The 140,174-nt window shown below is 43.2% G+C and overlaps 2 protein-coding genes across 4 annotated transcripts; one reads left to right on the top strand and one right to left on the bottom strand.

Moving 5' to 3' along the window:
• Positions 1 to 28,970: 28,970 nt before the first annotated feature.
• Positions 28,971 to 91,340, bottom strand: LOC144596804 (shieldin complex subunit 1-like). Of its 2 annotated transcripts, none has more exons than XM_078405617.1 (3): positions 90,443 to 91,340; positions 85,635 to 85,819; positions 28,971 to 31,882 (listed from the first exon to the last, which is right to left on the bottom strand). In XM_078405617.1, the coding sequence occupies exons 2-3, from the start codon at positions 85,813 to 85,815 to the stop codon at positions 31,461 to 31,463; spliced, it is 603 nt and encodes a 200-aa protein (XP_078261743.1). In that variant the 5' UTR covers positions 85,816 to 85,819; positions 90,443 to 91,340; the 3' UTR covers positions 28,971 to 31,460. The 2 variants fall into 2 exon arrangements, with proteins under 2 accessions (XP_078261743.1, XP_078261744.1); XM_078405618.1 differs by having other exon boundaries at positions 90,452 to 91,340.
• Positions 90,968 to 139,716, top strand: gpcpd1 (glycerophosphocholine phosphodiesterase 1). 2 transcript variants are annotated; one of them, XM_078405613.1, is made up of 21 exons: positions 90,968 to 91,179; positions 95,596 to 95,665; positions 103,074 to 103,161; positions 105,065 to 105,155; positions 106,184 to 106,268; positions 108,484 to 108,559; positions 112,421 to 112,462; positions 114,705 to 114,828; positions 118,093 to 118,330; positions 118,685 to 118,841; positions 120,205 to 120,334; positions 121,741 to 121,795; positions 125,594 to 125,686; positions 127,206 to 127,283; positions 130,089 to 130,128; positions 131,228 to 131,286; positions 131,646 to 131,711; positions 134,898 to 135,034; positions 135,750 to 135,885; positions 135,981 to 136,141; positions 137,830 to 139,716. In XM_078405613.1, exons 3-21 carry the CDS (start codon positions 103,113 to 103,115, stop codon positions 138,071 to 138,073), a joined length of 2,061 nt encoding a protein of 686 aa, XP_078261739.1. In that variant the 5' UTR covers positions 90,968 to 91,179; positions 95,596 to 95,665; positions 103,074 to 103,112; the 3' UTR covers positions 138,074 to 139,716. The 2 variants fall into 2 exon arrangements, with proteins under 2 accessions (XP_078261739.1, XP_078261740.1); XM_078405614.1 differs by having other exon boundaries at positions 95,593 to 95,665.
• The last annotated feature ends 458 nt before the right edge of the window (positions 139,717 to 140,174 follow it).

The raw sequence follows: 140,174 nt of genomic DNA, 5'->3' as shown, positions 1-140,174 counted from the left end.
CTATGACTCTACCTCTCATGATATCACAAGTCCCAGAGACCCAGGTTCGATCCCGACGACAGGTGCTGTCTGTATGGAGTTTGTACGTTCTCTCCATGACTGAGTGGGTTTTCTCCTAGATCTTTGGTTTCCTCCCACACTCCAAAGACGTACAGGTTTGATATAAACTGGCTTGGTATAAATGTAAATTGCCCTTCATGTGTGTAAGATAGTGTTAATGTGGTTGGTGCGGACACTGTGGGTCGAAGGGCCTGTTTCCGCCCTGTATCTCTAAAACTAAAAAAACTAAAAACTAAAACTCAGCAGGTTAGGCAGTGTCTATGAGGACATGGGTAGGTGACATTTCAGGTCGGGACCCTTTCAAAGACTCTTGAGAGTAAAGCATGGCATCTTTGCTCGAGGCGGGGAGGGAGGAAGCGTAGTCCAGGTAATTGTGAGAGTCAGTGAGTTTACAGTAAATGTTAGTCAATAGTCTCCTGAGATGGAGGCAAAGAGACCGAGATAGGGGAGAGTAGTGCGTAGGAAGGAACTGCAGATGCCTTGTTTAAACCGAAGATATACACAAAATGCTGGAGTAACTCAGCGGGACAGGCAGCATCTCTGGAGAGATGGAATGGGTGATGTTTTGGGTCGAGGATGAGGACTAGGCTTATACTCGCTGGAATTTAGAAGACTGAGGGGGGATCTTATAGAAACATATAAAATTCTTAAGGGGTTGGAGAGGCTAGATGCAGGAAAATTGTTCCCGATGTTGGGGAAGTCCAGAACAAGGGGTCACAGCTTAAGGATAAGGGGGAAGTCTTTTAGGACCGAGATGAGAAAACATTTCTTCACACAGAGAGTGGTGAATCTGTGGAATTCTCTGCCACAGAAGGTAGTTGAGGCCAGTTCATTGGCTATATTTAAGAGGGAGTTAGATGTGGCCCTTGTGGCTAAAGGGGTCAGGGGGTATGGAGAGAAGGCAGGTACAGGTTACTGAGCTGGATGATCAGCCATGATCATATTGAATGGCAGTGCAGGCTCGAAGGGCCGAATGGCCTACTCCTGCACCTATTTTCTATGTTTCTATGTTTATGTGAGGGAAGTGCGGTGTTAACAACTTCTGCATGAGTGCAGGAGGCAGCCCCAATGCAGTTGTTGATGTAGCAGAGAAAGTGATGGGGGATGGTACCAGTGTACGTTTGGAACAGGGACTGTTTGACGTAACCAACAAATAGGCTGGTGTAGCTGGGGCCCGTGCGATTGCCCGTGACTACACCTTTGAGTGTTTGATCCTAATTTATTCTCAAGAACAGTAGGAGCAGTAAATCAGAATACCCCAAGTGCTTAAGATAGCTAATTACACACAATATTACAGAGTCTTATAAAATTTCCAATTACAAATCTTTCCTCCCCAACAGAGCCATCCAAACCCCATCATAATCAGGAATGAGCTCAATGAAGATATTTTAAATTCAATTTTGTAATGTAAGCATTTATTACCTATCCCAAGTGGCCATGAGAAGAGAGCGGTGTGCCTTGGTTGCGAACTCCTGGAAGATGGTACCGACAATGGAGTGCTTTATGGAAGAGGTTGGAATGTAGGCTTCCCTTTAGGACCAGTTAAAGATGGCAGATTTCCGTTCTGAGAACAAGCTGTATTTATTTTTTAATAATTATAACTTCATATGTTTCTTCTGCTTCCTTACAACAGAGAAGGAGCCTCTTCAGCTCATACCCATTAACATTTGTTCTCGAAGGTACATGCTGGAGTAATCTCTGGAGAGAAGGAAAGGCTGGTGTTTCGGTCGAGACCCTTCTTCATTCTGCCTGAGAGTTACTCCAGCATTTTGTGTCTACCTTCGATTTAAACCAGCATCTGCAGTTCTTTCCTAAACTGGTTCTCGACTCTGCAAAGTTGTTTCCTCTATTATTCAAATACTGTGTCTTAAGGTACAAAGCCACTGTTGAATTTGGGTGCATTAAGGCCGAGAACCCTGGTCGCTGGAGGCCCCGAAGCAGCCTGGGGCTCGAGTGGAATGGACACTGCCCCAAGTGGACAAGCGCGTGGATCAGAAGCAGCTCGCAGTGACACGGAGCAGCGATGGAGGACACCAACAACTTCGCTTGGCCAGGCTGACCCTTCAACACTTGCCAGGGCAACGAGCCTTCATGGTCAATTTAAGATCTCTACATTTATAACAACGGACTTGAATCATGAAAAATGGCACCAAAACATAGCAACTCTTAGGTTAGTTTAGAGATATAGTGCGGAAACAGGCCCTTCGGCCCACTGAGCCCACGCCGACCAGCAATCCCCACATTAACACTATCCTGCACACACTAGGGACAATTTACATTTATACCAAGCCAATTAACCTACAAACCTGCACGTCTTTGGAGTGTGGGAGGAAACCGAAGATCTTGGAGAAAACTCACGCGGGTCAAGGGGAGAACGTACAAACTCTGTACAGACAGCACCTGTAGTCGGGATCGAACCCGGGTCTCTGCCGTTGCAAATGCTGTAAGGCAGCAACTCTACCGCTACGCCACTGCTCCACCCTTAATACTCTTAATAATAATAATAATAATGCATTACATTTATATAGCGCTTTTCAAACACTCAAAGACGCTTTACAGGGATTTCTAGAACATAGAGAAGTGAATAAATAGATAAATAAGTAAACGAACAGAGAAAGGAGACAGAAGGTGAGGTGACCTTCAGTGGTTGAAGGCAGTGCTGAAGAGGTGAGACTTCAGCGATGTTTTGAATGTGGTGAGTGAGGAGGAGTCTGACGGTTTGGGGTAGTGAGTTCCATAGGGTGGGAGCAGCGATGGAGAAAGCCCTGTCCCCCCAGGATCTGAATTTGGTCCGGATGGGGGGGGACAGGAGATTGGCAGCAGCAGAGCGGAGGGTGCAGGTGGGAGTGTGCCTGTGGAGGAGGTCAGTCAGGTAGGATGGGGCCAGGTTATGGAGGGCTTTGTAGGTCATGAGGAGGATTTTGTACTGGATTCTCTGGGGGATGGGGAGCCAGTGGAGTTTGTAAAGGACGGGGGTGATATGGTAACGGATCGGGGAGTGGGTGAGTAGACGGGCAGCGGAGTTTTGAATGTATTGAAGTTTACTGATGATTTTTGAGGGTGAGCCATAGAGGAGGCTGTTGCAGTAGTCCAGACGGGAGGTGATGAAGGCGTGGATGAGGGTTTCTGCAGCTGTGGAGGAGAGGGATGGACGGAGACGGGCAATGTTTTTGAGGTGGAAGAAGGCTGTCTTTGTGATGTGTTTGATGTGTTTGTCGAAGGAGAGGGTTTGATCAAAGGTGATTCCAAGATTCCGGATGTGAGGGGAGGTGGATACTGGGAGACCATCAATATTGAGGATGTATACTGTCTCAGTGTACCATTCAACTTGTACACTTACCTAAGATTGTAATACTTTTGCTGAACTGAATGCAAAAAAAGGAAGTTCATCTTACCTCGGTAGTGATAATAAAGCACCATTGAACCACGAAGTCGATGTCAGATCTTAGAGCATCCCCATCAATCGCTTGGTTTCTCTCTAGCCGGCCCATTCACTTCTGATTCTCCTGAACACCCACACACCTTTTCTTTAAATTATCAAAAAATGTATTCAATTATTTAAAGACAATATTTACAATGCAATAAAACAAAACAGAACCCAGCACCAGAATACAATACAAACAAACAAAAGAAACTATCGTACAACTATATTACAATCCCTATCCAGGATACATCCAATCCCCCGCGGTGCCCAGCGGTCCCGGAAATCCCCCAGGGTGCCCGTGGACAGCGCGTGTTCCCTCTCCAACACCACCCGGGCGCGGACGTAACCCCGGAAAAGTTGCAGGCAGCCGGCTCGGGCAGAGCCCTCTTCCGCCTGGCGTCGTGACTCGCGGATGGCCAGCTTGGCCAGGCCCAGGAGCAACCCAACCAGGACATCCTCAGGCCTACCCTCTCCCCTACGCACAGGGTGTCCAAAGATGAGGGTGGTGGGTGTGAAGTGCAGCCAGAAGGCAAGGTGCAGCCCCTTTAGATAATGGAACAGGGGCTGCAACCTCACACACTCCATGTACACGTGGTACACACACTCCACGTACACGTGGTACACAGACTCACACACTCCACGTACACGTGGTACACAGACTCACACACTCCATATACACGTGGTACACAGACACACACTCCATGTACACATGGTACACAGACTCACACTCCATGTACACGTGGTACACAGACTCACACACTCCATGTACACGTGGTACACAGACACACACTCCATGTACACGTGGTACACAGACTCTTCCAGCCCGCAGAAGTGGCAGGCGGCTGGCGAGTCTGTGAACCGCGAGAGAGACAGGTTGCAGGGGACTCCTCGGTGCAATATCCACCACCCCCCCACACACTGGTGGGTACGCCAATTTCCCTACCCACCATCGTAGTATTAACATGTGGGAAGAAATGTGGAAAAAACAATCACAGGCAGAATATGTAAACTCCACATGAACAGCACCTGAGGTTTAGTTTATTGTCACGTGTATCGAGGTACAGTGAAAAGCATTTTGCTGCGTGTGAAACCAGTTAATGAGGGCGGCCACGGTGGTGCAGCGGTCGAGTTGCTGCCTTACAGCGCTTGCAGCATCGGCGACCCGGGTTCGATGCCGACTACGGGTGCTGTCTGTACGGAGTTTGTACGTTCTCCCCGTGACCGCGTGGGAGATCTTTGGTTTCCTCCCACACTCCAAAGACGTAAGGGTATGTAGGTTAATTGGCTTGGTAAATATAAAAATTGTCCCTAGTGTGTGTAGGGTCTAGGAGCAAAGAGGTCCTTCTGCAGTTGTACAGGGCCCTAGTGAGACCGCACCTGGAGTACTGTGTGCAGTTTTGGTCTCCAAATTTGAGGAAGGATATTCTGTGGAATTCTCTGCCTCGGAAGGCAGTGGAGGCCAATTCTCTGAATGCATTCAAGAGAGAGCTAGATAGAGCTCTTAAGGATAGCGGAGTCAGGGGGTATGGGAAGAAGGCAGGAATGGGGTACTGATTGGGAATGATCAGCCATGATCACATTGAATGGCGGTGCTGGCTCGAAGGGCCAAATGGCCTCCTCCTGCACCTATTGTCTATTGTCTATTGTCTAGGGTAGTGTTAATGTGCGGGGATCGCTGGTCGGTGCGGACTCAGTGGGCCAAAGGGCCTGTTTCCGCGCTGTATCTCTAAACTAAATTAATGGAAAGACTATCCACGATTGCAATCGAGCCAACAATACGTGATTTTTTTATATATCAAAAAATACTTTATACCAGCAATAAATATTTACAAAACATTTTCTTTTCAAAAACTCCATCCGACATTCACGGAGGTTATACATTCAATACAGATATTCATTGCCAGATTTACACAGAATCCCTTCCCTTATTTGGAGGGGCGTCTCCACCACACCCTGCCCCCCATGTCCAACAGCGGAAGGACCCTAGACTGTGGTCCTCCCCCACAGGGCCTTGGCTTTGGCTGACCCAAGCTTCAGTGCGTCCCTTAGCTCGTACTCCTGCAGACTGCAGCGGGCCGGTCGGCAACATTCCCTGACGGACAGCTCGCTCCGCTGGGAGGTCAACAAAGCTCGGGCAGACCAAAGAGCGTCTTTCACCGAGTTGATGACCTTCCAGCAGCACTCGATGTCAGTCTCTGAATGAGTCCCTGGGAACAGTCCGTAGATCACAGAGTCCTCTGTGACGGAGCTGCTCGTAATAAATCGTGACAGGGACCCCTGCAAACCTCTCCAGACTCTCTTGGCAAATCCACACTCTGTGAAGAGGTGGGCCACCGTCTCCTCTCCGTAGCAGCCGTCCCGAGGGCAGCGTGCGCTGGTAGTGAGGTTCCGGCGGTGCAGGAAGGATCTGACTGGGAGGGCTCCCCTTACCGCCAGCCAAGCCAGGTCTTGGTGCTTGTTGGTGAGTTCTGGTGATGAGGCATTTCGCCAGACAAGCTGGGCAGTCTGCTCTGAGAACCACGCCACAGGATCCATGGAGTCATTCCCCTGCAGTGCCTGCAGGACGTTCCGTGCTGACCACTGCCCGATGGACTTGTGGTCAAAGGTGTTGGTCCGGAAGAACCTTTCCACAAGCGACAGATGGTGCGGCAATGTCCAGCTGACTGGCACATTGCGTGGCATCTGCGCCAGGCCCATCCTTCGCAACACCGGGGACAGGTAGAACCTCAGCAGGTAGTGGCATTTGGTGATGAAGGGAATAACGTTTAGTGCAAGATAAAGTCCAGAATCGACCTTTGGTCTCCGGTGTTGTGAGTCAGCTGTTCTCACTTCTCTACCACTGCGCTTCATACAAACCTCTACCCAGCACCAGCTTTATCTTTTAACTCAGGCGATTTGTGATAGAACAGCAGGAAACAAATAGGGCTTGAGCTTAATTACACTTTGATTTGCCTGCAGGCTTCCTCTGCACTATCTGCATGTGGAACCACGGCAATTAGAAACCTAACCAGCAGTCAGATCTGAGTATGAAAAGCAGCTCCTGAATCATAGTGATTCAGTGTGGAAACAGACCCTTCGGCACAACTTGCCGTTCGGCACAACTTGCCAACACCAACCAACATGTCCCTCTCCTGCCTGCGTGTGGCCCAAATCCCTCTAAACCTGTCCCATCCCTGTACCTGTCTAATTGTTTCTTAAACATTATTATAACCTCCAACAAGCTCTTTAAACACTACAACCTCCAATAAGCTCTGAACTACATTGTTATTATTGCACTATTATTGTTTATTATGTACGAATGTGTGTAAACAGGGTGAATCAGTCTGAAGAAGGGTCTCGACCCGAAACGTCACCCATTCCTTCTCTCCTGAGATGCTGCCTTATCTGCTGAGTTACTCCAGCATTTTGTGAATAAATACCTTCGATTTGTACCAGCATCTGCAGTTATTTTCTTACACTATATAAACAGGGGTATATATATATATATATACATATATATATACATATACAGCTGTGTGTGTGTGTATGTGTAGTACGTGTGTAGATATACACGCACATTTAACTTTTTTGCATGTTTATTATATTGTTTACAGTGCACTATGTTTACACATTCTGTTCTGCTGCTGCAAGTAAGAATTTCATTGTTCTATCTGGAACATGTGACAATAAAACACTCTTGACTAGTCCCTGTCTCAATTATCTCCTCTGGCAGCTTATTCCATACACCTACCATCCTTTGAAATGGCAAATTTTAAAAAGGAGGTTAAAAATGGGAAGAGTGAGGGAGACCAACGAGAGTCTGAAGAAGGGTCTCGACCCGAAACGTCACCTGCCCAGAGGACACCCATACGGTCACGGGGAGAACGTACAAACTCCGTGCGGACAGCACCCATAGACAGGATCGCACCTGGGTTTCTAGCGCTGTAAGGCAGCAACTTGACCACTGCGCCACCGTGCCGTGGAATCGTCATTCACCAAAGACACTGGCTTCCAGCCGGCAGCTCGCACTTGCTCTTTACTCCTTCTGTGCTCAGCCTCTGCAGGTTATATTAGGACAAGCAGTGGAAATTCACCCACTTGGTGATCAGTAACGCTGCAGTGAAACTTAACTGCAGTTTTATCGGCAATTTCCCTCTGTTCATTTGCAGTTTTTAATCACACCTTGGAATGTGCATAGATTTTGTAATTAAAGCCACAGAAAACAAACTCAAAACAAAATGAACCAACGTAATTATTACTGTAGCGCTTCAACTAAACATTTTCATATCCTCACGAAGCTGTGATTAATTCCACACTATTTCTGGCACAAACCCTAACCCAAGGCACTCCACCTACAATACCAAATTTCCTTTGAATTGCTTTATTTTCATCTATCATACTACATACCATCTATATACTAAAACTCTTGTTCCTTTGTTCCTGAACTACAGCCAAAATGGTACACGATAGCGTGACAATTGTAGGCCCACCTTACTCACCGTCACCCCTTTGGTGCTAATGGAAGAAGTTTCATTGAAATTGGTGTTATATTTTTAGTTATTCACACTTTAAAGTTTAAATCTATCTCCTATGGAGGGACGGAGGGGGGGAGAAAGGAGGATAAGGAGGGGTTGAGGGGGATGGAGTGGGGGAGAGGGGGAGGGGAGGGGCAGGGAGGGGGAGGGAGGTTGGAGGGAGGATGGGGAGGGGGGTGAGGGGGGGATGAGGAGGAAGGGAGGGAGGGGGAAGTTGGGGGAGGGGCGAGGGGAAGATGGGGGATGGGGGAGGGGGAGGAGGGGAGGGGGAGGAGAGGGTGCTGCACCAATGCAGGAGAGGTTTGGGCCCAACTTGGTCTAGTATTCTCTAGAAAGGAAATGCAGGTGCTGGTATATACCGAAGATAGGCACAAAGTGCTGGAGTAATTCAGCAGGTCCGGCTTAGTTTAGCTTAGAGATACAGCTAGGAATGGGTGTGAAGAAGGGTCTCGACCCAAAACGTCACCCATTCCTTCTCTCCAGAGATGTTGCCTGCCCCGTTGAGTTACTCCAACATTTTGTGTCTATCTTCAAAACAGGTATACTGGGCTTAATGAATAATTGAGCACTTTGTCGGATGATGTATCTATTCCAGGTCTGCACTGTGTTGTACAATAGTAATCTCATGCAAAATGGTCCCTGCCAACTGGCTTCTTTCTTATTTACAGCGTCAGTGGAGGAAAACTGTTACTTGATGATCATGTTTCAGCTTGGCCCAACATCACAACTGCCTTTCTTTCTGTACTGAGATGGAGAGTTTTGATACAATTATCTTCGCAGTGCATTCCAGCAACATGAATTATACGATATAGGTTCATATGTTCTAGGAGCAGAATTAGGCCATTCGGCCCATCAAGGCTGTTCCACCATTCAATCATGGCTGATCTATCATTCCCTCTGAAGTCCCTCTGAAGTCCATTCTCCTGACTTCTCCCCGAAACCCCTGACACCTTTACTAATCAAGAATCTGTCAATCTCCGCCTTAGAAATATCCATTGACTTGGCCTCCACATCCGTCTGTGGCAATGAATTCCACAGATTCACCACCCTCTGACTAAAGAAATTCCTTCTCATCTCCTTTTTAAAGATACGTCATATGTTAACCCAATCATTCCTGGGATCATTCTCGTACATCAACTCAAACTCACCAGTCTAACAGTCTACAGTTGCATTTCAAAGCTGTACAGGGATAAGGAACAAATGTAAATTCCACGTAATCTATAATTAAAGGGCTTAAATGGCGCATTTAAAATAAGATGTACCGGTTATTTTAACTGGATTCATAAAGTTGATTGATTGATACTTTATTATCACATCTGACATGTCACTGTGAAATTCCTTGTTTTTCATACCATACACAAGGTATGCAAAGAGTAGCCACATAAAGGGCACTGACAAAGTTACAAAGTATTCATAGCAGTCCCCAATGGTCCCCCTTTGTTCTCAGTGCCCCCCCCACACACTGGGTCCCCCTTTCTTGGCGCCCCCGCCCCCCCCACACACACTGGGTCCCCCTTTGTTCTCGGTGCCCCCCCCACACACTGGGTCCCCCTTTGTTCTCGGTGCCCCCGCCCCCCCCCACTGGGTCCCCTTTGTTCTCGGTGCCCCCGCCCCCCCCCCCACACTGGAGCCCCCTTTGTGCTTGGTGCCCCCCCCCCACACTGGGTCCCCCTTTGTTCTCGGTGCCCCCCCCCCACACTGGGTCCCAAACGGTGCCCCCCTCTCACACTGGGTCCCCCTTTCTTCTCGGTGCCCCCCCCCACACTGGGTCCCCCTTTGTTCTCGGTGCCCCCCCCCCACACTGGGTCCCAAACGGTGCCCCCCTCTCACACTGGGTCCCCCTTTCTTCTCGGTGCCCCCCCCCCCCCCCCCACACTGGGGCTCCCTTTCTTCTCGGTGCCCCCCCCAACCACGCCGGGTAACCCTTTGTTCTCGGCAGCACATCCTCGCCTGACCTCTGGCACCCACCGTGGCCACGTCCGACCTCTAAGAGATGTGAGGATTGTGATCAAAAGGTCAATAGGCGAAAATGTTGGTTTGATACTCGATAAATAAAGGATTCACTTCAATGTTGTGAGCGATTTGCCAGTTAAAAACAATTCTGCTCTCAATTGGAAATGCATTTGCCGGTCATTTTAACTCCTGGTATTTATGGTAGTTTAGTTTAGTTTAGTTTAGAGATACAGCACGGAAACAGGCCCTTCGGCCCACCGGATCCGCTCCCAATGTTGGGGGAGTCCAGAACAAGGACTGGAGCAACTAGGCTTGTATACACTGGAATTTAGAAGGATGAGAGGAGATCTTATCGAAACGTATAAGATTATTAAGGGGGTGGACACGTTAGAGGCAGGAAACATGTTCCCAATGTTGGAGGAGTCCAGAACCAGGGGCCACAGTTTAAGAATAAGGGGCAGGCCATTTAGAACTGAGATGAGGAAAAACTTTTCAGTCAGAGAGTTGTGAATCTGTGGAATTCTCTGCCTCAGAAGGCAGTGGAGGCCAATTCTCTGAATGCATTCAAGAGAGAGCTAGATAGAGCTCTTAAGGATAGCGGAGTCAGTGGGGTATGGGGAGAAGGCAGGAGCGGGGTACTGATTGAGAATGATCAGCCATGATCACATTGAATGGCGGTGCTGGCTCGAAGGGCCGAATGGCCTCCTCCTGCACCTATTGTCTATTGTCCATTGTCAACCAGCGATCCCCGCATATTAACGCTATCCTGCACGCACTAAGGACAATTTTAACTGGTAGTATGGATTCTGAATGTAGGAGCCCAGTCTAATTTCACAGTTCGCACTGGTTACTAACACCATATCGCTGGCAGAGCGCTAAATAAATTAGCACGATGCAATCTGATTTAAGAGCATTCACATTTGTAAGTATGCACAGCTAAGGCACACATTTAGTCCAAATATTACCACTGTAGCCTGATATAAAACAACGCATCTAACTTAATTTGTTAAAAGACAAAACAAACAAAATAATTCTGCAAAGACATACTCAGAACTTTTACTGCAATCTTGCTCGAGATCTAATAAGCTCACTTTTATTACAGTGCATTATTGCAGTGTCCTCAAAGGACTCCTTAAGCAAAGTTTGTGTCTGCAGACATCTTTGGTGTGTCAAATATTAAATCCAGCAGCATGGGGTAATGGTTTTCTCTGACCTGACGTCTGTGAAGCTAACAAGGTTACCACGGCAACTCACTTGGAGAGTGCAGATGCACTGAAGTATACTGAACAGCTTCAATTGAAAGAATTTTAAATTTTAATCTGGGTTATCCAGGCTAGACACAAGTCCTGGAACCATCAATGGCTCAAAAATTATTACAGCATTAACACATGACTTATGGTTCAATAAATCTATCATGTTTTTTCGGCAGGCTTTCTACATTTTTCACATTCTCCTGCTCAGTCTAATTTATATTTCTCCTTTTCCAAAGACTCATAATACTTGAAAATAATACATTCAGGGGGATTAGTATAGTTTAGTTTAGTTTAGTTTAGTTTAGTTTAGAGATACAGTGCGGAAACAGGCCCTTCGGCCCAACGAGTCCATACCGACCAGCGATCCCCACACATTAACACTATCCTACACACACGGGACAATTTACAATTTTTACCAAAGCCAATTAACCTACAAACCTGTACGTCTTTGGAGTGTGGAGGGTTATTATTACAATCAATGGCAGTGCCTTGAACATTTGGCATGTGTGGAAACATTCAATCCTTAAAGACCTGGTGTTTGGTTTTGACCAGAAACACCACCATTAACTGTCAGAGAAGCTGCCTGACCTGTTGAGTTAGTGATAGAGAGATATAGCGCGGAAACAGGCCCTTCGGCCCACCAAGTTCACGCTGACCAGCGATCACTATCCTGCACACTAGGGGACAATTTACAGTTATACCAAGCCAATTAACCTACAAACCTGGATGTCTTTGGAGTGTGGGAGGAAACCGGAGCTCCCAGAGAAAACCCATGTGGTCACAGGGAGAACATACAGGCTCCGTACAGACAGCACCCGTAGTCAGGATCGAACCTGGGTCTCTGGCACTATAAGGCAGCAACTGTACTCATGCGCCACCGTGCCGCCCTTTTTTATTTATGCTTCTTTTTGTTTTCTTGGTTTAAACAAAAAGTTAAACACTTTAAATTTTTGTTAAAAAAAGGTAAATTCTCATCTTAACAATTTAAATTCATAGAATGAACATGCAAAAACTAATTTCACATTATAATCATCAACTTCACTTTTTTAGTTTATTTTAGTTTATTCTTGTCATGTATACTGAAGTAAGTGAAAAACCTTTGTTTGCCTGCTATCCAGTCAAAGAAAAGACTACACATGATTTCATATAAGCCATCCATGGTGTACAGATAAAGGACGATGGGTACAGCATTTAGTGTAAGATAAAGTCCGATAACCTCTGATTAATAATAGTTCAAAGGGCTCCAATGAGATAGATGCCAGGATCGCACTCTAGCTAGTAAGAGGATGGTACGGTTTTGTGATAACTGGGAAGACACCATCCCTAAATCTGGAGAAACTGTCCCTAAATCTGGAAGAAGCTGTCCCTGAATCTGGAAGCTATATAGATAAGCCTCTATGGAGTATAGAAGTTGGGAGGTCATGTTGCATTTGTACAAGACGTTGGTGAGACAGCATTTACAGCATTGTATTGAGTTCTGGGCACCATGTTATGGGAAAGATATTGTCAAGCTTGAAAGGGTTCAGAGAAGGTTTACGAGGATTTATTCACAAAATGCTGGAGTAACTCAGCAGGGTCGAGACCCTTCTTCAGACTGAAGGTTTACGAGGATGTTGTTAGAGGGTCTGAGTGAAAGTGAGAGGTTGAGTAGGTCGGGACTCTATTCCTTGGAGCGCAGGAGGATGTGGGGTAATCTTATAGAGGTGTATAAAATCATGAGAGGACTAGAGGATCTGAGCTGTAGGGAGAGGTTGAGTAGGCTGGGACTCTATTCCTTGGAGCGCAGGAGGATGTGGGATAATCTTATAGAGGTGTATAAAATCATGAGAGGACTAAAGGGTCTGAGCTATAGGGAGAGGTTGAGTAGGCTGGGTCTCTATTCCTTGGAGTGCAAGAGGATGAGGGCTGAACTTATAAAGGTGTATAAAATCATGAGAGGAATAGATCGGGTGGATGCATAGAGTAGGGGTATTGAGGACCAGAAGACATAGGTTTAAGGTGAAGGGGAAAAGATTCAATAGGAATCTAAGGGGTAACTTTTTCACACAAAGAGTGGTGGGTGTATGGAACAAACTGCCAGAGGAGGTAGTTGAGGCTGGGACTATTCCAATGTTTAAAGAAACAGTTAGACAGGTACATGGATAGGACAAGTTTAGAGGGTTATCCCACTTTTTAAGAAAGGAGGGAGAGAGAAAACAGGTAATTATAGACCAGTTAGTCTGACATCAGTGGTGGGGAAGATGCTGGAGTCAATTATAAAAGACGAAATTGCTGAGCATTTGGATAGCAGTAACGGGATCATTCCGAGTCAGCATGGATTTACGAAGGGGAAATCATGCTTGACAAATCTACTGGAATTTTTTGAGGATGTAACTAGGAAAATTGACAGGGGAGAGTCAGTGGATGTGGTGTACCTCGACTTTCAGAAAGCCTTCGACAGGGTCCCACATAGGAGATTAGTGGGCAAAATTAGGGCACATGGTATTGGGGGTAGGGTACTGACATGGATAGAAAATTGGTTGACAGACAGAAAGCAAAGAGTGGGGATAAATGGGTCCCTTTCGGAATGGGAGGCAGTGACCAGTGGGGTACCGCAAGGTTCGGTGCTGGGACCCCAGCTATTTACGATATACATTAATGACTTAGACGAAGGGATTAAAAGTACCATTAGCAAATTTGCAGATGATACTAAGCTGGGGGGTAGTGTGAATTGTGAGGAAGATGCAATAAGACTGCAGGGTGACTTGGACAGGTTGTGTGAGTGGGCGGATACATGGCAGATGCAGTTTAATGTAGATAAGTGTGAGGTTATTCACTTTGGAAGTAAGAATAGAAAGGCAGATTATTATCTGAATGGTGTCAAGTTAGGAGGAGGGGGAGTTCAACGAGATCTGGGTGTCCTAGTGCATCAGTCAATGAAAGGAAGCATGCAGGTACAGCAGGCAGTGAAGAAAGCCAATGGAATGTTGGCCTTCATAACAAGAGGAGTTGAGTATAGGAGCAAAGAGGTCCTTCTACAGTTGTACCGGGCCCTGGTGAGACCGCACCTGGAGTACTGTGTGCAGTTTTGGTCTCCGAATTTGAGGAAGGATATTCTTGCTATGGAGGGCGTGCAGCGTAGGTTCACTAGGTTAATTCCCGGAATGGCGGGACTGTCGTATGTTGAAAGGCTGGAGCGATTGGGCTTGTATACACTGGAATTTAGAAGGATGAGGGGGGATCTTATTGAAACATATAAGATAATTAGGGGATTGGACACATTAGAGGCAGGAAACATGTTCCCAATGTTGGGGGAGTCCAGAACAAGGGGCCACAGTTTAAGAATAAGGGGTAGGCCATTTAGAACGGAGATGAGGAAGAACTTTTTCAGTCAGAGAGTGGTGAAGGTGTGGAATTCTCTGCCTCAGAAGGCAGTGGAGGCCAGTTCGTTGGATGCTTTCAAGAGAGAGCTGGATAGAGCTCTTAAGGATAGCGGATTGAGGGGGTATGGGGAGAAGGCAGGAACGGGGTACTGATTGAGAGTGATCAGCCATGATCGCATTGAATGGCGGTGCTGGCTCGAAGGGCTGAATGACCTACTCCTGCACCTATTGTCTATTGTCTATTGTCTATTGATATGGACCAAACGCAGGCAGGTGGGAACTAGTGCAGGTGGGACATTGTTGGCGGTGTGGGCAAGTTGGGCCGAAGGAATCAAGGGATATGGGGAGAAGGCAGGCACGGGATATTGATTGGGGACGATCAGCCATTATCACAATGAATGGCGGTGCTGGCTCGAAGGGCCAAATGGCCTCCTCCTGCACCTATTTTCTATGTTTCTATGATGGGCTGGCTGTTCCATGACACCATGATACAACACCTAGGCTCCACCACCGTTCTGTGCAAACATTATTTCATTTTCGAAAACATCTTTAATCGTTTTTGTCATTATTTTATATTTATGGTCCCTTCATTCCAGAGGCTACAGTCTCTCTCTCTATAGAGATTTAGAGTCGTACAGCATAGAAACCCTTCGGCACAATTCATCCATGCCAAACAGGTTTCATAGCTGAGCTAGTCCCATTTGCCCATTTGTTATTAAACGGCCACGATTGGACCCACCTCTACAGTTTCCTGCGCAGCTCCTTCCACGTGCACACTGCACTCTGTGTGACAAAACTGCGAAGGTGTTCGCCCAGTCTACGTTTGGTCTCGCCGATGTATGAGCCCGCCCCTTGAACAACGGATACAGTAGATGAGGTTGGAGGAGGTGCTTCGTTTATTTTTGCAGGTGTGGACTCTTTTATACATCGGCGAGACCAAGTGTAGGCTGGGCGATCGTTTCGCTGAACACCTTCACTCAGTCCTCCTGGGAATACATGATCTCCCAGTTGCCAAACACTTTAACTCCCCTCCCAATCCCACATTGATATTTCTGTCCTGGGCCTCCTCCACTGTCAGAGTGATGCCAAATGCAAATTGGAGGAACAGCACTTCATATTTTGCTTGGGCAGCTTACAGGTTTGGCCAGGCTCAGATCAAACTCCATCATCAAGTTTGCTGATGGCACTGTGGTGGTGGGCTGGATCTCCGACAACGATGAGAAGGCCTACCGGGAGGAGGTGGCTGATCTGGCACTCTGGTGCCGGGACAATAGCCTTCTCTTGAATGTCAAAAAAACTAAGGAGCTGATTGTGGACTTTAGAAGGGCTCAACATCTAAGGACGTACACGCCACTGGAAATAAATGGGTCTACTGTGGATAGGGTGAGCAGTTTTAAATACCTGGGAGTCCACATCACAGAGGATCGACATGGGTAACGCACATTGCCGCACTGGTGGGTAAGGCAAAGCAGCGCCTTTACCACCTTAGACAGCTGTGGAAATTCAGAGTGTCTCTGAGGATACTTCATTGCTTCTACTCTGGGGCAGTAGAGAGCATCCTGTCCGGCAACATTACAGTTTGGTTTGGGAACAGCTTTGCCCAGGACAGGAAGGCCCTGCAGAAAGTAGTGCGTTCGGCAGAACGCACCATGGGAACTACACTCGCCCCCCTGCAGGACCTATACATCAGGAGGTGCAGATCCAGAGCCAGCAACATTGTGGGGGACCCCTACCACCCCAGCAACGGACTGTTCCAGCTGCTACGGTCAGGCAAACGCCTCCGCTGTCACGCTGTGAAAACAGAGGGGATGAGACGGAGTTTCTTCCCACAGGCCATCAGAACTTTTAACTTTTATAACTCCAGGGACTAAATTTTGTCTTCTCTGTATTAACTTTAATTTATAAGCTGTAACTGTAATTCTTTTTTGTGTGCACAATCCGCAGGCATTGCCACTTTCATTTCACTGCACATTGTGTATGTGCATGTGACAAATAAACTTGACTTGACTTGACTTGAAGTATGAATTTGATTTCTCAAACTTCCATATCTCTCGTTTCCCTTTCCCCTGACTCTCAGTCTGACAAAGGGGCTCCAGAGATGCTGTCCAACCCGCTGAGTTACTCCAGCTTTTTGTGTCCTTCTTCGGTTGAAACCAGCATCTGCAGTTCCTTCCTACATTTACTCAGTCCTTGTTTATCCTGGCAACATTTTTGTAAATCTTCTCCGCACCCTTTCCAGCTTAACATCTTCCCTATAAGATGGTGCTCAAAACTGAACACAATACTCTAAATTAGACCTCAACGTCTTTTATAATTGCAGCAGGACCTCTCAACTTCTATACTCAATACTCTGAATGATGAGGGCCATGGGAGGTGGTAGAAGCAGATAATATAGCAATGTTTAAGAGGCATTTAGACAGGCACATGAACATAGAGGAAATGGAGGGATATAGATCATGTGCAGGCAGATATGCAGTTTATATTGGCACGGACATCATGGGTCGAAGGGCCTTTTCCAATGCTGTGCTGTTCTACATACACACTTCTCCTTGCCTAAGTAGTTTCTTCCAGCACCTCTAACAAATGTTATTATCTATATCGGCATGGTGGCGGTAGAGTTCCTGCCTTACAGTGCTTGCAGTGCCGGCGACCCGGGTTTGATCCCGACTATGTGTGCTGTCTGTACGGAGTTTGTACGTTCTCCCCATGACCGCGTGGGTTTTCTACGAGATCTTCGGTTTCCTCCCACACTCCAAAGACGTACATGTTTGTAGGTTAATTGGCATGGCATAAGTGTAAATTGGCCCTAGTGTGTGTAGGATAGTGTTAATGTGCGGGGATCGCTGGTCGGTGCGGACTCGGTGGGCCGAAGGACCTGTATCTTTAAAGCACTGTATCTTTAAAGTAAACTAAACTAAATTTCTGACCTGGAGTCATAATGGATAATAAAAATGACTGATAAGGAGGCATAAAACTGTAACCAACTCTTGCAGAAGAGTTTTCTCAAGTTCCAATTTCTGAAATGTCTTCAATAGTTACATTTAGAAGGGAAAATGTGGACATACAATGATAATCAGTTGGCCATTTGTCAATGGAAAGTGCAACAGAGTATAAGATTTTCATTGACCTCTAGGAATCCCATGCACTATTCACAATTAGTGGAAATTCCTTAGCCAACTAAGTTTTCCGTAATACTTTTCAGTGGTTACTTTCAGAGGATACAAAGTTTTATAAGAATTCTTTAAATATTTATCACCAGACTAGTGCATTGGAATTAAAATTTGCTGTCGGCTGCAAAATCCTTCATTTGAGAAACATTAAAGATACAAAGTTTCAAACTTATAATCAACTTTTTTCGTTTTTTTAAAGAATTCATACATGTGTCACATCACATTAAAAACTTCTTTGAGAGTACAACACAAGAAAAGCAACAAAAAAAAAGGTGGCGATGCTGACGAATTGTTGTGTTACAGTGCAGGAGACTCAGGTTTGATCCTGACTACGGGTGCTGTCTGAACGGAATGTATAGGTTCTTTCGGTGACCACGTGGGTTTTCTCCGGGTGCTCCGGTTTCCTCCCACATTTCAAAGGCATGCAGGTTTGTAGGTTAATTAGCTTTGGTAAAATTTGTGAATTGTCTCGAGTGTGTAGGATGGTGTTAGTGTACAGGGATTGCTAGTCGGCATGGACTCATAGAAACATTGAAAATAGGTGCAGGAGAAGGCCATTCGGCCCTTCGAGCCAGCACCGCCATTCATTGTGATCATGGCTGATCGTCCCCAATCAATAACCCGTGCCTGCCTTCTCCCCATATCCCTAGAGCTCTATCTAACTCTCTCTTAAATCCATCCAGTGATTTGGCTTCCACTGCCCTCTGTGGCATAGAATTCCACAAATTCACAACTCTCTGGGTGAAAATGTTTTTTCTCACCTCAGTTTTAAATGGCCTCCCCTTTATTCTAAGACTGTGTCCCCTGGTTCTGGACTCACCCAACATTTGGAACATTTTTCCTGCATCTAGCTTGTCCAGTCCTTTTATAATTTTATATGTTTCTATAAGATCCCCTCTCAGCCTTCTAAACTCCAGTGAATACAAGCCTAGTCTTTTCTATCTTTCCTCATATGACAGTCCCGCCATCCCAGGGATCAATCTCGTGAACCTACGCTGCACTGCCTCAATTACAAGGATGTCCTTCCTCAAATTTGGAGACCAAAACTGTACACAATACTCCAGATGAGGTCTTACCAGGGTCCTATACAAATGCAGAAGAACCTCTTTACTCCTATACTGAAATCCTCTTGTTATGAAGGCCAACATTCCATTCGCTTTCTTCACTGCCTGCTGTACCTGCACGCCAACTTTCAGTACAAGGACACCCAGGTCTCACTGCACTTCCCCCTTACCTAACCTAACTCCATTGAGATAATAATCTGCCTCCTTGTTTTTGGCACCAAAGTGGATAACCTCACATTTATCTATATTATACTGCATCTGCCACGCATCTGCCCACTCACTCAACTTGTCCAGGTCATCCTGCAACCTCCTAACATCCTCTTCACAGTTCACACTGCCACCCAGCTTTGTGTCATGCGCAAACTTGCTAGTGTTGCTTCTAATTCCCTCTTCCAAATCATTAATATATATGGTAAACAGTTGCGGCCCCTACACCGAGCCTTGCGGCACTCCATTCGCCACTGCCTGCCATTCTGAAATGGACCCGTTTACTCCTACTCTTTGCTTCCTATCTGCCAACCAATTTTCTATCCATGTCAACACCCTACCCCCAATACCATGTGCTCTAACTTTAGTCACCAATCTCCCGTGCGGGACCTTATCAAAGACTTTCTGGAAGTCTAGATACACTATATCCACTGGCTCCCCTTCATCCATTTTACTTGTCACATCCTCAAAAAATTCCAGAAGATTAGTCAAGCATGATTTCCCTTTCATAAATCCATGCTGACTTGGACTTATCCCTTTACTGCTATCCAAATGCACCGTTATTACCTCTTTAATAATTGACTCCAGCATCTTTCCCACCACCGAAGTCAGGCTAACTGGTCTGTAATTCCCTGTTTTCTCTCTCGCTCCTTTCTTGAAAAGTGGGATAACATTAGCTATCCTCCAAGCCACAGGAACTGATCCCGAATCTATTGAACATTGGAAAATGATCACCAATGCTTCCACTATTCCTAGAGCCACCTCCCTGAGGACCCTGGGATGCAGACCATCAGGCCCAGGGGATTTGTCATCCTCCAGTCCCAATAGTCTTCCCAATACTATTTCTTGCCTAATGAAAATTTCTTTCAGTTCCTCTACCCCACTAAATCCTCTGTCCTCCAATACATCTGGGAGATTGTTTGTGTCTTCGTTAGTGAAGACAGATCCGAAGTACCTGTTCAACTCTTCTGTCATTTCCTTGTTACCCATAATAATTTCATCCGTGTCTGCCTTCAAGGGACCCACATTTGATTTTGCTACTCTTTTTCTCTTAACATATCTAAAGAAGCTTTTACTGTCCTTCTTTATATTCTTGGCCAGCTTCCCCTCATACTTCATCTTTTCAGCCAGTATTGCCCGTTTTGTTACCTTCTGTTGTACTATGAAAGTTTCTCCAATCCTCTGGCTTCCCCTTTGTTTAACTGCAACACTGACACTTCCGATTTAACCTTCTCCTTCTCAAATTGCAGTTTAAAATTAATCATATTATGATCACTACCTCTAAGCGGTTCCTTTACCTCGAGTTCTCTTATCAAATCTGGTTCATTGGACAACACTAAATCCAGAATTGCCTTTTCTCTGGTAGGCTCCATTACAAGCTGCTCTAAGAATCCATCTCGGAGGCACTCTACAAACTCTCTTTCTTGGGGTCCAGAACCAACTTGATTTTCCTAGTCTACCTGCATATTGAAATCCCCCATCACCACAGTGGCATTACCTTTTGTTACATGCCAGTTTTAACTCCTGCTGCATCTTACACCCTACATCCGGGCTACTATTTGGGGGTCTGTAGATAACACCAATTAGTGTCTTCTTGCTTTTACAATTCCTCAACTCAATCCACAGTGACCCTACCATGTCAGTCCCTATGTCTTCCACCGCAAGGGACTGAATTTCATCCCTCACCAGCAGAGCTACCCCACCGCCTCTGCCCACCTGCCTGTCCTTTCTATAGGATGTATAACCCTGAATATTAAGTTCCCAGGCCCGATCCTCCTGCAGCCACGTCTCTGTAATCCCCACAATGTCGTATCTACCAACCTCTAACTGAGCCTCAAGCTCATCTACTTTACTTCTTATACTTTGTGCATTCATATACAATACTTTCAATTCCTTATTCATCTCACCCTTCACATTGATCCCTATTACACTTGGCCAGCCTCTCCTATCCCTTTGTGAGCTTTCCTTCCCGTTGATTCTGGGGTCATTAACTATCCCTTTACTCTCTTTCCCTTTAACTCCATCCTTGACTATCCCATATGACACCCCCCCTTATTTAGTTTAAAACCACCCGTGTAGCAGTGGTAAACCTGCCTGCCAGAATGCTGGTCCCCCACCTGTTAAGGTGCAATCCGTCCCTTTTGTACAATTCCCCCTTGCCCCAAAACAGATCCCAGTGATCTAAGAATCTAAATCCCTGCCCCCTGCACCAGTTCCTCAGCCACGCATTCAGGTCCTGTATCTCCCTGTTCCTGCTCTCGCAAGCACGAGGAACTGGAAGCAAACGGAGATAACCACCCTGGAGGTCCTGCTTTTCAGCATTTTTCCGAGCTCTCTAAAGTCACCCTGCAGAATATTCATCCCCTTTTTTCCTGACATGGTTTGTGCCGACATGCACTACCACTTCCGGCTGTTCACCTTCGCCCTTGAGGATTTCCTGCACTCTGTCCGTGACATCCTGGATCCTGGCACCAGGGAGGCAGCACACCATCCTCGAATCCCGTCTGTTGCCACAGAAACCCCTGTCCGTACCTCTCACAATGGAGTCTCCTACTACCACGGCGTTGCCTGACGTCAGCCTCTGTGGTTTTGGCTCGACAGCACTTTTTGCTTCGCAGGCCAGTCTGCCGCTCAGTGTGGTAACGTCTTCTTCCCCGACAGCTTCCAAGTGGGTGAACCTGTTCTCCAGAGGCACAACACCCGGGGACCTTTGCACTCCAAGTTTCCTTCCTTTTCTCACCGTCGCCCACCTTCTCCCTTCCAGTACCTCCGGTGTAACAATCTCACTGTAGGACTTGTCGAGGAACGACTCAGTTTCTCTGAGGAACCTGAGGTCATCCACTTGCTTCTCCAGTTCCCCAACACGGTCCTTCAGGAGCTGTACCTGGATACACTTCTCGCACTTGTAGCAGCCAGAGGCACCAGCAGTGTCCCTAACCTCCCACATCCTGCAAGCATCACATTGAATCAACTTGCTTGACATTTCGTTCTTGCGTCTCGCCCTCTCCAGGGTTTGGTGTGGCCTCCTCCCTCAGCCTCCTCGCCGAAGACTCGCAGCCAAAGACTCGCACTGACTCGGCAGGCCAAAGGGCCTGTTTCCGCACTGTATCTCTCAACTAAACTAAGCTAAACGAATGAAACATTAAATACCATGCCCACACTTAAATACAACGCCCGCCTCTCAGCGAGTTCCGCGCCCGTCGCGATGTCGAGTTCTACTTCCATCTCCTCTGCCCCTGGGCCTTTCACTCAGGCAACGAGTTCTCATCTCCCAGTGACGACCCCTTCTCCTGCCTCCAACTTTCCTCCTCCTCGTAGGCTCTCACATTTCCACCCTCGATACACCTTTTTATTTCCAAATGCCAGCGCAACATCAACCGTCTTTTGACTTCTCCACTCCCCTTACCCACTCCAGTCTCACAATCCCTAAACGCATAAGTCCTCCACTCAATCGGGAACAATCCTAATATTGTTCTCAAACCTGGCGACAAAGGAGGTGCTGCTATAGTCTGGCGGGCTGACCTCTACTGCGCTGAGGCCAAATGCCAGATCTGAGACACCTCCTCGTACCTGCTCCTTGGACCATCACGCCGCACACAAACACCCAGGCCACCATCCCCCACCGACCCGATGAGTTACTCCAGCAATTTGCATTTTTCTTTTGCCAACTAGCACCTGCAATTCCATGTTTCTAAATATTAAACACTGTACTTTAAAAGGGTAAAACACTTTTATATTACTGTTTAGTAATATAAGGGGGGGGGGGGGGGAGGGGAGAGGGGAGGGAGAGGGGGGAGGAGAGGGTGCTGCACCAATGCAGGAGAGGTTTGGGCCCAATGGGTCCTCTTGGTCCAGTATCCCTCTAAATCTGTCCATCCATTTACCTGTCTAAATGTTTCTTAAACATTGCAATAGTACCTGCCTCAACTACCTCCTCCATCAGCTCGTTCCATACACCCAACATTCTTTGTGTAAAAAAGCTATCACTTTAATACATTACTCTTTGGTTCGTTTTATAATATATTCACTGGTTGGAGGCAGAAGGTACAAATCATGCAATGACTAGGACAGCTAGTCAGGGGGGCAGCACAGAGGCGCAGCGGTAGAGTTGCTGCCTTACAACCCAGGTTCAATCCTGACTACTGGTGCTGTCCGTACGTTCTCCCTGTGACCGCGTGGGTTTTCTCCAGGTGCTCCGGTTTCCTCCAACACTCCAAAGACGTACAGGTTTGTAGGTTAATTGCTTCTGTTAATTGTGAATTGTTCCTAGTGTGTAGAATAGTGCTAGTGATTGCTGGTCGATGCAGACTCGGTGTGCCGAGGGGCTTGTTTCCACGCTGTAGTACGGGGATCACTGGGCGGCACGGACTTGGAGGGCCGAAAAGGCCTGTTTCCGGCTGTAGATATATGATGATGATGATGATGATATCTAAAGCTTTGCCCATTAGCTGTGCGTATCAGATATTTCTAAGTGTACTGCCATAAATTTCTATTTATTAATGCTAATATATATTGCTAGTGGGTTAGGATTCCCTCTGTTAATATACAATCAGAAAATAAATATCATCAGGTCATAAGCGATAGGAGCAGAATTAGGCCATTCAAGTCTACTCCGCCATTCAATCATGGCTGATCTATCTCTCCCTCTTAACCCCATTCTCTTGCCTTCTCCCCATAACCCCGGCACCCGTACTAGTCAAGAATCTATCTAACTCTGCCTTAAAAAATCCTGCAATCACTTGGGTGAAAGATTATACAAATAAGTTACAGTTCCTGCTTACCGTAGAAAACAAGAAAACTATCCCAACTGATTAGATTGTAGGAATTTTGGTGCAAGCTGAAATGAGTACCAGGAGGTCGATAACTATTCTGTGCATCTCATTTCCAGGCAGACTATTTAGTATTGGTACAATGTTTTTACTTGAAGTGAAACTGTCTTACTCAAGGATTTTTAACATCTCCCTCTGGCTTCGCATCCTCCTCCTGCCCAGCCGACTGTACATCCTCTTCAAAGATCATCCTATTAACCAGGGAACTTCAAGAGAATTCACTGCAGTGTTAAGACCTCTCAGTGCAAACAGAACAAAGTGGTATTCATTTCATTCTATGCGTGTTACAGGAAAGTAATTAATCCATCTATCGATTGACAATGTAATGGCTACGGTACAGAACATTCTGAAGCCCAATTCATAACAGATCCAATTAGGTACGTCAATACAGATTGGCCAGAGGTATGTTTTTTTTTTCTATTTATTAACACATGGAATTTATTTCTTTGTTAAGCACAGTATACTTGAGCTGTTTTGTCACAATTATGACAGCCATGTTTGCTGAAATATTAGCCGTTAACAAGAAAATTTAAGAGTTGGGTCGGTTGGGATATCACTTTTCACAATGCTAATAAATGACTGGAAATGAATTTTCTCATCTCAACTGATCCGTATTCCTCCATTCCCCGCATGTCCATGTGCCTGTCCAAAGGCCTCTTAAACACCACTATCGTATCTGCCTCCATCACAACCTCTGGCAGTACATTCCAGGCACTTGCCAGTCTCTGTGTAAAAATAACCTGCCCCACACATCTCCTTTAAGCTTTGATCCTATCACCTTAAAGCTATAGCCTTTGACATTTCCACCCTGGGAAGAAAAGTTTTAACTGTCTACCCAGTCATCATTGCTGTCTACCCTGTCAAGGGGGGAGTGAGGGAGGAGAGGATGCTGCTCCACTGCAGGAGAGGTTTGGGCCCAACAGGTCCACTTGGTCTAGTGGTTACTATGTGTGCAGTGCTGTAGCCATTATATTGTAATGGATCCATTGACTATGACATATGTTGTTTTTATCCCTGCTTTCATTTTCCTTCATTGCCTCACCTCCTTTCCTCACAGTCTTAATTTACAGCCTCGTACATATCGAAGATTTTTGATTAATTTAAGTCTGAACACTTGAATACCCCATAATGTTTGTTTGGTTTGTTTTGGAGATACAGCATAGTAACAGACCATTCGGCTCACTAGGCCTTGCCTGATCAGTGACCACCTGTATACTCGGCCCCCTACCCACTAGGGACAATTTACAGAGATGCAAATACAGACCTACAAACCTGTAAATCTTTGGAGCGTGGGAAGAAACCGGGGCACCCAGAGAAAACCCACATGGTCACAGGGAGAACGTGCAAACTCCATACTGACAGCACCTGTAGTCAGGATTGAACCCAGGCCTCTGGCGCTGTAAGGCAGCAAGTCTACCACTGCGCCAGTGTGCCGCCCCAATACCCCATAGAGTTGGCCATTCCAATATTGCCAGCCAAGCCGTCAATTGCCAAGGCCTTAAGCTCTAGTATAAGAAGTATGGATGTACGTCATGCAACCTCCCCAAGACTGCTCTGCCATTCAATAAGATCATGGCTAACCTGTTTGTTGGCCTCCCTGCCAATCCCCATAACCACTGATTCACCATTAGTATGAAATGTATCACGGCCGTCAATATACAGCTCTGGGGAGTAAATGCAACCATCCACATACTTCTTAAGCCATGAAAAACATGCAAAATGTTGGAGTAACTCAGCAGGTCAGGCAGCATCTCTGGAGAACATGAACGTTTGGGTTGGGACCCTTCTTCAGACTCTGTCTTCCTTTCCTAATGAAATCTATGATATCCTAACTCCATCATTTGCTATAATATCATCTCCTGAGGCTTGGTGTCTTACTGAGTTTGATAAAGTGCCTTGGGATTTAATAATGACAATGAAAACATTAACAAGGAAATGTTGTTGTTGTAAACGCGGTGTAAAACTCTCAAGATATTTATTTCTTTGTCCAGATGAAAGGAAGAAAATGCCAACGAAGAAAAGTACTTCCTTTTTACACATAGGCTTGAAGATTTAATGCTCTTCATAGAAGCATGCACTGTGGAGAAGGGGAGATAAGGGGATAATATGGGGAGAAACGACAGGTAAACTCAGAGGGTGTGGTGAACTAATTAATAAATTGGAATGGTAGCAAAGGAATTAACAAGCAATCCAACTGAATTGTACTGGTAAATTGCCGAAATTACGATATGACTTTTGAGAAGACAACTGCTGCCTAACCTGTTGAGTTACTTCAGCACTTTGTGTCTTTTTTTTGTAAACCAGCATCTATAGTTTCTTGTTTCCACAAGATAATACTGATTGTTTTAACAATCTGAAAGTATGTTCAAATCCCACCTGTGGCAGCTGAGGAATTTAACTATTATTAGTAATCTGGGATTAAATAAATTGGTTGGAAATTCCAAATTATAATTTGATTCACTAATGCTTCCAGGGTCAGAAATCGTTTATCAGTTTAGTCCATGATACTATGACAATAGACAATAGGTGCAGGAGTACGCCATTCGGCCCTTCGAGCCAGCACCACCATTCAATGTGATCATGGCTGATCATTCTCAGTCAGTACCCCGTTCCTGCCTTCTCCCCATACCCCTGACTCCGCTACCTGCCGAGCTCTATCTAGCTCTCTCTTGAATGCATTCAGAGAATTGGCCTCCACTGCCTTCTGAGGCAGAGAATTCCACAGATTTACAACTCTCTTACTAAAAATGTTTTTCCTCATCTCCGTTCTAAATGGCTTACCCCTTATTCTTAAACGGTGGCCCCTGGTTCTGGACTCCCCAACATTATATGTTTCGATAAGATCCCCTCTCATCCTTCTAAGTTCCAGTGTATACAAGCCAAGCCCATTCTGATGAAATGTCATTGATGTGAAACATTACCTCTGTTTCTCCCTCCACAGATAATGAGATCGCCAGCGTTTTCTGTTCTACTTTACATTTACATTCAGATTAGTTTATTCAAATAGTTCATAGTCATGTGCAATGTAGTTGCTTGTTTGAATACATTTCCAGTATGGCGAGGCTTGTGTTGTTTAGACTGTAACGTTATGTGCCTGACAACAATGGTTCAGTAGGTCACCCAGCTGTGTCAAGAGTACAATGGTCTTCCACTAAGGAGTATGTGTAGGAAGGAACTGCAGATGCTGATTTACACCGAAGATAGACACAAAATGTTAAAATAACTCGGTGGGACAGGCAGCATCTCTGGATAGAAGGAATGGGTGATGTTTCGGGTTGTAACCCTTCTGTGGACCTGTGGGTCCTTCTGTGGACCACACTATGTACCTGTGTTTCAAGGACAAAACACAACCTTCTCCAGTAGATAAACATTAAAACACTAGCATTCTCAATTGAAAAATGAAAAATCATTAAATGAAATTGATCACAGTCTGTGATTCAACCCATCAATAATAATTTTTGGAAACAAGGAACTGGAGGAGGTTTACAAGAATGATCCCAGGAATTAGTAGGTTAACATACGATGAGCGTTTGACGGCACTGGGCCTGTACTCGCTGGAGTTGAGAAGAATGAGGGGGGACCTCATTGAAACGTACAGAATAGTGAATGGCTTGGATAGAGTGGATGAGGAGAGGATGTTTTCACGAGTGGGAGAGTCTAGGATTAGAGGTCATAGCCTCAGAATTAAAGGACGTTATTTTAGGAAGGAGATGAGGAAGAATTTCTTTGGTCAGAGTGTGGTGAGTCTGTGGAATTCTTTGCCACAGAAAGCTGTGGAGGCAAAGTCAGTGGATATATTTAATGCAGAGATAGATAGATTCTTGATTAGTACGGGTGCCAGAGGTTATGGGGAGAAGGCAGGAGAATGGGGTTATCAGGGAGAGATAGATCAGCCGTGATTGAATGGCGGAGTAGACTTGATGGGCCAAATGGCCTAATTCTGCTCCTATCACTTATGATCTTATGAACTGCAGACGATGGTTTATGAAAGAGGACAAAAAGTGCTGGAGTAACTCAGCGGGTCAGGTAGCATCTCAGGAGGACATGGATAGGCAAAATTTTGAGTCGGGACTTTTCTTCAGTCGCGGGGGGGGGGGGGAGAAAGCTGGAAGAAAGGTGGGGGTGGAATGGGGCAGGACAAAGTCAGGCAAGTGATTGATGGATATAGGTGAGTGGGGGGGGGGGAGGCAGTTGAAACATATAAGATAATTAGGGGATTGGACACATTAGAGGCAGGAAACATGTTCCCAATGTTGGGGGAGTCCAGAACAAGGGGCCACAGTTTAAGAATAAGGGGTAGGCCATTTAGAACGGAGATAAGGAAGAACTTTTTCAGTCAGAGAGTGGTGAAGGTGTGGAATTCTCTGCCTCAGAAGGCAGTGGAGGCCAGTTCGTTGGATGCTTTCAAGAGAGAGCTGGATAGAGCTCTTAAGGATAGCGGAGTGAGGGGGTATGGGGAGAAGGCAGGAACGGGGTACTGATTGAGAGTGATCAGCCATGATCGCATTGAATGGCGGTGCTGGCTCGAAGGGCTGAATGGCCTACTCCTGCACCTATTGTCTATTGTCTATTGTCTATGATTGGACAAAGGTCAGGGATAGGAAGAAGACAAAAGGGTGTGAGAAGTGACATAAATGTGAAGCCAGAGGAAGGGATATAGGTGGAAGGGGACGGAAGAAACGGAAAGGGTCGTTGTTGGTTAGTTACCTAAAATTGGAGAGTTCAATGTTCAATGTTCATGCTGTGTTGGAAAGAACTGCAGATGCTGGTTGAAATCGAAGGTGGACACAAAATGCTGGAGTAACTCAGTGGAACAGGCAGCATCTCTGGAGAGAAAGAATGGGTGACGTTTTGGGTCGAGACCCTCCTTCAGTCTGTTCATGCTATTGGGTTATAAGCTACCCAAGCAGAATGTGAGGTTGCAAGCTACCCAAATGGAAAATCAGCATTCTCAATGACACCAAGTAAGAAAATAAAAAAAATGTCACCAACGATAGATTCCATTCTGGGGATTGAATAAGGAAGGAAAAGGGTTAAAAAGATGTCCATGGAGTACTTATGACTTCACCCATGGTCATGTGTGGTAGCGTGACTTAGCTGGGCTATTTATCGACTTCAGGAATCAAGGCATAAAAACTTCAGCACTTTATTTTTAATTACGGGTGAAAGATTTACGGCCACGGAAAAGAAAATCAAAATAAGCATTATTAGCTACATACATCTTTGCAGCTGGATTGAGAACAATATTCCACGTTGTACAATGGTTCTCTTAAGACACACGGCCTGTTGTTAGTTTATCTCCCTGATCTGTTGCCTGGCCCCTTGGCGATTGCAGCCTCAACTCACTGTGGTAGAATATGGATTTGTAGCTCTCATTTCCCCATACCATGTTTTAAATGTTTAGCTGTGCTAATTAGGAGAGAAACCAGCGGTGTCTCGACTGAGACGGAGAAGGAATGAAGTCATCAACTGTATTGCCTTTGGACATCTCAATGAACGGTTCTAGTGCAGGGAATTTCTAATTTTGTCGGCACAGGAACAGCAGGCTAGAATGGATGTCAAAATGCTGCCGTCGCCATCAGTGGCACAGTGGCGCAGCTGGTAGAGCTGCTGCCTCTCAACGCCGGAGTCCCAGGTTTGATCCCGATCTCAGGTGCTGTCTGTGTGGAGTTTGCACTATCTCCCTGTGACCGCGAGGGTTTCCTCCAGATGCTTCGCTTTCCTCCCACATCTCAAAGAAATGTGAGTGTGTAGGTTAATTGGCCTCCGTAAATTGCCCTCCGAGTGCGTATCGGCTGGAGCGACTAGACTTGTATACGCTGGAATTTAGAAGGACGAGAGGGGATCTTATTGAAACATATAATATTATTAAAGGATTGGACACATTAGAGACAGGAAACATGTTCCCAATGTTCGGGGAGTCCAGAACCAGGGGCCACAGTTTACGAATAAGGGGTAGGCCATTTAGAACGGAGATGAGGAAAAACGTTTTCAGTCAGAGAGTTGTAAATCTGCGGAATTTTCTGCCTCAGAAGGCAGTGGAGGCCAATTCTCTGGATGCTTTCAAGAGAGAGCTAGATAGAGCTCTTAAAGATAGCGGAGTCAGGGGGTATGGGGAGAAGGCAGGAACGGGGTACTGATTGTGAATGATCAGCCATGATCACATTGAATGGCGGTGCTGGCTCGAAGGGCTGAATGGCCTCCTCCTGCACCTATTGTCTATTGTCTATTGTAGGTGAGTGGATGCAAAAGTGGGATAACCTTACTGTGTGAAAGGATCATCGATTGTCGCCATGGGCTCAGTGGACACATCAGCCACCCTCCAATTTTCCAATACCTCTCCTGGGACTAAAGATCTCTTTCGGAGCCCCTGCAATTTCTTCCCTTCTCATCAATATTAATAAAAGCAAAAAAAGGAGCAGCCATGTTCTTTGATACTACAGCATCTGATTAAAAAATAACTTGGTTGATAATCCAATTTTTACATAATCCAACTTTGCTTCATATTTCAAAGCATAGTAAACACATCTATTAATAGATGAAGCACTGTATTTTCTTCAACAATATTATAAATACAACAAATTTCCACTAATTGCGGATAATGCATAAATTCCTAGGGGTCAATGGAAATCTTATACCTTGTCGCACTTCCCACTTACAAATGGCCAACTGATTATCATTATTGTTGGTGGATTAGACCTTTCACTCTAGTTGCAAAATTAATTAACTAGCAGAGCCTGTTTTGCTTGTTTTATTGAAAAGGTAACTGTGCAATCAAAGAAATGGGCATTCTATTATCATTGGAATTATTCCACAGTTACAAAACAAGTCACAAATACATCTGAAGAAGGGTCCCGACCCAAAATGTCATCTATCCATGTTCTCCAGAGATGCTGCATGACCCATGCTTGAGTTACTCAAGCACTTTGTCTTTTTTTGTAAACCAACATCTGCAGTTCCTTGTTTCTTCTCATTAATATTTAAATTGCTGATAAGATAAACTCCCAAAATTACGATTCATACATTCATAAGTGATAGGAGCAGAATTAGGCTATTCGGCCTATCAAGTCTACTCCGCCATTCAATCGTGGCTGATCTATCTTTCCCTCTTAACCCCATTCTCCTACCTTCTCCCCATAACCTCTACCATCCGTACTAACCCGTACTAATGATTTCAGATGTTTTTCAATGAAATAAAATGTAAGTCTTGATACCACACTTGGTTGCAGTAGGGCCAAATATTTAAGCCCTCTTCTGTTAGGTTAACGGAAATACAAGTAGATAATGCTAACCCTGGATCTCAGGTAACGTAACCTCCAAACTTGCCTGCATGACCTTGCGGAACCTTGTGCAAGGCCTTGCTAACATCCGTGGAGAGACCATCTACTGGACTACCGCCATCAACCCTCTTGGAAAAGTCATAAAAATCAAAAAACTATCAAATTGGTGAAAGAACAACTGATAACATTATTATAAAAGTTGTGAGGAAGGGTCTCGACCCGAGACGTCACCCATTCCTTCTCTCCAGAGATGCTGCCTGTCCCGCTGAGTTGCTCCAGCTTTTTGTGTCCTAATAAAAGTTGGTTTTCTGCATCTGCCCGATGTTTAAACCATGTGTAGTTCTTCACTTTGAAATCTCCTGTTGTATAAAACTGACAACGTCCTGTGAGAGTCCTGGCAAGGGGTGGAATTCTGCGGAATGACGAGCAAAATTGGCCGAGGAGCAGAAATGCTCATTGATATCATTCCCTTGCTTGAAAATGTCAGGACCATGTGTGTGAAACAGGACTAGCGCCATTTGAAAGCTTCGAATGAGATACTGGCCACCCTGCTCTTGTTTCAATTGTGAAATTCTTGAGGACAACAGATGTGCAATTTTTTCTGAGAGAGGGTTAGACTCCAAAGACTTCCTTTGTTCTGCGTCCTTAAAAAAATCTCCCATCGTTTGTGTGATGCCAATACATTGCTGGTTATCTTCATCGCTGCGCTGCAACTCTGAATCTTCAACTGAGGCAATGCCCTCTTCACAATTCGGATGGTCTGAATCTGCGGAAGACATTACTAGTTAACAGTTTTAATTTTCATTCTCGCCTTAATAATTTAAAATCTCAGTATGAACATGCGAAAGCTAACTTCACATTATAAACATCAACTTCACTTTTTCATTTTGTTCATGAAAAATCATCTTAGACTCATTGCTATAATTTGTTGGAAAAAAAACCTCTACAAATTTCTTTAAAAATGGAATACACCTGGACAGAAAAATATGCTTCGGAATTGCTTCAGAGCATGTAAACTGTTTCCATACCCGAGATAGAGCAGATGTGGAGAGGATTATTTTATTTTACTTTAGTTTAGTTTAATTTGGTTTAGTTTTGTTTGGAGATACAGCATGGAAACAGGCCCACCGAGTCTTTGCCGCCCTGCGATCACCGCACACTAACGCTATGCTACACACACATAAGGGACAATTTACAATCATACCAAGCCAATTAGCCTGCAAACCTGTACGTCTTTGGAGCTTGGTTGGAAACCGGAGCTCCCGGAGAAAACCCACGCAGGTCACGGGGGAACGTACAAACTCCATACAGACAAGCACCCGTGGTCAGGATCGAACCCGGGTCTCTGACGCTGTTAGACAACAAATCTACCACTGCGCCACCATGCCGCCCTTTTTTATTTTTTATTTTTTTGTTTTCTTGGTTAGAACAAAAAGTTAAACGTTAAAAAAGTTAAATTCTTGCTTAAAAAAATTTAAATCATAGTTTGAACATGCAAAAGCTAACTTCACATTATAATCATCAACTTCACTTCTTATTTTGTTCATGTAAAATAATCTTAGATTCATTGACATCATTTGTTGAAAAAACCCTGTAAAAATTACATTATAAATTTAATACACCCGGACAGCAAAATAAAAATATTTTACTCTGTGGTAGATGTTATTGTAAAATGCCCTTTGTGTTTCCTTTATGTCAAGCCTAAATAGACATTTAATATGCCATTTGACACTACAATCTTGATCTCATTTTTAAAATTAATTAAATGATCCTAATTAATAAGAATTAATTGTTGGCTTAGTGTAGAGTCATACATCGTGGAAACAGTCCCCTCAGACCAACATGTCCCATCTACACTGGTCCCACCTGCCTGCGTTTGGCCCATCTCCCTCTAAACCTGTCCTATCCATGTACAGGTCTATATGTTTAAACATTTGCAGTTTATGCTTTATGTTTATGTTTGTTAAACATGTAGATATACTAAATGAGGATGGGTCGACATACAATTGAATAAACAAGAGAGGGTTTCAATAAAAATGTAGGAATGTAGATGTGGGAGATTTAGATTTAGTTAGATTTAGCTCTTAGGGCTAAAGGAATCAAGGTATGTGGGGTAAAAGCAGGAACAGGGTACTGATTTTAAATGATCAGCCATGATCATATTGAATGGCGGTGCTGGCTCGATGGGCCGAATGGCCTACTCCTGCACCTATTTTTCTATGTTTTTCTATGAAATTGGCAGGTTAAATGCTGCGAAACTGGTTCAATCGGATGGAGAGTCTGGACCTAAAGGATATTATCTGAAGATAAGAAGTCAGCCTCTTGAGACTGAAATGAAGAGAAATTTATTTATTCAGAGAGTTGAAACTATTTGGAATTCTGCACTGCATATGGAAGTTCTGTCACTGAGTATTTTCTAATTGAGAAGCAGAGCTCGAAAGCTGTTGAGGGAGATGGTGGCAAACCAAATCCTAGAACTGGGATCGGCCGTGAGACTGAACGGCAGAGTGGGCTTGAGGGATCATTGTGTCGAGTGACGAGTGTCCTAATCGCTGTTCAGTTTCTTACAGTGTTAAATATGGATTGCTCCGTCCACTTTGTGAATGTGGACTTTAACAGCATAAAATGACAACCAAGTGCACCATAAAAACTACGTGAATTAGTCACTGTGCATTGGTTACTGTTACCCAATGTTTCCACTCACAGACCATTAGACGAAAGAAAAGCACGTGTATAAAATCATTAATTATGTAATCATGTCTTACAGGCAGAGTAGAACATGGAGCAGTACAGCACAAGAAGGGGCCCTTCGGCCCACAATGTCTGTGCCGCACGCGATGCAACGTTCCCTCATCTACCCATACATAATCCATATCCCGCTATTCCCTGCATATCCATGTGCGTATCCAAAAGTCTCTCAGACACCACCATTGCATCTGCCTCCACTACTATCCCTGCCAGTGTGATCCAGGCACTCAACACCCTCCGAGTGAAATAAACTTGCCCCGCACATCTCCCTTCAACTTGCTCCTCTCATCTTAAAACTATGCCCTCTCGTATCAGATTTTTCCATCCTGAGAAAAAAGATCTGACTGCCGACAAAGATATGGGAGAAACCAATTTTCAGCTCGTACATGCTTTCTACGTTTATTGTTAGATAGAGCTCTGGGGGTAGTGGAACCAAGGGATATGGGGAGAAGATGGGCACAGCCTCAGCATAAAAGGATATACGTTTAGAATGGAGATGAGGGGGAATTGCTTTTGCCAGAGGATGGTGAATCTGGAATTCATTGCCACGGACGGCGGTGGAGGTCAAGTCATTGGGTATTTTTGAAGTGGAGATTGATCGGTTCTTGATTAGTAAGGGTGTCAAAAGTTACGGGGAGAAGGCAGTTGAATGGGATTGAGTAGAAAAATCACAGATCTACCATGATCGAATGGCGCAGCAGACTCGATGGGCTTTATCCCGTCCCCCTGACATCAGTCTGAAGAAGGGTCTCGACCCGAAACGTCACCCATTCATTCTCTCCCGAGATGCTGCCTGACCTGCTGAGTTACTCCAGCATTTTGTGAATAAAAACCTTCGATTTGTACCAGCATCTGCAGTTTTCTTATACTACTCGATGGGCTGAACCTACTATTTCTGCTCCTAAGTCTTATGATACTCAACATTCTGAAAATAATGTGGAATAAAGCAAATGTCTCAAACGACAGAATGCAAAGGAGGTCCATTGCATTTACAATTATTTCTTTGAAGTAAATGAGGGAGAAAGAGATTGTCATTTTTCTGTCCCCACTCTTTGTGTATTTTATCCTTGAACACGCCATGATTAATATTCAGCTACATCTGAACTTTAGCGTCACTGTGAAACCTACTCGTTAGAGGCAGTAATTACATCCAAACTGTACACTTGTCTTTTTCTGCAGTGCTTCAGAAACATACGACTGCACTGGGCAACTTGTTGCATGGAAAAATAGGCACAATGACAGACTTAAGCAAGCCTCAAATCGTACAATGGCACTCAGATTATACTCTAGCATCAAAATAATTAACAGCTGAAAAGCACACAGCCTCAGTACAATGATCGGGATCGACCCATAATATGTGCACTGTGCACATATTATTCATAGTCTGAACCTTGAAAACTGAGAAGCAATGAATTATGCACAATACCCTGGGGGAATCAGAACTGAATTAATATTTCACTCTGTCAAGAGGAATGGCTTTTATTTTGCGCAAAGAGAATTCTGTGACAAGGCAAATGTGTTCTTTATCTTGAGGCTGTCCAAAAATTATTAGAAGTTTTAGCTTGCAAGAAATAAATAGTTCTTTGTTTGTAATCGAACCAAATCCAATCTGGCAATCTGGAGCGCATATTTAAGAATGAGTGCAGTCCCCCTTCACATTTGTTTTTCCTCTCTTCACTGCAAATTGGCTGCAGATGCACATCGAAGGAATAAACTCAATCAACATCTTTCAGATGCCTGCACCGATGAAAGGCAGAGTAGATGTTATAACTTCAAATAAGCAGCAAAAGTTATTCAAATGTCACAGCTACTGATTCTGATCTGGTAAAAACTACTCAAGGTTTCAATGTTGACGTAAGGAACTGCAGATGCTGGTCTACAAAAAAAACACACACAATCTGCTGGAGTAGACTTTAGATTTTAGAGATACAGAGCGGCAATAGACAATAGACAATAGGTGCAGGAGGAGGCCATTCGGCCCTTTGAGCCAGCACCGCCATTCAATGTGATCATGGCTGATCATTCTCAATCACTACCCCGTTCCTACCTTCTCCCCATACCCCCTGACTCCGCTATCCTTAAGAGCTCCATCTAGCTCTCTCTTGAATGCATTCAGAGAATTGGCCTCCACTGCCTTCTGAGGCAGAGAATTCCACAGATTCACAACTCTCTGACTGAAAAAGGTCTTCCTCATCTCAGTTCTAAATGGCCTACCCCTTATTCTTAAACTGTGGCCCCTTGTTCTGGACTCCCCCAGCATTGGGAACATGTTTCCTGCCTCTAACGTGTCCAACCCCTTAATAATCTTATACGTTTCGATAAGATCTACTCTCATCCTTCTAAATTCCAGTGTATACAAGCCTAGTCGCTCCAGTCTTTCAACATATGATAGTCCCGCCATTCCGGGAATTAACCTAGTAAACCTACGCTGCATGCCCTCAATAGCAAGAATATCCTTCCTCAAATTTGGAAACCAAAACTGCACACAGTACTCCAGGTGCGGTCTCACTAGGGCCCTGTACGACTGCAGAAGTACCTCTTTGCTCCTATACTCAACTCCTCTTGTTATGAAGGCCAACATTCCATTGGCTTTCTTCACTGCCTGCTGTACCTGCATGCTTCCTTTCAGTGACTGATGCACTAGGACAGAATCCGCGCCGATCAGCGATCACCCCATACACTAACACTATCCTACACGCTAGGGACAATTTACAATTTTGAGAAGCCAATTAACCTATACACCTGTAAGTCTTTGGAGTGTGGGAGGAAATGGGAGCACCCGGAGAAAACCCACGTGGTCACAGGGAGGACGTACACACTCCGTACAGACAGCACCTGGAGTCAGGGTCGAATCCGGGTCCCTGGTGCTGTAAGGCAGCAACTCTACCGCGGAGCCACTGTGGGATGGCGGGACTTTCATATGAAGAAAGACTGGATAGACTAGGCTTGTACTCGCTGGAATTTAGAAGACTGAGGGGGGATCTTATAGAAACATATAAAATTCTTAAGGGGTTGGAGAGGCTAGATGCGGGAAGATTGTTCCCGATGTTGGGGGAGTCCAGAACAAGGGGTCACAGCTTAAGGATAAGGGGGAAGTCTTTTAGGACCGAGATGAGAAAACATTTCTTCACACAGAGAGTGGTGAGTCTGTGGAATTCTCTGTCACAGAAGGTAGTTGAGGCCAGTTCATTGGCTATATTTAAGAGGGAGTTAGATGTGGCCCTTGTGGCTAAAGGGATCAGGGGGTATGGAGAGAAGGCAGGTACGGGTTACTGAGCTGGATGATCAGCCATGATCATATTGAATGGCGGTGCAGGCTCGAAGGGCCGAATGGCCTACTCCTGCACCTATTTTCTATGTTTCTATGTTTCTATGTGCCGCCCCTTTGTGAGTAACTCATCTCTGGTCAGGCAGCACCTCTAAAAGGCATGGATAGGAATTATTTCGAATCGGGACCCTTCTTCAGACAGTTTTAATCATGTTTTGGTCCTTTTCTTTTTTTTCAATCTACTCTCAGCATGTTTTCATGTTTTGCCCGCAAAGCCTTCTTGAATCAGACAGGAGTTGGATAATTGAGGATCAGGACGAGACTGCAGTGATCTTTGCCTCACTACATGTTTCGGAGACCTGAGGTACATAGAGCAAGCACCGTAAGGGACTGGAAAGATACCATCAAATCAGTCTCTGCAAAGTTCCCCAAATGCACTGGAACTATCTGTGTCTTTTCCCTGGCCAAACTCCTGGCATTGTGGCTCCATCAGCTCTACTGCAATCACATCATTTTCACCCCAATACCAGTTTCCTAAAGCAGACGTGTAGAAAGGAACTGAGACTAATTTACCCTGAAGATAGACGCAGAAAGCTGGAGTAACTCAGCGGGTCAGGCTGGGACTGTCTGAAGAAGGGTCTCGACCCGAATCGTCACTTATTCCTTTCCTCCAGAGATGCTGCCTGACCCGCTGAGTTACTCCAACTGTTTGTGTCTAACCTCCATTCATGCATTCCATCAGAGCAAGAAAGCGAATAGAAAGAAAATAAATTAAAGGAACTCGGAAATAGGGTGGTACAGCAGCATAGCTGGTAGAGTTGTTGCCTCACAGCGCCAGAGTGTGGAGTTCAATCCTGACCTCGGGTGCCGTTTGTGTGGAGTTTGCAACTTGTTCTCCCTGAGGGTTTCCTACGCAAGCTCCAATTTTCTCTCACATCCAAAAGACGTGCCGGTTTGAAGGTGAGTTGGACTCTGTAAATTGCTGCCAATGTGTGGGGAGTTGTTGAGAAACAGTGGCCCGTCTCGGCAGGTCCCTCTCCATCTCGGCGGCCTGCTGCCGGGTCCCTCTTCGTTCACGGATGGTTCTGCAGCTTTGAATGTGAACGTGCAACGCACGATGCCGAAAACCAACACCCAATTAAACAATTTTCTTCTGAGATACCGTCTCTATTTAACCATCTCTTGTTTTCTTTCAAGCCACCAACTGATGCTTTCAGTGTTGATTCAGTCTGAAGAAGGGTCTCGACCCGAAACGTCGCCCATTCCTTCTCTCCTGAGATGCTGTCTGACCTGCTGAGTTACTCCAGCATTTTGTGAATAAATACCTTTGATTTGTACCAGCATCTGCAGTTATTTTCTTGCACTTTCAGTGTTGATGATTGCTGCACACTCTTGAGCAGTCTAAAACTTCTGAACTGTAAATCCATTTAATCTGCCAGGCAGCACAATCTCATTCCCAGTAGTGTTAGAAATGACATTTCATATATTTCTAGAGGGCACAAAAGCACACCACAAAGCTGACAGCGTTGTTTAATAGAGCAGAATGGAATCGGCGTGGGAGCTGAAAGGACATAATTAATTAGCAAAGCTGAGTTTCATATAATAAAAAAATTGTCTGCTTCATCCGACTGAATTTATTCAAATGCATTTCTCAACTCTATTGCAATCGATGCAAAATACAGCATTAGGCCCCTCAGGTAGTAATGAAATAAATAGATAGAATTTGTGTCGGAAGGAACTGCAGACGTTGGTTTAAACCGAAGATAGACACCAAAAGTTGGTATCACAAAATGCTGGAGTAACTCAGCAGGTCAGGCAGCATCTCTGGAGAGAAGGAATGGGTGACTTTTCAACCCGAAACGTCACCCATTCCTTCTCTCCAGAGATGCTGCCTGACCTGCTGAGTTACTCCAGCATTTTGTGATACCTTCGATTTGTACCAGCATCTGCAGTCATTTTCCTACACAAAATGCTGGAGTAACTCAGCGGGTCAGGCAGCATCTGCGGAGAAGAGAAAAAGGTGACGTTTCAGGCCGAACCCCTTCTTTAGACTGGGGGTCAGGGGAAAGGGAAACGAGATATATAGAATGATATAGAACAAATGAATGAAAGATATGCAAAAAAGTAACGATGATCAGGGAAACGGTCCATTGTTGGCTGTGGGCTAGGTGTTCACGAGTTATACAGACAACAAAACTCACCGGGATGACAGTGTGGTCGAAGAATAAATGTTTGTCAGGGCGCTATGAAAAATCCACACTCTTCAAATAACAACAATAGATCTTTCTCATGCTTTGTGGGGAAGTGGAGCCATGGTGTAACAATCAAACAGAAAGTTGGCATTTCAATGCTGAAATGAAACGCAATCCACATCATGTTCCTGGAATAAGGGTTGAACGCATAATCTACTGACTCAGAGGAATACACTAATATAAGACAGGCACTGTTAGGCTCTATTCAGTGAGGCATGAATTCGGGAGTGAGCTAGGAAAGCTGAATATTTCAAGCTAAATATTTAGTTCAGAGATACAGCGAGGAAACAGGCCCTTTGGCCCACCACGTCTACGCTGACCATTGATCGCCCATTCACACTAGTTCCATGTTATCCTACTTTCACATCGTACGCATTAGGGGCAACAGTAGCATAACATCCCAACTTTTATACTCAACACCTGGAATGATGAAGACCAATGTCCCAAATCCCTTCTCTACCACCCTATCTACCTGGGACATTGCTTTCTTGAACCATGTAACTAACAAATAAGCATATATGCATTTGTTATCTGCCACTATAAACCGATTCATAAGCAGATTCATAAGCAGATTTGCAACCTGAATATTTCTTTCTCACTTTCATGATAAACATTGCCTTAGATTGATTTTTCAGTTCAACTTTATGTGATTTAGTTTAGTTTAGTTTAGAGATACAGTGTGGAAATAAGCCCTTTGGCCCACTGAGTCCATGCCGACCATCGATCTCCCGAACACTAGTTCCATCATACACACTTGGGGCAATTTACAGGAGCCAATTAACCCACAAAGCCGCATGTCTTTGGAATGTGGGAGGAAACCAGAGCACCAGGAAAAAATACACAAGGTCACAGGGAGAACATGCAAACTCCAGACAGACAGCACCCATAGTCAGGATCAAACCCGGCTCTCTGGTACCGTAAGGCAGCAACTCTATCGCTGCACCGCCGTGCCGCCCGATCTGCTGTTTATAGATATATCTGCAGCCACCATTTTGAAAATTTGTCTACTTTTTAAATTGTAAAGTATTTTTCTAATAGAGGTATGTTTTAATTAACTCATTTCAATGGAGCAGTTGTATATACCAATATTGAAAGCATAATGTCTTTTGATTAAACTAAACAATAATCTTGGTAAATTCCTTGGAGTGGCAACATCATTATTTATCTCGAACAGAGATGTGCAGCACTGGAATTAGATTACTCCCAGAGGAAGATGTTCAAGATATCCATTCCTCCGTGGGTCTTCCTCCATACATTGAGGTCATGATTAATTTGTAAATTATATCTATCCACCCACATTGGCAACATACCCTTTCATTCTCCTGGCTATTAGCAACTGATTTGAATAATTATTGCACTTTCAGCCTCAGCCTTTAGAGGAGAAGGTTCCACACCTTATGGGCGGCAGCGGCAGAGCTACTGCCTTACAGCGCCAGACCCCCAGGTCCGATCCTGACTACAGGTGCTTGTCTGTACAGAGTTTGTACGTTCTCCCCATGACCTGGATGGGTTTTCTCCGAGATCTTCGGTATCCTCCCACACTCCAAAGACATACAGGTTTGCAGGTTAATTGGCTTTGTATAAATGTCAAATTGTCCCCAGTGTGTGTAGAATAGTTTTAATGTGTGGGGATCACTAAACTAAACTTAACCTAATGTATAAAGAAGTCTTGCTTCCTGGATATCCTCGCTCTAATTTAAAATTATGCTCTAAATTCCCTGGCCAAGTATTAATCATACCAATTTTTAATATAATAAAATGCTCCAAGGCGCTTCACAGCAGATTTATTAAACAATTTTTTACATCAAACTATTAGGGCAGGTAAAAAAAGGTCAGATAAGAGAAGAAGCGTTAGAAAAGTATCTTAGAAATAAAAAGAATGGTAAAGTAATGGAGGATGTGATGTTGTGAGCTTAATGCTTTGGCAGCTAAAAGCCTAGTTGTCAAGAAGACCATAAGACATTGAAGCAGAATTTGGCCATTCAGCCCATTGAATCTGATCCGCCATTCGATCATGCCTGATCTATTTTTCCTTCTCAACCTCATTCTCTTGACTTCCCCCGTAACCTTTGACACCCTTACTAATCAAGAACCTATCAATCTCCGCTTTAAAAATACCCAATGACTTGGCCTCCACAGCTGTCAGTGGCAATGAATTTCACAGATTCATTACCGTCCAGCTGAAGAAATCGCTCCTCATCTCCATCTAAAAGTACGTCCTTATTCTGATGCTGCGCTCCCTAGCCCTAGACTCTCCTACAACTGGAAACATCCTCTCCACATCTGCTCCTTCTAAGCCGACTATTCACTCTATAGATGAGAGATTAAACTGAGGGATGATCAAGAAGCCAAAGTTGGAAGTCACAGAACTTCCTTGGGCAGCTATGTGGCTGACCATGTTACAAAGATCTGAGGGGGGGGACAAATCATAAAGGAGATTTGTATCAGGAACGTGGACTTTACACTGAGGCTTTGTTAGACCAGGACTCAATACAAACCAACAAGTACAGAGAAAAGAGGCAAAAATAAATTGGGAATCATGTTTGAAAATAGTTGGCAATGAAGCAGTGGAGGCCAATTCCCTGAATGCATTCAAGAGAGAGCTAGATAGAGCTCTTAAGGATAGCGGAGTCAGGGGGTATGGGGAGAAGGCAGGAATGGGGTACTGATTGAGAATGATCAGACATGATCACATTGAATGGCGGTGCTGGCTCAAAGGGCCAAATGGCCTCCTCCTGCACCTATTGTCTATTGTCTATTGTCTCGACCCGAAATGTCACCCGTTCCTTCTCTCCAGAGATGCTGTCTGTCCCGGCTGAGTTACTCCAGCTTTTTGTATCCATCTTTGGCAAAGTTTTAGTTTAGTTTAAAGTATACAGCATGGATAGAGGCCCTTCAGCCCACTGAGTCCACACCGACCATCGATTACCCGTTCAAACTCTGACGAAGGGTCTCAACCCAAAATGCCATCCATCCCAAAGATGCCGCCTTTCCTACTGAGTTACTCCATCATTTTGTGTCTACCCATTCATACTAGTTCTATGTAATCCCACTTTCTCAACCGCTCTCTCTACACTACGGGCAATTAACAGATGTTAATTAACCTACAAACCTTTGGGATGTTGGAGGAGAAACCGGAGCACCAGGAGGAAACCCATGCGGTCACAGGGAGAACGTGCAAACTCCACATAGTCAGCATCCGAGGTCTGGATTGGACCCGGATCTTTGGCGTTGTAAGGCACCAGCTCTTCCAGCTGCGCCACTGATGCTGCCCAATCCACTTTGGATGATTTTGTGTCAGAAGTCAATAGTCAAGGCTAGAGCTAACAAAGCCATGGATGATGTTATCTCCCTATCCTTTTCAAAACCTTAAAATTGTTATCACATACGTCAAATTCTGACATGAGGGCTTCTTGACATGAGGTTTCACCAGTTTTAAGCATCTCACCATTCTCAACTCCCTCACCACTTTACTTAAAAATCCCCCCATCTCCCCTCAAAAAACAAAGTGAAAACCAAATAGATTCTGTAGTGCGCAGTGAACAAGATGGCAATCTGTTGCTGGACAACAGACTGGAAAACATTGGCACACACACGTCTAATAATACTGCACACTGCACTGCTGGATATATTCAATAAGCTAAATAACGGTATTATTTTTACCTTTCATTGTGAACAAAATGGCAATCTGGTCCTGGACAACCGTCTGGAAAACATACGCACACGCCTAATAATACTGCACACTGCTGGGTATATTCAGTCAGCTAAATAACAGTATTGTTTTAATTTTTCATTTTTGCACTTAGAACATTGCTGCTTAATGAAAAAAGACTCAAATTGAATCATTCTCATCCAGGTTGAGTTCTTTAGTGATAAAATCCTCAATGGTAAAGATAGAAGTACCTAAATCCCAACAATATGCTTTGTAATGTAATGTAATGAAAAATTTTAAAGGAAAAAAAAACAAGCATTGTAGGAAAATATTTTTCCCATGTTGCAGCTTCAGTTTAGGCTTTGTGTTTGTTAGATTGGAATAATCCTTTGTCTCCTTGACAAATAATTAAAAGATTGGTTAAAAATCAGAACAGAATGTAAGGTTTCAGATTGGGATTATGGTCATCTATGCCGACTCTAGATTGGTTATTGCTTATTTACTAATCCAGACTCACTTGGATATTGCTTCTTGTATTTAATTCTAAAGATGGTCAACTAATACATATAGAACATGTGCAGGAAAATAACTGCAGATGCTGGTACAAATGGAGGATCTTGACCTGAAACGTCACCCATTCCTTCTCTCCTAGGAAGAAGGGTCTCGACCCGAAACATCACCCATTCCCTCTCTCCTAGATGCTGCCTGACCTGCTGAGTTACTCCAGCATTTTGTGATACCTGCGATATAGAACATGTGCTGTAACTATTTAACCTGCAATATCTCCGATGGGCCTCTGAAAAATGGCACAGTAAGGAAATATCTCTTCAAAATCTTGCCATTTTATTTAATGAGTTTCCTTCATTGATGGGATGAATGAATCATTGCTTGTATATTTACAGTAAAGATAAAGTCAGGCTGTCTTTAATAAAATAAAAAAATGTAATTATATTTTGTTCAAGGATGAATTTTGTTCCTTAAAGCAATCAACAGCTCATGCAGACAAAATTAAAATATAACTACATTTGTGGTTTTAATGCATGGTTCCTGAAATTAAATTGCAAAAATACAGAGCAATATGAGTCCCAAATGGACTTCAGTGCAAATGAATGTCTGAGAAAACATGAAGAAGGGTCTCGACTAAACGATCACCCATTCCTTCTCTCCAGGGATGCTGCCTGTTCCGCTGAGTTACTCCAGCATTTTGTGTCTATCTACGACATTCTTTTCGTCGATCTCATTTTTATTTGCATTGTTAATATAAGAATTTGCTAATGCCATAATTAAAATACCAGAGCACAGTGGATTCTTTGCAAAATCTGATTTATATTCATCCTTTGATTGTCTTAAGGTCATAAGAGATATGAGCAGAATTAGGCCTTTCGGCCCATCAAGGCTACTCCGCCATTCAATCATGAATCATCTCTCTATTCACAAAATGCTGGAGTAACTCAGCAGGTCAGGCAGCATCTCGGGAGAGAAGGAATGGGTGATGTTTCGGGTCGAGGCCCTTCTTCAGACCATCAGTCTGAAGAAGGGTCTCGACCTGAAATGTCACCCATTCCTTCTCTCCCGAGATGCTGCCTGACCTGCTGAGTTACTCCAGCATTTTGTGAATAAATCGATTTGTACCAGCATCTGCAGTTATCTTCTTATGAATCATCTCTCCTTCCTAACCCCATTCTCCTACCTTCTCCCCACAATCATTGACACCCATACTAATCAAGAATCTATCTATCTCTGCCTTAAAAAATCCATTGACTTGGCCTCCGCAGACTTCAGTGGCAAATAATTCCACAGATTCACCACCCTCTGACTCAAGACTCTTATAGCATAATATTGGGGAACGACTGCTTTGTTGTGTATGTAAGTAACAATTTATCAGCTCTGAAAACAAATATAAGAAAGGTATCTAAGTGGTAATCTCAGAGAGTGCACAAGAAGTTCCATTTCAGCCTCCAATAAATCATTAGTCTGGCATCAGTGGAGCATGCCATTAACTTCTCCTGTGTTTTCTGCACTATTACAATCAATGGCAGTGCCTTGAACATTTGGCATGTATGGAAACATTCAATCCTTAAAAACCTGGTGTTTGGTTTTGACCAGAAACACCAACATTAACTGTCAGAGAAGCTGCTTGACCTGCTAGGTTAGTGATAGAGAGATACAGCGCAGAAACAGGCCCTTCGCAAGTTCACGCTGACCAGCGATCACTATCCTACACACGAGGACCAATTTACAATTATACCAAGCCAATTAACCTACAAACCTGGGCGTCTTTGGAGTGTGGGAGGAAACCGGAGCTCCCAGAGAAAACCCATGCGGTCACAGGGAGAACGTACAAACTCTATACAGACAGCACCCATAGTCGGGATCGAACCTGGGTCTCTGGCGCAGTAAGGCCGCTGTCCCGTCCTTCTGTGCCGAGTAACTGCAGAACCTTGTGTATTTTTAATTGTAAACCAGCATCTGCAGTTCCATTTTCTTCTGTGCAACCTCATCCCTATAATCTCACTAACACATATCTTTGGTATTATATGCTTGACTTTTACAATCTCCCCGAAGACTTCAATCTACAGCAATGTCCAAAACAGTATTTTGTGCTGATTCCACATCATTTATTTTCTTTAAGTCATCGCATTTCACTTGAAATGGTTGATCCCATGTGTGCACCTTAACAAAATGATTACACAATGTGCGTTAACTTCACTTGTGCACAGCCAAAAGACAAACATATAGAAAAAGAAAATCTGCTTTTAATTATGTTACCTTTGATGACATTGGCTGCCATTTTGAGGCAGAACCTCCTACAGATCCCTTGAATAATGGGGAAATCAGTATGTGAAACAGACCAGAAAGAAATATTGTGGCTGTGGCTGATCGTCTTCAGTTAATTGAAGACTATTGTGCTTTCCAGATTCCGATGTAACAAAGGTTGAGTCTGAACACTAATTTTCTGAATGACTCATTTTAAGACCAGTGACGAAGAGGCAATCAAGTTCAATAATATAGTGCCATGTTTCTAAGCTTTATGATTCACCACCAGTTTCAATGTGTTTGATACGGAAAGTGGTTTGTGTTTGGACACATTCGTATAAATCAATGCTGCATAAACTGAGAAACTGAGAGAGTTCAGGTAATGTAACAAACAGGGAAGAGGAGGAGCCAGTGCTGTCCTCGCAGCTACGGCTTGCCTGCAGTCCGTTTGTCTTTTGTGTTTTTTGTTTGTTTTTGTCTTAATTGTAGTTTAAATATGATGTAGTGTTTGCGGTTGTGTGTTATGTGGGGTGGGGGGGGTGGGATGGGAACTGTAAAAGTGTCTCTCCCGAGCGGAGACCCGACCTTTGTTTCTAGGTCATGTCTCCGTTCCCGCTGCGTTCTACCATCGGCCATGCATCTGGAGCTAGCGGGCTCCGGCTGGGACCACCTGGGCTCTAGTTTGCAGAGCCGGCGGCCCGGACTCACCACCTGCGGCGCTGGCCGCCTTCGGAGGCTGCAGGAGCGACTGCAACTCGTCTCCGGAGGCTTCGGCGTGGGCCGCGTGGACGTCGGAAGCCCGCAGGCCCCTGGGTGGGGGCCGACATCGGGAGCTCCGGCAGCGGCAGCGTCTTCACCCGCCCCGAATCGCGGGGCTTGGGTCGGCCCGCCGCGGACCTTTCACCGTCCGGCGCGGCGTTTCAATGTCGGGAGCCCCGACCGCCCCGATGTGGCAACTCCAACAGCCTGACCGCGGGAGAAGACGGCAGGGGAAGAGAAAATACATTCTGGCCTTCCATCACAGTGAGGAGGTGACTGGAGGAGACTCACTGTGATGGATGTTTCTTTTGTTTGGTGTTGGTTTATGATTGTATGTGTTATTGCATATTTTTATTGCTTATTCTTATTGGTCTTATTGTTGAACTGCGGGTAATTTTTCATTTCACTGCACATTTATGTGTATGTGACAAATAAATTGACTATTGATTATTGAGAAGCATAGCCCAGAATTTCCTCTGAACTTACACCTCAGTTAGCATAAAATTAATCTAGAGTGCTAGAGATGAACATGAATTCCAGAACATTTTAAATTAGTTTTGTTTTACAATTCCAAAATTACATCTGCAATGCCCCTCACTGGAATTGATATAATCTTCCTAAAAGACGCAAGCTCCACTTTAGCTCCATTTAAAACAATGGCAATTGTTAACTTATTTAATACTGGATAAACTATGGCAATTGTTAACTTCACGCTGGATATTGTAAATCATTGCTTACTTTTGAAGCACAAAACTGCAATGAGGTGATATGCCAGTTTTGAAACAGCTATTCAATTAATCTTGCTTCCAAGGCTTTGTTAATTTTCCCTTTCAGTGATTATCCAACTCCTTCTCCAAAGTTAGTATTGAATCTGCTTTTGCTGCCCTTTCTACTCATGCTTCCCAGATGACAATGTGCTGCAGATTATTTTCCCTTCATCTTGCCCTTGCTAATGATCAGAAATCTATACCTCCTGGTTACTCACCCATCAGCCACAGGACAACATTTCTCTCTGGCCCGCTTCACCTACTGATCTCCCCACCATCGAAGGGATCGTAAATAACATTACTCACGTTATTCCCTTTATCGATTGTAATCATGTATTGTCTTTCCGCTGACTGATTAGCAGGCAACAAAAGCTTTTCACTGTACCTCGGTACACGTGACAATAAAGTAAACTCATCAAGGTCAACTCAGGTCGGAGGCGCTGCCTCAAAATGGCAGCCAATGTCATCTATGAACCCCATCATTCTGGCCCTGCTTGCATGTCACTCTTTCCGTTGGGAAAAAGGTAATGAAGTCTGAAAACCATGACAAACAGGTTCAAGAACAGCTTCTTCCCAACAACCATCAGGCCCTTGAACACAACACGAACCACAACTATGAACTTCTATGGTCTGTTTTTGGTTGCACTAAGAACTTTGGGTTGTTGTGTGCACTATTATTGTTTATAGTGTTGCATTTATTAATTTATTGATTTTTTTTGTGCTTATTGTGCCACAGGTTTGTTTTGCTGCTGTGAGTATGTTGGTCAGTATGGGCAAATTGGGCCGAAGGGGCCTGTTTCCACACTCTATGAGTAAGAATTTAATTGTCCCGTTGTCAGTACATATGACGATTAAAACTCTTGACATTTGATCCCCTCTGTTAATCAGCTCTTAAATTTCCTGGCAGTCTAAAGTTCTCCAGATTCTCCAGCTAATAAAATCTAACATCTCTGGTCCCATTCTGGCAAAACATAGAAACATAGAAAATAGGTACAGGAGGAGGCCATTTGGCCCTTCGAGCCAGCACCACCATTCATTGTGATCATGGCTGATCATCCACAATCATGTGCCTGCCTTCTCCCCATAGCCCCTGATTCCACTAGCCCCTAGAGCTCTACCTAACTCTCTTTTAAATTCATCCAGTGAATTGGCCTCTTCTGTGGCAGAGAATTCCACAAATTCACAACTTTCTGGGTGAAAAAGTTTCTACTTAACATCCTAAGATATGCTAAAACATTTGTTGGGTTCAAATAATTGAAAATAGTTCTTGCCACAGTCTTTGAAAGAAAAGGAATTGCAGTCGGACAGATCTTTCAAGCCTTCACTCTATCCCAAAGCATTCAATAATCAATGATGTCTGATTTTTAATTTAGTTTGGAGATACAGTATGAAAACAGGCCCTTCAGCCCACTACATCCACGCCGACCGTCGATCACCCATTCACATTAGTTCTATGCTATCCCACTTTCTCATTTACGCCCTGCACACACGGGGCAATGTACCACATGGTTCTTGTACCAAAGGTTCCTGTACCAAAGGCAATCCTGGCTTTCCACTCGTCAGTTCAATTTCATGTTTCATGTATCTTGTTGTGTTTTATGACTGTTGGCAGACCAATTTCCCTCCTGGGATAAATAAAGTTCTATCGTATCGTTTACATATATACCAAGCTAATGAACCTCCAAACCTGTATGTCTTTGGTGTATGGGAGGAAACCAAAGTTCTCGGAGAAAACCCACACGGTCACGAGGAAAACGTACAAACTCCGGACAGACAAGCACTCAGTCAGGATCGAACCTGGGTTCCTGGTGCTGTAGCGCTATAAGGCATCTCCACAGTAATGTTTCACCCCCCCCCCCCTCCTCCCTCTTCCAGACTTACCACCTCCCTCCATACATTTTATGTATATATTTTATATATGTATGCATTAGTGCAGGTCAAAATAAATGTGCATATAATTATGAATATCAGTACATTCAGATGGTGTTTATAAATAAGACAATAATAATTCAGCTGCCTTAGTGGATATAGGTATAACTTAATTTGGAATTTGTATTATTTCTATCTGATAAATAACAGACTGCTGGTGCATTGGACACTAATGTGCACTCTGGCACAGACATGACATAGATCCTGTCAGTCAGTATTCAGCCTGAGGAGGAAGATGTCCAAATAACAGGCAGAAACAGGGCTCAGATTAAATTTGTTTAATGGAACAATAGCGAGCCCCGCAGGTTATAATTTAAACCCATGTGAGTAAAACAGGAGCTTTATTCTTTATGCCATCCTGTGACCTTTAACAACTAAAAAAATAGGATCAATAAATGCATTTAACATTTGTCAGTGCCACTTTTTCTGTTTTAATTACCTCAAAGGAATCACAGAGCATTATTTTCCTTTTGCTGCTTGAAAGCATAGATTGAAAGCCAGGAGCAGGGGAACAAAAACATGCCCTTCTGCCCAATTCATCCAGAACAGACAAGTTACCTGACTAAGCTAGTCCCATCCCTCCAAATCTTTCCTATCCATGCACCTTGGATTGGATAGAGTGGATGTGGAGAGGATGTTTTCACTGGTGGGAGAGTCCAGGACTAGGGGTCATAGCCTCAGAATTAAAGTGCGTTCTTTTAGGAAGGAGATGAGGAGCAATTTCTTTAGTCAGAGGGTGGTGAATCTGTGAAATTCTTTGCCACAGAAGGTCGTGGAGGCAAAGTCAGTTGATATTTTTAAGGCAGAGATAGATTCTTGATTAGTACAGGTGTCAGAGGTAATGGGGAGAAGCCAGGAGAATGGGGTTAGGAGGGAGAGATAGATCAGCCGTGATTGAATGGTGGAGTAGACTTGATGGGCCAAATGGCCTAATTCTACTCCTATTATTTAAGACCTTATGACCTCTCCAACTGTCTTTTAAATGTCACAATTGTGCCTGCCTCTATCACTGCCTCTGGCAGCTCGTTCCACATACGCATTACCCAATGTGATAAAGTAACCCCTCACGTCCCTTTTATACCTTTCCCCTCTCATCTTAAGCACGTAACCTCCCACATCCCAAAAGACGTGAGGCTGTGTAGGTTAATTGGTCTCCGTAAAAATTGCCCCTAACCTGCAGGGATTGGATAAGAAAATGGCATCTCATAGAACTAGTCTAAACAGGTGATCAATGGATGGTGTGGACTCGGTGGGCTGAAGGGCCTGTTTCCATGCTGTATCTCCAACCTAAACTAAACTAAACTAAACCTATGGCTTCTAGTTTTAGACTCCCATACCCTGATAAAAAGTCTGTGTTTTTCTCGTATCTATGCTCCTTTTCCTCGTCCTTATAAGCCTCGTCCTTCTACACTCTGGGTATCCAGCCTCATCTTATAACTCAAGACCCTCCAGACCCTTATTCATCCTCGTAAATCTCTTCTGTGCTTTTTCCAGTTTAAAGACATTCTTTCTGTAGGACGACCAGAACTGTACGAGTACTCCAAATGGGGCCTTAATAAGGTCTCGTACAGCTGTAACGTGACATGAGTCTCCTGTACTCAATACCCTGACCAATGAAGGCAAGCATGCCAAACGCCTTCTTCACCACCTTGTCCACCACTTTCATGGAAACGTTTATATCCTTTAAAATCAGGTATTAAAGTTGAACATCAACCTCATGAGGTCAGTTTTTTTTATAGTTGTGGTGAAAAATATAATGTAAGAAGATGTAGGAAATACTGAAGAAAATGTATAGGATTTTGACATATATTCCCAGAGGGTTGGTTCCCATGTCTGGTGACTTAAATTTCCTCACAGCATAATACGTTATAATGATATGCTCCTGTCATTATAGACAATAGACAATAGACAATATGTGCAGGAGTAGGCCATTCGGCCCTTCGAGCCAGCACCACCAGTCAATGTGATCATGGCTGATCATTCTCAATCAGTACTCCGTTCCTGCCTTCTCCCCATACCCCCTGACGCTATCCTTAAGAGCTCTATCTAGCTCTCTCTTGAATGCATTCAGAGAACTGGCCTCCACTGCCTTCTGAGGCAGAAAATTCCACAGATTTACAACTCTCTGACTGAAAAAGTTTTTCCTCATCTCCGTTCTAAATGGCCTACCCGTTATTCTTAAACTGTGGCCCCTGCTTCTGGACTCCCCCAACATTGGGAACATGTTTCCTGCCTCTAACGTGTCCAACCCCTTAATAATCTTATATGTTTCAATAAGATCCCCTCTCATCCTTCTAAATTCCAGTGTATACAAGCCTATTCTAAATTCCACTGTATACAAGTATAAAGCAGCAAATCAACTAACACAGTGATGATGAACCAAGTCGTCACTGTCTCTGATATACTAGCCAACTTAACAAGTGAGAAACCACAGAAGGTCAGGGTGACTTCTGTGAAATGTTAAACTATTCGCACATAGCTGGGACCATGCAGAGGCCTGTGGTTGGGTACCCACGTTTTTTGTTTGATCTGCTAAATGATTACAAGGCTCAACCAACAGCATAAAATCTCACAGAATGCATCTTAGACACCCAGGAGGTCTGCACTTTGTGTGCATAGGACTCAAAGAAATTTTATGTCTTGCACACAGTGCAGGAACCCTTATTTGTCAATGTAGCTAGAGGATTGCAGGTATCTTGTTCAAATAACAGATATAGTTAAGTTGCTGTAATCATTTACTCAACAGCAAAGTGGATAAGGAGATTGGCGGGACGTTCAAGGCTTCATTTTGAGGCATATGTTTCAAAGTACATTTTAAACCTTTAACTCTGTGCCGGTATATTTCTCAGATCTGTAAAAGATCGGACGGAAATATTTCATTCCGTTTCACAAAATGAAGGAAGAAGTCACAAATTCACGCTCATGATTTCGTGGTCTCAAGATGTTCCAAAGCACATACAGAGAGTAAAATACTTCTGAAGTACATTCACAGATGTAACATTAGAAAAAGTAACAGCCGGTTTATCTACTTTATGCTGCTAGAGACAGCAGTGCAACCACAGACTGGCAACCTATTCTTTTAGTGATGCGCACTGAGGTGTAAATATTAATCAAATCACCAAGATAACTTCCCTGCTCATCTATGTAACTTTGCCTTGGGATATGAGTGGGCAACATGGTGGCACAGCTGTAGAGTTGCTGCCTTACAGCGCTAGAGACCCGGGTTCGATCCTGACTATAGGTGCTGTCTGTACAGTTTGTATCTTCTCCCCGTGACCTGCGTGGGTTTTCTCCCACACTCCAAAGATGTAGAGATTTGTAGGCTAATTGGCTTGGTATAATTGTAAATCGTCCTTAGTATGTGTAGGATAGTGTGCGGGGATCATTGGTCGGCACGGACTCGGTGGGCCGAAGGGCCTGTTTCCGTGCTGTATCTCTAAACTAAACTAAACTAAAGCTACCAAGCTTTGGTTTTGTGTCATCTCTGACATGTGCCACCTTTAACACTGCAGGCTTAAAGTTTTGTACTGAAAGTTTTGCAGTGGAACTTAAACTCACAAAGGCAAAGAAGTGAAAGGTCGGTGCTGAACGGTCCCGGAGAAATGTACAACCACAGCTCAAAGGGGCAGCGTGCATGAATTGGACGTGGCTTACAGTGGAGTGATGGAGGAGGCATCAACAACATGGCCTGGCCTGGCCAGGCCGACCTTGCAAGTACAAGCCAGCGCCGTCGCCAGGACAATGGGCCTTTATGGCCAAGTTAAGACTCTTAACATTTTTAACATTTCTGAACTTAAAGGGTATAAGAAGGCACTAGAAACATTGCAGCCTCAGTGAAATCTGCTATTCTTGCACTCTTGTTAGACTGTGTCTATATATCAACTGTATGTAAAAAATGAATTTCACTGTATTTGGAGTACATGTAACAACAAAGTACCATTGAATTGTAAGTGTTTAGTTTAGTTTAATTTAGAGAAACAGCGCGGAAACAGGTACTTTGGCCCACCGAGTCCGCGAAAATCAGCAATTTCGGTACACTCGCACTATTCTACACATTAGGGACAATTTACAAATTTTTACCAAAGCCAATTAACCTACAAACATGTACGTCTTTGGAGTGTGGGAGGAAACTGCAGCGCCTGGGGAAAATCCACGCAGTCACGGGGAGAATGTACAAACTCCATACAGACAGCACCGGTAGTCAGAAATGAACCAGGGTAAAGCAGTAACACTACCGCTGCGCCACTATGCCACCCAGAAGGGGCTTGAACCTTAATTTGAAGGGTGCAAGAAGGCACCAGATACATGGTGACTCTTGTGTATAGCCTCAGTGAAATCTGCTAGGTACTTGTGACAATAAGGTACCATTGAACCACTGAACTGAAAATGCTCACCAGGCCAATTCTCTGAATGCATTCAAGAGAGAGCTAGATAGAGCTCTTAAGGATAGCGGAGGCAGGAACGGGGTACTGATTGAGAATGATCAGCCATGATCACATTGAATTGTTGTGCTGGCTCGAAGGGCCGAATGGCCTACTCCTGCACCTATTTTCTATTGAACTTTGGTTGTGACTTTAGGAGCAGAGATACCAATAATGTTCAGGAGCAGCTGTTCTGGCATAGCTTTGCACAGTTTGTCGGAGTTTTTGTCAGTCTGTCATAGTTTTTGTCAGTTTTGGCAGTTTGTCACAGTCATTCGTCAATGACAACTACTGTTGTTTTGTACGCAACATAACCATGTCTCTAATAGTGAAGCACGATTGTTTGCTCAAGAGGTGGACTGCAATGAAGCAATGTGAGATCAAGATCTCTTATTAAAATGAACATTGCAAAGTTCTAATTAATGGAAGGCAACACAAACCAAAAACAACACTATCATGCACAGTTATAAATAAACATTTTGGAACGGAACATTTTGAAACAGCAAACAATTACATTAATAAGCACAGCGACTAAGTAGGAATCATTCTGGATATCGCTATGCCATTAACATCCAAAGCCAGTGTCATTTAAACAAAGCTAACATTATTATTGAAAACCATGCAATCTTAAGACATTTTGCCCATTTTTCTGAAATAGTAATCATCAAACGGATATTATAGAATTTATCAGATTATTAAAAAAGTATTCTTGCTGAGAATGATGCAGTGTATCTAACTCTTAAATCTGTTTCTTTTAAGAAAAGTTTTTGTCATAAACTGTGGAACTAAAATAAGTTTTCCAATAAATCCATTCCATCTGATAGAATTAATATAATTTCCTGTCAAGATATTAGAGATCCTTAATGCAAAGAGTTCAGCAAATTTTCGGGAAAAAATCCAATACTTGCGTGTAGAAAGGAACTGCAGACACTGGTTTATACCGTAGATAAAGACATAAAGTGCTGGAGTAACTTAGCAGGTCAGGCCGCATCTCTGGAGAAAAGGAATAGGTGACATTTCGGGTCGGAACTTGGCTGAAGAGGGATTCCGACCCAAAGCGCCACCTATTTCTTTTCTCCAGAAATGCTGCCTCGCCCGCTGAGTTACTCCAGCATTTTGTGTCTATCCAATACTTGGTTTTCCAGTTGAACTTCTCAGCCTCAACATAGCTTTTGAAACTTCCTTGTTCCCAAATAATGTTATCAGACACCAATTTGCTGATTTAACTTTGGACTCCACAAGTCTCTCCCCCTATTTCAATCAGTCTGAAGGGTCCCAACCGGAAATGCCGTTTATCCATGTTCTCTAGAATATGCAGCCTGACCCACTGAATTACTCCAGCATTTGGTGTTTTTTTTGGTAAACTGGCATTGGCAGCTCCTTAGGTTTCAGGCGGCCTTCTTGCCACCTGTAGAAAAGGACAGGTTTAAAATTCAACGATCTGCCCAGGAAGACCCCTACCTGATCCATCCCAATTGCCACTCAAGCATTGTATTTACTCCTGAAGCTTCTTTTCCAATGTGTTCAACCATAACATTGATTTTCAAAGGGGAGCAGACCCCAAAGGAGATTTGAAGAGCGTCCTGACCTGAAGCGTCACCTATCCATGTTGTCCAGAGATGCTGAGTTACTCGAACACTTTGTGTCCTATTGATTTTCAAAAGATGGCTTCCCATTTCTCATACGAGGCAAAGGATCCATGGGATCACCAATTTTGCCAAGTCTTGTGCATGGTTTTAACATTGTTGGCACAGAGCATTTAGACAAATATAAGCCCATGATTGCAACCTTCGATGGGACATCGATCAAAGAGGCTACAAGTTTTCATTGGCCATTTCTGACTCCAAGTGCAATTTATTAGTTCATCGTCCTGGACACAAATATCAGTTAAAAAAATTCAGCTATTGAGAACAGTTAATGAGTCATCATTCTTGTGTAAACTATGATTATTTTGTACTGTGAAGCCAGTTTCCTGTCGAAGCCTCAAGTGAGGCCATATTAAACTGCAGGCACTAAGATGTGTCGTGACATGGCAAAAGCTTCATGCTTGACAGTCAACGTGTATGTAGGCCCACTGGCAACGTATCCATTTTAATTTCCTATCGTTGAATATAATCCAAAGTTAATAATAAAGCTGTTTATTGTTCAGGAAATTTCATTGACAAAACAAATGGGAGCACAAAGCAATCAACTACATGCAGTTCCATTTGATTTGACTTGTCTTTGTGACATTCAGGATTATTGAAATCCCATTTAAGTCACTTCAAAATATTGTAAATTAAACAGGTTGCCTTAATTTGTCATTCCATTTCTTTGCTCTGAGACCTTCATTAGAGAGATGAATTGGTACTGTCAAAAGTGGTGAGCATGGGCACGTTAAGAGTTTCAGCTCTTTATTACAGCGAGAATCTTGCTGTAGATTGGTCCTACCTAATGAGATTTAAAGGCTCCAAGTAGAAGATGGTTTAGTAGTAGAATCAAGTAGCAGAATCGGCACGGTGGCGCAGCGGTAGAGTTGCTGCCTTACAGCACTTGCAGCGCCAGAGACCCGGGTTCGATCCTGACCATGGGTGCTGTCTGTATGGAGTTTGCACATTCTCCCTGTGACCGCATGGGCTTTCTCCGAGATCTTCGGTTTCCTCCCACACTCCAAATACGTACAGGTTTGTAGGTTAATTGGCTTAGAATAAATGTAAATTCTCCCTTGTGTGATTAGGAATGTGTTAATGTGTGGGGATCGCTGGTCGGTGCGGACTCGTTGAGCTGCAGGGCCTGTTTCCACGCTGTATCTCTAAACTAAACTAAACTAATCAGTATGGGAGAAAGAAAGGCAGGGTAGACTTGTAGTGTGAGGGTTAAACTGACAATTTCAGCTAAAATGTGGAATAGAGTTATCAGCTAAATTAGCAGCCCTACATTCCTCGTAGCCTCGTGAAAACAAGATTCAGACGCGTTATCTCCTAGAATTGACCTTGCACCTGTCCATGTGTGGGGACTCGCATTGTCTGGGAATGCAGCCTTTCCCAGGCCATTCTATGGGAAAGCGTAGCGTTGGTGAACACAACACAACAGCAACAGTTGGGTAGACCACCCGCGCCCCCTGCTGCTAGTGGCACAGTAAGGTTGCAGACAAGGGGGGTTTATGATTGGCTTGGGGAGGGGCAGTGGTACCGTCTGCTCTGATAAGAAATGCCATAAAGATTGTCCTTGGGCGCCCTTTCGAGGAGAGAACCTCAGCCTTGGACCTATCACGAACAGTGCCAGGTGATCATGACCGAAACATCCTGCGGCTTGCTCTGATGAGTTTGCGAGTGCGTACGGGTTTACGTGAGTGTATGTAGAAACATCCTGCAGCGTGCTCTGCTGTGTACCGAGGGTTTGCAAATGCGTTCGGGGATATTCGGGGATACGTGAGTGTATGTGCCTTATTTAGTAGTGTAGTAAATTACTGAGTGAATCAAACTCTGTTGTTGGAATCCGGTGATTTAATACACTACTAAGGGGCATCTATCCAAAAAGGAACTGTTTCCGGCCCTTATCCGAGCTAGTCGTCTTCCTTGATTTAATGTTGCTGATACTGCTAAATCAGAGGCATCACATTCAACAACAAAGGGGAGATCCTCATCGATGGCGTGTAATGTCGCAGATTCTAATTGTTTCTTTAAAGAAGTAAAGGCACCAATTGCTGTAGAGTCAAGGGGGAAAGATTTTGCTCTAGTCAAAGGTTGAATTTTGTCAGAGAGATTTGGTATCCATTTAGCATAATATGCAAACATGCCAAGAACTCTTCGTAGAGAGTTTAATGTAGCTGGAACAGGTATCTCTTGGAGTGGGCGGAGTCTTTCTGGATCAGGCTTGATCATATCATTTCCAACCCAATAACCAAGAATATTATTTGATGACACTGATATTATTGACTTAGCCTCATTTAATGTTAGATTTTTAGAATGTACAACTTCTAAAAACCGTTGTACATTTTTGTCATGTTCTGCTTGGTCTTTTCCTGTGATAGTTATATTATCAAGAGAAGGCAAAGTATCTTTAAGGTTTTCCTGTTCAACAAGTTTGTCCATCTCTCTCTGAAAAACTGCCACACCATTAGTTACACCAAAAGGAACTCTGCAGTAGTGGTGGAACAGGCGCTCGGCGGGAGAATGTCTCTTTTGACTTGTGGGTGTCGGGTACTGCTCATGAGTGGAGTCTGTAGCAACAGCAATGTGACGGACGGCGGGAGCATCTCGGCTTCTGGACAAAGACATTGCCTGGTCCCGCCGCGCGATATTCGCCCTTTGAACGACAGTGTTTGCATGTTACTTGGCACTCCTTGCTACCGAACACCTTACGGCCGGGGCGATGGTGGTTATGCGCCCTCACTTACCTATCATGACCTGTGTTAAGTCCGTCAATGCCTCCCATAAGGAGGAACATGGTACATCTCTGATCGGGCTGAGAGAGGCCCCGACGGTGTTAGCCGTCAGCATGAGGAGGTCATGGCCCTCCCCTCGGGAGGTCACCCAGTACCCGAGTCCGAAACACCCCCTGCCTCCCCCATTGCTTGAGGGGTCCCATTTTCTGACCTCTCCCCTGACAAACAACAACAGGCACGGTTCACCGATGGCTCTAGTTATTGGGTTACAGGTAAGGTCGTCTGGCAAGCGGCCACCCTCCCTTTGTCCAATGACAACACCCCAGACCGACTGTACTCCGACTCCTGAGCAGTTGCCAACAGTATGGCTATATGGATGACACAGTGGCAGTCCCAGGGGTGGGAGTTACATGGTCTGCACCAGCTAATGGCCATGTATGGCACCCCATGGGAGATTCAGTCTGAAAACGGGTCCGACTTTACCGGTAACATAGTACAACTGTGGGTAGCTGATAATGGGGTGCAGTGGACCCTCCACATCCCGTGTGGAGCAGATAACTAACCTCCTCCCACACGCTCAAGAGGTGGGCCCTTGTATTACAGAAAGCAGTAAACAACTTGAACCAACGACCTGTGGCAGGGGGGACACCCATGAGCCGGAATCTGGCTGTTGCAGTCGAGCCAGATGACGCCACACCGACGAAAGATCAGGAGGGTGCCCGGAAGGTGTGGGTTTCGATCCCTGGTGGGGGGGGCCCTCGCAAGAGGGAAGTTATTGCCGCAGTGCAGACCAAGACGCGATGGCTTATGGTGACCGGGGAGGATAAACCAAAACCCTCTCTCTACAGAACAACCGCGAGGTGCATCATGTACACCGGACGATGGCATGGGCTGATACTTCTGGCAGTGCTGGCTTCTGCACCACCTGTCTGCACGGAATCAAACACCTGTCTCTTGCAGGTAAGGCCGTCTTACCTACATCTTATGTAAGTGCCTACGTAAACTGAATTTGTGCACATGTCCCACATCACAGACAATAGGACCACTCTGGGGCTAGTAGAGGCAGGGCAGGCTATCCAAGCCCTGAGTGCTGAAATGGTGGCAATATGAACTGTTGCCTTGCAGAATCGCATGGCCCTGTACTTCCTACTATCTGAGAAAGGGGGGACGTGCCATCATAGGAAGAGAATGCTACACTTACATACCAGATGCCAATGAAAACATTACAAACCTGGTGGCCAACATACGACAACAGGTTGATGTCTTGAATAAAGTTTTAAACAGTTGCACGATAAAGGCTCGGAGAGCACATGGTGGAATTGGTGGTCTTGGGGGTTCGGAGGTTGGGGGCATAATATTATGCCATGGCTGGTGATTGGGCATGTTTTAGTTGTAGTTGACATAATATTCTGCAATTTTGTGCTTCCCAACTGCCGCGTGAGGAGTGCCAAGAGGGTGGAGGGGTGGTATTGAGCCTGTGGGCCGAATGAAACGGGATTTGGGGTGTATGTGGTGACATTGTGTTCAAAACACCACTTTGCATGCTTGGGCTGATTAAAAGGGGCCAGTGAATCATGGGGATGCTTGCAAGGCCATCGAGATAAACTTTGCTTTCACGGAGACATCCAAGATTACCTCGGTGTCTGATAGAACACATAACTCACGCCATTATGGCATGGATAGTTAGTTTGACACATAATCACCTCACATTCGTTGAGATATAATTATTATACTGTACTTTTGATGATTATTGTTTGTATACTCGGTTACATGCAGTTAGATGGGCGCTAATGTAGGCTGATGACTCCAAAAAGTGTAGTGTAAGGGTTAAACTGACAATTTTAGCTAAAATGTGGAATGGAGTAATCAGCTAAATTAGTAGCCCTACAATCCATAGCCTTGTGAAAACAAGATTCAGACGCGTTATCTCCTAGAATTGACCTTGCACCTGTCTATGTGTGGGGACTCGCATTGTCTGGGAATGCAGCCTTTCCCAGGCCATTCTATGGGAAAGCGTAGCGTTGGTGAACACAACACAACAGCAACAGTTGGGTAGACCACCCGCGCCCCCTTCCGCTAGTGGCACAGAAACGTTGCAGACAAGAGGGGCTTATGATTGGCTCGGGGAGGGGCAGTGGCGCGGTCGGCTCTGATAAGAAATGCCGTAAAGATTGGTGCTGGGTGCTCTTTCGGGGAGAGAACCTCAGCCTTGGACCGTGTCACGAACGGTGCCAGGTGATCAAGAACGAAACATCCAATGGCGGGCTCTGATGAGTTTGCGAGTGCGTACGGGTTTACGTGAGTGTATGTAAAAACATCCTGCGGCGTGCTCTGCTGTGTATTCGGGGTTTGCGAGTACAATCGGGGAAATTCGGGGATACGTGCCTTATTTAGTAGTGTAATAAAATACTGAGTGAATCAAACTCTTGTCTGAATCTGGTGATTTATCGAACACAACAGGACTGAAGGATATTAAAGATTCTTTTCTTCTTTCCTCTCAGTGTTATTCAAGGTGTAGGACAATCTGATCGAAACAAGGAGAATAAACCATTACACAGAAACCTTTATTCACAACTTTGGTACAGATTATATACCTGCTGAAGCCCTTGCAGTGGCTTCGGAAAACAAATTGTGTGCAACAAGATCTCACAAAAGAAAATGAGGTTCGTGACTGGATAGCCAGTGATACTGCTTGAAGGATATTTGCCATCTAGGACACCAGTGCACTGAGATTACTTACTTCCACTCGCAAGGGCAGGTGGTGTCTTGATTTATGTCTTGCATGAAAGTGCCTTTTGCAAGTGTTAGGAGGTTAATCTTGGATAACTTTCATGCATGCCAGCTAACTCCTGCTGGTGAGTCAATGTGAGAGTCTGATTTCTATAGAAACCTTTTTAGCTCTGAAGCCAAGAGGAGTGATATCATTGCTCAGAGAAATGGGGAAAATATATCGCAAAAATTCTTTTGTCACAACTGTGATTAAGCTTTTAAGAAGAAAAGCTAAACAGCACCAAGCTATCAATTGTTTTAATCAGAACCAACCATTAAGATGGCGCCCAACCCAGGCGACTCTTTGTGTGCTAGTGTGCAATCACGCATCACAATTGCTCCACTTTTAAATCTCTATTCCTACCGCAACATTTCTTACTTTAACTATGCTCTTCTTAATCTCCTCTCAGATCTGTCGCTAAACGTTATTCATGTTATTCCCTTCATCATGCATCTGTACACTATGAATGGCTCGATTGTAATCATGTGTTGTCTTTCCGCTGACTGGTTAGCACGCAATAGAAGCTTTTCACTGTATCTCGGTACACGTGACAATAAACTAAACTAAACAAAATTACACTTAATAATTCATTTTGGCATATTGGAAACTTTCACCCTAAATTTAAAATGACCCATTTGTATCAGTTTAGATTAGTTTATTGTCACGTGCATTGTTGCTGTGTTTTTCAGACAGCTCAGTCTTCTGTGTAACCCACCCGACAGGCTTCATGTTTTGTACTTTTCCTCTTACCATGTCATGCCTCCTGTTTCCTTCATTTAGTGCCCCTCACATATTACAGTGCTCCTTGAAATGTTTTCGTGAAAGGTACCCGATAAATGTAAACTGCGGTCATTAAAGGAAGTTGGAAGAATATAAATCAGAACATCTGTGATGATAATAATAATAATAATCTATTGCTGCATCATAAAGATGCATAACTATTTTTCCCAGTGGAATCAAGTTTCAACCCAAACAACATGGATGTGTTGCCCAATGATTTCATGTTATTCAGTATTCTTTCTTCATTAGAAGGTGGGACTGTCATTTACACCTAATAATGTGCTGAACATTGGCAGTTTAAACCTTGCTGAGATTGCTTCTATTTTCTTCGAGACCTCTGAGGTCAAACTATCAATGAAATACTATTCACAACTGCAAAACAAACCTGCGTCAATTAATTGATTCAGTCACTGATACCGACCGGGAGTACCAGCAGTCCTATACAAATGCACGGCAAGGTAAAATGGAAGTAACTACAAGGCTCTATCTCATTTCATTAAAACATTTTAAAGTAATAGATCCAATTTGAGGTACATTGCTTTCATTTTTAATCCACTATTTTGCTTCATCGTTTTGAACAAGATGGAGATTTTGTTCTCATGGAGTCATAGTGTGATACAGTGTGAAAACAGGCCCTTCGGCCCAACTTGCCCACAACGGCCAACGTGTCCCAGCTACACTAATTCCACCTGCCCGAATTCGGTCCATATCCCTCCAAACCTGTCCAATCCATGCAGTTCTCTAACTGTTTCATAAATGATGGGATAGTCCCAGCCTCAACTACCTCCTCTGGCAGCTTGTTCCATACACCCGTCACCCTTTGTGTGAAAAATATTTTCTCAGATATAGTAGTTACAGTGAATAATGGCACCTCTGGTGATTACAATAGCTCAACCATGGATAAATATGACTTATCACAGGATCAACAACCCAAATAAAGAAAATCAGTGCAAAGGTTTTATACATTTGCACAGTAAATGCAATATTAAGTATACCCAATAGTTCTATAACACCACACTAACTCCAAATTCTGAAACAGCAAAATGGCAATATTCAATTGATTATTCTTAAGAATTAATCTCATAGTTCCCTTGTTGGCTCAAATGCCCTGCGTCATTGAATGAGGATTTATGCTCCCAATTGGACCACTTTTGTAAAGTTGAAGTTAGACTCTTTTAAGGTTTAAAGATAAATGGGGAAGAAACATTTATGAACCAATTGATCAGTTAAGGACAATAAATAGGTTAAGAGTATACAAGTCTTCTCATAAGCCAAGAGTGTAGACCTGATCTCCCAACCAACCATATTACAGCCCCTGCACTTTTTTATCATCTGCGCAAATTTATCTGTAGCTGTAATGGTTTAATGCTGTAACACTTTCTTCTGCACTCAGGAATTTTTCTCCTTGCACTGCCTGTGGTACTTTTGTATGGCCTGATTATACTCATCTATAGTATGATTTCACTGGATAACACGTAAACAAAGTTTTTCTCTATATCTCAGTACACATGACAATGATAAACCAATACTAATATTGTGAAAAAGACACAAAGTGCTGGAGGAACACAGCATGTCAGGCAGCATCTGTAGAGGGACTGGACAGAAGACATTTGGGGTCGGGACACTCCTTCAGACTGAAGTAGGGTCCTGACCCGAAACATCATCTGTCCAATCTCTCCGCAGATGCTGCCTCGCAAACTGAGTTCTTCCAGCGCTTTGTGCTTTGGTCAAGATTCCAGCTTTTGCATCTTCTTGTATCACCAACATTGTGAATTTCTGCTCACCTCACTCTGAGGCTCAGAAGGGACAAATGCAGTGTCATCTATTCCAAGACAGATGGAGCTACCTGCACCATAATAGAAGCATTTAAGTAGACTAAAACCATTGTTTGCTAATTCACCATCTCCCCTTGCAACCTTGTCGTGGTCGGGGAGCTTGTGTGTCTCAGTGACCCCTAGAGCTATGCCAGCGGGAGATTCGTCTCCTGTTAGGGTTTCCCATGCTGGACAGGTCGAAGGGTAGAGACGAGACGAAGAGCGATCCACTGGTCCTCCAGGTTGGGGGTTGAGCACAGGGCTAACATACCCGCCTCGTAAAACGAATATGTTATGTAAACAACAACTGAAGGAATCAACACTACTGGGCGTGACGGACTTCCAGGGCTATCGACAGATGCTAGGATGAATGTCAATGGTGAAAGCTGACCGGAAGCCAGTGGCAGGAAGGTGGAAGTTCTGAATGCCAAACATAAGACTAGGATAGGATATTGGAATGTACGAACAACGTACGACACAGAGAAACTAGCACAAGTGACATCAGAGATGAGACGCTACAACCTAGACATTCTTGAAGTAAGCGAAAGCAGATGGACGGGATCAGGGAGACTTAGGACCAGCACTGGAGAGACAGTGTTATACTCCGGAAGGTATGATGAGAATCACAGAGAAGGAGTAGCCATGCTTTTAAAGAAAGGAGTAGAAAATAGTTTGATAGCGTGGGAACCTGTCAATAGTAGACTCATGAAGATCAGAATGAAGGGGAAGCAAATTAATACAACCATCATCCAGTGTTACACCCCTATAAACGATAGTGATGATAGTGTTAAGGATGAATTCAATGAGCAACTACAGGCTGAGTTAGAAAACACACCAAGACATGACATGAAGATTATGATGGGGAACCTAAATGCAAAGGTTGGAAACAACAACACAGACCAGCCCAGAGCCATGGGCAAAGAGGGCTGTGGTTTTATAAATGAGAACGGTGAGAGACTAATAGAACTCTGCACCAATTACAATCTAGTAATTGGAGGGACCCTCTTTCCGCACAGAGACATCCACAAACTAACATGGTACTCTCCAAATGGAAGGGATAAGAACCAGATAGACCACCTGATGATAAACGGCACATGGAGCCGCTCATTACTTGATGTTAAGGTTAAACGAGGAGCTGATGTTGGTAGCAACCATCACTTGGTCCTGGCTGTTCTCAAAGTCAAACTGAGGAAAACAGGGAGCAAAAAGACAAGCAGGCAACAGTTTGTCATTGAGAAACTACATGACCCAAAAGTGAAAAGTTCTTAAGGAACAGGTTTCAGGCACTAGTAGATATGGATGATCACACAGAGCCAAATGTAAATAATATTAATATTAATACTGTGTGGGAACAAACTGTGACGTATATGTAATGTAAATGCCAGTGCCCCCTTGAGGCCAAGAGCAGAAGCTGGCCAATGGGCTTGTGCCTTGTGACTGAGGTCAGGTGACCTTCTAGGGCCAATGGGCTTGTGCCTTGTGACTGAGGTCAGGTGACCTTCTAGAAGTTTCCTGTCTTATTCGTGGTGTTTCATCCACATTAAATTGATTAAAGCTTCAAGTTATTCGTTTTGACCCCAACGTTGAAGGAGGAGATGTGATGTAAGTAAAGTAAAGGGGGAAATGTGATGTAATTAAAGTAAAGGGGGAGATGTGATGTATATGTAATGTAAATGCCAGTGCCCCCTTGAGGCCAAGAGCAGAAGCTGGCCAATGGGCTTGTGCCTTGTGACTGAGGTCATGTGACCTTCTAGGGCCAATGGGCTTGTGCCTTGTGACTGAGGTCAGGTGACCTTCTAGAAGTTTCCTGGTGAAGGATCAGTAATAAAATCTTCTTACAAGATGTCGGGCGTATATTCTTTGTGCTAGCCACAACAGGGTCTTACAGAGGACGTTACACAAACCAAAATAGCTTATGTGAAAACCAGTGAAGCCTGCCTGGGGTTCAAGCAGAAGATAAAGAAGGAATGGATAACTGAAGACACATGGCAAACCATTAAAAATAGGAGAAAATTAAAGAAGCAAATAAATGAAACAAAATCCAAACGGCTGCAAGAAAGATGCAAGATTCAATGTCAAGAAGCAAACAAAGCAGTTCAGAGGAAAGCCAGAGCTGACAAACGGGCGTACCTGGAAGATCTAGCCACTCAAGCAAGAAGATGCAAATAAGAAAGGAGAGCAAGGGAAGGTCTACAATATAACCAAAATAATCTGTGGCAAACATCATCGAAACACTGAGACACCAATTATAGACAAAAAGGGCCGACTCCTAACAACAGAAACAGAACAAACGCTGGGTGGAACACTTTAATGAAGTATTGAACAGAACACCGCCCATAATAGAGGCTAACACCCAACAAGCAGAGGATGACCTAGATATTAGCACTGAATCACCAACTAAGGAGGAAATTGTTATAGCCATTAAGTCCCTTAAAAGTGGAAAAGCCCCAGGCCAAGATAACCTCAATGCAGAACTGTTTAAGGCGGACCCAGAACTTGCAGCCGAAGTATTTGTACAACTTTTCACAGCTATTTGGGAAAGAAAGGAGATACCTGACGACTGGTCAGAAGGAGTCATCATTAGGATACCAAAGAAAGACAACTTAAGAGAGTGTAACAATTGGAGAGGGATCACTCTTCTATCAATTCCAAGCAAGATTCTGGCAAAGATTATAATACAACGTACCTCAGAAGCAGTAGACAAACAGCTCAGGAAAGAGCAGGCAGGATTTCGTGGTGGGAGGGGATGCATTGACCAGATATTTGCCCTGCGTAACATTATAGAACAGTGCACAGAGTGGCAGAGACAGATATATATCAACCTTGTTGATTTCGAGAAAGCATTTGACAGCATCCACCGGGGACAGTCTCTCGGGCATATTACGAATGTATGGGATTCCACAGCACATAGTCGAAGTAATTAAGAGCTTCTACGCCAACTTCTCTTGCAGAGTAGGGAATAGTAACCATACATTCCAGGTGAAGACAGGAGTTCGACAAGGGTGTGTGATGTCAGCGCTACTCTTCAATATTGCTATTGACTGGGTGATGCGTCAGACAACCGAAGATCAAGCAAGAGGCATACGATGGACTCTCTTCTCAACATTGGAAGATCTTGATTTTGCTGATGACATAGCTCTGGTCTCCCACACTCACAAACACATGCAGGAAAAAACATCCCGTCTTAGTGACTTTGCATAACAAATTGGCTTGAAGATAAACCAGAAAAAATCTGAATTAATGACACTAAACATCCAAAACCCTTTACCAATCCAAGTGAATGGAAACGACCTTCCCATAACTGAGGAGTTTATTTATCTTGGTAGTAAAGTCAGATACGATAGCGGAGCACAAAATGACATTAAGAACCGTCTAAACAAGGTGAGGAATGTTTTCGGAATGCTAAACAAAGTATGGAGGTCCCAGCAATACCGCACTAAGACCAAGCTGAAGATATACGGGAGCTGTGTCCTCTCCACCCTCTTATACGGCTCGGAATGCTGGAGAATGACAGTGAGTGACATCAACCAGCTGTCAGTCTTCCATACTGAGAACCTGAGAAGAATCCTTAGAATATTTTGGCCAAACACCATATCCAACCAAGATCTCATTGCTCAATGCCAGCAAGAGAGTATGGATACCATCATCATGAGAAAGCACTGGAACTGGATTGGCCATATACTGAGAAGAGAACCAGACAGCATCCCAAGAATAGCCCTGCACTGGATACCAGACGGGAAAAGGAAAAGAGGGAGAACCAAAACCACATGGCGTCGAACTGTAGAGGAGGAAATGAAAACTATGGAATTGACCTAGGGTAGTGTCCAGAACCTAGCCCAGAACAGACAGGAGTGGAGAACCTTCGTTGTTGCCTACATGCCAGGAGGCATAATGGGCAGTAAGTAAGTAAGCAAATTCATCATAGGAAAAGCTCTGTAGGCTAATCTCCCATAACTCCTCAGGGATGCATCATGAGCGATAGTGGCAGTGATCTGCCAGCAGATAGCGTGCTTGCACTTTCACTTGAGAGGCTTTGATATAACTGAAGATGGAGATTTGGGATTTCAAAGAAAGTGCTTCACAAAAAGTAAGATTTATTTTCCATTCAACAAGCAACAAAAATGTAACTTAATTTTAAAAAATCTTTTGAATAGGTGAACAATTGCTACCTATTGCTGAAGATGGGTCCTGATCAAAACATCATCTGGCCATTTCCCTCCATAAATGCTGCTTGACCCACCAGGTTCTTCCAACATTTTGATTTTTGCTTAATGCTGAACTTGTTCAAACAAATAAATTCATTTATTTGGTCGGCACGGTGGTACAGCTGTAGAGTTGCTGCCTTACAGAGCCAGAGACCCAAGTCTTTGCTGCTCTACAACAACTGCTTGACTTATGAGTCTTTGCAAGATTTTCTGTTTTTATTTCAGACTTTTGGCATCTGCAATATTTCAAGATTCAAGATTCAATTTATTGTCACATTAAGGGACAGTGAAATTAAGGTACAATGAAATTTGTACCAATTAAGGTAGAGTGAAATTTGAGTTACCATACAGCCATACTAAGTAAAAAGCACCAAGACACACAGCTACATAAAATAAAATTTAACATAGACATCCACCACAGCGGACCCCACATTCCTCACTGTGATAATGGAAGGCAATAAAGTTCAATCATCGTCCTCTTTGTTCACCCATGGTCGGGGCAATTGAACCATCTGCAGTCGCCGCTGCCGACTGTCCGAGGCCCTCACGTCGGGATGATCAAATTCCCGCGTTGGGACGGTTGACAAACTCTCCGCGGCAAGGTGCTCCCGAGTCGGCCTCTTCTTACTGCGGGCTTCCCAATGTTAAAGTCCACAGGCCCCGCGGGTGGAGCTCTCCACAGTCGGTCCTCTGCAAAGGATCACAGCTCCCGATGTTAAAGCCCGCGCCGTGCACGCGGCTTGAAGCGCCGGGCTGGTCTCCAGGAAAGGCCGCCAACTCCTCGATGTTGGGCCGCAGAGGGGACGGAGATCCGATACGGATAAAAATCCAGATGGAACTTTGGGATTAAATGCAAACCAGTCTGACATCATTGCATTCACATCTCTTTTGGCCCGTAGGAGAATTTTGTTGGTCTGGAAATCTATAACTCCTCCATCTGCTGCCGCTTGGCTGGAGGACGTAATGTTCTTTCTAAAACTAGAAAAGATCAAATTTATACTGAGGGGATCTGTGAAAAAGTTTTATTCAAAATGGGAAACTTTTTTTATCATACTAAAAGAATTACCCACTGACTGAGGGCACTTGATTGTAGCTGGGGATCTGCCTTTAAATATGTTTTACTTTTATTTATTTACTTTTTTTTTGTTTACACAAGTGTTGATTACCTCACAGGACGGTTGATGCATAATGAATGAGTGTATTCTGAACCATCTGGTAGGCTGTAGGTATGTATGTATGGGCCTGCGACTTGGAAGAATGTAGAGGTTTTGCTGTTAAAATATGCATTTGTATTTGTAATATGTTGTATTGTGAACACATCAGCTGCCAAGGGGTGTCCAGGGTGGGTGGGTGAGGGTTATTTTATTGTTATATATAAAAACAAAAATGGAGGGGAATGTAATGCACTACGTCAGCCGTATTGTATCTTTCCTTCAATAAAAATGTAAATATGAAAAATCTCCGTCGACGTAAAAGATTGAAAAAAAGTTTCCTCCAATTCCCACCCCCCACATAAAACAAACCAAGAAACACTAAAACATACTTCATCACATACTTAAAATAACAAAAAAAGAATAAAGGACAGACAGACTGTTGGCGAGGCAGCCAGAGATGGTGGCGCCACCTGTTGGAATTTACACTGTATTAACCACACATTTTCCACATTCAACGTGGGAGGAAGAAATTAGATCCACTAGCACCTAAATAACGGTGAAATGGTTTGGTACTGGTGCAGTGAAAAGCATCGTTCTTTTTTGAAAAGCTCTTACTTTCTTTAACAGTGCATAGTTTAGCCAATCATTAATTTTGCCACAGTTGCATTTAGACTTTGGAATTTGTCTAGTGATATCATAATCATAATCATACTTTATTAGCCAAGTAGGTTTTGCAACATATGAGGAATTTTATTTGCCATGCAGTCATACCAATAAAAAGCAACAGGACACACAAAATCCATTTTAACATAAACATCCACCACAGTGACTCCTCCGCATTCCACACTGTGATGGAAGGCGAAAAAAACATATGGATATATTTTTAATCGTAATTTGAATTTTAATAAATTGCATTTTAATGCATGTTTATTCTTTATTGGACATGTTTACCTTCAAACTAATAGATTCAAGATTCAATTTATTGTCACATTAAGGGACAGTGAAATTAAGGTACAATGAAATTTGTACCAATTAAGGTAGAGTGAAATTTGAGTTACCATACAGCCATACTAAGTAAAAAGCACCAAGACACACAGCTACATAAAATAAAATTTAACATAGACATCCACCACAGCGGACCCCACATTCCTCACTGTGATAATGGAAGGCAATAAAGTTCAATCATCGTCCTCTTTGTTCACCCATGGTCGGGGCAATTGAACCATCTGCAGTCGCCACTGCCGACTGTCCGAGGCCCTCACGTCGGGATGATCAAATTCCCGCGTTGGGACGGTTGACAAACTCTCCGCGGCAAGGAGCTCCCGAGTCGGCCTCTTCTTACTGCGGGCTTCCCAATGTTAAAGTCCACAGGCCCCGCGGGTGGAGCTCTCCACAGTCGGTCCTCTGCAAAGGATCGCAGCTCCCGATGTTAAAGCCCGCGCCGTGCCCGCGGCTTGAAGCGCCGGGCTGGTCTCCAGGAAAGGCCGCCAACTCCTCGATGTTGGGCCGCAGAGGGGACGGAGATCCGATACGGATAAAAATCCAGATGGAACTTTGGGATTAAATGCAAACCAGTCTGACATCATTGCATTCACATCTCTTTTGGCCCGTAGGAGAATTTTGTTGGTCTGGAAATCTATAACTCCTCCATCTGCTGCCGCTTGGCTGGAGGACGTAATGTTCTTTCTAAAACTAGAAAAGATCAAATTTATACTGAGGGGATCTGTGAAAAAGTTTTATTCAAAATGGGAAACTTTTTTTATCATACTAAAAGAATTACCCACTGACTGAGGGCACTTGATTGTAGCTGGGGATCTGCCTTTAAATATGTTTTACTTTTATTTATCTACTTTTTTTTTGTTTACACAAGTGTTGATTACCTCACAGGACGGTTGATGCATAATGAATGAGTGTATTCTGAACCATCTGGTAGGCTGTAGGTATGTATGTATGGGCCTGCGACTTGGAAGAATGTAGAGGTTTTGCTGTTAAAATATGCATTTGTATTTGTAATATGTTGTATTGTGAACACATCAGCTGCCAAGGGGTGTCCAGGGTGGGTGGGTGAGGGTTATTTTATTGTTATATATAAAAACAAAAATGGAGGGGAATGTAATGCACTACGTCAGCCGTATTGTATCTTTCCTTCAATAAAAATTTAAATATGAAAAATCTCCGTCGACGTAAAAGATTGAAAAAAAGTTTCCTCCAATTCCCACCCCCCACATAAAACAAACCAAGAAACACTAAAACATACTTCATCACATACTTAAAATAACAAAAAAAGAATAAAGGACAGACAGACTGTTGGCGAGGCAGCCAGAGATGGTGGTGCCACCTGATGGAATTTACACTGTATTAACCACACATTTTCCACATTCAACGTGGGAGGAAGAAATTAGATCCACTAGCACCTAAATAACGGTGAAATGGTTTGGTACTGGTGCAGTGAAAAGCATCGTTCTTTTTTGAAAAGCTCTTACTTTCTTTAACAGTGCATAGTTTAGCCAATCATTAATTTTGCCACAGTTGCATTTAGACTTTGGAATTTGTCTAGTGATATCATAATCATAATCATACTTTATTAGCCAAGTAGGTTTTGCAACATATGAGGAATTTTATTTGCCATGCAGTCATACCAATAAAAAGCAACAGGGCACACAAAATCCATTTTAACATAAACATCCACCACAGTGACTCCTCCGCATTCCACACTGTGATGGAAGGCGAAAAAAACATATGGATATATTTTTAATCGTAATTTGAATTTTAATAAATTGCATTTTAATGCATGTTTATTCTTTATTGGACATGTTTACCTTCAAACTAATAGAGGAACCATCTGATTTTCCATCCCCACAGCACCAATCAATGCCCCATCCACTCTAACAATCTATTCTGCAGATAGACACAAACTGATGGAGTCTCTCAGTGGGACAGGCCAGCATCTCTGGAGAAAAGAAATGGATGACCCTTCCTCAGACTCAAACTATTCTGGCCTGGTTTATAGAATATTTCTAATCTTAAAAGGAATGGAGGCAAATTGCTTCAAATGAAACTTCTCGCTGGAAAGTTGAAATGTTATTCTTTCAAGTGAAGGACGATTGAGCTTGTTATACAATCACAAAGACGTCCTTTTGACCTATGAGAATCATCTTACTTCTATAAATAACTGTAGATATATGATCCTGGATAACAGCTAAAAGGGTAATTGATACTTTCTATATATTTACAGACTCTGTCATAAATATATTAGCTTTGTTATGTTTCTCATGTTTGGACTATCAGCGCTTCAGAAACATAGCCTGACAATTACCTTCTTAAATCAAGAAACTCAGTGAGACATTAAAGTTATCGATACAGATTCCAGAAAGGTCTTCTAGAAGCTAGCACATGCAAACCAGGTGTTAAAATTCACCAAATGGCTCCATGCTAAGTAAATGGCTTAGTTTTAGAGATACAGCATGGGAACAGGCCCTTCGGCCCATCAGTCATCGATCAACCCTAGAAACTAGTTTTATGTTATCCCACTCTCTCATCCACTCCTTGCACATTAGGGGCAATTTCAGAGGCCCATTAACCTAAATACCTGCATATCTTTGGGTTGTGGGAGGAAACCGGAGTGCCTGGATGGAATCCACACAATCATGGAAGAACATGCAAACTCCACACAGACAGCACTCAAGGTCAGGATCGAAACGAGGTCTCTGGTGCTGTGAGGTAGCAACTTTACCATTGTGCTGCACCACTGTGCTGCTTCTGGGAGCGCCTGGGAACCTTACAAACAATTAAATATTTAGCCCATGGCAAGATCCAGAAAGATCAATGAAGTAAGGACCAAGTTATCCATTTCAGTGGTGTTAGAAAAGAGACACATATTGGGCACAATATTAGAGAGAAATCCTCAGTTCTTTATTGAAATACTGGCATAAGATCCAGCCTGCTGGGGCACGTACAGTCCAAGTTTAGCACCCCTTCTAAAGTATCTCCAAGTCATACTCAATCGAAACCAGAGTCTTAATTGTGTGCTCATCAATGGGTCTAACTGGGGCAGACAAAGCTTAATCTTTCCTGATGGATCGTAGAACAGAACTGCTGTTCATATTAAGGAAGTAAGTTGGTTTCTCAGCCTCTTTGGTGGGTGAGAACCTGTTCCGTCAGAGGCTGACCTGGTGGAACTTTGCAACACATTCCCAGATTAGGCCATAAGACTATAAGACGTCAATGCTTCAATGGTTTCTTTATTGTCACATGTACTGGGTACAATGAAATACATTTTTTGCATACAGTTCAGCAAAAGAATCCCCATAAATGAGCACAATCCCCATCCCCCCCCCACCCCCGGTCAGTACAAAATGTACAGAGCAGCCCACTGAGTCCAGATGCAAGAGGCGTTATTTTGCCGCCATTTTACAGTCCAAACTTCAGCTGGCCACAAGGGCCCATTGCAGCCATCGCCTCTATTTCGGTCGTCCCGCGAACCTATGTCGCTCTCCACGCCGGCCCTCTTCAGCCCTTGTTCCCGGGTGGGTGACTCCCACAGCCAACCATGGAAGTCGCAGAAGGTAAGACCCCCTCCCTGGTTCTTCTTGCCTGGTCCTTTGTCCAGCGTCCGCCGCCATCGCCCTCCACCTCCTCTCCGAATCCCGGTCCATGAGGTGAATGGTGGCACTCGGCGCCATCCCTCTCAGTCCCGCGGTGGAGGTCAAGTTCCCAGTCCCGCGGTGGAGGAGCCGGGCCCATGGTTGGGGTACAGCCGCGGCTCGCTGGTCCCCTGGAACGAGTCCCAGCCTGCTGCAGGGCCTTCAGCGGCCCTCGCACTGCCTCCCGCCGCCAGTACGCTTACCAGCCTTTGGTCCAACTCCCTCCACTGGCATGGGATAGGCTCAGCAGATTTTCAGTACTGTGACAATGAGCCAAGCCCGTGCCTAATTAGGCCATTCAGCTCATTGAGTCTACTCTGCCATTCCATCATGGCCGATCCATTTTTCCCTCTCAACCCCATTCTCCTGCCTTGTCCCCTTAACCTCTGATGCTCTTACGAATCAGACTGAATACCTGGTCCTAATTTTGTTATCCCAAGTAGACATGTAAAAAAAGACACTACTGGGAGAACACTGCCCGTATGGAAGAGCAGATTAAAGCAGCAGATGGCTGTGATCATGAGTCAAGCTCAAATCCATTCTAATAAGGATCACAAAACCGGAATCAAACACCCAGGCTTCCAAACTATCAGAGCCAAATTATAGGCATTTATCAGCGGCGATCTCCAAAGTGTAATAACGCTACTGCATATTCGACACTTTCAACTTGCAGTTGTTCCCTCTCCTCTGACATGTCTTTACTGGATGTGCCAAGGAAAATTCATGGCAAGGAAGTAGATATTTGGAATCCATTATGTTTATCAGCTGGGAGAGGTGTTTCATTTCTGCTCTTCTTCTTTTCAGTTGGCTCCTCATGTTTGCGGTCACAGCAGATGTGATGGCAAGTAGCTAATCAATGATTATACAGGAGAATATTCAAGAATGTGGGCAGGTTGCACAATGTCTTTCTGTGGTTATAGTTCTAGCTTTGCTCTCAAAACTGTGTGCAAGAGAGCTTTATAGTCTCACCCAAACCCCATCAAGATTGCACAAAGAACATAGAACAGCACAGCACAGGAATTCAGTCCGCAATGTCTGTGCTGAACACAATGTCAAGTTAAACATTGGAGACCCTCAGACTATCTTTAATCGGACTTTACTGGACTTTATCTTGCACTTAACATTATTCCCTTTGTCATGTATCTGTACATTGTGGATGGTCGGATTGTAATCATGTATTGTCTTTCCGCTGGCTGGTTCGCACGCAACAAATGCTTTTCACTGTACCTCGGCACACGTGACTACAATCTAAAATGAACGAAACTAAGCTAATCTCCTCTGCCTGCAGCAACCCAAATCCCTCCATTATTCAGATTTTTATTTTTGGAAGCCAAATTAGAGGAACTGAAGATAGACACAAAATGCTGGAGTAACTCAGCAGGGCAGGCAGCATCACTGGATAGAAGGAACTGAATTGGCTGTGCTGAAACACTCCTCCTTGTTAACTGTGTGGAGGAGGTCAGAGAGTAGCACAGAATTGTCTTTGAGTTTAAGTCACGAGTATGCAGGCCTCGTCGATGAGGAATCGCTGGGAAATGTGATATGATCGCTGGCCCATATTTATAAGCAGTTTCATAAGCCTGACTGTTTCAGAACTGCATGACTTTTTTGTCCACGGTTCTCGTGACTGCTGCACTTCAGTGATCAGTACACAGTACTATTTTTACTTGCAAAAACAAAATGCAAATTATGTAATCAAAGGAGGTACATACTAGGACAGCAATTTAAAGTTATATATGTTGTCTCTCCCAAATAATTCAGACTGGTGAGATTTTGAAAAATACTGAATCTGCCCGTAACGTGATGTTATATTTTTTTCTACTCACATGCTGTTGCTGTCATTTTCCATGGTGCTTGGAAATTATTTTCCACACGTCTTCAGGTTGACATGAGGAGTTTATTTGGCAGCAAAGAAACATTCCCTTCCAATATCTGCTGCAAGGGTAAATGTTTCACACAAAGGGTGGTGGGCGTATGGAACAAGCTGCCGGAGGAGGTAGTTGAGACAGGTACTATCGCAACGTTTAAGAAACATTTAGAAAGATACATAGATAGGGCAGATTTAGAGGGATATGGGCCAATCGCAGGCAGGTGAGACTAGTGTAGATGGGTCATGTTGGCCGGTGTGGGCAAGTTGGGCCAAAAGGCCTGATTCCAAGCTGTAAGACTCTATGTTAATGAAAATCAAGTTCCCAACCATGAAAGTAGTCGTCACTCAACCCAGTTCCAATTTCCACCAAAAAGGTTCAGCTATTTTAGAATGTCCTTTAAGTGTTGGATGTCTTTTGGTATCTTGCCCAACCAGATCAAATTAAAGAGCCTTTCAAAGAATTTATCACATGCAGCACTGATGCCAAAGTTAGAGAGTCATAAGGACATCAAACGTAGAAACGGGTACTTCATCCTAACATCCATGCTGACGAAGATGCCCCATCTAAGCAAGTCCTCGTTTCGGTTTTGGCTCATACCATTCCAAACCTTTCACTTCCACGTAACTGTCCAAATGACTTTGAAATACTCCCTCAACTACTTCCTCTGACAAGAGAGGAAAGATTTAATAGGAACCTGAGGGACAACGTTTTAACAGAGGGTGGAGGGTATATGGAATATGCTACTTCCTCTGACAGTCAGTAGTATATTGCATTTACCCACCAACACTCTGTGTGAAATCGTTGTCCCTTAGGTTCTTATTAAACCTTTCCTCTCTTACCTTAAACCTGTGCCTTCAAGTTCTTTATTCCCCAATCCTGGGGGAAATAGAACGATGTGTATTCATCCTATATGGGCCCCTTCTGATTTTATATACCCCTTTAAGGTCATTCCTCAGACTCCTGTACTTCATGGAATAAAGTCATGGCCTGCTCAACCTCTCCCTTTAGCTCAAGCCCTCGCAAGATCTTATAGAACTGTATAGAAAGGAACTGCAGAAGCTGGCAGCGGGTCAGGCAGCATCTCTGGAGAACATGGATAGGTAACATTTTGGGTCCAGAATGATTGTGGGGGGCGGTGGAAGTATAGGAGAGATGTAGAGACGTACCACCTGCCCCGATACCTCCTCCCTCTCCCCCATTGAGGTTCCCCAGCAGTCTTTCCAAGTGAGACACAGGTTCACATGCACCTCCTCTAACTTTGTCTACTGCATCCGGTGTTCCCGATATGGCATCCTGTACATCGGCGTGACCATGCACAGACTCAGCGACCGTTTCCTAAACACAAGCACATGGTCCACCAAGGCCTATGTGATCTTCTGTGTAGGAAGGAACTGCAGATGCTGGTTTAAACCAAAGATAGACACAAAAAGCTGGAGTAACTCAGCGGGTCAGGCAGCATCTCTGGAGAATTGGAAAAGGTGACTTTTCGGGTCGAGACCCTTCTTCAGACCCAAAATTTCACCTATTCCTTTTCTCCAGAGATGCTGTCTGACCCGCTGATTTACTCCAGCTTTTTGTCTCTATCTATGGGATCTCCTGATTGGTATCCATTTAAACTCCTTTTACCATTCCCAAACTGACCTGGGCCTCCTCCACTGCCAGAGTGAACCCACACTGAAAATGAAGGAACAATATCTCTTATTCCACTTACGTAGCTTACAACTCAATGGTACGAGCATTGAATTCTCCAATTTTAGGTCACTACAAAACCCTCTCTCTCCATTCTTCCTCCCTTAATCTACCACCCCCAAATTCCACTGTGTCCCACCTGGACTCACACCTACATCTTCCCTCCCCCGCCACTGACATTCCTTCCTCTAGCGTCACAATTTGAAACTCTTCAATCCTTTTGTCTCACACCTTCTGTCTTTTCAGCTCCGGCCTTTGTCCACCATCTGCCTATCAACCCCCCCCCCCCCCCTATCAATTTATTACCTAGCAGAGTTTGTCCAGCCTCTCTTCCAGCTTTGACATTTACATTGCCTTCTGTTCACTGTGTGAACTGTTTGAGCAAGGCGATGCAGGACCATTGTGACTGAGCTGTTCCACACCGGCAGTATGGTTTTGACTACTTTTTGCCTAATGACGAGTTAATGCAGCACTTTGTGTCTTTTTTTCACTCAAAATTCAAGCAGGGTTTCCAATAGCATTAAATAAAAGGTTGACACAAGGTGTCCTTTAATCCTCCCTGCTCGTGGGGTTATGACATATCCTTTCTGTGTTGGTAACAGATCTAGTAAAGGCACAGGAATAACTTAACTGTTCGTGACCGATAAAAGGAACAGAAATACACTTTGCTCTAGCCATTCAATAAAAGTCGAAAGAAGGGTCCCAACCAAAACGTCACCTATCCATGTCCTCCAGAATGTTGCCTGACCCGCTGTGTTACTCCAGCACTATGGGTCTTTTTCTGTAAACCAACATGTGCAGTTCCTTGTGTCTGATGTCATTGAGTGATAAGCTTACTGAAATAAGGTACCATGGAGTGATGCGTCACCTGCAAGCCACTTTTATCATTGCCCAAATGAGTTAAAGGCAATTCAAATGTGAAGAATTATAATCAGTACTAGAAACATAGAACTGCAGATGCTGGTTACTACACAAAAAGACATAAAGTATTAGAGTAACTCAGCAGGTCAACATGGATAGGTGACATTTTGGGTTGAGACTATTCTTAGGACTGAAGAAGGGTCTCGGCCCAAAATGTCACCTACCCAAGTTCTCCAGAGATGCTGTAAGACCTGCTGCGTTACTCCAGCACTTTGAGTCCTTTTAAGAATTATAATCAATTGTCTGGTCCTCTTCTTATCGTGCCCACACATGCTAGATGAGCTTCAGCCAAAACTGAACACAACTCTTAGCAATATCATTGTTCTCTGTGAGGTCCTCAGCTTTGCATTCGTGCTCCAATAGAGGACATCTCAATAGGTGCTCCATAGTTTGTGGTTCAGTGCCGCATATGCAGAAGAACGTCTTCAGTGTCTATATAACCCCAATTCTTGTGAATCGCTTTACAACGACCAGTACCAGCTTTCAGTCTGTTGAGGCTTTTCCATTCAGCCAAGCTTGATTCCGCCCCAGGAGGAAGTTTTTCTTTGGCACTTATGGACATGGATGTCGTTGATGGGAGATTGGCTAGTCTCTCTTCCTAGAATGCAACTCTAGTACCTTCAGCTTCAGCATTTGGTTCAACTTCGTTGAGGAAGCTTTTCCTGGACTTTAGCCGACTCTTTGCAGGTTCATGGCCGAATAGGGGATGTACATCTGTGGTCTGGCAATGGCATTCTCCACTGCTTGCTGCACTACGACAAATCTCTGGTGGCGCTATACCAGATAGTATGTATAGGCTGTCAGTTGATGTTGGTCTAAGACATCCAGTGATAAGGCGGTAGGTTGTATTGATGGCTGGATCAATCTTCTTAGCATGGGCTGATCTTTCCCAGACTGGGCATGCATACTCTGCTGTGGAGTAGCAAAGGGCCAAGGCAGTTGATCGTAGAGTGTCAGGAATTGCGCCCCATCTTGTTCCAGTAAGTTTGCTGACAATGTTGTTTCTTGCAAAGACTTTAGCTTTTGGCTTCTCAACATGGGTCTTGAAGGAAAAACAATGATCTAAGGTGACTCCTAGATATACTAGGTGATCGTAGTTTTCAAGAGGGGTACCAGACCAGATGACATTCAGTCGACGTTTGGCTTCTCCAGCTCAGTAGCCTGGGTATGGAGAGAAGGCAGGTACAGGCTACTGAGCTGGATGATCAGCCATGATCATATTGAATGGCGGTGCAGGCTCGCAGGCTCGAAGGGCCGAATGGCCTACTCCTGCACCTATTTTCTATGTTTCTATGTTTCTCAGTTGTGCAGATGGAATGCACACACCTGTGTCTTTGATGGATTTGCACAGTGGTTCTCTTCATAGTAAGGTGTTAGTTTGTTGAAGGCATTTGAGAGTCGTTCTTCAACAGCACTGAAGTCACTGTCTTGGGCAGCTACACCAAGGTGTCTGCATAGATAAAGTGACATGTACCTTCACTTCTAGGTTGGTCGTTAGTGTAGATGTTGAAGAGTATTGGTGCAAGCACACCTCCCTGTGGTAGTCCGTTCTTGAGTTTCTGCTATCTGCACTTCTTACTACCCAGTTTGACAAAGAAGTACCTGTTCTCGAGCATCCTTTCAATCAATTCTGTTAGACGGATGTCCTTGGTAAGCTCCAGGATCTTGTGGAGAAAGGCATCTATGGTTAACAGTGTCGTAAGCAGCTGAGCCGTCGACAAACACAACACCAGTTAGTTTCCCTTCCTCAAAACCAGCTGGCTGGGGGAAAACCAGCTTGCTCTGGGGTAAGGAGATCATCAACAACAGGTCCAACTCTGTTAAGTATCAGGCGTTCAAAGACCTTGTATGTATGACTCAGAAGTGAGATTGGACTATAGCTCTTAGGAATCGATGGATCTTTCCCGGGTTTCAGGAGTGCCAGTACATGTGCTTTCTTCCAGATCTTAGGAAGCTAGTGGGTAGACAAGCAGTGGTCGTACAGCTGTAGCAGCCATTACATGGCAACAGGTCTAAAGTTCTTAATCTGTTGAGATGTTATCCCGGCCAATTGCTTTCCCTGGCTTCAGTGAAGTGATGCCCTTTTCCAGCTCTTCCATAATCATAGGTCGAGTATGACTTTGCTATACTTCTTACGGTCAAGTTTGTTCTAGTTCTTCATCTTTCCACTTTTGCCGTTCTGTAGCAGTTGGTTGGCAACTTGATCTGCAGTGACTTTGAGCGGTTGAGGTGGTACTTTCAGGTCGACACGAAGCTTTACGGATGGTTGATCATGGTTTCTTGCTGGTAGAAAATAAGCTTTATAATAACAAAGAAAAGCTACAATACAGAGGCTAATCTTCACATAAGTTAATTATTCTTATATGAAAACATTAAATAGCACTTTTGATGGTTGGCTGGACCATGGTGAATTCCTTTATTGCAATGTGAAGCATTGCAATAAAGCATCATGTATTTCTGAGCTTCATTGGAAGAACTATCAGCTAATTAGATAAACAAACGTTTTGTGGCCTTTATTTAACTAAGATTTGGGCAAAAGAGTAAATGATTAAAACACTGCATCAGTCTGAAGAAGAATCCCAACCCGAAACATCTTCAATCCATTCCCTTGGATGTGGAGACGATGTTTCCACTAGTGGGAGAGCCCAGGATGAGAGGTCATAGCCTCAGAATTAAAGGATGTTCTTTTAGGAAGGAGATGAGGATGGGTTTCTTTAGTTAGAGGATGGTGCACCTGTGGAATTCTTTGCCACAGAAGGCTGTGGAGGCACAGTTAGTGGATATATTTAAGGCAGAGATATAGATTCTTGATTAGATTTAGATTTTAGATTTTTAGATTTAGAGATTTAGAGATACAGCGCGGAAACAGGCCCTTCGGCTCACCGAGTCCGTGCCGCCCAGCGATCCCCGCACATTAACACTATCCTACACACACTAGGTACAATTTTTTACATTTTACCCAGTCAATTAATCTGCAAACCTGTACGTCTTTGGAGTGTGGGAGGAAACCAAAGATCTCGGAGAAAACCCACGCAGGTCACGGGGAGAACGTACAAACTCCGTACAGACGGCGCCCGTAGTCAGGATCGAACCTGAGTCTCCGGCGCTGCGTCACCGTGCCGTCCTTATGGGTATGGGTGTCAGAGGTAATGGGGAGAAGACAAGAGAATGGGGTTAGGAGGGAGAGATAGATCAGCCATGATTGAATGGCGGTAGACTTGATGGGCCAAATGGCCTAATTCTACTATCACTTATGATCTTATGATCCACAGATGCTGCCTGACCCGCTGAGTTCCTCAAGCACTTTGTATATTGATCACGACTCCGCCATTCAATCATGTAGTTTCATGTGTCTCCAAACCAGTAAGGTCTTCTTATTGTAATTATGCAGGGTTTAGGAAAGATGACAATTTAAGGACTGTATGCAGTTTTGGCTGCCTTTTCTATAGGAGGAGTGCAAAACTGAATAGTCATCGGACTGGTTCCTGGGGTGGCAGGTCGTTCAGCTGATGAGAGATTAAGTAGGCTGTGTCTTTATTCTTGAGACTTTAGAAAAAAGCATACAATGACAGAAGCATACAAAATTCTTCATGTTTTACAGGGTACAATGCCAGGAGTATGTTTCACCTGGATGAGGAGTCTAGATGAGGTGTCCCTGCATAGGTGATGTTTTTGGGTCAGGATCCTTCTTCAGATTCATTTAGAGTTGGGTGGATCTTTGTAATTCTCTGCTCCAGAGTGGAAGCTCATTCCATTCAAAACAAAAATCAATACTGTAGAAGTCTTAGCTTTAAAAGATTTAAGGGTTGTGGGGATATTTCAGGAAATTGACGTTGAGATTGAAATTGAGATCGCCTTAACCAATCTGATCTCCCGGTGGCTGAGCACGCCTTAACTAACCTGATCTCCCGGTGGCTGAGCACACCTTAACCAACCTGATCTCCTGGTGGCTGAGCACGCCTTAACCAACCTGATCTCCCGGTGGCTGAACACGCCTTAGCCAACCTCATCTCCCGGTGGCTGAGCATTTCAACTACCCCTCCCACTCCCAGTCTGACCTTTCTGTCATGGGCCTCCTCCAGTGCCATAGTGAAGCCCACCGGAAATTGAAGGAACAGCACCTCATATTTTGCTTGGGCAGCTTACAGCCCAGCGGTATGAACATTGACTTCTCCAACTTTAGATAGTTCCTCTGTCCCTCTCTTCCCCTCCCCCTTCCCAGTTCTCCCACTGTCTTCCTGTCTCCACCTATATCCTTTCTTGGTCCCGCCCCCCTGACATCAGTCTGAAGAAGGATCTCGACCCGAAACGTCACCCATTCCCTCTCTCCTGAGATGCTGCCTGACCTGCTGAGTTACTCCAGCATTTTGTGATACCTTGAGATTGAAGATGTTGTGAATGACAAAGAGAGCTTGAGAGGCTGAATAACTTACCCCTGCTCCTATTTCTTATGATATTATGTTTGAGCTCCTGATCGTTATTCAAGGGATTGCATATCTTTCTTCTGTAGCAGCATGCCTTGTAAGGATAGGACAGGGTGTAGGCGTGAGGAACTTTATGGTGAAATAGTCTGTTGACATTGGCAGCAGAGGTTTTGGCATGAAAAATACATGCTTTGGGGATCAGCTAACAATCAAAGAAGCCTGGTGCGAAAGGGAAGCTTAGAAACAAGACTCAAGGAATAAAATTAAACGTTAATGGGTTTTTTTCCATGTTTAACTTTTCATAAGCTCAGAAATAAACAGCACAAGACTCAGGGCCAGGACCCAGTTGGCTGCCACATTTGTACTTGTGATAATTATAGCTATCTTTAAGTTCAGAAATTATTTTCCATAATGTCTCTTTTCTCACTCAAGAACACTCAAGGAAAATAATGTTTATTGAAAACTAGCAGCTATAATAAGAATGACAAACACACCCTTCTCTCTATTAGCTGAAAGAGCCTTCGGCGATTCTGTTGTCAAAGTATAATATATGTAGGAAAAACTGCAGATGCTGGTTTAAATCAAAGGTAGACACAAAATGCTGGAGTAACTCAGCGGGACTGGCTGCATCTCTGGAAGGAAGGTTTTTTTGACGCCAGATCCACACCCTCCACAAAAGTCTGAAGAAGGGTCTCGACCCGTCCTTCTCTCCAGGGATGCTGCCTGTCCCGCTGAGTTACTCCAGCATTTTGTGTCAAAGTAAAATACCTGCACTGTAAATTAGAAAAATCTACTGAGATAGGAAAATATGTAATTGAAACTTACAGTTCTTTCTGACTAACTTCAATACATAACTTAACTGCAAATATCACTCAGTTATAATCTTTAGTTCAGCTATGCTGCTGTACTCGATTATAACTGCTACGTTAAATTACACTGCTGAACATTGTTAAATTCAAGACGACTGAAATCTGGGCAAATCAGTGTGAATGGAGACACAAGACAATGCAAGTGCTGGAATCTAAACAAATCTGCTGGAGGAACTCAGTAGGTCAGACAGCATCGTCACCATACACAGCAAAATGTTTTTCTCACTCTAAGTACTTCCATCCCTCTGTTCCACTGCTCATCCCACATACTAAAGCTTGATGGTCATTGTAGAGCGATTTTTATAGGAGGCTTTAAGAGTGGCTAGTGAAGTTCTTCCATTGGTTTTGTTCCCACCACTAATATTTCTAGGGTTACCTATCATCATCACCAACATCGGCAAACACAAAGTCGAGTATGATGGTCCTCCTGACGGGTCACTTCTGTGGGTCTTGAGATGGCTGAAGAGACCATTCCTGGAATCAGAGACTTTGTAAGAGCTACGTCCCTCCAGGTGGACACACGTGCGTGACATCTTTTAACGTGAGGATACTGGTGTGGGGACAGTCACCACACGGTCCCTGACTGTTGGGAGTCAACGACACTTAGTCTGTCCTTGCTCCGCTTTCTCAGCCGTTATGCCGCTCCATCTACTGGCCAGCCAACATCCTCCGCCTGCTTCACCACGGTGGTTTTCTTCTTGGACCATATGTGATCATATGTCTTATGCTAGCAGCCGTCACCTCCACTCTGAAATTCACATTTGAAACAGCACTAAATTTAATTGATCCTTGCAAAATCCAAAGTGAGCATCAGGCTGCAGGTTATTGGCAAGGTCCTCTTGGCAGCGCTGTCTATGGTATCTTCTGAGAGTTGATGATGAGTGAAAGTAGGCTGGCAGTGCGGTAATTAACCAATTGTTTTAATTCACTTTTTGGAGACTTGGCATCTCTGGTAAGGTCAGCATTGATGTTGAGTGCCGACATCTCCTTGAGATGAAGTGTCGCCTTCATGAATTGCTGCAGCTCTTAGAGTCATAGGAAAAGGACTATAACATCCAGTCCTTCGAGCATCTCCATTCTCTCCTGTGCCTACAAGTCTATCTATCTCTTTCTTAAATACATTCACTGACTTAGACACCACGGCATTCAGCGGCTGAGGATTCTACACCTTCACAACCCACAGATTGAAGTTGCTCCTCATTTTAGTTTTTTTACATTTTTAAATGCCCTCCCCACCCCCATCCTGAGATGTTGCAGATTTTGCACCCTGCAGCTAGACGTAATATTATCAAATCTGTATTCCCCCGCACATTTCACTGATACTTAGTCTCGTTCTTCTAAACTTTCACTACTGAGGACTGGTCACTTCAATCTATACTCATATGTCAGAGGCATCATCCCAATCTGTCTGGTTAGCCTTCACTGCACACCCTCTATGGCCTCTAGTCTATGTATAGACTCTGCATTTTTCTGTTCCCTCCCCCTCCTCTTCTATCTCTGCCTTAAAAATATCCACTGATGGCCTCCACAGCCTTCTGTGGCAAAGAATTCCACAGATTACGTTTCGAAATCGGTTACGTTTCGTGTCAGAACTAGTCATGATTGAACATGGAATGCTCTCCCAGTTAAATAAACAGAGATAACAATCTCTGGCAATAAGGAAGTCTTTCTTCAGACAAGTCACGACTTAAACATGGAAAGGTCCTCTTGCTAAACTGACAGTCAAAAATTCCTGGAATCACATACATATGTTGAGATCCTTCAGTGAGAATCATGTTCGAGCAACAAGCTGCTACAGTAAGAAAGCTTAGGATATTTCTAGATAGATGAGTTAAAAAGTGCTGTGAAGTCTTTGGCATTTTTGTGGTTTGTGCCTGTCAGATGCAATTCTGTCACAATATCCAGACCGGAAATTAAATTAAGAGTAAACACTGCTATACTTCCGGTACTGCTGCATTTTCTCTTTTTTTGAGGTGAACAAGACATTTGGCTTTGATTTAGTATTTTAGACAATAGACAATAGACAATAGGTGCAGGAGTAGGCCATTCGGCCCTTCGAGCCAGCACCGCCTTTCAATGTGAACATGGCTGATCATTCACAATCAGTACCCCGTTCCTGCCCTCTCCCCATAAGAGCTCCAGAGAATTTTTCCAGAGTATTTCTGAAAGGATGCAATCTTCCCAAAAGCTAGTGTCTTTCTAATCCATAAACAATATGGCAATAAACAATACGAATGTTCAAAAGTACTAGGAGCAGAATTAAGCCATATGGCCCATCAAGTCTACTCCGCCGTTCAATCATGGTTGATCTATCTTTCCCTCTCAACCTCATTTTCTTGGCTTCACCCCATAACCCCTGGCACCCTTACTAATCATTGCACATTTTTTCTATAAAACATTGTCTTTTGTAGAATTTGCAGAGTTGGTGAAGGCATTTATTAAAATTTCCTGCCGCATACCTGTATTTATTGTAGGTTTCATTGAGAATAAGGGATCAACAGTTGACTCTGAAGTACATCCATCAGTATCTTCATCAGACATTAACCGACCATCTTCAACTGTTAAGCTAAATGTAGCTGGTAAATCCAGTACACTATTGCATTCTGACAGGTTACTTGATAAATGTTCATTTGCAGACATGATGCTGTGGGAGAAAAATTGACTTTATATTTGAGGAACTCCTAGATTAGCAATATACAGTAAATTGTAAGATCTGCTTATAGCTGCATGATAACTCCGCTGTTACAAACACACCCTGACAACACAGAATGTTCGCCCAGCAATGATTACATATTTAATGAGAATATACATTTTCTGTTTAACACGAACATGCAGTAAGATATATTGACACGGGAAAAACAATTGAGCTCAGAAGTCTCGTGAAAAGTGTTTAGTCTAGGTTCATTACTGTTATGTCTACCGAGGTACAGTGAAAAGAAGATAGACACAAAATGCTGGAATAACTCAGTGGGACAGGTAGCATCTCTGGAGAGAAGGAATGGGTGATATTTGGCAGGAGAAAGGGGTTGAGAGGGAAAGGTAGATCAGCCATGATTGAATGGTGGAGATGCTCGATGGGCCGAATGGCCTAATTCTTCTCCTCTGACCTATAAACTTATGAAAAGCTTTATTTTGCATACTATTAAATCAAATCAGATAATACTATACTTAAGTACAATCAAGTCAAAGTCAAGTACAATAGGTAGAGCAAAGGAGTAGATATAGAGTGCAGAATATAGTTCTCAGCATTGTAGCGTTACAGTTCCATAGACAAAGTCCAACGTCTGCAATGGGATAGAGTGATTAGAGTGATTAGTTTCTGGAAGGACAGTTCAGAAGCCTGATATCAGAAGGGAAGAAGCTGTTCCGGGATGTTCCTGGCCCAAAATCCACTGGGATAAATGGGAGGAAGAAATGTTACTGAGAAAAGACAGGGAGTTGAATGAAGTATCCTCGTGCACTTGTACAGGTAGATGGATAAGAAATGTTTGGAGGGATATGGGCCAAACGCATGCAAATGGGTTAGCTTCGATGGGGCATCTTGGTCGGCATGAACAACTTGGGACACAGGGACTATTTCCGTGCTGTATGACTCTATGCCTATCAATATATCTCAGAGTGCTTCCATACTGCACATTACTATTTAACAGCCAAGGACTCCTATCCTTTTCATTAAATGCTTCATATAGGCCCCATATTATTTGAAAAAACTTTAAAACCTGTAAAAAAAGGGTATTCCTAAACTATAATAAATGAGTTTGGTATCTCAGCCACGCAAGCGCAGGTCATAGGTCACTTGTGCTGCTGTGTGTATACAGACCTGCGTTTCATCCGTATTTTCCAGTTTTGCTTCTTCGAGGTGAGAAAATACTACTTTCAAAACTATTAATTAGGTGCATTTATGGTTATTGTACATAACTACGATGATTTTGTAGGTTTTATCGCTTCATGCTTCGGTGAGTGAGCGAGATCGTGACAATTTTCTTTTGCATTGTAACTTGTACCGGAGCTGTTCCTCAAGCGGGAATATGTCGCACTTCCCAAACCACGAGTTATTCTTGGTTTTCTCATTCTTGGATTGTCGGCGATGCAAAAGAAAAACAAACGTTTGAGTGAATGAATTGCTGCTTTGTGCGGGCGGTGGCTACAGTCCGGAATGTCAACAGATGACCCTTCCTGTAGGGTCTCAACCTGAAATGTCAGCCATTCCTTCTCTCCAGAGATGCTACCTCTCAGTTACTCCAGCATTTTGTGTCTACCGGAGTGATGTGTTTCTGGGTGATATTATAGGGAGGGTTTGATCAGACAAACCGCTCCGCTGTCTAATCGCTGCACGAACAGCAGCTTCAAGTTTACAGTGGACATCCATTGACATTCCACACTGTAGTCACTGCCCGCACAAAGCAGCAATTCGGCACGGTAGCGCAGCGGTAGAGTTGCTGCTTTACAGCGAATGCAGCGCCGGAGACTCAGGTTCGATCCTGACTACGGGTGCTGCACTGTAAGGAGTTTGTACATTCTCCCCGTGACCTGCGTGGCTTTTCTCCGAGATCTTCGGTTTCCTCCCACACTCCAAAGACGTACAGGTATGTAGGTTAATTGGCTGGGTAAATGTAAAAAATTGTCCCTAGTGGGTGTAGGATAGTGTTAATGTACGGGGATCGCTGGGCGGCACGGACTTGGTGGGCCGAAAGGGCCTGTTTCCGGCTGTATATATATGATTATGATATGATATGATATGATTCACTCAAACGTTTGTTTTTCTTTTGCAGCGTCGACAATCCAAGAACGACTGAGAAAACCAAGAATAACTCAAGGTTTAGGAAGTGCGACATATTCCCGCTTGAGGAGCAGTTCCGGTACAAGTTACAATGCAAAAGAAAATCATCATAATCTTGCTCACTCACCGAAGCATAAAGTAATAAAACCTACAGAATCATCGTAGTTTTGTACAAATTAACCATAAATACACCTAATTAATAGTTTTGGAAACAGTATTTTCTTGCCTGGAAGATGCAAAACTGGAAAATACGGATGAAACGCAAGTGTCAGTTATGAATGACTGAAAGCTAACATGCAGGTAGAACAAATTAGGGAGGCTATTAAAACTGGTTTGGGAGACACCAGTGGCACCAGAACATGAATAGGGGACGTTTCGGGTCAGGACCCTTGTTCAGGCCTCATGCCTTAACCTGGCATCATGTTCAGTATGAACATTGTGAAATGAAGAGTCTGTTCCTGTGCTATATACAACGTTCTATATATGTATCAAATGTGTTGTTGTGGAAGGCACAGGCTGTCAAATGACCTTCTCCTGTTTCTACTTCTTAGAAACATAGAAACATAGTAAATAGGTGCAGGAGGAGTTTATTTGGCCCTTCGAGCCAGCACCGCCATTCATTGTGATCATGGCTGATCGTCCCCAATCAATAACCCGTGCCTGCCTTCTCCCCATATCCCTTGATTCTACTAGCCCCTAGAGCTCTATCTAACTCTTACGTCCTTACAATTGATAACTTAGATCAGCAGAGAGAATTCCAGGATTCAGCACAGCATTCGCAGCTTTGCATAAGCTAATTAAAGAACATAGCCACATGACACACACTGTAACGTTTACTAAGTGTTGAGCAAGAGGCACAAGAGGCCTAAACTGTTTTCCTCAGTTAATCACAATGCTAAGTGGTGAAAAATACATTTCAATCTCCCCTCTCTTTTTCATCTCGTCCACTGTGCTTTTTACCTTAAAACTCCTGATCACAAACGGAATGGGAACAGTTCCTGACCCAATTTATTGCTATCCACATTATGGAAATGGGGTGGATAGATGTGGCGTGCCCACCACTTCATTTCTAATGTGTTCCAGTCAATATCTATTTTAACCAAATATTTTTTGTAGTCAAGGTGTCTACATATTTAAAACTCCAATGCCTTCTTTAATTAAAAGTGCCATACTTATTGCTAGATTGATTTAATTGGAACTTGAATTGCACTTTTAATGTAACCACTCGCTATTATACAATATACAAGATTGTTGGGATTCAGTTTTAATGGATAATCCTGAATGATTATCATTTTCCATTATCAGGATTTAAATTCCTGAGCATATAGATAACTGCAGGAGTAAATCAGCAAGTCAAACAAAAGATAGGCATAAAAAGCTGGAGTAACTGAGCGGGACAGGCAGCATCTCTGGAGAGAAGGAATGGGTGACATTTCAGGTTGATACCCTTCTTCATACCTGTGTGAGGGGAGGGGGGATGAGGGAGGGGTGGTAGGGGTGGTGTGAAGGGGAGAGCCAGGGGTGGAAGGAATTGTCAATATGTCGGGTTGATACTTGCATTAGGACAGAATTCCTGATTGTTTAATAAAATGAAGTTAAATCTGCTAGCTGGCGTGTTGGGAGTGAACTCGTCACCAGATCCGTGAATTGGGTCGCTGGATTAATAGCTGAGTAACACAGCCACCTAAATTTACGTTCAATAATATCAGTATGTTTCTATGTTTCTAATTACTCTAAACGATTTTTAGTTTGCTAAAAGGGTTGCGATCTGAGACATCATATGCTGTGTGGGAATTGAAGGAGAATTTATTTCAAGGAAAGACATGCAAGGAAGTAGAAAATGTGGGTGTAGGAAGGAACTGCAGATGCTAGTTTACATCGAGGATAGACACAAAATGCTGGGGTAACTCAGCGGGACAGGGAGCATCTCTGGAGAGAAGGAATGAGTGACTGGTCGGGTCAGGTCTGAAGAGTCTCGTCCTGAAACGTCACCCATTCCTTCTCTCAAGATGCTGCCTGTCCCGATGAGTTACTACAGCATTTTGTGCCTACCTTCAAGATAAAAATGTAATCAGGGAAGCTTAAAGTTTAAATGTGGGGACAGAAAATAATAAGTGGCTGCAAAGTTTAAACAGGTCATGCTGATATATATATATATATATAAAATCAGTAGATAATTATTACAAAAATAAGAGTAAGATGTTTTCAGGAGTTAGATTTAGCTCTTGGGGCTAAAGGAATCAAGGGATAGAAAACATAGAAAATAGGTGCAGGAGGAGGCCATTTGGCCCTTCGGATATAGGGTATATTTTGGATGATCAGCCATGATCATATCGAATGCAAGAGCCGAAAGGCCTCTTCCTGCACCTATGTTCCTATGTATGTTTCTAAGTGCAGGAAGTAATAGAAACATAGAAAATAGATGCAGGAAGAGGCCATTTGGCGATGAGGTAAAACAAAAAGCGTTTCAAGCGGGGACTACGTTACCTTTCACACCTTTCCGGCGGCGATCGACAGCTGAAGGCGGCAATCAGAGTGCGGCAACGGGCCAACGGGACCGGCTGGAGGGCGGGACCGCAGCCGTACCCTATCAGCGGTGGAGATAGGCAGTGATCGACAGATGGAGAAACCAATCAGAGAAAGGCAGTGGGCCAATGGAAGCGGTGAGGAGGCGCGAGAGTGATGGGTTAAGCGCTGATCGACAGCCGGATGAACCAATCAAAGAGTAGCAATAGACCAATGGGAGCTGCCGGAAGGCGGGTCGTTAACGGAAGGCGATGATCGACAACCGGGTTGGACCAACCGGAGAGAGGCAGCGGGCCAATGAGAGCGGTGAGGAGGCGGGACGGCGATAGGGATAAGCGCTGATCGACAGTAGACCAGACCAACCAAAGAGAAGCAGCGAGAGGCGGCGGACCAATGGAAGTAGCTTGGAGGCGGGACGTTACCGGAAGGCGATGATCGACAGTCGGATGGACCAACCGGAGAGAGGCAGCAGGCCAATGGGGGGCGGCCTGGATGCGGGTCTTGCGTCGATGCTCCAACGGCAGAGGGAGCGAGAAAGAAAAAGCAGAGAAGGAGCGCGCTTGCTCGTCGTCGACTGTTTCCCGTCCCCCCTAGTCCCATCCCGCCCGCGGCTGAGGAAGAACGGATTGATGGCGCGCTCCAGGTGTGTGACGGCGGCGGCGGCGGCGGCGGAGACGGCCCGGATCCCCGAAGAGTGGGTGAGGAGAGTGAATGGGGCCGTTTTGTTGCTCAACCCTGTTCCTGCATTGCGGCTCCCCCCTGGCCTTGGCCCTTGCTGTTGTTTTTGTCGGAGCTGGAGGGAAGGATTGCACCACAACCTTCCCCCTTCCTCCCTCACATCTCGGCCCCGTGACTGTCCCGCCGCTCACCCATCGCGGCCGGCCCCTCACCCATCGCGGCCGGCCCCTCTCCCATCGCGGCCGGCCCCTCTCCCATCGCGGCCGGCCCCTCTCCCATCGCGGCCGGCCCCTCTCCCGAGGACCAATGTGCAATAATGCCGCCCGGGCATCTCAATGAATGTCTCCCGGCTGATGATAAACACTTTAATTCCCCCTCCCCGTTTCCACACTCACTGACCTTTCTGTCCTTGGTCTCCACCATTCAATTGATTGTCAAGAGTACATTCTTCCCTTAAAGCACAATTATAAAGCATGGAATAGCCTTCACCCTACTCTAGTTACTCAACCAGACGCAACAAAATTTATGGTAGTTCTTCTCCTAAAGCCCGTCTTGCTTAAGTCCATACTATACAATACATCTTTATTGTCATGGTACAACGGGATTGGGAAAGCGCCTCCCATATGATGCAATAAATTAATTAGCTCATCAGTATTAAATTAAACAACCCAATGAGACTCCGCCACCTCCAGTTTAAATTCCATTTGGAATATTTTGGAGGATCAAGAAACAAGTGAGACTAAACGCAAATAGGAGGAACAGCATCTCGTATTTCGCTTGGGCAGTGGTGTGAATATTGATTTCTCTCACTTCAGGTAGCCCTGGCATCCCCTCTCTCTCCCCCCCCCCCCCCCCCATCTCTCCTCCCCCATCTCTCCTCTCCCCCCCCCTCTCCCTCCCCCATCTCTCCTTCCCCCCCCCTCTCCCTCCCCCCTCTCTTCCCCCCCTCTCTTCCCCCCCTCCCTCCCCCCTCTCTTCCCCCCCTCCCTCCCCCCTCTCTTCCCCCCCCTCCCTCCCCCCTCTCTTCCCCCCCCTCCCTCCCCCCTCTCTTCCCCCCCCTCCCTCCCCCCTCTCTTCCCCCCTCTCCCTCTCTTCCCCCCTCTCCCTCTCTTCCCCCCTCTCCCTCTCTTCCCCCCTCTCCCTCTCTTCCCCCCTCTCCCTCTCTTCCCCCCTCTCCCTCTCTTCCCCCCTCTCCCTCTCTTCCCCCCTCTCCCTCTCTTCCCCCTCTCCCTCTCTTCCCCCCTCTCCCTCTCTTCCCCCCTCTCCCTCTCTTCCCCCCTCTCCCTCTCTTCCCCCCTCTCCCTCTCTTCCCCCTCTCCCTCTCTTCCCCCCTCTCCCTCTCTTCCCCCCTCTCCCTCTCTTCCCCCCTCTCCCTCTCTTCCCCCCTCTCCCTCTCTTCCCCCCTCTCCCTCTCTTCCCCCCTCTCCCTCTCTTCCCCCCTCTCCCTCTCTTCCCCCCTCTCCCTCTCTTCCCCCCTCTCCCTCTCTTCCCCCCTCTCCCTCTCTTCCCCCCTCTCCCTCTCTTCCCCCCTCTCCCTCTCTTCCCCCCTCTCCCTCTCTTCCCCCCTCTCCCTCTCTTCCCCCCTCTCCCTCTCTTCCCCCCTCTCCCTCTCTTCCCCCCTCTCCCTCTCTTCCTCCCTCTCTTCCCCCTCCCTCTCCCTCTCTTCCCCCTCCCTCTCCCTCTCTTCCCTCTCCCTCTCTTCCCTCTCCCTCTCTTCCCTCTCCCTCTCTTCCCCCTCCCTCTCTTCCCCCTCCCTCTCTTCCCCCTCCCTCTCTTCCCCCTCCCTCTCTTCCCCCTCCCTCTCTTCCCCCTCCCTCTCTTCCCCCTCCCTCTCTTCCCCCTCCCTCTCTTCCCCCTCCCTCTCTTCCCCCTCCCTCTCTTCCCCCTCCCTCTCTTCCCCCTCCCTCTCTTCCCCCTCCCTCTCTTCCCCCTCCCTCTCTTCCCCCTCCCTCTCTTCCCCCTCCCTCTCTTCCCCCTCCCTCTCTTCCCCCTCCCTCTCTTCCCCCTCCCTCTCTTCCCCCTCCCTCTCTTCCCCCTCCCTCTCTTCCCCCTCCCTCTCTTCCCCCCTCCCTCTCTTCCCCCCTCCCTCTCTTCCCCCCTCCCTCTCTTCCCCCCTCCCTCTCTTCCCCCCTCCCTCTCTTCCCCCCTCCCTCTCTTCCCCCCTCCCTCTCTTCCCCCTCCCTCTCTTCCCCCCTCCCTCTCTTCCCCCCTCCCTCTCTTCCCCCCTCCCTCTCTTCCCCCCTCCCTCTCTTCCCCCCTCCCTCTCTTCCCCCCTCCCTCTCTTCCCCCCTCCCTCTCTTCCCCCCTCCCTCTCTTCCCCCCTCCCTCTCTTCCCCCCTCCCTCTCTTCCCCCCTCCCTCTCTTCCCCCCTCCCTCTCTTCCCCCTCCCTCTCTTCCCCCCTCCCTCTCTTCCCCCCTCCCTCTCTTCCCCCCTCCCTCTCTTCCCCCCTCCCTCTCTTCCCCCCTCCCTCTCTTCCCCCCTCCCTCTCTTCCCCCCTCCCTCTCTTCCCCCCTCCCTCTCTTCCCCCCTCCCTCTCTTCCCCCCTCCCTCTCTTCCCCCCTCCCTCTCTTCCCCCCTCCCTCTCTTCCCCCCTCCCTCTCTTCCCCCCTCCCTCTCTTCCCCCCTCCCTCTCTTCCCCCCTCCCTCTCTTCCCCCCTCCCTCTCTTCCCCCCTCCCTCTCTTCCCCCCTCCCTCTCTTCCCCCCTCCCTCTCTTCCCCCCTCCCTCTCTTCCCCCCTCCCTCTCTTCCCCTCCCTCTCTTCCCCCTCCCTCTCTTCCCCCTCCCTCTCTTCCCCCTCCCTCTCTTCCCCCTCCCTCTCTTCCCCCTCCCTCTCTTCCCCTCCCTCTCTTCCCCCTCCCTCTCTTCCCCCTCCCTCTCTTCCCCCTCCCTCTCTTCCCCCTCCCTCTCTTCCCCCTCCCTCTCTTCCCCCTCCCTCTCTGCCCCCCTCCCTCTCTGCCCCCCTCCCTCTCTGCCCCCCTCCCTCTCTTCCCCCCTCCCTCTCTTCCCCCCTCCCTCTCTTCCCCCCTCCCTCTCTTCCCCCCTCCCTCTCTTCCCCCCTCCCTCTCTTCCCCCCTCCCTCTCTTCCCCCCTCCCTCTCTTCCCCCCTCCCTCTCTTCCCCCCTCCCTCTCTTCCCCCCTCCCTCTCTTCCCCCTCCCTCTCTTCCCCCCTCCCTCTCTTCCCCCCTCCCTCTCTTCCCCCCTCCCTCTCTTCCCCCCTCCCTCTCTTCCCCCCTTCCCTCTCTTCCCCCCTTCCCTCTCTTCCCCCCCTCCCTCTCTTCCCCCCCTCCCTCTCTTCCCCCCCTCCCTCTCTTCCCCCTCCCTCTCTCTCTTCCCCCTCCCTCCCCCTCTCCCTTCCCCCCCTCTCCCTCTCTCCCCCTCCCCCCTCCATGACTTGGTGTTTTGGCCAGACAACATCCTGTTTGCCTTCTAACTTGACTTCATCCCTTGGAATTATTTTAAATGCCTATTCGTGATAGTTGTATTTTACTTATATTATTTAGATCAGTGAAATATGAAAAGGCATAAGGCATATGAACAAAAACCATCCATATTCTTTATCCCACCCTTCGGTAATGCCTTCTAGTCCGTCTCTTCTCCCCTCCAAAAAAACCCACACCGTCCCGTTCTTTCTCTCCCAGCCCTCCCCAAACCTCTTCATCTCGACTCTCTTCCTCGTACCCGTTTCAGACTATATCGGGCGCAGTACACGAACGCATCCTCTCCTATAGTTCGGTATGCTGTTGAAAAACAATACTGCCACGTTGTCCCTGCGCGTACAGATTTTTACAAAAGCGCATTTGACGCGTTGATTTTGTTTTATATAATGAAGAGCGCTGGGCGGCTTTAAAAGAAAGCGGAGTGGTTGATTTTTTTTTGTTAGATTGGAGCTCGGTGAGATGGGTGAGTGTTCGATGAGCTAGTTGGTCGTTGTGGTATCAGAAATGGGCATCATATTTCATAATTTGATGAAATACATAATTTGCCTTGTCTTGGAGCTTTCAGGGACAGATGACCGGATCAGCCTTTGCCATGGGGCTTTGAGTACCCTGTGGATAACGCTGTTGTCAGAGCTTCCTTTTAAGCACTCGTTGCTGAACAAAAGTTGACAAAATTAACCTTGCAGCTGTCAGCTTAAATATTGCAGGGCTGTTCATAGCTACTGACTAAAATCTGGGTGAGGATTTGTCCTTGGATATTTTTAATTAAGGACATCAACAAGAAAATATTGATAAGAGTCTACTTCCATTTTTGAAACAATTAACTGCTGTACATATTGCTCTTTGGAAGTTCACAAACTTTGTTTGGGTTGGATTCTAATCTTCAGTGAGCAGATATTGTGTAGTTGCATACGGTCAAGATTTAGCAGAGTTCATTGCTGATAGCTTTAAAGGTTGTGTTAAAAGTAAAGCATTTTATTTTTTTCACATGTAAGCAGGCCTGAAGATTTAAAGGCAATCGATGGTGACAGCAGGACAGCATGATACTGCAGAAGCCAACTTGATACAGTATGTATTTATCTCTAAAGAACATTTTGTTTTCATGAGACCCACGAGACCATGACTTGGTGTTTTGGCCAGACAACACCTGTTTGCCTTCTAACTTGACTTCATCCCTTGGAATTATTTTAAATGCCTCTTCGTGATAGTTGTATTTTACTTATATTATTTAGATCAGTGAAATATGAAAAGGCATGAGGCACCCTAAGATTGAGAATGTGACTTGATATTGCATTCCATGCTCTTGTTTCCTCAAGCATAATGGGATTCAATTTCTAAACTTGTAGGGTTAATCAAGTTCTAAATGCCTCAAAATAATCTGATGCATTGGCGTATAAATAGTGCAAAACAAAGTTACTCATAGAGCCCATATCCCTCTAAACCTTTTCTACCATGTACCTGTCCGTATCTTTGAAATAGTGTTATAGTACCTGTCTCAACTTCCTCCTTGGGTAGCTTGTTCCATATTCCCGCCACCCTCCGTCTACCCTTGTCCATCCTATTAAATCTTGCCTCTCTCACTTTAAACCTATGTTCTCTGGTTCATGATGCCCTTTCCTTCGGTAACAGACTGTACATTCACCCGATCTATACCCCTCATGATTTTATACACCTCTTGCGTTCCAAGGAATAAAGTCCTAAATTAGCAAATAAATAAGCAGCAACTAGTATCCGCAGTTCCTTGTTTTGATCTAATTTCCATCCTCGATTACCATTCAATGGGATTCATTTCGCTCTCTACATGCTTTCAGTGAGGCCAGCAGGCAGCCAGCCACTCTTCCATGGCAGTTCACAATCTCCCACATTACATTTTTGTTCATCTCCAAATTCACAAACTGTTCAAGTCACAAGCAATTCTCAGGAATAAACTCTGGTCATGCACAAAAATGAAATTGATGAAGAAATATTTTATTTCAATGTGATTTTTTTTGTTTGTCTATTTAAAGCTCTGCAAGTTTAGTATTAATATTTATATGTATATTGATCCAGTAACTTAATTTGATTGAGCGTTTTAAGGATTGTTAGCAAGTGCTTAATTCAAATTAGGGCTTGTAATTTTCTATGTGTATGAATCAATTTGATAGACACAGATTGTGTCTAATAACATCTTTGAAATAGGAGATTGATGAGGGAAATGTAGTTGATGTGTATGTGGAATACCAAAAGGTATTGGGTAAACTGCCAGTATTGGGCATCACGACTGAACTCCAAAGGACACTTTGGCATCACTTAATCTGTTAAATTGTGAGAAATGGAGGGGTCTGAGGATTTTTTTTTGCACTGAAACAAAGCGCGCAATGAAGTTGTTCAGGAATAATACTGCAACCAGTGCTTTTAGGATCAGGTAGTAAGAGGCAGTTGGAAAGCAAGTGGGTGAGGAGGGCTATCTGGATTGCTGCTGCAAGCTGCTAAAACTCATGGGCCAGATCACCTATGTTATAAGCTTTCTGTTAATAAGTATTTTCAATTTGCTAAATTAGGGCGAGAGTTTTAGTGGCTACTTGCAGCCGCCAGACTAAAATAATAATGGTCAACTTGGTTTCAATATTTAACAGTAATTAACAAGCATTTGACTGTATAATTCTTAAGCACACGCTACGCAAGCGCAAGTAACTTTTCTGCTTTTGACAGCAGACTTAAATACTTAATGTGTAGTGCAACATTACTTATTTTTAACTCAAACATTAGCAATTAAATTGTAATATGTGTTTGCAATATATGAACAAGATGTTCCAGCTGAAATTTAAATAAATATCCATTGTTGAAAGTATCTTTGAGGATTCCTTCAGTGGCACTGAATATAGCAAAGGCAGGAATATAACCACCACATAGTTTACATTGTCAGATAATTTTGAGTTTTTATACTTGCCATTTTGTCTTGGCAAAAGTATTACAATACATTGACGTTTATACAGTGATATTTTACAGCATTTTGGCTTGTAATTCCAGACTGACATGGCAATTTTAAACTTTTGTTTTGCTGTAATAGGCAAAAAGCTTGTATTGTTATGTCAGTAGCTGAAAAGGTTTAAGCCATAACTCTGGGTTTAAAAAATGCCATGTCCATTTCTTAGGCAATTGTTTCAGTAGAAAATGTATGGAGATTTCATTTGACATGCTTACCAGCAGCAGTAGCACCAAGCTGTGTTGCTTGGGAAGTAGTGTGTGGGGATTGTGTGGGGATTGTAAGGAGTAAGACCTGTGTGATCTCCCGGACTAGTTTCGATCGCCTAGCTTGGGGTCGGAGAGGAATTTCCTGGATTTTTTCCCAAATTGGCCTGGGTTTTTTATCCGGTTTTTCGCCTCTCCCAGGAGATCACTCAGTTCTTTTGGGTGGGCGGTTGGAGTAGCGGCCGGGCGGTAGGTTTAGTAACTGAGCGCGGGGCTTTGTTTGGAGAGTATGACTGCCAGGGCAGTTTTTTGTTCTGGGTGTCAGATGTGGGGAATCTGGGAGTCTGATAGTCTTCCAGACATCCACATCTGCGCCAGGTGTGACGAGATGGGGCTCCTAAGGGACCGTATTAGGAACCTGGAGCGGCAGATTGATGACCTCCGTCTGATCAGGGAGAGTGAGGAGGTTATAGATAGGAGTTACAGGGAGGTGGTCACTCCTAGACCACGGGAGGTAGACAAGTGGGTCACTGTTAGGGGGGGCAAGGAACAGAGGCAGGGACTAGGGAGTACCCCGGTGGCTGTACCCCTTGGAAATAAGTACTCCTGTTTAAGTACTGTTGGGGGGGACAGCCTACCTGGGGGCAGCGACGGTGCCCGGGCCTCTGGCAAGGAGTCCGGCCCTGTTGCTCAGAAGGGAAAGGAAGAGGAGAGCAGTAGTAATAGGGGACTCTATAGTGAGGGGGTCAGATAGGCGTTTCTGTGGACGCAGTCGGGAGACCCGGATGATGGTTTGCCTCCCTGGTGCCGGTGTCCGGGATGTGTCTGAGCGTGTCCAGGATATCCTGAAAGGGGAGGGAGAGGAGCCAGAGGTCGTGGTACATATAGGTAGGATAAGGGAAGAGGTCCTGAAAGGAGAATTCAGGGGGCTAGGAAGAGAGTTAAAAAAAGGACTTCCAAAGTAATAATCTCAGGCTTACTGCCTGTGCCACGCGATAGTGAGAATAGGAATGGAGTGAGGTGGAGGATAAATACGTGGCTGAGGAACTGGTGCAGGGAGCAGGGTTTCAAGTTTCTGGATCATTGGGACCTCTTCTGGGGGAAGTATGACCTGTACAAAAAGGACGGGTTGCATCTGAACCCGAGGGGAACCAATATCCTGGCGGGGAGATTTGCTAAAATAACTGCGGAGACTTTAAACTAGTACGGTTGGGGGGAGGGACTCAAACACAGATAGCTAATAGGCAGTGTGTGAGGCAGGAGGCAGAAAAGGGAAACACTCAGACCCAATATGTAGGAGAGAAAGAAGGGAAAAGAAATAAACTGAGAATAAGAAATGATGGGTCCCTTAAATGTGTATATTTTAATGCTAGGAGCATTGTAAGAAAGGTGGATGAGCTTAGAGCCTGGATTGACATCTGGAAGTATGATGTTGTGGCGATCAGTGAAACATGGTTGCAGGAGGGTTGCGATTGGCAATTAAATATTCCAGGATTTCATTGTTTCAGATGTGATAGAATCGGAGGGGCAAGAGGTGGGGGTGTTGCATTGCTTGTCAGGGAGGATATCACAGCAGTGCTTTGGCAGGACAGACTAGAAGGCTCGATTAAGGAGGCTGTTTGGGTGGAACTCAGAAATGAGAAAGGTTTAGCAACACTTATAGGGGTGTATTATAGACCGCCAAATAGGGAACGAGAATTGGAAGAGCAAATATGTAAGGAGATAGCAGATATTAGTAGTAAGCACAGAGTGGTGATTGTGGGTGATTTCAATTTTCCGTATATAGACTGGGAATCACATTCTGTTAAAGGGCTGGATGGTTTGGAGTTTGTAAAATGTGTGCAGGATAGTTTTTTGCAGCAATACGTAGAGGTGCCTACCAGAGAAGGGGCAGTGTTGGACCTCCTGTTAGGAAATGAGATGGGTCAGGTGACGGAGGTATGTGTTGAGGAGCACTTTGGGTCTAGTGATCATAATGCCATTAGTTTCAATATCATTATGGAGAAGGTCAAATCTGGACCAAGGGTTGAGATTTTGGATTGGAGAAAGGCTAATTTTGAGGAGATGAGAAAGGATTTAAAAGGAGTGAAATGGAAATTGTTGTTTTATGAAAAGGATATAATAGAGAAATGGAGGATATTTAAAGGTGAAATTTTGAGAGTACAGAGTCTTTATGTCCCTGTTCGGTGGAAAGGAAAGAATAATAATTTGAAAGAGCCGTGGTTTTCCAGGGAAATTGGACACTTGGTTCGGAAAAAGAGGGAGATATACAATAAATATAAGCGGCAGGGAGTAAATGAGGTTTTTGAGGAATATAAAGAATGTAAAAGGAATCTTAAAAAGGAAATTAGAAAAGCGAAAAAAAGATATGAGGCTGCTTTGGCAAGTAATGTAAAAGTAAACCCCAAGGGGTTCTACAGATATGTCAATAGCGAAAGGATAGTGAGGGATAAAATTGGTCCATTAGAGAGTCAGAGTGGACAGCTATGTGCTGAGCCGGAAGAAATGGGGGAGATATTAAACAATTTCTTTTCTTCGGTATTTACCGAGGAGAAGGATATTGAATTATGTGAGGTAAGCGAAACAAGTAGAGTAGTGATGGAAATTAGGAGGATTAAAGAAGAGGAGGTACGGACACTTTTGAAGAATATAAAAGTGGATAAGTCTCCAGGTCCTGATAGGATATTCCCTAGGACATTGAGGGAAGTTAGTGCAGAAATAGCAGGGGCTATGACGGAAATATTTCAAACGTCATTAGAAACAGGGATGGTGCCGGAAGATTGGCGCATTGCGCATGTTGTGCCTTTGTTTAAAAAAGGTTCTAAAAGTAAACCTAGCAATTATAGACCTATTAGTTTGACGTCTGTGGTGGGAAAATTAATGGAAAAGATACTTAGGGACAATATATATAATTATTTGGATAATCAAGGCCTGATTAGAAACAGTCAACATGGATTTGTGCCTGGAAGGTCATGTTTGACTAATCTTCTTGAATTTTTTGAAGAGGTTACCAGGGAAATTGATAAGGGCAAGGCTGTGGATGTTGTCTATATGGACTTCAGTAAGGCATTTGACAAGGTTCCACATGGAAGGTTGATTAAGAAGGTTAAATCGTTGGGTATTAATAGTGAGGTTGCAAGATGGATTCAACAATGGCTGAATGGGAGATACCAGAGGGTAATGGTTGACAATTGTATGTCAGGTTGGAGGCCAGTGTCTAGTGGAGTGCCCCAAGGATCTGTGTTGGGTCCACTGTTGTTTGTCATTTACATTAATGATCTGGATGATGGTGTGGCAAATTGGATTAGTAAATATGCAGATGATACTAAGATAGGTGGAGTAGTTGATAGTGAGGTAGATTTTCAAAGTCTGCAGAGAGACTTGGGCCTTTTGGAAGGGTGGGCTGAAAGATGGCAGATGGAGTTTAATGCTGATAAGTGTGAGGTGCTGCATTTTGGTAGGACAAATCAAAATAGGACGTACAGGGTAAATGGTAGGGAATTGAGGAATGCAGTGGAACAGAGGGATCTGGGAATAACTGTGCATTGTTCCCTGAAGGTGGAATCTCATGTGGATAGGGTGGTGAAGAAGGCGTTTGGTATGCTTGCCTTTATAAATCAGAGCATCGAGTATAGAAGTTGGGATGTAATGTTGAAATTGTACAGGGCATTGGTGAGGCCGAATCTGGAGTATGGTGTGCAGTTCTGGTCGCCAAATTATAGGAAGGATGTCGACAAAATGGAGAGGGTACAGAGGAGATTTACTAGAATGTTGCCTGGGTTTCAGCACTTGGGCTACAGAGAGAGGTTGAACAGGTTGGGTCTTTATTCTTTGGAGCGTAGAAGGTTGAGGGGGGACTTGATAGAGGTTTTTAAAATTTTGAGAGGGACGGACAGAGTTGACGTGGGTAGGCTTTTCCCTTTGAGAGTGGGGAAGATTCCAACAAGGGGACATAGCTTCAGAATTGAGGGACAAAGGTTTAGGGGTAACATGAGGGGGAACTTCTTTACTCAGAGGGTTGTGGCTGTATGGAATGGGCTTCCGGTGGAAGTGGTGGAGGCTGGCTCGATTTTATTATTTAAGAGTAAATTGGATAGGTATATGGATAGGAGGGGATTGGAGGGTTATGGTCTGAGTGCAGGTAGATGAGACTAGGTCAGGGAGAATGGTCGGCGTGGACTGGTAGGGCCGGACAGGCCTGTTTCCATGCTGTAGTTGTTATATGTTATATGTTATTCTTTGCAAAAAAAAAAAAAAAATCAAAATGGCAAACTGCCAATTAAATTAGCAATTGGTTGCTGCGCAAATAATCTGGAGTTGCTTTCTGATAATATAGTCTTTGTAGATGTAGGCTATCGAGATGTTAAGAGAATTAATTACATTGCGTGACAATGGACCAATGCCTCATTTAGTTGTGGTTCACGATTCTTGATCCGAGCAATATTGTTGCAAATTTAAAGGTGGTTCTATATACATAAAGTAGGAGACTTGTATGTAAAGTAGGAGAATCTCTACAAACTCTTTCTTGGGGTCTAAAACCAACCTGATTTTCCCAGTCTACCTGCATATTGAAATCGCCCATCACCAAAGTGGCATTACCTTTCTTACATGCCAGTTTTAACTCCTCCTGCATCTTACACCCGACATCCGGGCTACTATTTGGGGGTCTGTAGATAACACCAATTAGTGTCTTCTTGCCTTTACAATTCCTCAACTCAATCCACAGTGACTCTACCTCGTCAGTCTCTATGTCTTCCCTCGCAAGGGACTGAATTTCATCCCTCACCAGCAGAGCTACCCCACCGCCTCTGCCCACCTGCCTGTCCTTTCTATAGGATGTATAACCCTGAATATTAAGTTCCCAGGCCCGATCGAGGAACGACTCAGTTTCTCGGACGAACCTGAGGTCATCCACTTGCTTCTCCAGTTCCCCCACACGGTCCTGCAGGAGCTGTACCTGGATACACTTCTCGCACTTGTAGCAGCCAGAGGCACCAGCAGTGTCCTTGACCTCCCACATCCTGCAAGCATCACACTGACTCAGCTTGCTTGGCATTTCCTTCTTGCGTCTCACCCTCTGCAGCGTTAGGTGTGGCGTCCTCCCTCAGCCTCCTCGCCAAAGACTCGCACTTTACTCATAGGGCACTTCGCTTGACAGGGCTGCACCCCTTGAGCAAGCCTAGCTTATACCAGATGGTAAATTGATTATTATCTTTTGCATACTAAAGATTAGTTAAGACCAGTGTTGCGATCAACAATTTAACAAGTTTATATAATAAACAGATCTTTACCTTTTTAATTCTAGGTAACATCAGCAATCGGTAGTGCCTCGGCAACGCCAAGGATGGCCACCTCAAGGGTCACTTTCAAAATAAAGGGAACTACACTTCCAGGTATTCTTTAGGCAATTGAAAGATAATCAGAATATTTCAATGTCCATGCAACTAATGAATGAAATCACAAATAAGAACACAGAACTTCACACTTGAGGGATAAAAATGCTTCATTAAGGAATTTTTCACACGTTATTAAATTTGTACAATTGATCCAATCTCATGTCATTGTTTGCATCATTTTATCTGGTTTTTATTATTGCCATTTTTTTTGGTAGACAGATGTCATATTGAGTAAGATGCCACGTGCGAGAGGAGCTCAATGGATCAAGCAGCATTTAGGGAATGAATAAACAGACAACATTTCGGGCCAGGACTCTTATGCAGGCTGATTGGAATGGGTAGTGGAGGAAACTGGAAAAGAGGAGTGGGGCGGACAAGGTCTGGAAAGTGATGAGTGAGGAGGATTTGATTGACAGATCGGTGTAGTAAGTGACAAAAGTTTGATGTGACAAAAGTGTGTCAGATGGGGAGAGGAGGGGTGAAATGTAAAGTTGGAAAGGGAGATGTGGGTGGAAGGAGTCAAAGGGGGGTAGAAGGGAAAAGAGGGACTCAGAGATGGGAGATGGGTACGAAGGAACGGAAAGGTGCATGGGGGTGGGATGAGGGGAGAAATAGGAACGCTCCACACTTGGGCATGGGAAAGAGGGCATACTGATTACCTGGCTTATCACTATGCTTGGTTTTGATGAGGTTTGGGTACTGTATTTACCTATTTTGCTGTTTAGCACTTTGATGGTTGCATTACTAAAATAACTTCCATTTCGGTGTACGGTTTATGGAATTAACCTCTTGTATTTGAGTGATAATGAATTGTATTATAAGCATGCTTGGCGGAAGGTGATTGCATAAAGTTGGTCATCTAAGTAGATTTGGTTACAATAAACATGCATCACTGTAGCTTGCCTTGAGCCAATAATTTGGATAATTGTAAAATAGGACTTGTCGTTGGCTATAGGTATGCCCAATTATGTGTTATGAAGCTTTGCAGTCTTAAGTTTTTATTACCATAATAATATGGTAGCCATAACCAATTGAGGAACGGTGAGATGTACCAGAAAGGCTACCTTGGTAGATTGCATAATATGCAAGTTGGAAAGGGTAGGGGAAATGGTTCATGTTTCAAATTAATGGCTTTTCAACAGAATGGGTAAAATACGATATAATAATTTAGAGAGGAAGGTGCCTGGAACAGTTTGCATGGGGAGATGGTAAAACAGATAAGATGCCAACATTTAAGAAGCATTTATCTGATGCATAAGCAGGCATAGAATAGAGGGATACCCACCACATGCAGACAAATGGGAGTAGTTGAATTAGCATCACGGTTGACAAAAAGACCTGATCATCTGCTGTGCTTAACTATGTTCGAACTGTACAGGACTTAAGTGTACAAGAATTCTCTAAATGTTTGGTTTTTGGGGGGATTACATGAGCTTTTAATATGAATAGGTCAACCTAACCGACTATATTATAAGCCAGTTAATTATATAATCAATGCTTAGCCAAATAATCAATTTTGGGGTAGGTTAGTTTTTTAGTTTAAAGATACAGCGCGGAAACAGGCCCTTTAGCCCAACGAGTCCGCACATTAACACTATCCTGCACACACTGGGGACAATTTCCAATTTTACCAAGCCAATTAATCTATAAACCTGTATTTGGAGCGTGGGAGAAACCAGAGCTCCCAGGTAAAACCCACACAGGTTACAGGGAGAACTTACAAACTCGATACAGACAGCACCCATAGTCAGGATCGAACCTAGGCCTCTGGCGCTGTAAAGCAGCAACTCTACCGCCGGGCCACCATGCTGCCCAATATGGAATTTTAGAATTTTGATCTGGTGATATTTTGTGTACATGACTTTTCCTCGTAATTAATTCAAATTGTTTGGTACTGTAGGTGAAGTGTTTGCCGTATGTGGGAATTCAACTGCGCTTGGCATTTGGTCTTGTCAGAAAGCCGTGTTTCTCGATCCCAAGGGAGATGATAAGTAAGTTCAACAATGTTTTTGGATTAATATAGTCAGATCTGCGTAGATGTCTTTTTGTAGTAAGATCATTCACTTTCCTATTGGTTCTGGTTCATTTAAGTGTTTCATTCCATCACTTGTTTATGAACATTATCGATATCTGTCTGGAGTGTAAAAATCCTGTCTTAAATTGGTCCTATGTGGCAGAGAGATTGTTTGAGGTTGAGGCTAGTGCATTTTGTTGACTAACATTTAATCTGAAGGGATAGTTAGATTCAAGGGTTATAGGGAGAATGGGGTTAGGAGGGAGAGATAGATCAGCCATGATTGAATAGTGGAGTAGACTTGATGGGCCAAGTGGCCTAATTCTGTTCTTATCACTTAAAACTGAAGAGGGTAAATCCTTCCAGGACAAAAGTTCAAATTGACCTCTTGTATGAAATGTCTGCAAATAATTTTCAGCCATTGGTTGATTTTGCTCTATTTTCTTGAACCTTTTATTGATATATTAAGTACTTTGGCTTTTACCGTGAAAGGAGAGTTTTGCTATGCTTTTGTTTTTTGGGTTCGACTCTGACAGTATGTGTAGACTCTTATCACTGGTCTTTGGAGTAAATGTTTCATGGATTGACATCTTTAAGTGACTATTTCAATATATTCTACAATTTGAACCAGATACCGTTTCCTCTCATATCTATCCCACCTCTACTGTTTTGAAAATCAAGAAACTACAAGGAGGAGACTTTCCTTCCTGGTGTTTGTCAATTGTAGACATCTATTTTTAGGAGTAGTTGCTGGATCAAATGTCTCCATGACAAAGTTTCATGTTTGCAGTGACTGACGCATGTCCTCGCTTTTGAGATGAAAGCTTAATTTTCTTTCAGTTCCATTTCCTTGTCAATCTCCAGGCCAGTTGCAGGTTAGCTCCTGGTTTAAAATGGTTTCCAAGTACTAATATATTTTTTTAATGCTCTAACCATTTGATTTGCGAAAGCCTTAAATGTTATTCTTAAATATAACCTATTGTATAATACTTTTTCTTTCCTCAGAATAACATGGACTGCAACAGTTAATCTTCCAAGAGCCATTCTTTTCAAATATCGATACTTCAAATGCTATACTATTGAGCCCAAGGTAAGACCCATTTTCCAGACAATCCGAACTGCCATGTGATTTTTAAACATTCTGTAACAGAATGTTGTATTACCTAACCTCCAATTTTATTGCCTAAGCAGTTACAGTGACTGATGAATATTGCTTACTTGAATTTTACTCTGCTTCGATACTGGTGCAAGAATAATGAGATTTTCCACAGCTGAATGATATGCTGTTTTCTGTTAAAGGATAATTCTTGGGAGAAGGATAGAAAATTGGATAATTTGGGGATTTAAAAAAAGGCAGGGTTTTGTTTTGTCCCTAAACTTGTGCTACTAAAAATCCTTGTATTAAGCGACCATTGATACAGATGGTGCTTGTTATTTGTAATTTTGTTTGTGCCTTGGTGCTTTTGCGTAAACCTTGTGTTGGGGAATGATTTGCTGGTTGAGGTAGCATACTGTATAATTCTCTTATTCTTTCTTTCCACTTTGGCCGTTCCACTCTGTGTTGTCACAGATTTCCTTTGGCAAATGTATGCTCTTGACCAATGATGTTTCTCAACACTTGCATTGGGGTTTTAAATGTAATTTTATTATGGAATCTTTTAAAGCTGTGATAATCTAGCATTGTCCTACCTATCCTGCTCTGTTTGCAATAGTTTGGCTACTTTACATGCTGCTTTCTAATTGAATCCATTTTGATGGTCAAATTGTCACGATTTTTTTGTTTCTGTTCATTTACAAAATGCACCCTTGTTTGAAATAACCTGCACTCGGTTTTAATTAGCCTTCATAATTGGATGTATATTCAGACCCAAATTTGCATGATAACCAAAATATAAAAATCAACAAAAATGGATTGATGTGTGAAATAAATGTACGCTATTATTAGTGTTGCCACTAAGATTCCTATGGCGCATATAATGGTGGCAACATGGAGGTTTTCTGGCACTTGAGGGGTTGCGTCCTTCCAAACCTGGGTTGTGGCTGGAATGTATGTTGAGGAATACATAGTTGAAGCGCTGGCAATTACAGGTTTCTTACTCTTGACAACGGTGGAATCAATTCAAGCTGAATGATGCGTCGGACTGCCTTTGGCTTGAAGAGAAAGCTTTAATGGCTCTATGTGCTGTCGGCATAGTCAGTTTAATAATTTGCATAATTTTTGTTTAAAATTTGCAATGAACTAACCAGTCCTTCAAGGAGGAAACCCATGGAATGTTACGGTTGATTTTTGTGTTATATTTTTTGTTCTCCAGGTGAGTGCACCATATCTTTATTAATCAGTGCCTAGCATTAACATTGGGCGCGCCCAGGATTAATGCAGCAGAATACCTTTGGAGCACCGCTCTCTGCTTGCCCACCAGTGTATTTTTATGCATCTACTCCTTGAAATGTTGCAAGTGAATTCGGAAATTTTTGTTTTTTAAACCACAGGCCAATGCACCCAAGAAAATGCATTAAGACTGCTTGATATGTTTATGAGTCCTTCTAATTAGCAGAGAGACGATAGATTTTATAAGCCTCTGGTTTCAGACCGAAATCCTGAAGATGAAAGGACAGTTTTCTAATCTGTACAGTTCCTTGGTCCTTTTTACATAATTTTAAGACATTTATAGTAATTTCTTTGAGCAATTTGTTTTGTTTTGAATCAATATTTTGAGATTCTAATTGAAGAAAAGTCTTCGTCCAAATTACAATAACTGCATTTTGTACCGTTTATTGCACATGGCATGTTTAATTTAAAATGTAATGCTTCAAATCCTGTGTAGTAAATAGCTGTGCTGAGCAACTCCTCCAGACCTGAAGGCCTGTTCGTAGGCATCCACAGTGGTGTTGTTCATTCAGCCAGCCAGTTGGAGGTTTATGACAATAACCCGGCAAAAACCTGCACTTGGTTTTAATTGGCCTTCAAAAACATTGCCAACACTTCTCCCCCCCCCCCCCCCCCCCGGGGAACTGATGGGATCTGTGGCAGAAATGTTAATATTGATAGTCTGCAATAAGCAATTCAGATCTGCATCTGTTAATTTTCTAATAGCCTGTGCTACGGTTTATCCAGTTTTATTTTGGTTTCTAACCTCAGAAGCTATTACCTTGGGCAATCATGTCATTGCATGAATGGAAAAATTGTAAATATTCTACCAGAAGTAGTTTAAAAACTTGTATCTCTTGACATCCAAATTTGCATTTTCTTCTGGTCCTTTTGTATTATTATAAAGGGCTTTAATCCTTTTTATCACTTGACTCAGAACCCTGCTGATCTTCGGCAAGTGCTAGTCAACAAGTGGGAGACTCATCCTCAACCACGGTCATTTAATCCGTCGGGTATGTCACTACAGTGTATTGAGTTTGTTATTTGCCGGATTGGCAATAGCAAGGGTACTTGTAATAAATTAAGCATTGGACAATTGTAATTTAACTTTCAAATTTGAAGTATATTTTTAATGCAAGTCTTCCCATATTTTAAATGCTGTGCAAATGTATCTGTTGTGTGGAACAGAAAATGTGATCAGCAACACATCTAAACAGTCATCCTTTCCTACCACCTACCCCTTAACCCAATGAAACACACGTTTTCATGCTTCTGTATGCTTCCCCTTGCAATCTACACCCAGGATGTTCCCAGCCAATGTTATGAACAGAATATCCTAGAGTAAAAGACAAAAAAATATTTTACGACAAAAACTTCTTTGTTAGTTCTGCTTCGTGTTCTGTACTTCAGAGTACGGAATGAGCTTCTTACGAAGCAATCCATCACATTGATTCTAATGTTAAGATTTCAACATCGCACCAAGTTCCTGCTACATTTTCTTTGGATCTTTCATACTGCCCATGCTTGATACATGAGATTGAAGCTGAAACTTTCCCCAGATTTCTGCCATTGTGCCTCTTGTCTGGATAAAAGTTAACTTCACGGCAGTTACCCGCGCAGCCTTTAATTTTTTTTTCTTTTTCACTGCATCAACCTTCTCAAGGAAAATATGTCAAATCCTATTTGGTGCTGTTCTCTAATTAGCTGAGTTGTAATCTGGAGCTGGCCACATGAGAAATAGGAGATGAGTTTTTCTTCCTTCTGCATTGATGTATTTAAAAAGCTGTGGCACCATACCGCTCACCATGACTCAAAATGGTCTGACCATACTTTTCCAATTTGGTACCATTGCAATGGCAAGTCTGAAAACCTAATTAAGTATTGGCAAAAAAGACCTTTGTCAGTGTAAAGTGCACATAAAGCACGATAATTTGTGCTTTTAAAATTTCATGACTTGAATTCAAGGCCTTTTTAATTGGTGCTGCTAAATGAAGCACTGTTAAATACAATGACATTTACACTAATCTTTTATTTGTGGGAATTGTATTGGGCATTAATAATTCCACTTTTACCAATTGCCCACTTTTGACAATGGCCAACCTTTGCCCCTAAAATTCTCACATTTGTTTAAAATATTTTTTATAATTCAGCTGGAATTTTTTATAATTCAGCTCCACCCTAGTGATTTTTAATTAAAAATTATTATAGCCATCTGATTTCCATTGCGCATTCTATATTTATCATATTTTATTGTTATTTGGATCTCTGCAAAGTGCTATTTTATACTCTGTATTCTGTTTCTTCCTCTTGTTCCCAATAAACACACTGCAGTTAGAAGAGCCACAATGTAGTGTCTTCACTAGCCTTCCTTCCAATTCACCCCCACTGCACACCAGCCTCCCCACCACAACTTCTTGAATCCAGCTGAATGCTCTTGTATGAAGCACCTGATCTTCTCGCAGCTGAGTGTTTATGATTGTTAAATTGGTGTGTAGAGGCTGTGAAAAGCATCATGCACTTGGCTGGCATAGCAAAACAGCTTATTGCTGATTCAGTGCACTGCCACCAAATGTGCTATTTTGCACTTAACTTGTAATTAAGTTTTTATTAAGGTTTGGATTTTTAAATACAGACAAAGGAAGCAATTAAAACGTCTATGAATTATAAGGTTGAGAAGAATTAAATTGCATGTCACAGGTGAGTACAATATTTAGCAGGTAGTACATCTCTGTGGATCATCTAGAGACAGCAAAACATGAGATAATGAAGAAAAGGGTTGATCATGCATGCTCAAACAGTGCACAGTACCCCAAAGATGTTACCGCTGTTGTTCAGACAACACCATCTCTGGGTTACTTCATGAAGTGAATTGCCTTTGTTTCCTTTTCCCAGATTCCCCATTTTCCTTAATTATTTTTGAGATAAACCTCTTTGAGCCTTACCAGAAATGCCTTGTTTTGTAGTTTAGGAGTCGAACTGACTGTTTCTTCTGAAGTCAGCTTCCTTCTGGTTGCCCCTTCCTTTAAATTGGCATCTCAAGTGACAGTGTTCCATGAACATGTCATTGGTGTAAAACTTTTTAAGATTCGACTTTTCCCCCTAGAATACTAGTTTTCCCTTTGTTGTAACAATGTCTAGAATTCCAGGCTTCTGGTGCTAATGAAGAAACAGAATTGAGCACCATCCTATTTGTTCTACCTGTAGTAATTGCTTGATTTCAACTAGACCCCGGTTAAAGGGCCATTGTGTCCAATGGAGATTTCAAAATCGTAGTTTATTTTATTTGAATAAGATGCTAAAACTTTTTTTTATTATTGTGAGGCTGTAATGATTTCCATATTTTGTACATACCATCGAAGATGATTAATGAATATTAATATCTACCTACTATGCATACCTACTACTCTAGGAACATATCCAGAAGAATAGTATTTGGGTGGACCATACAGCTATTAACAATTCTTTGCATAGGAGGTTTTTTTAATGATGAAACTCAGAAGATCGTACTTCTAATTGTATATAAAGATTTTGTAATTCAATTATCTGTTCATGCCTTTGCTATAATAAAGTATGCCATGAAGAGGATTTTGCATATTGTGGATGCATAGTAAGAGCATCGAACATCTTGAAACCAAGTCCTGGCTGTCTCAAAACACAAAATAAAGGACCTGCTATTTAGCAAACATTTGTGCCTCCCTTTCTGGCACAAATCCAGCATGGGCTCAAGATCTATTCCCATTTACTGCCCAGAAACAGACCAATAGATCTGAGGGCTATTGGCAATTTTTGTTTTGGATGTTTCATTTCCTCCAAGTTCATGTTTGCACTGCATTAATCTCTTTCCACCTATTTTCATCTAACTCATCAACATTCTGTTCCTTTCTCCTTCCTTTTTTTGTTCGCTGGCGTCCCTTTATAACTGTTTCAGATGCTCACCTAAAAAGGTTGAATGGATCAACAGTATTTGTGGAGATAAAATGGACAGACATTGTTTTTGTCAGGATCCTTCAGACTGGGTCTGGAAATTACTGTGTTGGAAACACTGAACTTAAATGGTCATCAAAGGTTTCTGTTTTAGGTCCTGGGTCAAAGTTGACTTAGTGATCAACCTTTCTAAATGGCCATCTGATTTTTTGGGGCATTGAAGTTATTGTGCAAGTAAACAGGGGTTTTTTCAGTGAATTGGCTGAGTTCATCCCATCTTAGTGGCTACTGTCTTGGTAATGTGATGTTCATTTCATTTATATTGGAAATTTGAAAATGGATGAAAGCATTACCTAATTCGTAGTCCTCAACAAGGTGGGATGTGCCCACTCTTGAAAAATGGTTGACTAATGTCTGCTTCATGCCATTAACGTTTTTCCATTCTCTTAGTGAAGGTAACTTCATAGCAAAATAGGTAGCCTGATTGCCTGTGCATTTATTGGTCCTAGATTTGTTGTACAGCTGGCCTTTAGGCTTCACATTATAGAGGATTACTATGTTGCTCTTCAATCCTAGTTTTCCTTAAACATTGTTAATCAAGCTGAATTTGTTGTCTCTAACTTTCTCTCTGGCTGTTCGGGATCTGAGGAATGAAATTACAAAAAATGTTTGCCTTATAAATTTTGTTTGTATTTTCAAGACCTTCAGTGCTCACTATGCTATCCAGCAAAGGTATTTCAAAAGCTTGTTCTTTTTGATGATAAGTATATAGTTAAAAATGCTTCAGTGTTATGGATTCCAAAATCATATCTTGTGCTGAAATAAAAATATTACATTAATTCCTAGCTCTGTATTACAACTAGGAATATAAAATTGTTCACTTTTGAACTGAAAATGTTATGCCTGTGTTAACAATCATTGACTTTTCCCATTGCTTCCTTTTTTTCTAGAAGAGGAGTGCATACTGGATGATGGAAACTTTGGGATCCACAGTAAGTAGGGTTATTTTTATAATTCAGTAATGATAAGATATAAATATCATAAATATAGGAGTTTGTATGACACTACATATAGATTGAATGTTTTTATTGTTCTGCAATGGGCATGGTATTGGCACACTTTTAATATTATTGCTGGCAGATATGATATGTCTAACATATTGGGTCTGTGCAGTCAGGGAATGGGCCATGAGGTAGGGAGGCTCTTCAGGGAGTCGGGGTAGATGTTCTCAGATGTACAGCACAAAATCTAATGAATTATGTTTAATATTTAAATCTTGGGATTTTGGTGATTGGAAAGTCAGAGAGAGGGAGAGAAGAAATGGGAAGATAAATTATTTAAAGCATTGGTGAAGTTTAAGCATTTTTGCCAGTTACGATATTTAGAAATTACCATTTACTATCCTGTTTTCTTTTATTTTCATTTCATTTACTTATTACTGTCATATTATTTGTCATAAATATCTTCCTGGCTATTTTCAGTGGGAAACTAGGCAAACGTAATACGTTTACATGGTTGTCGGCTTCTGGAGGCATCAGAAATTGGGTTCACATTTTTTAAACTGGATAATGCTTTGGGGTACTCTGCATGATGTACAAACTGCAAAAAAAAAATTGGTTTTTTTTAGGCTCTGATCGGAGACATCCAGTGATTACTGACTGTCTTATTCATGTTTTCATTGCTTATTGTTGCTTGGAATTTCAATAGATGGTGAATAAAGTTTACTGGGTTTGGAGTTCTGTTTAGAATCAATGAAGAATGAAGTTTCTGAGATGCTGTGCACAGACACTTTCCATGTGTTATTAAATTACTGTGAAATAGCTACAATTAGATTTAGGAATATAGATCTTACAACACTCTAAGCATAAATACTTCCACATGCCGCTAAGTATACTTCTATACCTTGTATAGCAAAATTTGCTTTGTTTGCCCATTGCCATAAGTTGGCATAGACAGTTCAGTTTAGTTTATTGCCACATGTACCGAGGAACAGTGAAAAGCTTTTGTTGCGTGCTATCCAGTCAGCAGAAAGACAATACATGATTACAATCGAGCTATTCACAGTGTATAGATACATGATAATGGAATAACGTTTAGTACAAGGTAAAACCAGCAAAGTCCAATCAAGAATAGTCCAAGGGTCATCAAAGAGGTAGATAGTAGTTCAGCACCTGTTTGTGGGCTGATGATTCAGTTGCCTGACAACAGCTGGGAAGAAACTGTCATCATGACATTTTGTGTCAATGCCTCTCTTTTCAAAACCTACGACTAATCCCTGTTCTTGCCATTATGCTTTTTCTCATTAAATTAGACCAGGAACTATTCACCCTTTTCTGCAGTGTCTGATTCTGACAAAACCAATGTGTCTTATTGTAATTTTGAAGAAAATGTAAAACATTTTCAATCACAACAAAAGGTAGAAGAAAGTTAATGTGAGCAAGGTAAGATGCCCAAACATGGTCATTGGCACACTGTTTCTGGGACTTGAGATGGGAAATAGTCGACTATAATTGCTCCCGTTTAGGTTTCACCCCTCCAGCTAATGCCATTCTATGTACCAAATATTCCCTCCATCTCATCAATAGTTCTTGAGAACAGAAAGAAAAGCTGAACCAGTTTGGAGGACATCAGAATGCTTAAAGGGCAGAGAAAAATAATCCTTACTTCCTGACTTGATGGTTGATGGGTCAAGTTCAAAGAGTAGAGAGTATGGCAGAGGATATCATCAATAGGCTTCATATGCACACTAGTGTGCCCTTTAAAGGCTAAATTACTGCTCTCGTCTCCCCTTGTTAGTAACCGGTTTCTTATTTCTAAGTCTTGACATTACTGTTTGAATTGATCTGTTCTTCCTTTTGCCTTAAGCTGTTAATAAATCTGATCATCCACTTTGGTCTGGTACCTTTTGAAATGTTGGCTCATTTTGTTTGATTCCTTTGACAATTTTTCTGTCTTTCCATTTTACTAGCCACATCTTGTATGCTAAATTTAGTGCGCAATTCCACGGATCACAGTACTGATATTTATGAGATATTCACACTGGTGTCATTGGCTATATATTGATTACATACCTCATCCAGGTGTAATTTTAAGTAAAATATCACAAGCATAGATATTCTAGGAAGGGTGATGGCTGACTTGTATTTGATGTTCCTTATTTATTTTTTAATGTTTGAGAATGATTTAATCGTGTCTTTTTTTTAGACACAAACTGAGTGACTTAATTTGTTACAGATGGCATTGAGAAATTGGATTCTGGCTGGTTAACGTTCCAAAGTGAAATTCGCTTGAGGTTGCACTATTCTGAAAAACCTCCAGTTTCCATATCCAAAAAGAAGTTCAAGAAATCAAGATTTAGGTAAACCATTTGAAATGTTGAAATTTAAAGAGGAAAGTAAAGAAATGTAAACATGCGCTTGATTGTTTGCGAAAACAGATGTTATACAGTTACTACGTGTGATGTCCGTCGAGGTCACCAATGTAGTGGCCTGGCGGAGGCCAGAGAAAAGGCAAGACGCCAGGCAGTTTTTAGTAAGAGTCTTTTATTAGGCTGCGAGCTCCAGCCCACAGCGTAGTTCCCCTAGGGATGAGCCACGCCTCCCCCTGGTCTGGCTTTTAACCCCTTACGCCTGTCCGTCACGTAACGAGGGGGCTGACCCAAGGAGTGGCCTGATCCGCCACAGGACCCCCCCCCCAAGAACCGGAGGTACAAAACGGACAGGAGGGCGCACGAGGCGACCAGCCCGGGTGCGCACCATGACCGGCGCAGGGACCGGCGACTGACCGACAGGTGGAGGGGTCGTAGCAGACACTGGAGGGGGTAGCTTGGACGGGGGGCGACCGCGCGGGCGGGGCTGCGCAACCGGCACCGGCCGATCAATGTCCACGTGTGCCGGCTTCAGCCGTGCGACCGAAACAGTCTCTCTGCGACCCCCCATGTCCAGAACGAATGTGGCCGAGCCGTGTTGCAGGACCCGGAAGGGGCCCTCGTACGGCCGCTGGAGAAGTGATCGGTGTGCGTCCCTGCGCAGGAACACAAACTGGCAGTCCTCCAGACTGGAAGGTCCTCCAGACTGGAAGGTCCTCCAGTCCCCTGCGCAGGAACACAAACTGGCAGTCCTCCAGACTGGAAGGTCCTCCAGTCCTCCAGACTGGCAGTCCTCATGGCTGGAAGGTCCCATGACGTGACGTGGGCACAGGTGCCAGCCTGCCCACCGTCTGCCGAAGACGTTGCAGGGCGTCAGAAGGCTGCTCCACTCGACCCTGCGCTGGTGGGATGAACTCCCCGGGAACCGTCAAGGGGGCCCCGTACACCAACTCGGCGGAGGAGGAGGCCAAGTCCTCCTTGGGTGCGGTGCGGATCCCCAGCAAAACCCACGGCAGGGCGTCCACCCAGTCTGGGCCCGTGAGCCGAGCCTTCAGGGCAGCCTTCAGCTGGCGGTGAAAGCGTTCCACCAACCTGTTCGACTGTGGATGGTACGCCGTAGTGTGGTGTAGGCTGACACCCACCAGCGATCTCCGGTGGTCTCCAGCGGTATTGGAGGTGGTGCTGCTTGGGCCGACCACCAGCGACCTCTGGTGGCGTCTGGCTGAACTGTCGGCGGGCCGTGCGAGAAGGGCGTGCCGGCACCGGGGTGCCCGATGGCGGCCGGATTTCGCCGCGGGGGTCGCCCTGAAACGGGGTCGACGGCGGCCCCAGCTTGCTGTTGGCCTTCCGACGCCGCGGAAAAGACGGCTAGGGCTTCCAGGTCCTCCCGACGGGACATCCATATTTGATCAGCGCGCTCGCCCAGCCGCTGCGTGTCGGTGAAGGTCCTCAGCGAGCTGAGAACGTAGGTCGACGGGGAGCTGCCGCAGGTAGGCCTGCTTGAATAAGAAACAGGGCGGGTGGTTGCCCATAAGGGCGAGCATGTCCTCCAGAAGGGCCGACGGCCGTCGGTCCCCGAGCCCCCCCCGGCTCATAACTCGAGTTGCCCTCTCGGCGTCGCTGAGGCCGAACCTCCTGATAAGGAGTTCTTTAAGGCCCTTATATTTGTCATCCGCGGGGGGGTCATTAAGGTAAGGCTTTACTCGCCTTGCTGTCGCCTGGTCCAGGGCGCCGACGACATAAAAGTACTTCGTCAAGTCGACGGTTACCCCTCGCACAGCAAACTGTGCCTCTGCCTGCTGAAACCAGACCTCAGGCTCTTCGGTCCACAGGGTCGGGAGTTTGAGGGAGACGGCATCGAGGTCGGCAGGACCGGGTTGCACATCAACGTTCGACATCACTACGTGTGATGTCCGTCGAGGTCACCAATGTAGTGGCCTGGCGGAGGCCAGAGAAAAGGCAAGACGCCAGGCAGTTTTTAGTAAGAGTCTTTTATTAGGCTGCGAGCTCCAGCCCACAGCGTAGTTCCCCTAGGGATGAGCCACGCCTCCCCCTGGTCTGGCTTTTAACCCCTTACGCCTGTCCGTCACGTAACGAGGGGGCTGACCCAAGGAGTGGCCTGATCCGCCACAATGGTGTAATACATCTCGGGCATTCTTCCAAGCTTGGGCGTGGAAGCAGAGAGGAAAAACTAAATTGTATTTGTAAGAATCAACGCTTTGAAATGATCTTGATGCAGTAAGAGTAATTTGGCATGACGTCAGGTACATGCTTGTTGTGAAATATTGGCGGAGCTTGTAGGTTCCAATGCTTTCCATCACTGGAAATGCAGCATTAAGGATTGATTTATGGAGATCAAATATTTTGGTTAAAAATACAACTATGAAGAAAATAAGCTAGCAATTAACTGCTTAGGTGCCCTTTAAATTTTCTGTTCCTATTAGTAAATTTGCTGTTGGACAAGAAAGAATGGTGTTTCCCTAATGTTAAAAACACTCTAGTCACAAGATTGTTTCAACATTACTTGCTGTTATGCCAGCTTTTGGAGTGAACAAACGATCTTAGCAGAGGTTGTAATGAGTATTCCAATTAGTTTTCTGATCCACAGAATGAAAGAAGTGGGGGGGATAATGTGTTAAGTATTACATTGATACTTTGATGTAATGTATATTTTCAGAATCTGAGTGACATGGGAGTTATACACTGCATGTAACAATTTTAGACTGATAGTTATGTTGATCTCAACAGAATAGTGTGTGTTAACCAACTTCAGACATTAGGGAAGTAAAACAGTCGCACACATTTGATTTATCTAGGATAAAACTAGCTGTAGCAATAGTACAATAAAACTCCAATAACTTAGTACACCCAGGATTTGGTGCTCAACTGGCAAATTTTCAAAACAATTGAATGTTATTCCTATTAATATTCCAAAGCAATTTTATTTTTTTAGATGTAAAGCAATATTACAAATTTTCAGGTGAACCTGATAAACATGAAAAATTGGGTCCTGGTGAGTTTATAGAGAGCACTGGAACTAGGGCCCTAGTGAGTTGAAAGGGTGGGCAGCAGATATCACCAGTGGTGACAATTGCTGAAATATTGGGATTTCCAAATAGTCATTAGATTATCAGTGTTTCACTGTGCCTGTATGGTACAGTTTCCTAGCTAAGGTTTTTAGTACCTATCAGTGAATTTGCCATTACTAATTACTAGACATGAAAGGTTGATTGAATCCCTGTTATGTACTTAAAGGGTGAAGTTGACATTGGAGGGATTTGAAGAAGAAGGTGAAGATGATGACAAACCTGTGACTACCTTAGCTGAAAAAGTCGCCAATACTTTAGAAATTGCCTTAATCAGCAACAATGGATACAGGTCACGTCACTCTCAGCCAGAATGTGGATATGCCTTGGAACCTGGCCAGTGGACAGAGTATAGCATTCAAACTATGGAGCCAGATAACTTGGAGCTGATTTTTGACTTCTTTGAGGTATGAAAATTTGTTCTTCTATAATAAATATAATCTGCAAATTTCTGATTATTGTCTTGGTTTGCAGTGTTTGAGATGGAAGGAAAGCTTTTATTATGACCCCTCTATTTTGGAAACAAATATTGAATATCATGTGAGGAAAGTCGTACGTGAAACCATCTAATGGCCAAAATTTACCAACTGACCGATATAAAACAAGCTAAAGAACACCAAAAACATATATTTAACACGTACTGTTAAAACACAAAGAAGGAAGGGACAGACAGGCTGTTGGCGAGGCAGCTATTGCTGGCGCCACCCCGGTACTTTTAAATATTGTTTAAACTTCTTCACTGCTCTATTTACATTTTACAGGAAGAGCTGGGCGTAGTAGTGGTACAAGGCGACCCACTCCCAGGTCACGTCGGCTCTGCCTGTCTTCTCTCTTCAACGATAGTGGACAGGTCCAGGGGACTTATCACACTTCCTATCATGGGCAGAAATTCGAGACAGACGATTGGGAAAGTAAAAGGTACTAATATTCAAAACAATGGATATGCCCGAGAATTAGATTGTTTCGAGCTCCTTTTATGTGCAGGTTATACTGGGCTCTTCCGCGTGCAATTTATGTTAACTTATCTGGTTTTCCTGGCTTCAGACGCGATGCAAATTATGCGGCTGAGTGACCATTTCACGCTTACCAGCATGTTCTCTCGCCATCTGCGGCAGTTCTCTGAATAAATATTAATGATTTTCTGTGCATTGGCAGTTACTCCACTCTTGTTATATTGCATGATTTTGAGTGTAAACTGCCCAAACCTCTTTATGCTTTTTGACCCCCTCCCTGCACTTTTACCATATTTGTATCCCTTTGCTTAAGCTTTGATCTTGCCGGCATTGGAATTTTCACCAATTGTGTTTTAATGTTTGATTTTTGGATGTAGACCATCCTAACACTGTTTCCTGTATCTTTTTGCCAATTTTGGGAGGCGGGTGAAATGCTTTGCAGGGATTGGACACATTCGAGGCAGATAACATGTTCCCAATGTTGGGGGAGTCCAGAACAAGGGGCCACAGTTTAAGAATAAGGGGTAGGCCATTTAGAACGGAGATGAGGAAGAACTTTTTCAGTCAGAGGGTGGTGAAGGTGTGGAATTCTCTGCCTCAGAAGGCAGTGGAGGCCAGTTCGTTGGATGCTTTCAAGAGAGAGCTGGATAGAGCTCTTAAGGATAGCGGAGTGAGGGGGTATGGGGAGAAGGCAGGAACGGGGTACTGATTGAGAGTGATCAGCCATGATCGCATTGAATGGTGGTGCTGGCTCGAAGGGCTGAATGGCCTACTCCTGCACCTATTGTCTATTGAATCCAATTGGGCATTAATGTTCACAAGGAACTGCAGATGCTTGTTTCTATAAGAAAAAAGTGCTTGAATAACTCAGCGGGTCAGGCAGCATCTCTGGAGGACATGGTAGGTGATGTTTTGGGTCGGGACCTTCAAGTTTAATTCACCTAGAAATGGCAACGTTGAATTTCTAGGCTATAGTGCATAATTCTGCAACAGTAAAACATCAACATGTTTGCTGCACACATCTTAATTATTTTAAGTAATGGCATTTTTAGGGGCAGGTGCAGTGTCTCAATCAAAAATATCGACAGTTCCTTTCACTCTACGGATCCTGCCTGACCTACTGAGTTCTTCCGACAGTTTTTAGTATGGTTAAGTGAAAGATGTGTTGACATTCTATGCACCTAGTCTGTTCGCCACGCCACAGGGTGAGAAAAACTGCCTTTGGCCCACATGAGTCAATATTTGTGATAAGTCTAAATTAAGCATTCTTTAATAATATGCTTTGAAGTATGCAATAAATGCCTTTCTGTCTTTATGTACAAATATAGTTGACTACATCGTTATTAAGCCCATGGAAGGCTTTATTTGTGATATGTCTCCTTCACTGTCCAAGTACTGGAAGCCAAGAATCCCCTTGGACGTTGGGCACAGAGGTTCCGTAAGCTCAACATCAGCAACGTAAGTATTAGATTGGCAAAAAGCAAATAATTTCAATCTAAAGTACAGCGTCAATGAGAGGTGTATAAAACTCTTCTACACTTTCTGCTGTGTTAAGTATAAAGCACGACTTATTAGTTGTGCCCAGCCTGTGCATCTGCACCCGAATATCAAACCACAAAGCGCTTTCCTGTTTTTACGTTTCTAATAGTGTTCGTAAATATTTCGCTCATTGTATTGTATTTATCTCAATCTCATGCATATTCATTCATTTAATGTAATTTTAATTTCTAGGTTTGGCTTTAGCATTTATCAATGGCCTCCTTCAACATGCATATTAAAGCTGATTTTAATTTAAAACCCAATTTGTTTTATTAAAATAGCTATGGGCAATAGTGGTAGATTAAGTTATTTTATAAACTGGTGCCTACAACTTTTCCTCTTCTGCATCAGCATGGCATATTTATAGAACTTTCTATTCTATATAGTTTGGTCTTGATTTAATAATAGTCTGATTTCTTGCTGTTTTGGAATATTTTATTTAATAGAAATCTGCATTTTTTCATTAACTTTTTGCAACTGGAATTATTTCAAAATGGAGATGCACTTTAAAATGTAATATTTTGGTGTCCATTATTCCTCATTAAAAAAATTAAACACAACAGTTAGTATCAAATAGGTGCATGGTGGCAAATCATTGTAGGGGTGATTGCATTGCATGCCACTTACTCCAATAGATGACTCGATGTCAGTATTGTACAAATATTCTTGCACCTGCACTCCCAATTTGTTTCCAATCTCCTATTATTTCGCCCTTCAATTCCTTTCTCCTTTGTGCATTTATTTATTCTTGATTAAAAATGTATATATTTTTTCATCTCATTGTTCTTTGATCTTATTTCCATTTTCTCTGCCTTCTGATGGGATTGCATATTTACATTGTGACATATCTACAAAGAATTTTTTTAGTTTGGTTATTTCCACAATTACAATGACCTTGCTTCAAAATGGTGATCCTTTACCTTGCCCTTCCCTATCTTGAAAGCCTACTTCACTTGCTTTATGTAGCACCAGAGGAAGTTGACTTGCCTTTGTTAACGGGATTTCTGACAAATAAACAAAAGCCTGGTTAACTTTCCTGCACTTATTCAGTATATCAAAGGCATTCAAAGGGATTTAGAAATGCGTTTACTGACCAATTTTCTTTGTACTCTGTCGAACATCAAGATTTGTAGATAAAATGTGATTTTGTTTTTAAATGTCAGAACATTTATTTTCCAGTTTACAATTACTTTTGTTCATTAATGTTGGGGAATTAAATTTGGTTATTCCAATATTAATTTATGAAATTAAGAAGCTATACATATAGAAGCAACATATGTTATGGTTTCATAGAGCTGATTTTCTTAAACAAAATTATGTTTTAGCCTCGCAAAGGTCAGAGAAAACACAATAGCTTCCTTTAAAAATGCCGCTAGTCACGTAAGTAATAAAACATCTCTGCATGTTTCCAAATCTATATTGCCTTAAATGGTCACACTGAGACATAGTTTCTCCCAAGAATTTAAATCTTGTTAATGTAACTATTTGTTGAACAAAATTGTTAATATGTCCAAGCCCAATATTGCCAGCTTATGATTTGCAGCATTGCTTTTAAGTAAACATTTTTGTTTTCATTATAGGAAAAATGCCTTGTTTTATAATAAATAGATAAAATGGAATTTGTATTTTCAAAATGATGGTTAGAACCATTTAAATTTGAAAATTAAAAAATATAATCTGTTTAAAAATATATTACTATTAAAAGCATGTATGTAACAATAAAACTAAGAAACTTATCCTGACCTTGTAAGTATCTGTATAATTTTTTTAATGGGTCCACATCAGCTTCAGCTGGCACAAAGCCTAGGATTCAGATGCAAAGTGGTATGACTTCTCAGCTCAGGTTATTGCTGAATGCCCTCCAGCACATCCCTGACCAATACAGCTCTGGATAAAATGAGTTGGAAGGAACTGCAGATGCTGGTTTATACCGAAGATAGACATAAAATGCTGGAGTTACTCAGCAGACCGGGCAGCATCTCTGGAGAAAAGGAATAGGTCGGAAGTCTTCTTCAGACTGAAAGATAGAGTTGTTGTTGGTTGTCTTTCATTTGTTTTGTATCTGCCCAAGCTGTGTACCTGGTGACAGTTTTAAGAGTCTGATGTTGGACATAAGAAGAACGTGGCTTGCCTTTTGGAGTTGGCTGAATGTGATTAGGGCCTCGGTACTGGATATATTGACCGTTTGATGCTACTTTGCTCGTGCTGCCATTGGATTTGGAGGATTTTGCAGAGACACACTCTCCGGTGTTTTGATGTTCTTTCAGACAGAATACGTCTCAGAAGCAAGCAGTAGGACTGGGAGAACTGTTGACCGAACACCGTATGCAGTATTTGAGGTCGATTTATGTAGATAGCGAAGGCTGTCATGACGCACTGATGGCAATCGTGAATCTCATCTGCTTTCGTTGGGAGATGGATACCATGATATGGGATTGGGACCACATTTTCAGTGTTGCTTTATGGATCTATTCATAGTAAGGGTTGACCTGTGGGTTCGGGTTGGTAGAGGACCTTTTCGACTTGCAAATTTTACGATTAAGGTCCATTCTCTTGTTCACTTCAGGAAACAGGTCAACAATTACTTTGAGCTATGCCTCCAAATGTGTACTTAAGCAGGGACCATCTGTCTGCTGAATTTTGAGGCAAACATGTTCAATAGTGGAGGTGAATAATTCTTCATTTTTACATTGCTCCATCCCTGTGGGATGTTTGTTGAAGGTGTTCAGCTCGGTGGTGATAATGATCGAGAAAGGTATTGGGATTTTGATGCAGTCGTGCTGGATGCAAATGTATACTGAGATTAGGACTTTGTATTATGAAACTCCAATAAATTTGTTCCCTGATCAAAATGGACCTTCACTTCAGGATCCCAGAAAGAGATATCCTGAAGTTACATTATTTTATTGCACCTTTTGAAACCCCTTTTCCAATAATTACTTCAACCGTACCCCTGAACAGATGGGGTGAGAAACCTATGGTTTTCACTTCTTTGCATAAAGTGATGTGTTGAGCTGTCCACTTCTTTGCACCTTGCCTTTTATTCCAAACTTTTGCAGATTGTGTTAAACCCCTATTCTTCTGTTCCCATCATCGCTCACTTGGAAAGCGGTCCAGGAAGTTGAAGCTGTTTCATAGATGAGCTCAGGGGTGAACTAAATCTGTTATCTTGGGATAATACTGGAAGTTACTGACAATATATGACAGGTCAGACAGCCCCTATCGAGGGAGAAATGGACAACATTTTCACTTTCTTTCATCAAACCTGGGATTGTTAAAAATGAAACGGATCTCAAGTTGGAAGACGAGGGTCAGAGAGAAGAGGATGTGTAGCAAAGGGAGGAGATGAGAGCATATTGAATGGCAGAAGTGGTGATAATGCTTAGTGAAGGTACATGTGAGCTAAACTTTACTGATACTTCTGGATTTCTCCATTCGGGCAGTTTTCTCTATCCATATTTTTGTGTTTGGGAGGAAAGGTGGGGAAGAGGAGGAGATGAAGAAGACCTATGTCTTATTACCACCTCATCTTCAACTTTAATGTGCGTTTGTTTGCAGATCTCTGGCTGCCTCCTACATATGCATTTAATCATTTGTATTCTACCCATAACACGGAATAAACTAATGAATGATCTTGTATTACTTGCAATTTAAACTTTTTGCCCTCGATCTCTGTGGTATTTATGATCATCTGCCGATGTCTCCCTTGTCTTGATCTATGATCCTGGCCTGGCTTGGTTCAAATCTGACCAGCTAAAGGCTTCCTCTTCCCATTTTAAACCATCTGCAAGGATGTAGCTGTCCCCCTACTTTTCCTTCCTGTAAAAGTTGCCATGGTATATCATCCAAAGCCACAAAATCAACTTATACCGCAATCTCTTTCAAGATCTCTTCATCCTGTCAACTGCTTGTCACGTGTCTTGTAAAGGTTTGAGAAGACTGACAATCGCTTTTGCCTGTTTTTGCAAAGTTTGTATGCTTGTCATTTGATTCCATCTCCATTCAACTGACAGAATCAAACTGCTCTCATTCCTAAAATTCCATTTTACTTTAAAGTATGCTATTCCAGTCCTCATCAAAGTAAATTTTCACCTCCAACTTTATTCAGTCTGCTTTCAGAACTTGCACTTGGAACCTTTCATCTTCTCATATTTGATAATTATTAGAATGCAATAAAATAAGGGGGTTAATTTGAGAATCTGTCTTGTCACTGCCATAATTTACATTTCCCTATGTGCTGATTGGCCTTGTGTCAGGAACTCATCAAGCACTGGGACCTTCTAATGTCCAGAAATTAACGGGCTCGGCTTCAATTTGATATTTTTGTCAGAACGATTCTTCTAGAAGAATTTAACTGCATTAGGTTACCCAATGTCATAGCAATTCCCTATACTGGTGCCATTTTGTTTACTGCTGTGTTTTTACTATTGCTTAATGGTGGTCAACTGAAGGGGCCCAAGTGAGAGAAAATGTTTTTGTCATGTTTTTGCTTTTATTCAAGCCGTCAGTCCAAGTTAGATTTGTCAACAAATTATTGGTTTGTATCTATGACTGCACATGCTGCTGTCATCTCATTTTGGCTCAGCTGGTTGGGCGTTTGCTTATAAGATTGTGGTTTCAGACCTCTCTGGGACTTGAACCACAAAATCTAAAGCAACACTCCCGAGGGAGTGTTGATCTGTTGGGAGTATTATCCTGAATTATTAAAGTCTTCTTTAACTTTGTTTTCCAAGTTGCCAGTCATTTCTTCCAGATGATCATGTACAAGACTGCTGCCGTGTTTACATGTGCAACTTCTGAAACTTTGAAAACACTGCAATTATGATTGTACTTGTCCAGGACCTCCACCTCACTTTGTTTCGTGAATGAGCTATTAACATAGTTAGTAACAAGCAGAAACTTGCAATCTATAGTGATGGTAGGGAATGTTAGGCAGAAAGACAGGAAAGGAGTAAAATACTTTGCACCAGTACAAATTTTCAAATAGGAATGTTTGGAATTATCAAAGATGTATTAATCTGTTGTATTAGAAATGTGCAGCATAATGTATGATGAATGTAATCCATTTTAACAGAAGTAAATCTGAAATTTTAGAAACAAGCATTTAATTGGTTGATGATTTTCTTGACTATTGTTGTACAATTCCTAGAAAATAAGGGGACTATTCCTTTCTTTCAGGGAGCGGCCTTTGTAGAATTCGATGTACATCTTTCAAAGGACCACGTTCCAATTGTATACCATGATCTTACCTGTTGTATATCAATGAAAAAGGTATGTATTTTTTGGTTGCATCAATATAAAGATGGGTCCTGACCGAAACGTTGTACATTTCCTCTATAGATGCTGCTTGATCTGCCGAGTCACCAGCACTATTGTTTCTTGCTCAAGATTTGAAGTTTCTGTCTCCATGTGATTATTTTTTACATTTTTATGCTGTTTACCCATTAAAAAGATATGTTAATCAGCATTTAAAGTAAATGATCACTGAGATTGATGAGCATCTGTACTGTTTGACTTTCATTCAACATGTTTACAAAGAGGCAGCTCTTGGGGTTATTTTACTTAACCTCACTTTAGTATACAGCTGTAACTTGAAGTTGTAGTTCAGTTACTTTGGTTTTGGAAGAAATTAATAGGGATTGTTTTATTAAATCACATCACTAATACTGTACAGAGCATAAAATTATGCATAGATAGACACAAAAAGCTGGAGTAACTCAGCGGATCAGACAGCATCTCTAGAGAAAAGGAATAGGTGATGTTTTGGGTTGAGACCCTTCTTCAGACTGAAGTCGCATTCCTTTTCTCCAGAGATGCTGTCTGACCCGCTGAGTTACTCCAGCTTTTTGTGTCTATCTTCGGTTTAAACCAGCACTTGCAGTTCCTTCCTACACATAAAATTAGGCATGGTTGATGCTGGAAGGATGGTTCATTTGGTGAATTGGGCATGTCAGTGTTTGTATAAGTACAGTTGAAATAGGCACCAAATTACATGATCTATGTCCCAACTGTGAAGTTCCTTGTTTTGTGGTGCACTATTGGTGAATCTATTTATTTTTGCTGCCATTTCTCAAAATTGAAAGCAATTTGGGGAATTCAGCATGTTGCAGCAAGGTAGGAAATTACCTAATTTGCTGTCAGTGACTTCACTTACTTCCACAATTTCCACAGTCAGAATTTAAAGGACGTTCTTTTAGGAAGGAGATGAGGAGAAATTTCTTGAGTCAGAGGGTGGTGAATCTGTGGAATTCTTTGCCACAGAAGGCTGTGGAGGCCAAGTCAGTTGAGATTTTTATGGCAGAGATAGATAGATTCTTGATTAGTACGGGTGACAGAGGTTATGGGGAGAAGGCAGGAGAATGAGGTTAGGAGGGAGAGATAGATCAGCCGTGATTGAATGGCGGAGTAGACTTAATGGGCCGAATGTCCTAATTTAAATCCTATTCCTTATGACATGGCAATTTGTCCAATTGAAGGAGAAATTATCAGATTAATTTTAGCTGTGTGAATTTGCTCTAACACAGCCTGAAAATCTTGTGTTTTGGACTTGAAAATCTTGTATAAAGCAATTGCTTTACAAAATATGCACATCACAAAGACCTGTGAGTTGGCCACTGTAAATTGCCTCTGGTTGTGTAGGTGAGTGGTAGAATGTGGGGAGAGTGGATGAGACTATGGGGTGAAAACAAAATCTTTAAAAGTCCTGAAAGTTAAATCATTTTCCTAATCTATTGCTGTTCCATTTTGTTTAGTATACATTACACAGCTTTCCAATATATTTTTTTTGCAGAAAATGGACAAAGAATCGTCAGAATTATTTGAAATTCCAGTAAAGGAACTTACATTTGAACAGTTACAATTATTAAAGGTAAGAAACTATAAGAATATATAATTCTCTCATTACCTTTTTTAATTTGGAGATCATTGAAAGCTGTTTTTCAGTCAAACTTGGATGAAAGTTAACATTTGTTGCAAAGCTAATAAACAAATCAAGACATGCTAAAATGGATGGCAATAATGAAATGAGGAAAATTAGTCCACAAACAATCCACAACCACTCAAAATGTTTCCCTCTGCAGCCATTGCTCAGCTTAATGCACAATAAGAATAACTGAGATGCATTTGGGAGGCTAGTTTGGCAATTTTGTGTACTAATGCAAATTTTATCATCACACAGCCACAGACCTAGAAAATCTGAAATGTAAAAATAATATGTGAAGAAAATTCTCATTGAATCTTAACTTATTTAAAGATGTCCTAAATACTTTAGCGTTTGATGCCACCAGATCCATTGAGTTCCTCCAGCACTTTGGAGGGAGGGGAATGGGTGGAAGGGGACAGGGGAAATAGTTTAGGGGTGGGTGGTGGTAATTCCCTGCTGCAAAGGTTTGGAGAGAAGTATGGAGCTTATGAACCCTGGGCATCTAATTAAAATGGAATTCGATAATTTCTAAGCTGCTGCCAGTTTAGTTCATTTCATAGTTGTCAGTTTTTATTTTCATGGGCTTTGTTATGAGGCAATTTAATGAAGAAATCATGCAAACCTTTGCAATGGTTCATTTTGTTTTGCCACAACCAAAAGAGCTTCCCAGATTGAAAAGCAGCGAAGGAATGTTTCGTTACAGTACAGAGTTGTCTTCCATGAGCTTTCCTGGTAGAATAAACTACGATGGTTCAAGGGAATTGCAAATTATGTGAGATCAGGAAACGTGAAAGTTACTTTGGCACTTAGGACTTCAGTCGAAGCGTGTCAAGCAGAGAAAATTAAGTGCAAAACCATTGAGGATTAAAAATCTATTTACTACCTGGTGAATTTAGTTACGAAATACAGAGACCTATTTGGAATGGCGCCACAATCCTGCATGCTGCTGTCACTCGAAATGTGAAATATAGTTTCTGTACTTGCCTGCTTCAGCACTTCTAACTATTTTTTGAAATCATTTCTTCATCTCACTGATCCCAATAACAAAAATTTGCAATTGTACGGAGAAAAAGAACTCCCCATTGCAATGGCTTAGAATCATACAAGCGACCTCTGCATTACAGTAATTTGGATAACGGAGATTCACCCTTACAGAATTAACACATCACTACCAAAGACATTTGTTCTCTCAGAATTTGTGCCAAATTTAATTTTTAGCTTGTGTTTCTTGGTCGATCCACAGATGATGTGGCTTTGCATTATGGAAAATCATGATTTGAATTATTTTCTAGGAAACCCCCCATCCCCTTCTCCCCAATCCCTGTAACATGGGAATTGCCTGTATGCTTTAAATATAATGTTATTATGCAAGCATAGGTCCAATGAAGCTTGGTCATTAGTCCACATACATATTTTGCCATTATGAAAACTTCCTGATTTATTTCATATTCTGGAAAATCTTTTAAAGAATCAGAAGCGGGCAATGGAACTTTTGGTAGTACTTTGTTGATGTGGCCATGTATCTCTGTTCAGCACATTATTGTTTGTACTCCTAAAATGACAACAGTTCCACCACTGGTTTTCCAGCACCCTTGGTTCTAGAGCCCTGCCTGATTATCCATTTTGCCGGACCAACAGGGGTCATGTAATAATAATTCAACAATATGCCTCTAACCCCTCCCATGCCTCTAAAGCACCATGGACTGCTCAAAACTTAAATAATTATAATAAAAGCGATCAACTCTTCCGGGACAGAGGAAAACGTCCCGAAAGAGCGCGTGTGCCACACGGAAAGCCATCTGTGGCCACCCAGTCAACAAGTCTGGTGTTCACGGGAATTTAAAGTGCGCTCTCATAATGTTGTCCGGATCTGCTCTCATGTACATCTTCTCATTTAATTACACTCAGTCCCAGAAGTCCACTTTCGAAAGGAGTTTAATGTGTAGGAAGGAACTGCCGATGCTGGTTTACATCGAAGATAGACACAGTGGCGCAGCGGTAGAATTGTTGCCTTACAGCGAATGCAGCGCCGGAGACCCGGGTTCGATCCCGACTGCGGGTGCTGCCTGTACGGAGTTTGTACGTTCTCCCCGTGACCTGCGTGGGTTTTCCCCAAGATATTCGGTTTCCTCCCATACTCCAAAGACATGCAGGTTTGTAGGTAAATTGGCTTGGTAAATGTAAACATTGTTCCTAGTTGGTATAGGATAGTGTTAATGTGCGGGGATCACTGGTCGCCGCAACTCGGTGGGCCAAAAGGGCCTTTTTCCGCACTGTATCTCTAAACTAAAAAGCTGGTGTAACTCAGCGGGACAGACAGCATCTCTGATTAGAAGGAATGGGTTTATCTACCTTTTTCTTTTAAAGCACTCCACTAATTTCTGTTCAAGGTTTGTCGGTTTCTTTATTTCTGCTATTACTACTTGAGTAACTTGCGTCTGTTTTTTTAAAAGACTTGCATCCCATCCTGTCATTATTTCAAATTACACTAATCAATTTGTGAATGTTGCTCGATAGGTAAAAGGCTATTTTTTTCTAAGCCAACATCTGCAGTTCTTTGTGTCTCCTTTAGTTTTAGTGTTTGAACTTATCCTGATCTTGTAAATGGTAAGCTCTTGTCGGCATACATGCACATTTATATTGTAAAAGAGAGGTTATGTGTTAGAGGTTTGAAGCATGTTCACAACAATGAACTGGTGAGCTTGTACTATTACATAAGTGACACAATCACATGCCAATTTTATCTTTCAGTTGGCTCATGTGGCTGCTTTGAAGGTGAATGGCGATAACGGTAAATATTGTGTTGGAATGTTTCAAAGATTCCACATGGCATTGATTTTATACTTTTAGTATTGTAATTTGAAATCCTTGCAGGACTGTCATGCTAATTAATCTCCCAAATGATGACCTAGAAAATAATTTTACATTGAATCAAAGTTTTTAAATTATATGATTTTTTTGACACAGTATTTCTAGTGTAATAACAGACATTTTTAAATCTGTGATTGCTTTGAATTTTTTGTTTTGAATACCCCTTGCTTTAAATTGCTTACAAATTAATTATTGGAAAAGCAAGTGTAGTTTGAAACGCTCTGTTCCAGCATCCTTGCGACCTGACTGGTGCCAGAATACAGAAAATCAGTACTCGGCACGCAATACTCCAAATGCGCTCTGACTCAAACTCCTCTAAAGCTGCATCATGACCACCTGACTTTTCTGTTCAATGCCCTGAACAAATGAAAACAAGTAGACCACTCACTTCTGACTTCTCTGGTCAGAGGATTAGAAATTCTATCAAATGCGGAAAAAAAGAATCAGGTGTGTAGTTTAGCGATACAGCGTGAAAACTAATCAATCGGCCCACTGAGTTTGGGCGACCAATGAGCTCCTGTGCACTAGTTCTATCCTACACACCAGGGACAATTTACAGCAGCTAATTAGCCTACAAACTAGCATGTCTTTGGCATGTGGGAAGAAACTAGAGCTCCCTGAGAAAACCCAAGCGATCACGGGAAGAACATACAAACTGTCCAGACAGCATTCATAGTTAGGATCGAACCTGGGTCGAAGGTAGCATCTCTCCTGTTGCGCCACTGTGCTGCCTATGCTGTGAAATTATTTTCTTTTACATTTTGCTTTTACACAATGCACATCTAAAATTTCATTGTATTTGCCATTCAATCTTTTCGGCAAGTAAAGTTTGAAAGTAGTCTGCTTAAAAATTGTCAAATCAATAAGTTGATTTGTTTCGGATATGCTTTAAATAAATGTGTCAGAATAGATAACTTTGGGTGTAAGCATTGCTGAGTTTAACTATGATTTTGTAGGAAGATATTTAATTTCTCATTTCAATATTTATGTCTGAGTTTCCTGAACTTTTAATTCCTTAGAAAATTTGGATGACGAAAATGATGTTTCAGAAAACCAGCCATTTCCTCCCTTGCAGCAGGTATGTCATTTAAAGAACATAATCTAAATTGGTTAGAATTTCCACAGATAATTTTGACAACCATTTCTGTATTCTTAAATGTGAAACTGTTCTTAAATCTTTATCAGTGGAGTGAAATAAAATGGGATTCACTGTCTATGGTGGCCTCCAGTAGTACTTTCTCACAGTTTAATTATGTATAATCGCTCTGGGTCAACTAAAAGTAGCCTTTTTTAATAGTTTCAAGACTTGTGTACTTGTGTGTTTACTTATTTTACGTTATTCATATTTAGTTTTTAAAACTTGTACTTCAATTTTTGTGAATTATTTGTGAAGCAGGTACATTTTCGCACAAATTAAAAGATATAATTTCTTCTTAGGTTTTAGTATGTGTGCCTGAGAATATTGGATTCAACATTGAAATTAAATGGCCCTATCAACAAAAAGTAAGTAGATGAAATGTGAAGGAAGGAACTGCAGATGTTGGTTTAAACTGAAGATAGGCACAAAAAGCTGGAGTAACTCAGTGGGGCAGGCAGCATCTCTGGAGAGAAGGAATGGGTGATGTTTTGGGTCGCGACCGAAGAGTCTCGACCCGAAATGTCACCCATTCCCTCTCTCCAGAGATGCTGCCTGTCCCGCTGAGTTACTCCAGCTTTGTGTGTATCTTCAACAAAAAGTAATGTATTCTCTATATTCAGTATTGGGTGGTTGGCTTTAGTGGCTTATAAGAATATGGTAATGCATGTATCACGTAGGCTTGTTTATAGTGACAACATCATAAAGACATGAAGGACTCTCTTTGGCAAGGATTGTCTTCAAAAGTCATTTACTGGGGTAAATTGCAATCATTGCAAGTTATTAGACTGGTAATTGTTATTTGTTTTTCTTGGGGAGCAGATGCTAATGCACAAAATTGTTCAATTTTGTAATTGCATTGTAAGCAAATTTGCAGATGATACTAAGCTGGGGGGTAGTGTGAATTGTGAGGAAGATGCAATAAGGCTGCAGGGTGACTTGGACAGGTTGTGTGAGTGGGCGGATACATGGCAGATGCAGTTTAATGTAGATAAGTGTGAGGTTATTCACTTTGGAAGTAAGAATAGAAAGGCAGATTATTATCTGAATGGTGTCAAGTTAGGAAGAGGGGATGTTCAACGAGATCTGGGTGTCCTAGTGCATCAGTCACTGAAAGGAAGCATGCAGGTACAGCAGGCAGTGAAGAAAGCCAATGGAATGTTGGCCTTCATAACAAGAGGAGTTGAGTATAGGAGCAAAGAGGTCCTTCTACAGTTGTACCGGGCCCTGGTGAGACCGCACCTGGAGTGCTGCGTGTAGTTTTGGTCTCCAAATTTGAGGAATGATATTCTTGCTATTGAGGGCTTGCAGCGTAGGTTCACTAGGTTAATTCCCAGAATGGCGGGACTGTCGTATGTTGAAAGGCTGGAGCAATTAGGCTTGTATACACTGGAATTTAGAAGGATGAGGGGGGGGATCTTATTGAAACATATAAGATAATTTGGGGATTGGACACATTAGAGGCAGGAAACATGTTCCCAATGTTGGGGGAGTCCAGAACAAGGGGCCACAGTTTAAGAATAAGGGGTAGGCCATTTAGAACGGAGATGAGGAAGAACTTTTTCAGTCAGAGAGTGGTGAAGGTGTGGAATTCTCTGCCTCAGAAGGCAGTGGAGGCCAGTTCGTTGGATGCTTTCAAGAGAGCTGGATAGAGCTCTTAAGGATAGCGGAGTGAGGGGGTATGGGGAGAAGGCAGGAACGGGGTACTGATTGAGAGTGATCAGCCATGATCGCATTGAATGGCGGTGCTGGCTCGAAGGGCTGAGTGGCCTCCTCCTGCACCTAATATTGTCTATTGTTTTATTACATGATTTGTGGTATAAAATATTCCTAAAATTATTTCATTCCATTTAGTAATTCCATCCACTATAATAATTCCATTTGCTTTTGTAGAATGATAGGATTGAAATCTTTTGTAATGGGGACATTGTTTTAGAGGTAGTGAACAGCAATGGTCAAAATGTAGTCTGATGTTTAATGTACGTAATGTTTAGTTTAGTTTTAAGATACAGCTAGAAACTGGCCCTTCAGTCCAGAGTTCTTGCCGACCATCAATCACCTGTTCACACTAATTCTATGTTATCCCACTTTGCATCCACTTCTTGCACATTAGGGGCAATTTTCAGAAACCAATTAAACTACAATCTTTGTGTTAGGTAACTTCAGGTAATGCTTCAGTTTTCGTTAAGGGGTGACTTGCACTTTGATCCAGTTGTTCGAATCAATATGTGAATGGATTTTTCAAAATTTAAAGCAATGGGAAAAACATGTTACTGTGGATGCATATTTTTTCAAACTAACAGCTGAGCTAGCAGTACTGTTGTCTATCTTGAAGTTGAGTACTCAAGCTTGATCCACAAGTAGAACAGGTATAGCAGCTGACACTTCATCGTAATAACAGATGTGTACGGCATTGTTGAAGTTGCTTCTTTCAAATGCGATGGTAAAGAAAACATGTTTAAAGAGCAAGTGATCCTCCAGGGATCCAATGTCCCTCTGGGAATGAATAAAGTTTTATTGTATCGTATCCCACCAATATTCTTATATCGTGAGATTAAAATATTCTACTTGTAAACCCTGCAGGAATATTTTTTAAATTATGGATAGGACAGGTTTCGACCAAACACAGGCAGGTTTGTCAACACCTTTGCAGTGGCTCCATGTCCCCTCTCACATTACCCCTCCCAGCATACATAGAAGGGAGAGGATGTTGAAAGATTGGTACACCCTCTGAGGCTAACCCTGACCTTCCCATCCATGCTGACTTGAACACTCTGCCCAACATGTGCATGAAGTCCTGCAAACCCTTCTGGTCTTCAGCCAAATCCCTGGGAGACTTTGACCCCAAGACTGAGTGGTGCAGAGCCTGGAAAGATGCCAACACCAACAGCGGAGAGGTCATCGCAGACCCCACAGTGAATCCACCGGGATTTGACCTCCATCGCAAGCAATGGCTAACCCTGAACAGGATCCGCACCCTCCATGCAAGAACAGCCAATCACCTGCACAAGTGGGGGATGACAGACAGCCCTGCTTGCGACTGCGGATATCCAGACCAGACCATCCCACACATCGTGAATGACTCCTCACCGAGGCTTTTCCCTGGTGGCATCAAGGCCATCCACCCAGCAACTGATGCTGCCCTGGCCTGGATGTCTACCCTTGACATACAACTTTAGGCTGTGCACGCCATACGCAAGGAGGTGGGACTAGTGTAGCTGGGACTTGTTGGTCGGTGTGTGCAGGTTGGGCCGAAATGCCTGTTTCCACGCTGTATCACTGTTATGACTCTGTTAACCCAAACAAATGCAACTGTATGGTACAGTTCTTAAGCAATGTTAATAGGCCATGAGGATAACTGATGTGGGAATCAACTATTGCAACAGAAGAGAAAGGTGCAAGGGATTGACAAAGCAGCATAACACCATCTGTAAGGTAGCAGAAGGGTAGAGCTACGTATGTTTCAGATTACACCTTAAGCACTGCTAATCTGATGTTTATTTGTTGCGACTGTCTACAGAAATTCACTGCTGTTTATTTTCTCCTGTTGACAGGATGGTGCATGGGAGGGCAACTTGCCAACATTTATGGATATGAATAAAGCCATTGATATCATCCTAAAATGTACTTTGGAAAATGTTTCTAATCGAAGGATAGTGTTCTCCTCATTTGTTGCTGATGTCTGCTCTATGTAAGTTTTAATTTAATATTTGAAATGAATTTATATCTGTATGCCTTTATGTATTGTGTTTTTAAATTATTATTTTTACTCGTTGTTTTGGCATTCCTACCCGTAGTTGTCCTAATCCAGCATAACTAATTAATCAAACAGCGAGTGAGGAAATCCTTATTGTGACGCTATATAGCCCAGAAGCATTCTCACTAAAGCTCTATACAATTGCAGGAAGATTTCCTTACGCCTGCTTTGATTTGTCTGTTATGTTAGATTTGCTCTCCTTGCTGAAGAAAGGATGTATTTGTCATATTTTTGCTTTTTCTTTACACAGTTCTAATAAACTAGTTCTGATCATTGTAGATTGTTGCATCAGTGTAACAAGTTTAAACACTTAAATTGCCATTAATGATAGTCATAAAACCCCTCCCAAACATTATTGGCGTACACCTCAAAGACTACAAATGTTCAAGAAGATGACTCACCATCGCCTTCCCTGGGTTGGGCAATTAAATGCCTGTGAACTCGATATCCCTTGAATTATTATTTTTTTAAACTTCTGCCTTCAATAGGAACTACAAAGCAAGAGAAGCATGTATTGTGTGCCCATGTGGTGACTCAAATCTAGATATTTGATCTCTAAGTTACGGTGGCAGTAATACCTATTTATCCATGTATGTTCCAATGGCAAAAAGGACAAAGCTGTTTCTAAATGTTTTGCTGTTTTTGTTAGGATCAGGCAGAAGCAAAACAAGTATCCAGTTCTTTTCTTGACCCAAGGCCATACTAATATCTATCCCGAGTTTATGGATCTCCGGTGTCGAACCACGCCAATTGCAATGAGTTTTGCACAGTCAGAAAACCTTCTGGTAAGTACTACTCGTGTGCCTTTCCATGAGCAATGCGAGAGTAATAATTTGAGTGCTTTCCAATTAATTTAATTTTCTCTCTTTCCTGTCAATAGGGAGTCAATGTTCATACAGAGGACTTGTTGCGAAATCCAGATTATATTCAACAAGCTAAGTCAAAAGATTTGGTCATCTTTTGCTGGGGCAATGACACCAATGAGTCAGAAAATAGGAGACTATTGAAACAGAAAGGAATTGATGGCCTAATCTATGACAGGTACAATCAACGCAGTGAAACTTGTACTAAAAAGGTCATGTTGGTGGAATGTTAACATGGATGAATACATATAACTCGTAAGAAATAATGAGCAGATCATGTGTACAAAATCATGAGAGGAATAGATCGGGTAAACGCACAGTCTCTTACCCAGAGTTGGGGAATCGAGAACCAGAGGACATAGATTTAAGGTGAGGGGAGGGTGTAAAGATTTAAGAGGAATCTGAGGAGCAAGATTTTTACACAAAGGGTGGTGGGTGTGTGAAACAAGGTGCCGGAGGAGTAGTTAAGGCAGTTAATCTCGCAACGTTTAAGAAACATTTAGACAGGTACATGGATAAGGTAGGCCCAAAAGGTGGCAGACGGAACTAGTTTAGATGTTGGTCATTGTGTGCACGTTGGGCCGAAGGGACTGATTCCACGCAGCATAACTCTTGACTATAATTATTTTATTTCAAATGCTTTGAGGATTTACTACCTGTTCAAAGTTGCCTGGATAAACTGGTGGGCCATCTCAAACAGTTAGTACTTTAATGCAGCAGTGGTTTTTCTGTGCCACTTCCAAAACACTGAAGTCAAAACTGGAACACCTCTTTCTTTTCCAGTCAATTTGCAGAAATACAGCATTATGGTCAAGGGTAGCATTTTCTGGGGTGCTCAATATTAAATGTCTGCTGTATGGTTCTGCGTCTTTGGGTTAATTTTCTTTTCAATGTTCTGTGTCATTATTCAATAGCCCTCTCAAACTGTGCAACTGACTTGCAAATTCCACTTAATAGATGAGATCTTTTAATAATAATAATAATAATAATACATTTAATTTATATAGCGCTTTTCAGGTTACTCAAAGACGCTTTACAGAGCAAACAAGACATACAAACAAACAAAAGATTTGTCCAGATTGTTTACGGATAATGTACAGGATCCTGTTGAAGTATTTAAAAAGCAGGGGATCGGTCCTTGGTGATGTGAGGAATGGTTATCACAAAATTAAAATAAGATTATCCCTGTGCAAATTGCCAACTTCATTACAGTCGTGCCTATATTCGAGAAGTACCTGACCGTAGGGCAACGCAATGGGGCAGCAGTCAGAGCTGCTACCTCACAGTGCCAGAGACCCTGGTTCGATCCTGACCATGAGTGCTGTCAGTGTGGAGTTTGCATGTTCTCTCTTTGACTGCATGGGTTCTGGCGGGTCCTCCGGTTTCCTCCCAGAGACGGGCTGGTTTGAACGTTAATTGGCTTCTGTAAAATTGCACCTAATGTGTTGGGAGTGGAAGAGAGGGTGTGATAACATGAAACTAGTGTGAACAGTTTATCAATGATCGGCGTGAACCAAAGGGCTTGTTTCCATGCTGTATCTCTAAAACTAAAACTAAATTGACTGAGGCAGTCTAGGCTATTAAAGTGATGGGGATGACACGAGTAGAATTTGTTAGACAGGCTAACGATATCCATTTGGGATTAAGATAAACACAAAATGCTGGAGTAACTCAGTGGGACAGGCAGTAACTCATCTCTGGAGAGAAGGAAAGGGTGACGTTTTGGGTCAAGACCCTTCTTCAGACACTTGGAATTGGTTGACTTTTGATCTGCTCATTTTAACTAGCTGAATTGTTCACATGCTTTTTTTAAAATGCTAAATAGAAATATTTCCTCAAAGAAGTAACAAATTTTGTTTTCAACAGGATCTGTGACTTTATGGAGGGGCAGACTGATATCTTCGAAGTTGAGGAATTAGATGAACTGAAGCAACAGTTGCCAGACGTAGTCTTTGTTGATTGCTCCTGTCCTGAAATCAACCACTTTGACTGCCAGCCAGTTCCAGAGAGCAGTGACAGTGCAAACTACTATCCAAGTGAAACTAAAAGCAATGAACAGGAAATGTACAGTACAGAATCGGACTCTGGGCAAAGCTACAGTTCATTTTGATCTCCTCTTCACTTCCGTCTTCTGATGTTACTGATTTTCTTTTCCTTTTGAAACAACATGAACAATAATCTAGATTCTTTAATTTTCACGTTAATTTGTTTAAAAGAAACATTTGCTGCAGATGTGTTTGTGTAGAGGGGGATGCCTGTTATTTTATATATATTTTGTGCCATATAAAAGTCCGGGAGCATATCGGCATTGGTTCATTGTCCTGGAGTTCATATTGCAGGTTTATATTAATACTATTAACTTTTATTTGGGCATGGATTCCACATATGCACATGATGCTTCATTTCATGAAGAAAACTCAGTTTCCGTAGAAGGTGACTGATGGTAAATGAAGTGATCTGTTTTACAATCCAAGAATACATGCCTCATTATGTAATAAACACTTGCCATAACATTTTTATAAAATGGATGGTAATTGCATATGATTCTTTTGACATGTTCTGATCAAAAGATATAAAGAATTATTGTCTAGGTGTCAAATGTTAGATTGGGTTATTTTTGTAAGTAGTAATACATGGCGCTTCCTGATTTCCAATACTTTTGCAAACAGAAGTCTTAATGTTAAATTATTTGCTTTCAAGTGTCATGTGCTGACTATTCTCACTGTACAGTAAATCAGGTATTTCCATATTTTATCTCTATGTATAAATGATCTTAATGCAATGGATGAACACAATTATGTAATCTATGGGTATACCAATTGCATGTTTGAAAGGATGTAGTTGAAACTTCATGGAGAAAATGCCAAGACTCTACAAGTCCGAGCTGTTGATGGGTACAACTGTGATTACCCTCCACCTGATAAATAGTAAATTTGCTCTTTGAAAAATTATGTTTTGAGAATTATAACAAGCATGCCATCTAAATTTAGAAATGTTATGGAATGGAAAGGGGACATTAGTTCAAAATTGAAATTTGACGTTCCGTTTTTGCATCTCTGTATTGAGCTGAGATTCAACGCTCTATAATTATATTGTAGGACTCTTAGTGTGTATCCTACCATTGAGTTAACTTGGAATTTTGCAAATCTGATAATCTATATTGTGGAAATAAAAGTGGTTCTGTATGACTTCTTGTTACATTCGGTATGGGAAGTGAACTGAGTACAAAACTTGAGCAACTTGATCACCTCATTTGTTTCAAAAATTTGATTTGCACTTTAACTCCTTTTACCTCTATTTTGAAATTAACTATTGTTGAGTCCTTATTTAAGTGACAATATCTTTGCAAATGCTTTTTAACTTGGCAGTTGTCTCTTCCTTAGTGACCCTTCAACAGAAATGGGAGTTCACTCTTTGCTTAACATTTAGGATATTTGCAGTATTATAGTAATGTATAACACAAGGGTTAAGGTGTTGTTGTTCTACAGTAATTCTGATCTTCTTTGAATTGGTTTGGCATTGTTATTGTGTCAGAAGGGTTTTGCATCTCTACCAGTTTTCAGCTGGTCAATATTGCTCGTATACTGCTTTAGAAACTGCATTTTGATTTAATATGACTGTCCATGTAAACTCTGAATTGTATTCTTCAATATCTAAGTCAGCCTTTACAGTTTAAGATAATACAACTGAAATTCATAACTTGCACATTCAAACTCGGGTAAAGAAATCTATGGCTATTAAGTAGTCAATAAATATTCAATCTTAAAAAAATTATAAACCTTGTTTCATCAAATAAGTTTGTGGTCTGGTCAATTCGACGCATTTTGGGTTGTTTCAGTCTTTTACTAGTATACATGGTAGATAATAGGTGCAGGAGGAGGCCATTCGGCCCTTCAAGCCAGCACCGCCATTCAATGTGATCATTTCTGATCATTCTCAATCAGTACCCTGTTCCTGCCTTCTCCCCATACCCCCTGACTCCGTTCTCCTTAAGAGCTCTATCCAGCTCTCTCTCTCTTGAATGCATTCAGAGAATTGGCCCCCACTGCCTTCTGAGGCAGAGAATTCCACAGATTCACAACTCTGACTGAAAAGGTTTTTCCTCATCTCAGTTCTAAATGGCCTACCCCTTATTCTTAAACTGTGGCCCCTTGTTCTGGACTCCCCCAACATTGGGAACATGTTTCCTGCCTCTAACGTGTCCAACCCCT

This window comes from Rhinoraja longicauda, chromosome 9, assembly GCF_053455715.1.
Source record: "Rhinoraja longicauda isolate Sanriku21f chromosome 9, sRhiLon1.1, whole genome shotgun sequence".
NCBI classification, from domain to species: domain Eukaryota; kingdom Metazoa; phylum Chordata; class Chondrichthyes; order Rajiformes; family Arhynchobatidae; genus Rhinoraja; species Rhinoraja longicauda.
This window is presented reverse-complemented; position numbering and strand designations above follow the sequence as displayed.

What these genes read in the sequence shown, in the direction of transcription:
- LOC144596804 (XM_078405617.1), bottom strand. Translation starts at nt 85,815, where the DNA reads ATGTCTGCAAATGAACATTTATCAAGTAACCTGTCAGAATGCAATAGT. An exon ending in GAAACCTACAATAAATACAG is followed by an intron (nt 31,883 to 85,634) that starts GTATGCGGCAGG and finishes TGTCTTCCGCAG; the next exon opens with ATTCAGACCATCCGAATTGT.
- gpcpd1 (XM_078405613.1), top strand. Translation starts at nt 103,113, where the DNA reads ATGGCCACCTCAAGGGTCACTTTCAAAATAAAGGGAACTACACTTCCA. An exon ending in TGATTTTTGACTTCTTTGAG is followed by an intron (nt 118,331 to 118,684) that starts GTATGAAAATTT and finishes TACATTTTACAG; the next exon opens with GAAGAGCTGGGCGTAGTAGT. An exon ending in GATGGCCTAATCTATGACAG is followed by an intron (nt 136,142 to 137,829) that starts GTACAATCAACG and finishes TGTTTTCAACAG; the next exon opens with GATCTGTGACTTTATGGAGG.